Below are 121,896 nucleotides of genomic sequence, written 5' to 3'. Positions count from 1 at the left end.
GTGTGTGTGTGTGTGTGTGTGTGTGTGTGTGTGTGTGTAAGCTTTGTGTTGTAGTTACACTGGATCACCACTATCAGGCAATGTAATACTAGTCTAGCAGTGACAGGGGAGCTTCGACTTTTCGTGACTCACAGGGAGCAAACCTCTCTCTCTCTCTCTCTCTCTCTCTCTCTCTCTCTCTCTCTCTCTCTCTCTCTCTCTCTCTCTCTCTCTCTCTCTCTCTCTCTCTCTCTCTCTCTCTCTCTCTCTCTCTCTCTCTCTCTCTCTCTCTCTCTCTCTCTCTCTCTCCTCTCTCTCTCTCTCTCTCTCTCTTTCCAGAACTTTTTGGTTTCTTCTCTCTGACAATCTGTTGTGCTGACTGACAACATCCACACCGACCCTGTGGAGGAAACTACCCCCTCTCTCTCTTTATTTCTTATCCTTCGCTCTTTTCCGTGCTGATCCGTGACTTCTAAACCTTTTTTTGGGGCAGCGTTGGTGGTTGAGCGTGCATGCTTTTGGGGCTGTGTGTGTTTGTGTGTGCATATATGTGTGTGTTTGTGTACGCGTGAGTCAGTATGCCATGTCGTCCCCTGGCTCGTCGTTTGTGCAGATAAAGCATGAGGACCTGCTCTTCTATGAGAACTGTGGAGGAGGCAGCTTTGGGAGCGTCTACAGAGCCCTCTGGATATCCCAGGACAAGGAAGTAGCTGTGAAGAAACTTCTGAAGATTGACAAAGAGGTAAGGAGGGGAAACACACACACACACACACACAAACACACAAAGCATTCATACACTTCTGCAGCAAAAATACACAAAAATCAGATCCAGAGTATTTAGATGTTATGGTCTCATCTGAAGCACTAGTTTCCACTTATTTCCCACATTCTCTTTGGAGACCAAAACCCCCCTCTTTCCTTCCCTCTCCCTCCTCCCCTTCTGTATGCTGTCGAATGTGTGTTTATCTTAAACATACCTCTCGTCGTCCCCCTCCTCTGCTCACGCTTTATGGATTTTATTTATGCCACCACTCCCCTGTTCCTCCCATTGTATTTTAGGGCGAGGTGTGTGGTCATTGGGGCTTTCATGCACTGCGGTTCAGGCTGGGTGGTTCTCCATGAGTATGACCCTGATGGTAATCCAAACATAATTTCCTTCAATGTTATTAATAGTGAGCTGGTAGAGGCTCATGACCCACTGTCAGGAAAAAGCGAGCGTGACCTGTGGGGGAATCAGGCATGGTGTTATTGTTGTGGCTGCAGCAGATTTAAACCTGCATGCACATATATTAAAGACAAATATAAAAACCTGGAGTACAACAGAGGGAACAGAATTTGACTTGCTGTCTGACTTGTTTCTCTCACTTTCTCACACCCACACATAAACACATGCAGGGTGGGCAGATATGCGTGTGCCTTTGTGCATGCTTGCGTGCGCGTGCGCGTGTGCGTGCGTGTGTGTGTGTACAAACTGATGGATGATGGGAGAACTGAAGCTTAGTGGATCATTTTGCTGCAACACTTCATATGAAATGGAGCTGCTTGTGAACACTAGCATTACATTGATATTTCATGTCATCTTTGCACAAACACTACATGCACACTGTGGTGGAAGAAGTTCTTGAATCATTAACTTCAGTAAAAAAATAGCAAAACCACAGTATAATAATACTGTGTGACAAGTGCATTCAAGTATTTGCAACAAAAATGCACTTTAAGTATAAAAGTACTCATGCAGAATGACCTCTTTAAGTGTTATATTATATTGTTTAACTACAGCTGTCAGATAAAAGTAGTTTATATTAAATACATAACATGGAAAATATCCAAGTAAAGTAAAAAAACCTTAAACGTGTACTCAATGTATGTGAGTAAATGTATATCTGGCATTCACAAAAGTGCAAGTGATGTTTGAACCTCACATTGTGGGAATAAACGCAAGAAGCTAGTTAATTGAGAAAATGTTATAGTGCAGTTTTTTGTGTGACATACCTATTATTGTAACATATTCCACAAATGCAGAGGGTATGACCTGACCTATATGTCAGTTCAGATTAATGGCATGTTTGTCACCGCAGTGTGGAAGGTCTTTGTTTGCAGACTCAACCTGTGGTATGAAAGAGGTTCAGGCCTTAGTTCAGGCATCCTGGTCATAATGTAAAACTCTAACTTTTTAAGGTAGGAGGAAGGAGGATTCTAATGAAGTTCATATTCCTCTGTTTCTAATTTTTCCCTCCCTGTGTCCTCATCCAGGCTGAGATTCTTAGTGTCCTGAGTCATAAGAACATCATTCAGTTTTATGGAGCCGTGCTGGAATCTCCCAACTATGGCATTGTCACAGGTCAGACCCCACACGTTTGTGTGCGCGTGCGTGCGTGTGCGTGTGTGTGTGTGTGTGTATGTGTGTGTTCTTTCAGAACATGCAACATGTGACTGGGAGTATTTTAATCCACATCATTCAGACAAGAGCCATCTCTTGAAAAAGTACTTTTTAAATTTAGATGTGTATTATTATCTTTAGCGTTAAAGCCTAATGGATATAAGTTAGGTTTTAAGATCAGGTCAAGGTTTAAGGGCATGCATGGTGGATAAGGGTCAGGGCAGATTATCCTCTCACAAGTGTGTGAATAGATATGAGTTTTATTAGTGTGTATTTGATCCTCAACGTGCCACTTACGGACATGTTAGCACGGGCTCAGATGGCTATGTTTATGTGCGTATTTTGAAATATCTGTGCATACGTTGCCCTGTTTCCTGGCAGGACATTTGTAACTGAGACCAGCATGTTTGGATGTGGTTGTAATCCTTGATGGGGTCATACGGTTAAGATAAAGCACCGACACACCACTACAGACTTGTCCAGCAACAATTCTCGCTGCAGCTGAGTCTAAAGTATATTGTGTATATATATAAGAGGTGGTTCAGAAGAGTTTAGTGTCAGTAAAATGCAACCATTTAAAAAGACAGACTTGTCTTTGTTCTACTCGTCTGACACCTTTGATTTCATCCTCTGTGTTCTATGTGTCTCTTTTAATTGTCAGACTGAACAGGAAAATTGGAAAATGTTAAAGGTTCAGAGATAATCAGGATTAGACAGTCAGGGTGTGAAGGTTGTCAGCTTTTCCACGGGTCTGAGCGAGCCTCTCTGTGTGTGGGTCTGTGGTTAACTGTGTGTGATGTTTCTCAAACATTATAATACACTGATGTAAACTACAGACATTTTTTGCAGTGCAGTTGTAATTTCGGTCACTTATTCAGTCACTTCTATTAAAACTGCTGTCGGTTAAGTTGCATCATTTTTAAACATGTGGAGAGATATCTGCTGTAAGTGCCTGTTTAAATCTAAAGCCCCACACTTATCCCTTAAACTGTTCTTCTATAATGACAATTGTTTCTGTGTGTGTGTGTATGTTCTTCTATAATGACAATTGTTTCTGTGTGTGTGTGTATGTATGTGTGTGTGTGTGTGTGTGTGTGTGTGTTCTTACAGAATATGCCAGTGCAGGTTCTCTGTATGAGTACCTTTCCAGTGAGCAGAGTGAGGAGATGGACATGGAGCAGGTCATGACATGGGCCATACAAATAGCTAAAGGTACACCTGGAGGAATTATGATAATAGTAATAATAATAATGATACAGTCTCCGTGTCAAGGTTGAATGACTTAGCTTCTGATGACAAGAGATTTTGAAGCCTACACTTTTTAATCTGCAACATATTTATCATTTCCAATTTGCCTACAATGCAAAAACAGTATAGGTAGCTTTATGTTCCTATAATTCTATATATGTGTATATGTATAGAATTATTGTATTAAACTCTTTTTAAACTAGCCTTTTAACTTCTTGTCTTCCACTGTATCATCCTCAAGTTATATTCCTGTGTACATTAAGCAATTCTGATCTGATCTAGTGGATTTCTCGGTTTACAGTTCATTTTACAATGAAACTGCACCCCAAACCTTAAATACTGATCAGAAACCAATCAGAATAAACAACAAAATGTTGTAGTTTTTTTGTTGCCAGTTTTTTAGAAATAGATATAGAGTGAACTTTATTGTCCCTAAGGAGAAATTTGTCTTGGGTAAAGTGCTGCAGTCTGTTCATTTACATAATAAACAACAACATGGAACATATTAAAGAACAAGAGAAATTTGACACTGCCAACACAGTGGTTTAAAAAAAACAAACACAGCTGTGTATTTATTGCACATTGCTCTATTGCAATACGATTGAGCATCATAGTTCAGTAGCTTGATGGAGGCTGGAACAAACAATAGCCTCAAGCGGTTTGATTTGCACCTTGGCACAAAGTCTTCTTCCTGATGGCAGATGTTTGTATTCAGAGGGGACATTGAGAGTCTGCAATGATTTTTCACCTTCTTTTTTTTGCTTGTTTCATGACATCTTGCTCATACAGACTCTGTATGGGCTCTTTCTTCACTAAGAGCTGTTCCCAGAGCTGTTTTGTGCATGCTGGCAAGCCTGCTTTTCATTACACTGTTAGGTTGCCAAACCATGCTGTAATTCTGTATCTAATGATGCTCTCTAGGATTGCTTGGTAGAACATGAGCATGATCTGGCTGCTCACTCCAAACAGCCTCAATCCCCTTAGAAAGTTGAGTCTTTGCTGCAGTCTGTCTTTTTTCAGCAAATAATGTTGTCTTAATGTACATTGCGGTTGTATCAATGCTTGATTTCCTTACAGGGATGCATTACCTCCACTCAGAAGCTCCAGTCAAAGTCATTCACAGAGACCTCAAGTCACGTAACGGTAACACATCAAACATGAGTTCTCTTTGCCGTTTGTCTGTTACAGCAGCTGTAGTATACTTCTATCTTGTGTCACACAGCTTTAACTGGTTTCTCTTTTTTTACAGTGGTGATGACAGCAGACAAAGTGCTGAAGGTGTGTGTCTTGTGATGTACAGACAACCACATATTAGCATTTTTCGTTTCATTCAAGTCAGGCCCTTCTGTGTTTAACTCACTGCTCCTTCTGATTGGATTTCAGATATGTGACTTTGGGGCGTCTAAGTTCCTTTCCCATACCACTCATATGACGGTGGTGGGCACTTTTCCTTGGATGGCTCCTGAAGTCATTCAGAGCCTGCCTGTCTCAGAGACCTGTGACACTTATTCCTATGGTGTGGTGAGTTGGCAAAACTGTACAAATATCATTATCGTAAGCTTTGTGTCAAATAATGATGACAGGGAGTTAATGTTTGCTCAGATTTTCAGACAGATTGTCACAATTTCAATTTTTTTTTTCCAGTTTCAAAGACTTTTATTCAGGCAAGATCGCTTCTTGTATTTAGATGACATTCAACATCTAAAAAGTTTGTGTTAACATTTTGGAAAAAAAACCTTTATATTCCTTAAACTAATCAAGGTACAGGAAAGTACTGTTTGCTATCACTATTAGCGTTTGTATCCGCACTAGTATGAATTCACCGCTCTACTATAAACAGAGCTACTGTCAACACACTGAAGAAATTGTCTGTTTGAATGAACCAACACTGTGTGTTCTGCGGTCAGGTGCTGTGGGAGATGCTGACTCGGGAGGTTCCTTTCAAAGGTTTTGAAGGGCTGCAGGTTGCGTGGCTAGTGGTGGAAAAACAAGAGGTAACCCCTCCAAGCCCCCTCACCCTCCACGCACCCCCCCCCCCCCACACACACACACACACACGCACACACACACACACAGGCATACACACACACACAGACACACACACACACACACACACACACACACACACACACACACACACACACACACACACACACACACACACACACACACACACACACACACACACACACACACACACACACACACACGCACACACGCGCCTTTTTGAACACACTGTCAGCAGTGTAGACCCACCAGAGATTGAGAAGGCCGGAGGAACAATGCGATGCTCTCATGGTTTCCACTGCGAGCTGGTGAGGCTGAAGCTGGGTATTTTTAGGCCTGATGTCAGTTCTCTGCTCTTGTAAGGCCTGGATACACAGCAGTGGAGCTCGGCCAGACTCCCCCCTGGCTAAAGCCTTTACGAGAGAGAGAGCGACAGAGAGAGTGAAAGGGGGGAAGAAAAGAGGAAAGATTGTAGTGATATGAGGTTTGATTCAAGAGGTTTATGGGAGGTGGGGGATGATGGTTATACAGTGTATGTGTTTCAGTTATTGTCTTGCCTCGATCCTCCACAACAGCCCCCCCCCCTACATACACACACACTGGGGGCCAACAAACAACTCAGAGAACATGATTCCTGCATAGCTGGAATTTGGCTAATCTCCAAATAGTCTCCCTAAATAACTCTCTCTCTCTCTCTCTCTCTCTCTCTCTCTCTCTCTCTCTCTCTCTCTCTCTCTCTCTCTCTCTCTCTCTCTCTCTCTCTCTCTCTCTCTCTCTCTCTCTCTCTCTCTCTCTCTCTCTCTCTCTCTCTCTCTCTCTCTCTCTCTCTCTCTCTCTCTCTCTCTCTCTCTCTCTCTCTCTCTCTCTCTCTCTCTCTAGCCCTTTCCCAGTCTCTCTCTGATTTTCCCCTCCATTGCTATACCTCTCTTCCTGACCCTCTTACTTGCCCTCTCTCCACTCAGAGTCGTGTTATTTTAGGATTAATCCCCAGAGAAAACTGTTTCCATTTACTGCACTGTACTATGGAGCTGTCTGGGCTCATTCGGACCTTTGATGCCAGAGGGTCTTTTTATGCAGGGACATTAAGTGGCATGGTGTGGTTTACTGCTTTTACTTCAGTTTACATGTTACAGAAAGATAAACATGGGCCCAGACACTTTCAAATGTACCCATTTTACCTTATAAACAGATGAATGTACGTAAACAAACTATTGGATTCAGCTCAATAGTCTATGCAATACTATTTAAAAAATTTAACTGAATATGTTTAACCGTCTGAATATACCTATATTCGGCGCCTGTCTGACACGCTCTGTTTTAGAGCCTGTCTCTTGAAGCCACCATCCTGAGGTAGTTCTCAAGCCGTGGGTGGAGAGCCTCAGATGGGGGGCGGTTAATTCTAATGAACCTGCATGTGGCATAAGAAGGGAAGCCAAATCTGAATGGATTGTTGAATCCCATGTTTTCTTACCTAAATGCCCCCTTTCATAAATGATACATAGGAAAATTTTAGCTATTAGTGAAATGTTATGGTAATTTTTAGAAGGACTGCTATGAAATCTTGAACAAAAATTGATTTAAAGTTGTTTTTACTGTCCCAACAGATGAATAGTTGCCACATCTAGGATGGATTATGGTTTACTTGTTTGCCGTGGTATATTTTTTTTTATCCAAATCACTTCTAACCTCCATACTTTCAGGCTTAAAACTGTGCAGAACTCATGTTATTAGCGGTTTAATAATTACTTCACTTAGGTTTTGTAGGGCTGCAAACTTATTTTAGGTTTATGACCAAATACTTGCAAAGCTGATAACATTTTACATCAGCCTCAGTTCTACTTTTTCTTCTACTAATTATGAAATGTTAGTCTTATAACATAATAAACTAGGATGGATTCACTGTGAGCATCTTGGCATGCTGACATTAGCATGTACCTCAAAGCTCCACTGGCTGCAGTGGTTGATCGTCATTAATATTTAATGTTAAATACGAGAAATACTTACATTTTCAGGGGCTTTAAATTGTTTTTTTCACTAGATTTAATCATTGTAAAAAACAACCTGGTCTGATAAGACTTTTCTGCCACTTTGTTTGTGTGTCTGGGTATCTAGAGGCTGACCATCCCCACCAGCTGTCCAGCGAGTTTTGCAGAGCTGATGAGGAAATGTTGGCAAGCTGACCCAAAGGTAACTAAACAGACAAGGGATTTAGTGTCTCTTCTTCCTCAAAGTTTTTCAGGACATTAAAAATAGGTGTGTAAGCTGGTTATTTTATCTTGTGTGCATGCATGTGCCTACAGGAGCGTCCACAGTTCAAACAGGTGCTGGTAAACCTGGAGACCATGGCCAACGACAGCAGGTTACCGGAGCAGTGTAACTCCTTCCTGCATAACAAGGACCAGTGGAGGTACACACACACACACACACACACACACACACACACACACACACACACACACACACACACACACACACACACACACACACACACACACACACACACACACACACACACACACAGTCTTTTCAAAAGAAAACACTTGAGTGTCTCTGCACTGCGTCTGAGCGTGAGGCAGGTAATGTTTTAAGTGTATACAGTAAAGTCTGGGCCAGAATGACAAATGCAGTCTGTGATTTACTGTACTCCAAATAAAAGTCAATATGCACGCACACAAATTCAACATAGTCACACACGTGCAAACATACACAACAACTCTGTGAACTCTAAAGCTCAGGGGAGAAGTTGAATGTGTGACCCTGTGCTCTACTTGAGTCTATAATAAGCTCTCTGGAAAGTGTCCATGGAAGAGATTCCTCTACTCCTCCACTCTGCCTCGCTCCACCACAGGGAGAAATACAGAGGAGTGGGGTGGGGAGGTGGGTGGTTTGGGTGGAGGAGAAATCAAGTATGAGGAGAAGTTCACTGAAAAACAGAAATGTATTGGGTGCCTGTGAAATCCAAAAGACTGAACAAGGGAGAAACAGCGAGGGGGCGGTGGGAGAGAGAGAGAGAAAGAGGTAGGGGATGGAGCAGAAGAGAAGAAGGTGCGAGATTCTGTGCATATTTAACATGAGTCCAGCGAGGCAATCAATTCTGAGTGAAGTTTTGGGTACGGGTGGAAAAAAGTCGGACAAGGGAAAGGGGGAGGAAGAGTGAGGGAGGTGAAGGGGCGGGATGAATGAATAGGGAGGTATGGAAGGAACACGGAAGGGGGTATGGATGTGCGTCAGATCTGTCTATATTTAGTCGCTGTGAGAGTTGATTGTGTTTGTGAATGCAGGTTTATGGACAGTCACTCACTAACTCACAGTGACCTCTTGTGGTATCAGAGAGTACTGGAGCTAAATATTTTACTTGACTCTAGTAGTATTGTGGTCTGCTGGAAAAACTAAACATGTCATGTCATGTGGTCTGCTATATGAAACTAAAATATACCAATTTTAAAACGGGTTTACCCTCTAAATGTTGCCAGTGTTACAGAGCTGCAGCTTTGCTATAAGCTAAATAACGGAAAAGTATACAAAATGCATGATTAGAGCGTGCTCTTGATGTACACTATTGTTCGCACAATTAATGCACAATTTAAACAAAAGTATCAATAGGATAATTTACTGTCATTAAATAATTTGATGACGATTAGCACACAGTTTAGAATGCATACTACTTGTATTTGGTACTGTATAGAATAACATTTTACCTGTGTTGCAAATGCAGAACTCTACAGTACACACTCAAGCAAAAGTAAAGGTCATCTTGAGAGCCTTAACTGTTAAAAAAGCAGCGTTACAATATATTTTTCGCATGTGCTCCTGAAGTTTCTTTCTAGCTGCAGTAAATTTGCTGTTTAAGCTTGACCAAATGTGCATGTACAAAGTCACAATAGATGATGTATATTCTGTCTGCGTGTGCCCATGCTACAGGTGTGAAATCGAGTCGACCCTAGAGCGCCTTCGGAAGCTGGAGAGGGAGCTTTACTCCAAAGAGAAGGAGCTGGAGGAGAGAGAGAGGAGGCTCAGGCTGTGGGAGGAGAGGCTGATGGAGAGGTCCAACATGTCTCCCAGTCCGACCTCCCTACTCATGGAACGCTCAAACATCTCACCAGTAAGTGGAAGTAGAGTAAGTGTAAATCTGTTCAGACAGCTGAAAACAAAATTATATAATACCCTCCCTCTCTTCCCCTTCTCTCTGACCTTATCAGTTCTTCACACCAATGTCCATCGGGTCCTCCGGCTCCTTCTTCCGCTCGCACTCTCAGGACTCCAACAGTGCAGGTGTCAGCAGTGCTGGCGTCAGCTGTCTCCTCCGCACTCTCAGCAACGGAGACACGGAGAGGGGGAGCAGTGCGGTGCTGGAGAGGGGCATGGGTTCTCTTGACAGCGGGGGGAGGCTGCATGCAGTGTTTCGAGGGTTGCAGGGGAGGTTCGGAGAGGAGGACGGGGAAGAGGAAGGAACCCTGGAGGAGAAGGGCTGGGGGCAGAGGGAGAAAGATGACAGTGGGGGGAGTATGGAGGGAGGTGGAAGGGTGCAGGTGACACTCAGGAGCTTCCCAGGTGGTGTGGTGGAGAGGGAGGAAAGGACGTGGGAGGAGGGGGACAGGGAGAAAGGAGGGATGCAGAGGAGCAGGGTGACCACCATAGTCCGCGGGTATTCGGGCGGGTTTGGAGAGGCTGAAGGGGAGAGGGAGAAGGAGGGAGGATGGGAGATGGAAAAGTTGGGGGACAGGCTAGATGAGAGAGGGATGGAGGGAGGCATAGAAGGGGGGAGGCTTCCGACCATGTTCAAGGGTCTCCACGGGGGTTTGGGGGACATGCTGTCCTTAGACATGGATGACATGGGGGAAATGGAGGGACTAGGTGACATGGACATGAACATGAACATGGGCGACCTGGGAGTGATGAAGGTCAGGAGTGAGCTGGGGGTCAGGGGTCGCAGAAGGAGTGACATGGGTGTCGTGGTCCAGGGAGTCAGAGGTGACCGCAGCGAGGCCATCAGCCAAAAGATTAGAGGTGAAGTAGGGGTCAGAGGTCACTCGGGGGTGCAGGTGAGCATGCGGGCTTCCTCCAATCAGAACTCTGTGAAGAGCTGTAGCGTGCGACACGGAACCAAGATCAACATGGCTACTGCCGCCATGGACATGATGGAGCTCGACTGGTCTGACAGTGACTAAAAAAACAAGCGGACAAACACAGACACACACAGAAAAAACACACATAGAAATACACACAGAGGCCAAACTAGAAAGATTTTGACTTGTTAGCACATCTAAGCTACAGTATGTGCATTAGAATCTCCAGTTGAAAAAGAGCTGGTTTACACACATTTCTTTTGTTATTTTTTTTTATTGAATGGATGAATACTATACCCATGTGTACTGTGAAGTAGGATGGAGTGTAAAGACAATTAGAGGTTGTCTTATCATGTTGTCAGAATTACTTCACCTGTGTAATTTAATGTGCTAATAAACGGTTGCATAACATACTGTAAGAGGTACAAGTGTTGCAAAATAACACACTTGAACGCCACTCTGAGGCAGCACTGTCTGATTTTGTTTCTCCTGCTTTGTAGAGAATCTTTTAGTTTGTAGATTTGATTTTTGTTCAAAACAAGCTTTGCCTTTATCAGTTCTAACTGTGATCTAGTGTGTGAATTTTTGGCATTTCTTTCTATATATTTTATCATTTTTCAATAAAAAGAAAAAAAATCTCCTGATTGAAAATCCTGTGATTTTGCTTAGCTGGAGTTAGCTGCCACCCTCCAGTATATGAGTATATTGTAGTATCACACATGGTTACACAAGGTACACACCAATCAATAATACAAAATAAAATCCCTCTCAACTTCTGAATCTTGACCCCAGATCTCTAAACTCCATCTCACACACCGAGCAGCAGAGCCACTCCTGCCAGCACCCACTTGGCGGGTCTCTCCCTGGTTTTGAGGCTGAAAGTCCAAACATATGTGGGTCCTCTGATCTTGGTCTTGTAGAGTGGACACTCGTAGATATTCCTGGTCTCCTGGCGGTCGTTGGGCACAGCTCGGACAGAGATGACGGGCATGGCTGGGGTCAGTTCCTTTAGTCGGGCCTCGCTGATTACCCCAGCCTGAGTGTCCCACCTTGCACCTGTTGGAGGACACAGGTGAAGAGGTGAGGAAAAATGGTATTACCATGTTTATAAACTAGGACATTTAAACATTTCAGAAAGGGAATCGTGTTGCTCAAGGATCAGGAACAGAAAAAGGGCCCTTTGTGTTGTCCCACAGTGGAGAAGAAATGAAAGACAGTGTTTGTCTACCTTCCATGTAAAGTCCATATACGTATGCACCCTCCCTGGCAGGTTGATTAAACTCTTCCTTAAACTTCTTGGTCACATCAACTGTCAGGTTCACTTTATCCAGAGGCCACTCATTCTTACGTGCAAGAGACTGCATCACCGCTGGAAAAGCCAGAACAAGATAAAAAAACAAACAACAAAACAAACGAAGGGTTAATGATGAGGTGAGAAAAAGAGAGGGCAGAGTTGTGAACATGTTTTAATAAGCCTTGGCAGTACTCTGATCTGTGTGTTACCAGTGAGGAAAGACTGAGGGTTGAAAAGTCCAGACAGCCAGACAACACTAGGCAGAGACAGGTCCTGAGTCCAGCTGTCCAGCTCTTTACAACGCTGCAACACATCATTATACCTGACACACACACACACACACACACACACACACACACACACACACACACACACACACACACACACACACACACACACACACACACACACACACACACACACACACACACACACACACACACACACACACACACACACACACACATTCGGTCCAAATAAAATTATTTTTATCAGACTTTTATCAGAAATATTTGAGAATTGGATATTGTATTGATGAGTTTCAACACCTGGTGGATTTCTTTTACATTAAAGATTACGACAGAAAAGTGTAAAAATGGCAGAAAGGTAATAATTGCTTTAAATTAATAAAGGAAATTAATTAAAACATTTTTTTAAACGATTCTAAAATGTGAAAAACACTCGCTAACACTCAAACGCACTGACAGAGACACGCACCATATAGCCAGGCTGTAGGTGGAGGGGTAGGCCAGCTTGGTCCAGGTATCGGGCACATTATCAAAGAACAAGGCTGTTTGTAGCTTCTCCATCTCAGAAGAGATGGCCAGTTCACCCTTTGACAGACATATACTATGACTACACACATCGAAAATGCAGCAAATGTAGCAATTTATCATCTGTGAATCATAAACGCATCTAATTTGAGAAACCAGTGCAATTACTTTACTTTTTACACTACAGTATATGACACCTGATCTGATGAAGAAAACCCTCAAACCCAAGAGGGCTGCACTGTACACAAACACAAACACACAGCCTACCTTGAGTCCTAGATCAAGCTCCTTGAGCGAGCGCCGCATCTCAGAGATGAGTGTGTTCATGCGCTCACACTCCTGGAAGCAGACCAGAATGTACGGGGACCGCTCAGCTGTCTTAGAGGTAATGTCGGACATGTTGTACTCCTCTGGTAGCTTCTCCAGCACCTCATCTAAAATTGTTTTCACCTGAGGGAGGGTGGTTACTAGATTTACTGATGTGGTTTCTCTGAGAATTAGAGTGATCTAAAACTGCTACCCTTGTGAGAAATTTAAAAAAATGAATTGTAGAGAAGTTTGCGTCACATAATTTTTTGTGTCAGTATCTTTGTGTGTTTTCAAGGTTTAGGACAGGTTCAGCCAGTTAATGGAAAATGTACCTTCTCCTCCAGGGTCTGTGAGACTCCCTCCCCCATCACAGCATCCGGAGACTGCAGCTCCAGCAGAGTGTGGAAAAGGTTATCTGACGTCACTGTCAAAAACTCAATTTCTGCGTTGGGGTGCAACCCGTAATGCACTGGGCTCTCGTGGGGCAGCATCTCATCTATGAAATCATGGTAACCCTGGAGATTTAGAAACGAGAAACGAGAAACAGTGAATGCGTGTTCTACAGTCCGATATGTAGTGTATGGACTGCCCTTGTGGAAATGTAACTTTTAACCTTTCTTTTTCTGTTATGCCTTACTCTACATCCACAGAAAGACACAACAGTAACACTTCTGTTCTGGAGGGTTGTCAATGAAACTGTTTCAAGGAAATGTTTCGGTATCCTTCTTTAGTTACCTGGTAGTCCAAGTTGGAGGGGACAACAAACCCAGGAGCCAAAGAAAGCTTCCGGTCAAACTGGGAAATAAAACAGATAGAAAATATTCAGCTTCAGATCTCGTACAAAACATTAAATTGTCCTCAGGTAGCCAGTATTTCTTGGTCCAAAAGGGGCCTGAATCTGGCTCGTCTCCTTGCCAGGCACTCTTTAGCTTGCACGTGCAGTTTCTGGCCGAAACCAACCAAATTGCTGCTTAACTGGAGTAGGTTCCCAGTCATAAATGGTCCAAAATTGCATTCCAAAAACACAGTTAGATCTGGCAGTCATTAACCGTCTGTGCCAAGCCAGTTCACATTTGGTCCTCTTGTGCTAGAGGACTGCATGTACCAACACTCAACCCCAATCAACCAGACATCCACTTTCTCTAATGAACAAACATACAAACCTGGTTGGGCTGCATGTATTCTTCCAGGTATGTTCTGCAGAGCCGTCTGTCCCAGTCGTCAGTGATGTGTCCTCCGTACATTATCTCTCCAAACAGATACCTCAGGTCCTCCCATGGCACCTTTGTTATCATAATCATGAAAATCACAGCTTATATCCTCCTCATCATTCACACTCCGGGCACACTCGCACGCACTGACAACACATCCCACCTGTGCATTAGCCTCCAGGTAGTTATAGAGGACGTTAACTGATATTGTCAAGTCTCCGGTGTTGAAAGGATACTTTCTGTTCCAACCCTGGGGTCCAAACTTCCTCCTCTCTGCCACACAGGCGTGGAAGTAACACAGAGAGAAGAGGATAGTTTTAAACTCCTGCTCACGGCTGCACTGGTCCAAGATGTCCTAGAAAGAGACCCATGAATAAATTAATATATACATTACATAACAAGCACTACTAGCACACAGTAGAAAGTAAGACACTCACCTGGTCAAAGTTATCTAGAGCAGCATGCAAATTGGCATGCATGCCTGTAGGAGGTTCATTGGTGATCTTGATAGCATTTTCCAGAATACCCTGAGGAAAACATGAGAATAAAAGATCCATTATTTTATTTAATGCCACTACTTAACTATGTGAAGAACTGAAGCGTACGTCAAATATACCCGGGAGCCTTCATTTAGTCGTTTATATGCTTGATGCATTGAGATGACCTTATTACATGCACATGCATCTCTACCTGTGGGATAATGTGTTCCTGGGGTGTTGGTGCTGGCTCAGCGCTCATAAACACTCTGTAGTCCGGATGACTGCCTTCACAGCAGTGCTCCAGAAGCTTCTCGAGCGAACTCAGCCAGCGAGCAACCAGGTGGATGTTCTACAGGGAGGTGAGTGAAAACACACCATCAACATCTAGTATAATACAGAGTGTGAAAGTGTGCACATTGAGGCATGGCAAATAGAGTATTTAGAGTTTCACTAACTAATTAAAAATAAAATGAACTACATTATCATTAGGTCAAATATGTCTATCCTGAAATGAAACATTAGTTCTATCTATCCACATATTCACAATAAACTCTCTTCCAGTCAGACCTGCAATATAACCCAGTGACCCTCCTTGGCAGCCTTCTCCATGGCAACCTCAGCCACAGCTTCCTGGCCCTGGCCCAGGGACACGTTGTGAAGCTTCCCAAGGTCGATAGTGAAACCCAGCTTCCTTCCTGGGAACACACAAGATTAAATTTGAAGTCTTTCTATGTGCTGATGTAGACTAAAACCCCCTGTGAGAAAAATGTGATCGTACTCCAAAATCTTTCATTTATTTTCTCTGCATTCCTGTGCAGCACGATTGCTATATTGTCACGACGCTATCTGCAATATATATCAAAGGTGCTATTTTCTAAAAGCCCAACAAGAACACTTCTTTAACACAGAAACATCACTTTGCATAAAAAAATAATAATGTCGAAGCAAAAACATTAGGAGTGTTTGAGTATGTATTTGTTTACAGTACCCAGGGATTCCACATCTTTAAGTGGGTCCACTCCAGGGGAGAGAATGAAGAACACAGGGGAGGCTGGACCACTTTCTCTGAAGGACTTTGCAAATTCAGTCTTTCGTCCCTCTGTATACTTCACCCCAAGTTTCTCCTCCACAAAGTTCCTGCAGTGTGCCAATGGGAAGGGCGGAAAAAGTTATAATAGTTTACGAAAGAGATTAGAAAGGTTGATAATCTAAAATAACATGAGAGGGGGAAAAACTCTCCTCACCTGAGAGCATAGGTCATACGATCAGGTCTCAGGGCTCTCATCATGATGAGTTTCTGCAGAGAGCTTTTCCCTTTCCACTCCTGAGGAAACTTCTCTTTCTCTGGACACTCTGAATCCACCATCTTCTTCCAGCGCTTAGGAGAGCCTTCAATGTCCCGATCAAGACCACGGAACTCATCGGTGAAACTCATCACCTGGGCAAAGAAAAGGGACAGAAGATTGTGTTTGACAATATCATTTATGGATGTGGGCCAGCAAAAAAAGAGTCCTGTGTGGATGTGTGTGAGCTTGCACCTTGATGGCGCTCCACGCTGAGTTGGAAAGAAAGTCGAGGGGGCTGACGTAGCTGTGGTCAATGTTAAAACGTAGCAGGAAGTCTAGCTCTCGCACGTCTATCTCCTTACTCATCAGGAGCAACTAAAAGAGGGAGAACACAGTCAGGGGTGAAACAAATTCTCTCTCTAATGCTGACACACCGCGTATGTGCACATGCCCACCTGGAAGGCTAGCTGTGCAGTAAAGGTGAGCTTGTCTCCCTCAAACAGTCCCCTGCTGATGTAGTTAAAGGTGGAGTAGGTTACACAGTCTACAAGCGTGTTTACTCTGCTCTTCACGTCCTCGCAGGCCTCTGCCATCTCCACCGCCTTGTGGAAAACTACGTTAAAGGCCTGAGGACAAGAGGGTGAAAGTTTATGACATAGTTGGTTATGATCATTGCATAAATTCATCAGAGGGTCAAGATAGAGTCAATATGAGTGTCTGCTTCTTTCAAATTCAATTTGTCCTGTACCTTGAGGCTGAACTGGTACATGGGGTTGATCTTGTTGAGATCATTCATGATAAAGTAGAGCAGAGAGGCTCTGACAGCAACGGGACGATAGTGTTCTCTGGCTTCGTTTATCTTCACCTCGTTGACTTTCGCTTCCAGGACCTGAGAATGAGGGACGGAGGGAGAAGACAGAAAAACAGATGGAAAAAATGAATCTGCCATTTGTGGATCAGGCCAGAAATTTTAGTCTAACTGGTAGCCCCTCCGATCTTACTTTGACCGACTAACATTGCTTACCTATGATTAAGTCCCCTTGGATGATTTGTTTTAATGTAATTGGATGCTTTGTATTGACGTATACTATGTACTTATAACAAAAGGGTGTATTGTTCACCAATTGCTAGAATTTATGACATCATATATTTATGTAAATAGAAATGACTTCTAACAGTTGATTTGTCCATTTGCACAATGTGCTTTGTACTTGATGTCCCTTTATTCATTCATTAATGGATGAAGGTTAAATGGGTGGGGGCCGGGGGATATATGGGGGACAATAATTTACGTTTGTGTTGTATTTGTATGTTTCTGTACACATAATGTTCCTTCGAATACAATATATACATTTGGCAGTTTTTTAATTTCATTATACAGGATAGACAGGAAATGGGGTGAGAGAGAGCAGGGGAGACATGCAGCAAAGGGCCGCAGGTTGGAGTCAAGCCCGTGGCTGCTGCCTCGAGGACCTTCAGCCTCTGTACATGGGGCGGCTGCTCTAACCACTCAGCCACCGGCTGCCCCCCAATACAATATTATTGTAGCAATTAAAGGTGGCTCATAGTGAGAAATATGTTGGAGAATGAAAGACACAAAACAAGTTAAGTTATTGTTACATTCAATGCAACAATAATCAGACCCTGCTTTCACACTGTTACCTTCATCTCAATTTCAGCAGCAGTGTGTTTGGTGGTCTCAAGCTTCTCCACCAGCATGTTGTCACCCAGGAAGTTGCTCTCTGCAGCAGAAAGCCTGGTCAGCAGCTCATCCTCCAGGAGCTTCAGCTCAATCTTGAACATGTTCTGCTGTTTGGTCAGTTCACTCTGGCAGGGTGTTCACACAAACAGCTCGGATCATTTTGGGAACTGTACAAAGCAGTATTCCCACTGTCCTGATCTAACTGAGGTTGTAACAGAAGGATATGAAGTGACTCTATCTAATTTCAAGTTACTTTTTGCCAACTCTATTATTATAATACAGTATAGTGTAAGAAAGAAGAAAAAAAACGTGTTAACAATGCTGTTTACATGAGCAAGAGCATCACGCTTTTAAGACAGATGGACCAACAAATATTTCCAATATCATAAAAGGGGAAAAAGGAAGCTACTAACTAACTGACCCACCTTGAGGTGCTCGAGGTCGGGCCTTTCCTGATTCACCACCTGGGCCAGGAGCTGATCCTCTAGACCATCTCTGGTCACAGTAAAATTGATGAGAGTAGTCTGGGCTTGAATCTCTGGCTTGTAGTGAGGATTGGCCAACTTTGTGTGGAGGATCAGCCTGAAGCTTGGGTTGAAGAAACATTCCTTGTCCCCGACCTTTATACAACTGTGAGGGAGCGGCGCAGAGTGAGGAAGTGTAGCATGAGAGGAGAGGGCAGAAAACTGTGAGGAACAAATGCTTGTGTGTGTCCTACCTTCCCTTCTTGATGGTGTGTCGTCCCAGCAGAGGGTCAATAACAGGGTCAATGGTCTCCTCGAGGTTCTCTATGAGGACAGTATGCCCTGACACCACAGCCTGTTCTATCACATCTACATAGCTGGGACAACATGTTACACCAATAAATGAAAAAAGAATATTAACGCAAATACTGTAAATTCTCCCAGAATGAGAAAATAATAGTGCTGCTGAGAGCGAGAGCATCAGATATAAAGCAGCATTTCAGGTCCAATATTTAAAGCCTCTATCTCTCCTTGAGGATGATGAAAGTGGAATTAGAAAACCCTCACCCTCTCTGCCCGAGACTGACAACCTTGAGGCTGCTGCCATGGCGACTCTTGATCCACTTGATGCCTTGCAGCTGAGGGTCAATGAGGAGAGGCCAGCGCTCACCTGAAGCGATATACCCGAGCCACACATGGATATTTGAACATATTAGTGAGCAAACCTAGCACAACACTGTTTGTATTTTCTGTGAGAAAGGCACCAGTCATCACTGTGGCGATATGATATATTATAACAGTGTGTATATTTACTGCCACTGCTCACAGTTTGTGAGGATGGTCGCATTCTCAGTTGACATTTTGTCTCCAGGTAAGCCTTCGTTGTTCCACTGGGCCACCATCGCATCATCAGTCAGCATCAACACTGGATCTAAGCCTTCTGCCATGGGGATGGGCATCTGATGGAGAAATCACAGAAACATAATCTTCTGCTGTAAGGACAGACAGCTGTGGGGATGCTAGAGGGAGGAAGAGGTATGTGGAGAATGAAGGAGTTTCACATCATATATAAAGATTAAGTCTTATAATTCAGGAAGCTATTTTTTCTTTGTTAGGTTTTTGACCTTCTGGCTCCGCAGGAAGGGCATCCAGAGGTTGTCCTGCAGCTCTCTCCTGTACTTCTTGGAGAAGGAGCCAGCATATGAGATGAAGGCTGCAGTTAGGAGCAGGTCTCCGCTAAGAGTTTCCTCCTGTTCATGGTACTGAGCCACTGAGTGGGCCCAGCGCACATTCTCACTCTGAAACATAGTTTACATAGTGAGAAAAAGTTGCAGACTGAAAATAGCAGAAAATACAGCCTGAAATAATTTATGTCCCCCTTTCTACAAACTTCAAACTTCTACATATACTGTATACCAACTTTAATGTTTATGATCGGAAATATCTATAAAATGAAACACTTGGTAGTAGGGCATCATATTTGTGTTTTAGAGAGGGGATACATTTTGTGGCAGAATGGAAATAATAGAAATACAGTCTGAACAAAATCCTCCTATAACTTTGAAAGAAGAAACTTCTTATTATTTGTGAAGTGTGGTGAGTTTTTTAATATAATAAAGGCCCCCAAAAGGCAATTTCTTGGTAAAAGTAAGAAGAAGAAATGGAGCAAATCAAAAGGGCCTTCGTCTGGCTGATGCTGCCAGAGGCGCTCGGGCCCTGATAATAGTGTTATACGGTGTATTGTGTTATAAATTTTGTACAGTGAAAATTTCGCACAGTTGCAACCCTATTTCTAAAATACACAGCGTAGAAATGCATAAAGACAAAATGTCTCACCTCCAGTCCTTTGACAAGCCGATTGGCTAGTTCTATTGTCTTGTTGGTGCGGTTGACCTCTTCCTGAAAGCGCAGTTTCTCTGATGTGGCTTTCTCAAATGCTGTTGTCAGAGTTTCCAGGCTGCTGTCCAGCTCCTGAGGGAGAGAAAATATGATGACTTGTGGCGAGAGACGTTCCTGATCCTTAATCCTCCGAATCTACAATTTAATTACACTTTCAATTTTGAGGTTCCGATTCAATTTGATTTTCGACAGAACTTATTTTTCAGCACTGACTGCTATGCCATTGTTACACTATCAAGTCTTGTTTAATAAAGATCAACAGATTGTTAGTTTTATGTCCCGACAACTTTCATTTACAACTTTTCTTTAAAAAGATGGTATCCTGTGTGTCATGACAATATATTTTTTTGGAACGTACCACACTAAGACCATATGGTCATATTTAAATAATTATTCAAATCACCGATCCCTCTTTTGATTTTAATCATTTCAATTTCGATGCATTTTCAATCTTGAATAAACTATCTTTCGAAATTGATGCTATGCTGTTAAGCTGTAAAGGACCTGACACACAAAAAACACATTATCCTCTGTCTAGAATGTGCTTCTATTACAATAATTGTCCAGGAGCAATCAGAATTAGAGAGCAACTGCTGCAGGAGAAGTGATAGTGTAATGACAGTGGATTATCTAATGACCTGTAAAAGTCACTGCCACCAGTAGTGGAAAAAAGAATCTGCAAACTCAAGTCGGTGTACAAATCTTTCCTTTTTAAGTCAGAGATCTTCTTCAAGGCCAGAACAGGTAGCAGGTGAAAGTAGCAGTGCACAAGGTGAAAAGATAACATACTGCTGCATTCACTTGCTACCTGTTCTTGCATTGAAGAAGGTCACTGACCAAAAACTTGCTGAATTAAATAGATTTGAGCGTGCAGATGCTTTTTTTTCTCGATACATTTTTATAGTCTGTAGCTCCAGCGCCACACTTAAGCCTGACACCTAGGGAGCAATGTTTTCAATTTTGAAACTGCCTCCAGTATTAAAATTATGCAGAGCCAGGAGGACCTATGAAAAAAAACAAAAACTGCAGTTCCTCAGTGACAGTTATCAGTAAAATGTGGGGGGTGGCCATTTTGGCAAGAAAACAAGCAATGAATTTTCTTGTTCAGCAGTAAATATGACAATCTGTATTCTAAATATACAGTATTTACGGAGGCAAAGAAAGACAACGTTTTGAACAGACATACAGCCAGTTTCTTCCTGATGGCCTCGAGTTTCTCAGCAGCTTCAGCCAGATCAGCATTGGCCTGAGACAGACACATCCTCTTCATCTCTACCTCACATAATACCTGTGGACAAAACACACACGCACACGCACATGAACACGCACACGCACACGTACACACACACACGCACACATGCGCACACACACACACACACACACACACACACACACACACACACACACACACACACACACACACACACACACACACACACACACACAATCCACTAAGTTTAGAAGCATATGTATAGTTTAAAATACCATGTAATTCTTTCAGGCATGGAGACAAAACCATTACCTTAAAACCCTTTCATGTATATTATTAAATAAAATATCACAGACACATACACAGACACACACACACGCTGTAAATTTGAAATCATACGATATAAACACAACAAAGTAGCATTGCACTTACAAAAATCTGTCCAGAGCAGCAAGTTTGGGAGACAGAAAATAATCAAAAAACAACAAAAAACACTGAACACACACTGGCTTAGCTCGGCTGACACTAAATATGTATGACAGCTAGTGTACATGTGTGTACCTCATGGAAGCGTATTATGTTGATCACCCAGGCACAGAGCCCCGCGGCAGCCGAGGATTTCTGACGCACAAACTCTGGGTTGAACTCAGGGTCACTGAGGTGGTCGTCTCTCACACATCTTACCGTGGTCTCAGGGATATGCTCTTTGTCAAAGTTCACCAGAGCCTGCAGGAAGTCGTCCACCTGCAGGTGCGTTTGAGTGCAGAGGTGTGTGTCAATTATATAACATGTTATCACATCACAATCGTCATATTTAATACTTTTGCAGGCCTTTTTTGATTGTAAACAAAGAGCAGGAATAGATAAGGAAAATAAAATAAAAAATACACCAAGCTACACACTGTATTGTTTATTGTTTAATGCAACAGCACTTCCTAAAATCTCTTTTTCAGTTTTATATAAAGTGCCCCGCTGACATGAAATATCTATTTTACAAGAGGCCAAGATAGCAGTAGCACACAGGACATAAAAAAAAGAGGTTATAAAACATTCAGTACAACACAGACTTTAAGTAAAATGAAAAAAATATCAGAAGAGTAATCAAGCATCAATAAAACAGTCAATGCACCATTGCAGGAAATATGAAAACAGTTTCACAATAAATTTAAATCATAAATTCTGTTGTAGTGGCAGCTGAAACGGCAATGTGTCATTTTAAAATGTCACGCAACGTTATTTCAGCAGTTTCGGGAATTTTATTTCTAATGGACTTCTTGGCTTTGTGGTAGCCAGCCATTTATCTAAGAAGCACTTTTAAAAATGTCTCTGTAAAATATGACCTTGCTCATGACCATCTTGGAAGCCTTCCAGCTGCGATCTTTGGGGATTCGGCCTTGAGGAGACAGTAGCACCAGAACAGCTGCTGAGACATTGGTGACAATAGCTGGAGGGTTTGGGAACGTCCTCAGCTCTGTCAGGTTCAACTGGATGAGTAGACACACAAAGACACACACTTAAAGTATTCCTGTGGGCGGCAGAGACGCCAACTTTGCAACACAACATGTTTTTTTTTAAAACATGTTTTTATATTTGCACCTCCAACAATAGGTTCATATAAAATTGACTGAATGACATGAAACAAAATAAATCAAACGCAGTGTCAAGATTCAGGGCTGTCTTGATTCGTATGTATGTGATTTACCCTGTTTAGTGTATTGAGGGCGGCATTGGCTGCCTGTAGGGCAGGTTCAGCCTTGGCCAGGTCGTCCTCAGTCTCCTGCTGCTGTTTGGTCACTTTTGCTTGGATTGCTGCCACCTGAAGTAACAAAACAAAAACACAAATATTCCTGAAGTCTACTATGAACTTTGAAGGGATTGTTGCAAGTTTGGCTCATCTATGTCCTTCAGCGTATATGTACTGTAAACTGAAGAAAGTGGCCTTATAATGAAACTCAAAATATGCTGTCAATACTGTACACACACACACACACACACACACACACACACACACACACACACACACACACACACACACACACACACACACACACACACACACACACACACACACACACACACACACACACACACACACACACACACACACACACACACTCTTACCCTATGCTCCTCAGCATCCGCCACAGCTCTTTCTTGGTTGAGTTTGTCTGTCTGTTGTCCTATTTTAGCGATGAGAGCCTCTATGTCTGTGTTCCTCTGCCACAGCTCCACCTCCTGCACTGCTAGCTTGGCTTTCAGATCTTCTACCTGAGCAAGACGGGAAGACACCGGGATATAAAACGATGAAAATTGCAGACAGATTGTGGAAATATGTAGGCCGACAAAGTAAATACATCGTCTGACCTGTGAGGCAGTAGTCTGCAGTTTCTGTAGGCCGTTTTCTAACCGTTCCATCTTCTGGGTCAGCTCTGTACGTTTTTTCCCCAGAAGGTTGCCATACAGTTTCATGAACTCCAGGAAACTCTTTGGGGTGGTGTAGTTGAAGTGTTTCTCATTCTGCTGGTACTTGACACTCACCTGTACGGCGTGGTTAAACAAGAAAACAAGAGTTGATGTCAGAGTCAAGAGTGGTCGGTTGCAAACAAACTCCTGCACACTGTCTACTACACAAAATACATTTATGTGTGACATTGTGGTGCTAGCTTTTGCCATAACTCACTTCATTGACACTGGTGTGGGCATAGGAGATGAACTCACAGATAGATGCCCGCACATTTGGCTGCATACAGGATTAACACACACAGGGATTTAGGGAATTATTATATTGGCAGACATCAGTTAGAGTAACCATTTTTTCTTAACAGACTTAATAACATTGACAAATCTAATATTTATCTTGTGCCGTACAATTATTGCTTAGTCAGTTCATATTTATGGTGATGACTGGAATATAACCTACATTTCCATATTATGCTTCCAACCCCTGAAGAGCAGAGGGAGAAGTTAATGTTTAAAAGACAGTGAATATTAAGTGTAACAGCTGTCACCTCCAGTCCAGGTATCTTCTCTATGAAAGTAGTGCTGACAGACTGCAGGGCGAGCTGAGGCCATGAGTGGAACCAGTCTATGGCTGTACAATTCACCAGAGCTGGAAACTTCCGTGCACGTGTACGCAACGTGAACCCGACTGGGGAGAAACACAAGACGACCTGGAGGACAAAAAGGGAGGCAGCAGATGTAATTTACATCCAATGATTTGAGAAAATAGGTTTAAATAAACAGGTATCATATTACACTTTGATCTCATATCACACATAATGTTTCAGACCTTGAGCTGTCTTCTTATCCTCTCAATAAAGAAGCTCCAGCAGTTGTCTCGACTATCTATGAGTCCTAATCCTCTTAGCTCCATCCGGATCGACGTCACAATCATATCCACCTCTTCGTCACTAAACAGGTCAGGAATATCCCCTAAATAACACAAACAATGCACGCTCAAAATGAGTATTTGTCCTCTCGATCCCTTCAGTGTGAATGTAGAATTCAGCAGTGTTCAGTTGATTTGCTTTGTGCTGATTGACACAATAAATCTGTGCACAAAAAGGTTTTTGTTATTCCCTAGAAGAAAGTATGCTCATTCTATCTGTATACACACTAAAGCAGGAATTATTTGCTTATCCAAACAAATCCTAGGTCAGTGAAGCCAAACCTGAGGCCAGCATATCGTTGATGAGCACCAGGAAGCGTTCATCTGGGATCTGGGCGTCTGTATGAAGAAAAACTGTCCCAATGTTCTTCACGCCCACTTTTATATACAACGCTGCTATATCACTCTGAAGATGAGGGGTTGCAGAAAAAGGGACAATGAATACATATATATATATACACTATGTGTGGCAAGCAATAGGTTAGTCTGGCATTTAAAGTGAAATCAAATACTGGAGTGACCTTTTGTATTTATTGTGCATGCGAGTGCAAGTGCATGTTTACCTTGAGGTCATTGATGCCGTAGCCTTTACGCAGAGTAATCTGGAAAACTTCCAGCAAGCTGAGGAAGGCAGCCAGCCGACACAGACTCTGCTTCCCACTGCCTCCAACCCCCACCAGCAGGGCGTTACCATAGGGGGCCTCCAGGATACGACTGATACGACAACTGAGCACAAACACCAGAATTAATAGTGTGTATGTAATGTGGTTTATGTGCTGATCTGTGTAAATTGTCCCTTGTTAATGTTAGCAGATGGTATGTGTGCGACCGCAATTTGCATAAAAGTGTCTCTGCGTGTGTGTCTTACACATGCTGGATAGCTTCTTCAAACAGTACCAGGTCCATGACAGCATGTAGCTCATTATAATGCTCCAAAGCATCAGCCAGAGTCTTCTGGAGTTTCTCCCAGTCTGAAGCCTGACAAAGATGGGCAAATAAACAAACTCGGCTCTCTTGAGAAAGGGCAGCAGTGTCCAAGTAACTGCGTGGTAATTTCCAGATACGTAATTAAATGAAGTTCTCATCAAGGCGTGATTCGATTGACTTTCTATTCAAAGTCCATTCAGAAAAGAAAGGTAATTAGTTTGCAAATGACAGTGCATTCATCCTCATTTATTTCATGACGGATTAGATGTGACAGCAGAATTTGTGGCATAAGGTTTTTGAATATGGAAGCTACAGATAATCTGCAAACTAAATTGATTAAAGTCAAAAACAATTAAACTCACCTATTTTATTATCACAGTTAATAAAAATAAATAGACACTTGAAAGAGCAACATAGAGTCCAAATGTGAACTAGCGTGTGTGTGTTAATGTGTTGAACCTGGTGATAGCGAGGCTCTCCCACTCCCTGGGCAAAGTGACAGTACACCAAAGGCTGGTGGATAAAGATGGACTCATCTATTCCCTGGAGAAAATTGGCAGTAACAGAGATATGAAAAAGGAAAGTAAATACTGAGCATGACACAGTTTAAACTGCCCTTCAATAGAAAATATATCTAGAAATAGATTATTTTCAGCTTTTCAGTTTAACATACTGCTCTACACACTTTAATCAACTACTGCCTAAAAGATTGTCCATGTTTTTTACATTCAAATTGCCACAAGGGGTTACAGTATTCCTTAGTTTGTGGCCTAATACTATACATTTCTAAATATATTAAAGGCAATTCTGTATGCTCCTTGTTTATTACCTCAAAATATCTCTTGCCAGTGTCCAGCAGAATTTTGATGAAGAGCTCCACATCTTTTTCTTCCATCAGTTTGTCAGAGTAGACCCTGGAGCTCTCATGCAGCCATAGGTGAACCAGGTCCATGGGGTAACGGACACTCTCCGGCAGGGCAAACAGGATACCCTGTACATGTAGCACTATAATGTAATAATCATGCGATTCAGTAACACATATGACACTTTTTTATCTGCATGACTGTGTGTGTGTTACCTGGAAAATGTTAGAGAGATCTCGCAGGTTGAAGATGTAGTGGAAGCGTATCGCTGTGGGGAGGAAGTTCTGGCTGATTTTTTGGTGCAGACAGATAGCTGCCTTGATAAGCAGAACGAAAAGATGGATAGATGTAAAGATGATTAGAAATGTGTTGGAACAGAGAAACAGATGGGCATTATTATGGATAGAGTGGCCGATAAATTGATATTCGGATGGAGTGGAAAAGAGGAATTATGTTTTAATGTAGATAAATGCTGCACTGATACTGTAGGTGTACCTGCATGAGAGTTCCCACTGAGCGGGAGACCCCGTAGCTGAATCCTCCCTGAAGGAAGTGAGCTGACAGGATGATAGAGAAGATGGTGGCTAATGCATCGGCACCAGGGAAATGTACCGCAAACACTGAGAAATGCCTCTGAAAGGAGTTAAGACAGATGAGAAAATGACTTTCCACGAAAGCTAAAACCAAAAGTATCTCTCATACTGCTTTTCAAAATGCAGCTATTAATTAGATCATTTCATGATGTTATTAGGTATTCGATTTCTAGGACATTCTATCTTAAATGTTAAAAATGCTAATTGTATAATATAAATAAATGTACATATGTATATGAATACTGTATATATATGTGTATGTATGATTGTATATACCTGTAGTCTGGGGTTGATAGAGAAGCTTCCAGCTGTTGGGTTCATACAGGTGATATACTGGCAGTTATGTATTTCCTTCAGTACCAGTCGTTGTCTGTCATACCTACAAAGGTTTGTCTGCTTAGTTTAAATTCAGTATAACCTGTATCCACTGCACAGTAAATGTGTTTACATACAGATGTGGGTTTGTAACGTACTGTACATTCATACAAAATGAGCTAATTGTGTCTCCGCCTGACCAGTGGTTGTAGTCCAGGTGCTGGCGTATGAGAGTGTGAGGCTGCACAGTCCCGTAAACGTCCACCTCTGGCATGTTAAGGTCGTCTATGAAGTAGATGAGTCTCTTGGCGGTGGGGGGAGCAAATTTACGACCAGCTTTCTTCTCCAGGGGTTTCTCCAGGACACCTGAGGTCCATATGATGATATAAGACATTCGATGAAAATGACAGAAAAAGCGGTGGGTGGTATTGTTCGCAGCAAATTACTTATGAGTTATGGATTTCAGTCTCCATCAGGAATAGAGAATAAAAAATACAATATTAAAACGATTTCAATGTTCAGCGGGTCAGAAGAAAAGCCTGAACTGTATGAATGCTATGTGATTCGAGCAATATTAAAGGGCAGTGGTGTGTTAGAATGAGATGTCAATACACAGCAATACAAGGTCAGAATCTTTTTCTGTAATTTACACAATGTGTTCAGTAATGTACTAAATATATAAAAGAGATTCTGAATAGAGCAAGGACATCTCAATAAAAAGGGTGAAGTATCCTACTAAAACATGAACACCCTCGTGTCCTTTTTTAGAAATAGCACTGTCAAGAGATAAAGAACATATTCATATATTCTTCTACACGTGACAGTTAACATATCTCCTTGCCAAGCAACATACTTACCAGAAATGAATGGAAGTTCTATAATTGTAAAAATGTTAGATTATCAAAATCCCAAATTAATTGTATTCCATCTATTATGTATGATGTTTGCAGTTTTCCAGGATAACTGTAAAACCCCTACTGTGCAATGAAAATGTGCTTATTTTCAGTTAGCACAAACCCGCCCAAAGTATTTGTTCGTCATTCCTGTGATTCTTACGCTGCAGCATGGCTGATGTAGTGTAGTAGTTGAAGGGGACTTTAGCCACCATGTAGTCTTCCTTCAGCTTGGCAACTTTATCAGACACCAGGATGGTCTTGCCCACTCCGGCGTTGCCCACTAACATGATAGGTTTCCCTCTCTGGAGCAGCAGGTCCATGAAGTAAGTCAGACAAATGGTTTCTGGTGTGTGGACCAACACGGTCTGAAACACGGACACACAACGCATGGCCTGACTGAAAGGCTTGTTAAAACTGTGTTAATGAGTGTAAACATAATGTGCAGTCATTCTGTTCTTATACACCACGTTGCACATCATTACCTGTAATGGTACATCGGGCTCCAGCTCAAATGGCACCATCTTCTCGCTCCAGGGAGTAAACTTTTTAGTCTCAGAGTCAATGAAATAGTCAAAGACTGTGCCCTGGGAAGGAAACTTCACAGCTCTCATCTCTTTAGACCACCAGCGGCTGAATTCGGCACGGTAGTCATTCAGCTGGACCAGGTGTTGTGAAAATACCATATCATAAATATAAAGTAATAAACTGAATTCCCAACAATGTAAAATACTGCAATAAAAATGAGTTAGCTCTTTAAGGAAACATTAAGTCACCACACACATGATCCTGGAAGAGGGCCCCTCCAAAGGCCCAGACACAGGCGAAGACAAAGTAGATCTCGTAAAGTTCTCGGGGAGAGTCAGCAGGAGTGTTGTCCTCTGTCAGCAGACAGTCCAACAAGGAGCACAGTGTCTGATTGGCCAAAACACATACATGTAACATCTGATTGAATGATACAAAGTAGCACATTCTTCTTTTTGACAATGTACAAAAAAAAACAACATGGAAATCCAACATCTGGCTGAATAACAATGGGAAGACAGGATTTAAAGGTGTGACACACTGATTACGACTCTGTAGGTTAGAAACACAATAACCAGGTTGCGCACCTCACCTGCACCATGCTGTTTTCTGGTATAGGAGTGATGGTTTTCAGGTTGCAGCGGACTTGTTCCAGGCAGTACGGCACATACTTATCAAACAGAATGGTGAGGTTGGCTCGCTCTGACTGGGCCAGGCGGGTGTCTATCCAACTTGTCACATACCTGGGAATACAGTGAGTAAAGTACTGCTTACCAAAGTACAACTTCAGAAAAGTAAAACAATAGAAGTTTGTCTTTGCTTCTGTGTGTCTTACGAGCTCCAGCCAAGGTCCTGTGGGTTGACGTAGAGTATTCCTGCCCTGGACACTGTAGCTGGAGTAGCAGCCTTCAGATGAGAGATCTCAAACAGCAGACGCATTGAGGAGGACAAACTGATCCTCTCATTACTGGCAAGAGTCAGAACCTGAACAGAGGAGATTTGTTCAAATATAAACAGCTGCTGCAAAATGCAAAAACCCTCGGATATAGCAGATAAAATCCAGCATTTGAAGAATGGAAACAACATCAGAGAATAAAGATGCACTCTGACCTTATTGTCATCCATAACTGTGTTAAGTGACTCAATCCACATAGGGTCAATATCTCCATCCAGAACAATCCATTTCGGTCCATCATGGCCCACTGAGGTCAGCTCTCTCATGGTAGAGGAGAACAGACCTATAGCAAAGTAAAGAGTAAACCAAACAGATGCATATGAATAGCAGCACTAGAACACCACTGAGGCAAATATGTATCATACTAAACTATGTTGTACTAAAGTAAACTCAAGTCATGGAATTACAGTCAAAATATTCCATATCAAAACTATTCAAATGAGCTAACTGTGAACCAGAAAAAAAGTACTTTAACAAATTCTAATTGATTCTGTGAAGAGGCCTGGGAATAAATCTGATCTTGGCACCAAAACAACTCCTGCTTGACAGCGGACCAAAATCTGAAAACAACACAGGTTCCCTTGATCACAATTTACATCTTATTAAATTCCTTGAAAAAACTTTGAGTTCCCCTCACCATCTTTCCACTCTCTGGTTGCAGGGTGCAGATATCCAAACAGCTCGTCTGTAGTCACAGCTTTAGGGTTGATATCATTCCATACAGGCTTCATCTTCATGTTAGCATAGGTTCTATGGAGAGTCTTTAAGATCTGATGAATACACATTTTAAATATATGACTCACTTTGCAACCTGTCTTTTCACAAAAGCAAACCCCTCATTATAACTCTACTAGATCATCCATGGCTGTAAGAACGGGGAAATTCAACTCTTCCTTGACTTTAGCTGTGGGAGTTTTTGCCTTCTCAACCCGAGGATGTTTTGGGATTTGTTTGGTTCACCTCCCACGCTTTAATATCCCCAAACTCACCAGTATACTTTCAACTTGAAAATGTATGTGTCTGGGTATGAGGACAATGGTTATAAGCCACCTCCTATAAAAAGTGTCTTTTTGGAAATAAATGAGCCAATACTATTTTTGGTTTAATACAGAAGGTAACCTGGCTCTTTCCAGTTCCTGGTCCGCCTACTACAAACACAGAGTGTCTGACAGCCAGCAGCTCCTCCAGCTGCGTCACCTGTAGACACACAAATATTAAATTACACTGGATTTCTGACAAGATTAATACTCGTAATTATAAATTTATTTGCTTTCTCACAAGATACAGACCTAAGCACAGGACTAGTATTTCTTGAAGACATCTAGTATGTTGTAAGAATCATGGAGATCCATGATCAATTAAAAAATCCACCACAAATTACCTACAATATGCATGTTACCATGTGGTAAAACATTTGTCTATCTTTTAGTAAATTCAAGTAAAATACAGACTTTGCTTATCTATGTGAATGCGCCCTAAAACATGTGCATCTGCATCCTCCTGCATCATAATTATACTATAAATATTAATAATGGTTAGAGCAGTTTTGAACTGCGTTTTATTCATCAAAGTTATATATTTGTATAATCACATTGGCCTGAATTCCTAATACAGTTCCTTTTGTTGTTCGACAATGAAAGAAACACCATACTAAAACCCCTTGTTACTGGGAAGAAGAGCACTTATGAGTATGAGCACCTTAAGTATGAAGTTCTCCTCAGGCTGCAAACGCAGTTCACTGACTGACTGGCGAACAGCGTTTTCCAGCTGAGGGTCTCTCTTTCTCGGCACATCCAGCTGAGGAAACAGGTCACTGATGAGCCCGAGGAAAATCGGCACATCACTGGTCACTATCTTTGGCAGGTTGAAGTCCCTCAGTGCCCGCATCAGCACCTAGGCAGGGAATGACAGTTTGGATGACGTGATTCAAATGCACTTTCAAACTCAGATTTGTGGAAACTGCAAGTGACGTGATTACACCCGATTGAATGTTTACCTGTTCCTCAGGTCTGCTCCGGTCCTCTCTCTTCAGAGATCCAGCTACAACCAGGACTGATTTGATGGCCCTCAAACCCCAATCATAATGATCCTAACAGTTAAAGGGAATTAACTAATTAAGCAATGAAAACAAGTATTAAATGTCATTTTTGTTTTTGTTTTTTTTGTTTTTCAACACAGTAGAGAAATAAACCAGCCCAACTGAATTTTAACCAATTATAAAAAATCAGTGCAAAGACAAAACATATTAAGCGCAAAAAGATGAATTTGTAGAGTGCTTTTAGGAGCTCCTGTAATTTTGGTTCATGACATCCCCCTGTGTAAAAGAAAAAGTTGAATAAGAGGGGTGTGGGGATTATTTACTTTTTTTATGGCCAGCATCTATTGAATGAGCAAACCATATTTCAATGTATGAGCCCCTCTTGCTTTATGTCTACAGTGTTTCTCATGCCTATTGGGAAGAGTATTTGTTCTGGTTCTCAGAACTTGCTTTTAATTAATTTAACATTCATATTAGCTTTCTAAATGGTGTTCATCCTAAAAGAGCATGGTCTTATGGTCTTATGTACCTGTTTGGATAGCAACTCCTTACAAAGAGTGTAGAGACTAATGAACTTGCGTGCCAGCAGACGAGCGTCTATGAAGCCTTCTGCCACCAACATGATCTCACAGATCAGCTCAAAGTCTGGGATCACCATGGCACAGGGCCTGAACAGTTAAAAAACCTGCTGTTAATTAGTCATCTTTGACATCTATTAACTAATTTACTAAAAATATAATTTTCTCCGTTTATATCAGACCTGAACAGAGCTTTGAGATTCTCTGGGAGCTCAGCCCTGCCGGCATAACCAGGGTTCAGAGTGATGAAGATCCCCACTGTTGGCTTCAGTTCAATCTCCTCTCCTAGGAAATGAAACCTACATACACATAGTATCAATTACAGATTATGGAATAGGTCTGTAGAGAAATGGATTAGCAGATTAGCAATTTATATACAGTATAAACTGTATATTTATTATACCTTTGCTTCTTGTTGCGTACAGCATCCTGTATCGTCTTGACCTGCACAGCTACCACAGATAACACTTCAACTGAGATCCTGTTGAACTCATCAAAGCATCCCCACACCCCTGTCTGAGCCAGACCCTTATAAATGTTACCTATGGACTGAAGACGTGATGGAGACAGATGGAGTAAGTTGAAGGGTGTAATGAATATAAACATACTGTATATGAATGGAGGAAATAGGACATGAATGGACACTACGGAGAACATCAGTACTGTCCGTGCTACCTTGTAGTCCATCTGTTCAGAGCAATTGAACACATATACCATGATGCCCAGGGAGCGTCCAAGGTCTTTGGTTGTCTCTGTCTTACCGGTGCCAGCTGGGCCTGAGGGGGCACCACTCATAGTCAGATGGAGGGACTGGGTCAGAGTTATGTAACACCTAACAGAGACAGTGAGATATGAAATCATAAAAAACATCAGTAACTAATGTAATAATAACAACTTGGATTAAATGGATTTGTTAAAAATATGGGGTTCGACTTTGACCTGCGGCTCTTTGCTGCAAGTCTCCCCCTCTCTCTCTCACCCCATTTTCTCTGTCCTATATAATAAAGGCTTGAAAAACTGCCAAAACATTATCTAAAAAAAAGCGAGTATAATATACAATGAAGTTGTATGCCGGTGGTGTTTGCCCTTTTTTAATCATATGACACCTTCTTTAGACTCACCTTTCAGCAAGGGAGCTGCCTCCTTTCAACAACTCCACAGCTTGACTGGAGCTTGTTAAGGGCTTATAAAGGAAAGGGAGCGTACTGTTGGGGGGTTCCCTTATTCAAAACGAGGGTTATCAATAGGAAAATGGTCATATACTCCACAGATTGTAAAGCCCCTTGAGGAAAATTTGATATTGGGCTAAATAGAATTGACTTGACTTGACCGAGAGTCCATTACTAATTTTGTTTGTCTCATCCCGTCCAAACTGGGGCCCCACTTTATATAGAAAAAATGTTTAGCCTTTATTTAACCAGGTTAAGTCCCATTGAGATTAAGAATCTCTTTTTTTCAAGGGAGACCAAGCCAAGAAAGGCAGCAACAACAGTTAAAACTTCTAGACAACACAGACAGAAAAAACTAAATGCATTACATTACAGTAATTACAACAAACACAAACAAAAGATGCAGTCCGAATCTCAGAAACAGTGACAAGGGAATGATTCTGATTCCAGATCTTTTAAAATGGATTTAAAATGATTCACAGAAATCAGTTCATGACGTTTTAGGGCATTCTGTAACTGTACTGGAACACCACTTTTCCACTCCCTGTACAAACACTGGGAACAGCACTTCACATATTTAATACTGTGTTCAATTCTTGTACATGTGTATTGGTGTGGCATACAGTACTATATGTGTACCTGTCAGTGAGTGGAGTGATGACCAGTCTGTTAGTGTTCCCCAGGTATTCATAGCTGAACTGGAACTGGGCGTCACAGATGTTGACATAACAGTGTCTGGTTTCATCGTCCCAGCAGTGGCGTAACTGGGACAGCCATGCGAAGGCCTGGCCTGTTGTCACCTAAGAGACACATACAGCATGACCAACAGGAAGGTCTTCCTGCTTGCATGATGCTTGTGATTTACTTGAGCATTACCTTCTGAGTAATAAGACTGGCGACCACGTCTCGAGCATGGACATCAATTGTGCAGACAGTCATAATTTTCTGTCTGTCTCCAGGAGTTAAATCTCCAAGGAGCATGTGGATCAGTGAGTTCAGCTGTGTGATCTAAAAGAAACAAAACAAAAACAGAATTCACTGACCAGTATATTCAGTCGCCATCCAAACAATATCTTACTATGAATTTATAGTACTACCTGTTTCCTGTTGTAGTCTTTGAGAGCCGTCTCAAATCCCTCCTCCACCCTTTCAAAGGCAATGCCCACATCTGTGGCCCACCACACCTGACTACCAGTCAGCCCTACCTGTGAATGGAAAGACAAGACAGATGGCAAACAACAGATAATTTGAAGGGATTATTCTATAGGCTGTCAATGATCAGACCTGTGCAGGGTAGTCAAACAGCCACTGGTCTCGTGGTTTGTCCTCATAGGCAGCTACGGCCTCCTGGATCTCCTTTCGGACCGTGCAGCGCATGGTGCTCTCTAAGGCGCTCAACCAACACTCTGCCTGAGGAAAGGCACACAACGTTAAAGGTCCTATATTGTAACAGGTGAGATTTACGTGTCTTTTCTGATTGTAAAGCAGGCTGAGGTGCTATATATAAATAAAGCGAAAGTATCACAACGCTCAATCCACAGAGGCGTGAACACTTTTCCAGGAGGAGGGCTTAAAGACACATGCGTTAAATGCAGCATTACAGACGGAGGGTGAATACAGGTATATTCACACAGACAGTATGGGAAAAATAATGTGTTTTTTTAACATTAAAGGTTGAATATATAGAATCTTTATTAAAAGCTATATTTTCTAAAAAACAAAACAACCCACAGGGCGTTTTGAGGGCTACAGAATGAAAGTATTGCTTTTCCATAATAATATACATTAAGTCTGAATTAATATTTTACAATTTTTTTTTGATGGGTTTGACAATGATTTTCTGTTTACATTGTACCAGCCAATAGCGGCCGGCATTGCGGGTTGCCAGGTTTGTCTGACAGAAACTAGTAATCATTTTGAGTTGAGAGCTAGCTAGCTAATCGATTACACACCACTCAAAGAAAGACTTCCAGTTGAAGACTGACTAACGTTAAATAATGTTGTAAAATTAACTGATTAGTCAAAATTAGTCGTTACCCTGTACGATTCATCACTTGACTTGGCGCAGGCTGATTGCTTGACACACTCAGCAACGAACCTGGCAACCCGACTGCTGGAATTATTTTCTGTTGTTGAGACTACAATCTTAAAACACTAGATGGCGGTGCTCTGCTCATTCTCCATATTCAACCTTTAAAACATGTAAAGATGTTCTAGTAGAATATACAACTATGGATATTGTTCATATGTCCCCTTTAAAACAGAAATATGAATACAAATAGAATTCCATGCTAAATAATATTTATAAATGTATGAAAATGAATACACATGATAACTGTCCACACACAATTATTCACATATTGTACATATTGTATATTAAACAATACAGAGAAAGTTATTCATTATAGCTAAACCATAGTAATGCGTTTGAACACAGCAATAACTGAGTGTAACTCGACTTGTATTTGCACACACAGAAATCTCGTTTTGTTTTTCAATACCTGTCCTTCACAGAGACATGGCTCAGAAAATTGAACATATTCGCCCTCTCGGCTGTACATCCCCAGAGCAACTGCCTCCCCATCCTCCTCCCCTCCTCCACCTCTGTCTGAGTCCTTGAAGCGAAGATCTGCTATGTTGTCGAACAGCTTCAGCAAGTGTCTGGTCACCTGGAAAAAACACACAGATGCACTTTAATTCCCTTTCTATTTTAAAGGTTATGTTGTTGACAGACCACAATCGTTTGCCTGGAATTCAAGAAAATGAAAAAAAAAGGAAACAGTCTTTCATTCGGATCTTTATCAACATTTTCTGCTCCACAACATTATGATACAGTTTAAAGAATATATTGAACTGATAACTACAATGTGTTGACTATCTCGCTATAAGCTGTTTCTTGGAAAACAATAAAATTGTAATGTCACCTGTTTGGGTTGTGTTCCCTTGGAGACAATCTCCAGCAGGTCTGAGGCAGAGACAAAGTAAAATCTGGGGAATGTGAGTCTCTTGGTCTCCAGGTACTCTGCCAGGGCCTTCTCGCAGACGGACAGCCTCTGCTGCAAGGTCTCCAGGTTTTCCAGGAAGCCAGGCTGGTTGGTCACCTCTACCACATTACTGTTCTGCACCACCTCTGTCATCAAGTTCTGGGCGAGAGAAGGACATTCACCACACTGTATCAACATAATGATACAGTGTGGTGAATGCATGTAGGCTACTGTATGTATATATTATGTGTTACCTGGAAGTCAGTGTGAATTCCCTGGAAGCGCTCTGCATCATTGGCCAGCTGGCAGCGGATGTCGTGGCTGTTGGTAAAGATGCTGTTGAGATGAGCCCAGGTCCTTTGGACAGACATCCAGGAGGAGATGACCAGGTCAGCCACCATCAGCTTCCTCTGCCATCCACTCACCTCTGCCTGGAAATACTCTACGTACTTACTCATCAGGATGTTCTGCAGCTGCACCTGAAGAGAAATAAAAAAGGGGGGCTTTTGTGATGATCTGTAAGAACCCTCTTTAATGCATTTTCAGATAAATTAGGTTACCTCCTTAATATGAGGGAGTCAGACTAGAAACAGAAATCTAAGCCTGATGTTCTATATGGAACAAAGTTCTGCACAGACATCACGCTCACCTGGTTGTCCTCCAGTGTTTCTATCAGATTCTCATCTGCTTTGAGCAGAGGGGTTCCTGTGCTGGTATGAGTCTCATATGACAAAGACATGACACTCCATGTCTGGGTTATCTCTGCCAAAACCTAAGCAAACGAAGGAAAAGTTACCTTGAAAAAATCTGCCATTTGTAGACAACGAAATCTACTGCAGTGCAGTAGGATGAAAATAAAACTTAGATTATTCTGACTAAGTATGTTACGTGTCTTGTGTTTTTTTTGTAATTTAATCTTTCTTGTCCATTGTGAGTCTACGTCATGCTAATCTTCTTTTGAAGAATATGGCAGAAAAAATGTATAGTCGAAGGATTTGAGATAGTATTTGTCTCTCTGTTGAAATGAATTTTTCAAACATGCATCTTTGCCAAATCAGCCCTCTGTACTGTTACATGCAGGTATTGTGATCGACTCAAAAGGGAATTGTCTCAGGGTTATTTTGTCTATACTAAAATAGTTTTGACCATTACTATTACTTCTGCATTCAGAAGAATTACTTTATTGATCCCGCAACGGGGAAATTGAATTTTTTTCACTCTTATTATTAATCATGTTACACACACAGGCACGAAATACACACATGTACAGACAGGACCTATACATGCAATTAAGGAGAGATGTTAGAGCGAGGGGGCTGCCAGTGACCGGCACCCCGAGCAGTTGGGGGTTCGGTGCCTTGCTCAACAGCACCTGCCCAGGAGATGAACTGGCACCTCTCCAGCCACCAGTCCACGCTCCATACATGGTCCACACCGGGACTTGAACCAGTGACCCTACTGTTCCCAGCCAAGTCACCTATGGACAGAGCTACTGCCGCCCTACATATTCATGCAACATTCATATACAGGATAATATTCTACAACAGGTTAGTTTCAATGATACTTACTTTCTCTATGGCCATTTCTTTAACAGCCTTGTCCACTATGTTTTTGACCTCATCCTCAACACGGTGAAGCTGTAATTCCAGAAGGTCCCCCAGGGTGGTGCCTGCCCCCATCACAAACCTAACCTGAGGACCAAAAGGAATACATGGAAACCACGAGTGTGATCAGATTTCAGATGAGGATGATTGGGTTCACTGAACTGTGCTGGTCAGTACGGCCTGGAAGTGAGTTTTCAGGACAGTTAAATGAAGATAGAGAACATGAAGACTAGAACAGAACAGAACTCAAATCAACAAATATCGTATATATGCAGAATGTGATCATCAATGAAACATTATTGAATCAGATGGTATAAGACATTATGTAATGTAATGTAAATGTAAAAGGGGTAGGTATAATAAGCTGTAGCTTCGGCCTAAACCTTTTTAGTCTACACAACATTTTTTGTGGCTAAATTGATTGTTATTACTTTCATTTAAATTGAGGCTTGATATTGTGGACTGAAATAAAAGAATGAAATAAAATGAAATGAAGCAGCAGAAGAGAAAGTCTCACACCCCAGTGGTGTTCATAAGCTGTTGCCAATGTCTTTCTCTGACTGCGGAGTTTTGCAACTCGTTGACGGCTCTAAGAGAGGTCAACAGGTTCTTCACAGTCGACTCCAGACCCATGTAGACGTCCCACACCCGCACCTCCTTATCCAGCATCTTCATCTCCTTTAATGTGCAAGAGAGATAGTCAGAGAGTATGAAATTAAATTACTCTTTTTCTCACCTCAATAATGAAAGATGTTAATGTTTGTCAATGGAAGCTTGCCATACTTTGGCGAATCGCCTGAGCTCCATGTCCATCTGCTCAACATTGATCTCTTTCCAAGGAGTCTTGGTCCAATCTTCTATACTGGTCTGGCACAGAGAGAATAGAAACATTTAATGTGTGATTGTCTAATAAGAAAATCTATAAGTCTTAAAGGTCCTTTAAAAGGTATAGTATAGAATTCATAGGATGTGGGTACATGCAGCATCACTACGCAGGCCCTTCTCCCATGTGTTAATGGCTCATCTATGGAGCTCAAACATGGCTAAGAAAACCTCAATTCCAACATGTTTGTTTTGTGCTGATTTAAATTTACCTTTACAAAGGTGACCATGTCCCAGACTGCTTTAACTAGTATGATGTCAGAGCGACATTGGCGTAGCTGCTTGTAGTCTGGGAAACTGACTTCAAACAGATCAGCTGTGTCCTGCAGCTTCTTCATTTCTGCCTCCATCACTGCTACTGCTCGGTTAGACTGGACAGAGACATTTGAATGTGCTGTGGCTTAAAACTGTATTGTTTGTTAAATTCTATTTAATTATACACTGCAAAAAATACTTTTCAACTATTCTTCTTCTCTTCCCAGTTCTCACCTTATCCATTAGTTTATATTGCTCCTCCACATTGATCTTAAAGATTGGTTCAGTACGAAATTGTTCCCTGAACTCATGCTGCTTTACCTAAAATGTGAAAAGAAACTGCACAATCAGGATTCTTTGTCTCCATCTATCCATTGGTAACTGTGCATACTGGGGGGTGTAGTGCCAGTCATATATAATGCAGGAAAGAAAGTGAGAAGGTGTATATGTCAGATATTGAGCTCTTTGAAAGGGGTTACCACACTGACATCCTACCCTGTGCACACACACAGTCTCACCTCAAACCGGACACATTTCCTGCGTATAACTGAAACTTCATTTGATTGGAGCGGTGCCACTTCATGTTTAACTGTAAACGCAATTTTCCTCAGACTCTTCCACTTCTCTGGCAGCTCCTGTGTTTTGGGGTTATAAAGCGAGGAATGTTATGTGATGATAAATGCATATATCTGCCAGCACTTATGTGTGTATTTGTGCATTGGTACACACTTCAAGCTGTGTGTAGACGCTCTCTGGCAGTTGCTGTCCGTAGGTCTTGAGGAGCTCAGCGGTAGACTTGAGAGGTTTGAAGTGCTGTTCGTTGCTGATCTGTCTGTCTCGTATGGCCATGAGGTGGCCCATGATGTCCACAAGGCCTGTATAGTCACCATCTGACACCTTGTTAGAAAGACCCTGGGCCGTGTCCTGGACAAAAGAGGATAACTCCCTCACGCTGCAGGACAGAGAGGAAGGAGGATGATGATAACGGAGTGTACAGGAAAGACAGAGGAAACCTTTCTTCAGTGATATGAAATAAAAAAAATCTCTAGTACTATCATATCATCACTTTGTCTCCATAGTTGACTGTTAAAACTGGTTGCATTTCACAGTGTTTTTAAGCACACAATAATTTGCTGGTCTGTATTAAACATTTTCAGGCGATTCGTATGTTTTTTTGTAGTTCTTGTCTATTTAGGGTAATAAACATATGAGTGTGTTTGCACTTATGCATGTGTCTAACCTCTGGTTCACGTGGTTGAGCAGGTGCTCCTTGAACATCCAGCTCCATCTCTTGATGACATTCATCAGTGTGTGCTTGAAAGGTCTGATATCGAGCTGTAGCCAGCCACAAAACACCCTGCTGTCCTCCATCTTGCTCACTCGTACATACAGAGACTCAAACAGGTTGATCTGGAATGAAGGATGATACAGTGACTCAGACAATACTGACCACGGAGGAAAATACTAGACTAGGCTTGTAATAAATAGTTCCATAAAAAGCCAGCACACCTGTTCTTTGAAGTTGTCCAGGGTGGGTGGGTTCTTTTTCAGCTCATAGTCAGCATACAGCTCGGCTTCCTCTGTACTTAACACATGGCCATATAGCAGGAACTGCCTCATAAATTCAGACCTGTGAAAGTTGAAGAAAAAAATATTCTTTCCTTCAGCACATACCCTTAATGAGGATATTTATAATTGTTTTAGTGAGGAGAATGAAATAATGTACAAGAACCTGTATTTGTGTATTTCAGAAAAAGGCCTAAAGCAATTTGATAAAAGTAAAAAGATAAATGACATAGAGCCATACACTGCTGACCTGTCATCAGTCCAGAGGTAGCGGTAGCTGGCAAATGATCCCTGATATTCTCTGACCTGCAAAGCAACACAATCTTTAACTTTAACTCTGTAAGCGTCATAAACAAACCTCCATTTGTGAATAGAAAACAAACACTTACCTTAGCGATAGCTGCGCGTGCACGTGAGCGGATAACATGGCACATCTCTGACAAATCTTCCATTTCATTTATATCGCACTGCAAAATGAAGAAACAACATAGCACATGACAAGGGTGTCTGTATATGTGTGTGTGTTTGTGTGTGTGTGTGTGTGTGTGTGTGTGTGAGTGTGTGCAGTTATATTTCTGTGTATGAAACCATAATCTAATCTGTACAGCACCTGATAGTTATCCAGCTGTTTGTGCTTTGCCACTCTGGGAATGAAGGATGCCATGTTGGTGATGTTGGCCACCATTTTATCCACAATATCATAGAAGTTAACACTGTGGCTAAAGTCCAATGAGGGGTCAAAGGTCATCTCATTGCTATTGAGTACCAGTTGGACCTCAAACAGTGGTGTAATGCGCTGGGCTGCATCTGTGTTGTCTATGAAGTACTGCAAGGAGCAGTGTACTGCACTGGAGAAGCCTGCCAGGATCATGCGGTCCACATAGTCTGTGTAGGCCTGCCATTCGCTGCTGTCAAGGTCCGTAACACCTAACAGAGACTGGTTCTCCTGGAGCACAGGGAAAAAGTGGGAGTTAAGAAGGGAAACAACTGATATGATAATCCTGGATATGAATGTGTGTGTGAGACAGATTTCTGTAGGGTACAAGTCCTTCTCCCTAGCATCAGCAGTAAGGTGAGAGAGTATACCTGCAGCAGTTTGTGTATTTCCTCTCCTGTACTGGTGATGAGAGTGTGCTGTTTGGAAACACTCTCTTCAATGTCAGAGAAGATGAGGAGAGTAGAACCACGACTTTTTCTGGTGATGAAGGCACGGTGGCTGAATTTGACCATAAGGGCCTGGACAGCCTCCACATTAGATTTACTCTTCTGGACACGACCTGAAATGCTCTGGCAAAAGAAAAACTATTACAGCCAGTAATTACATTCCCTTTTGGTTGACAGCTGCATGTTGCTTTTTGTTTTAGGACTGTTTGCTATAGTTGAGGAAAGTTGGCTTGGACCTCATAAGGAGAAAGCCAGGATTCATGCTACATTGGCAGGCAACAGTTTCAGAGCAGACTTTGATATTGCTATTGAACAAACTGTAAAATAAACCCTTTTTTTCAGTTTCCAGCACAATATGCAGCTGATAATATAATCTTTTCTGTAAATATAACAGAATACTGTGAATATGCTGCAAAATAATCAACAAAAGTACTAAAAAAAAAACAATCGGCAGCATTAATTTGCACCTTTTTTTTGCAGTCAAAAATGTTCCTGAAAATACACGAAAAATGTTCAGTACCTTGACCAGGTCTTGTGTGCTCTGGATGTAGTCCCATAGGTCGTCCTGAGCCCAGCTCAGCTCCAGGAGGGCCGGCTCCAGCTGTCGTCTCGTCCCATCCATCTCATCTTTCACTAATCCCAGTTCCACAGCCAGGATGGTACTGTGCAGCTGGTTGTACCATTGAGTCACTAAGGTCAGCGTCTGTGTGTACTACAGGATACAATGCAGCATTAACACTTAAACTCTGATCATATTCTACATACTTTACAGATCAAAAAACATTTACAGCCCCATAGGTCATAAATATAGCTGTCGGACACTGACCCAGTGCAACACTAGAAGCATAGTTACCCACCATGTAGAGTTTCTCCCGTTTGGAGTAGAGATGGAGAGCTGCTTTAGGAATGTTTTCATTCTTCAGCATGCCCAGATACTTCACCTCTCTCAGTACTGATGTCAACTAGGGACAGACACGCAGAGAAAGCAGGAGAATTGTAATAGCTAATTTGATTTATCTAAAGTTGCAGTCCATTGTTTTGTTTCCTTTTACTTTGACAGCGAGAATCAGAATAGATACGATCTTAAAGAGGAGATCCCATTAACATTGAAGTGCACTCACGCATACGCAGTGCATTAGAGGAAATGCTCACAGTACATTGGATACATTGTTAATCCCTGGATTATATTTATTCATTGCTGCTGCACCTTTCAATTTACTTTGTTTCTTTGACTTAATGCTGAGTACATTTTGTGATTTTTTTTATCTGTTCACATAATGTGCTCATTGCTACTAATGTAAAAATAGTTCCTCTGTTTATTGTAAACAAATCACTTTTGCTCTGGTTCTTTGAAACCCAACAGCTACTGGTTGCCGAGAAAGGAAAATGTAGCAAATGTAAAAGCTTTCATGAATACAGTACAGGCTAAATAAATATCTGATTAAATTATAAATGATTAAACCGTTCATTTTTAGTCTAACAGCAATCTTTACTTGTTTAATTGTGGATTTGTGGAACAGTCAAATGTCTAACGTTTCCACAATAGTTAATTCTATGTAACATCCTTATTATGTGATGGCAGTTACGGCTTTAGGCACCAATTCCACTTCAGACAAAACCCCTTTGTGCTTACTGCAGGACTAAAGTTGACCTGGAACAGGCCTGTGTCCACATCCATTGTGAGCAGTGGTTCCTTCAGGTGGGTTTGACAGATTTCCTCCAGGCCCTCAGTCCACTCTGAGAACAGCTCCTCATCATGCTGGTCCAGAACCTCCAGGACACGCTCACACTTTTGGAGAACATCGTCCGCTTCAGCACACCCCAGAGGCCTGGAAGGGAGAGAGGGAGGAAGAAGGCCAAAAAATAATGAAAATAAGGAGTTAAGCATACATTTCATCCGTATGCTAGATTTACTGTTTCTATTTCTAAAACCTGATGCCTGCTCTGTGTAAGAGGGAACATGTGAACAAGTTTGAAAATGAAAAAAACAACAACAACTGGGAGTGTGGAGTTAGTTTTATCAATGCATATCAACAACAGATCTGCTGGATGACGGTTCTTGTGTTGTGTCATAAGTATTGTTGGTCCGTACATATGGGCCAGCTGGCAGAGGTTGCTCCTGTTGGTGAGGATGCGATTTCGAAGTTCCTGTGACCATTTGAGGTTGCCAGAGACTGACGGCATATTCTTGCCCAGGACAGTACAGCCTAACCGCATCTAAAACACAAAGGCTGAATTATTTTTAGTCGTATTCATTACTTTAAGTTTATCATTTATCCATAGATAGTGGCAGCATACTTTTAGCTAAGTTTATGAATTATAATACTATAATGTGTCATATTAATTTAAGACATCCCTGTTATGGAATAATTTAACGAGGTAACTGGCTGTAGTCTGATCATGCTGCAGTTTTTATATTTCATAGGAATTTTAATATACAAATTCTAAATCCCTCACAAAACTTATTTCTGTTCAACCTCTCTTACCCCATCCCTGTGTCGATCAAGTATAAACTGACAGTGGTCTACTTCCTGGTTGAACATGTCCAACAACACGTTGTAGTTAGGTGAGAACAGCTGGTGTATTCTGGGTCTCTCAAGCAGTGTGCTGAAAATCTTCAACAACTATATGGATACAAACAAAACACAGTAAGGACAGTGTTTATTTTAGATAAAAATAGTTCAGATTTAATTTGGAGATTCCCTAGGCTTTTAATCAAAGTCACCAACAAGCTGATGTTCACAATAATTAATAAATGTTTCTCAGCTGAAATCAATATGATTATAGCATGCTAACATGCTAAACTTGCTCTTGTTTCACAGATACTGAAAAAGTGCAAATGGCCAACAACTTGTCCTCTAATTACCTAAAAGTATATCACTAAATACAGCGATGGGATTGTTAAAGGGGTCAAGGTGTAACAGGCATACCTTAAAGGCTGACTTCAGGTTTTTGGAGTGTTGGAAGGCCAGATTGAGGACAGTTCCCAGCCTCTGGTCAAAATCTCTGTTCTGCTCCATGAAACGTGTGTGGTGACGCACAAAGTCCTGGACACAAGATGCCATTAGACAGGAAATGGTGCATATTTTCAGTCCCTTTCCTGATTATAAAGCTTTGAGTCCACTCAATATTATTAGGGAATCTTTATTCCATTCCATTTTCAGTGCAGCTCTTCAAGTTGTCCTTAGCTGAGGTGATCGGTATTGGCTGGAATAACACACATTTAAAATGTGAAAATATATTATATCAGATCAATTTTTGATTCAGTTCCAGTTTTGATTGGCTGAGTCACACTGGAAGCTGTGTAACTGTAAAATATCTAGTAAATTAAATAAAATTGATGCACTGACTAATAATGACTGCTGTCACTGATTCTTGTGTGTTGCTAAGCAACTACTTTGCTTTGCTAGTTTTCAATTACTGTGCTGCTGGGCAGAAAAACAACATCTAATTGTTATTTTTTATTATTCGGCTGTGCCTGTCAATGCCACTTATAAATTGCTGTGAATCCCAGCCCTTTGGGGCTTATCAATTACAAAGCCGTGTGATATTAAAAACAACTGTAACAATAACACTAGGCCTCACATCACTCATATAGTCCAGAGGGTCATATTTGCTCTCTCTGAGGCCCCGCCAGCGGTCATGAAACTCCTCGCTCATGCGGAAGACCATCTCACTGAGGACTTTCCCTCTGGATCCACCCAGTTCAACTTTCTCCAGTTTCAGAAAGTCCAGCGCTGTTGCAAAAAGTTCCTACACATGAGAAGGGAAAAGCCACTGATGGGTGAGGCTGATAGGAGGGATTAATAAATTAATATACAGCAGTGTACTTGATGTCTTCTTGAGGCAAACAGTTCTGACATCTTCTTTTTGGAATAACAGCCAGATGTGCACATATCTTATCTTCCTTTAAAACAAACACATAATGGGACTATGCCAGTCAACCAATGCACCTCGATCATAAGCAACCTCTCCATGATGCGGTCTGACCGCTGGAACACAAGCGTAGCTGGAAAGTCCCACAGCTTGATGGTCTGACTGTGTCTGTAATACTTGGGGATCTGCTGGCGGTGAGTGTGAAACAATTGCTTGAAGGTGCGCAGAACTGAGACAGTTATCTGGACTCTTTCCACCCCCTCCTCAAGCTCCATCTTGAACAGCTCTTCCGGGATGAGGTAGGCAAAGGCCTGGATTCAAACACACAATCATATTAAGAAGATCTTAGATAGATATTCTGCCTCCCCCTCTTTCACACATATATGCAGAGATGCGTCACTGGCCTTTTCAATGATCAGGTTGCAGAATTCCTTCAGGAGGACCACCATTCGTTGTGGAGTGCAGTAGTATTCGGAACGGCTCCAAATGAGACAGAGTGTGTGGAAAAGAGGAGGCAGTAGAGCATCTATCTGTGGGAAACTCCTCTCTTCTAAGCTGCTGATCAGTCTCCTCAGAGGGCGTAGATACAGATCTATGTCCTCTGCTTCCAGCACCGCTATGATAATCACATACAGGAGTAATAAGGGATTGGAACCATATAGTTGTGTAATAGTTGTGTTCTATTAGTCTCTATGTGATTACCACGTTGCCCGTCACTGCTAAATGAGCATAATGGCAAACATAAACAACAACGCAAAGCTACATTACAGTATACGTATGTAAGTTATAAGAAAAAACCAGGCTAGTTAAAAATAATGTTTGTTATTTGAGATGGGGAAAATGTAAAAACTGAAGAAAGAATAAGAGTTGTAATCTCAGGAGCAGTATATAATAAGACAATAACTGCTTGAACTAAATGAGAGGTTGGGCCATGAGAGAGTAGATGATAAAATGAGTAAGTTAATTAATTAGCATTGATAAATGATAATGCCAATCTACCCTCATTGACTTTGAGGCAGATGTCCATGAAGGAGGAGTAGTAACTGCTCTTGACTCTTCTCAGGATCTCCATGATGCGCTCCACTTTGGGGCTCTGGATCTAAAGACAAGGAAATTGTAGCAGAATGTATACTCACTGGCTACTTAATCTATTGCAATTTAACACACCACCTCTACCATTAATTCTGCCGTTATGAAGTTTTTAATGTTCAATTTTTAAAAAAAATTCTCCTACATGTGTAGCAAAAGCATTTGGGGTCTGTTGATAATTCTGTCTTTCAAGCTGTGGACTCAAAATCCCATTTTAAGACATACCACGAGTGCCATATGAATCAAACACACCTCTTTACTGGTACTTTGAGAATTATATTTTCAGTTTACAATTTGAATTGACTGCACCCTGCCCACATCCACACAACCAGGGTAATACTTGTGATTGGATGCCCAGCAGGTTTTCCCTCTGAGTGGTCCAAAACTGGAGCTCCACATTAGGGCCTGGGTGGTCTCCCCGGAGCAGCACCATCCCAGAGTCTTTCTTCAGGACGTTCCATATCTGTCCAGACCACTGGACTATCAGAGTTTCTATAGAGTATAACAAGCCACGGTCCAGTGGCCAACCAGTAGGGCTGAGGGAGACAGAGAGTAGGGCGATTGGTGTCGGAAAAAAAAAAGTCCATATGGGCTTTGGATGATGAAAGTAAAGTTACAGTAGATAACCTACAAATCAGACTAAAGTATTATTCCAGTATTGCAGGTGTCACATTCAGCTTAAATTGCGTTGTTTGACACAGCAACTTTCACTGTGAAAAGACATTGCTGCCCCGTTGTTGACACCACCATCTCGTGTCTCAAGATCGTAGTCCTGCTGATAGTCCCTGCTGTTTGCTGGTACAATGTAAACAGAGCATGACAAGTCATTGTCAAACCCCTCAAAAAAATCCCTAAATATTAATTCAGACTAAATATGTTTTTATGGAAAAGCAATACTTTCATTCTGTACCCCTCAAAACGTAAGCAAAACGATGAATTTATGCAAATCTGAATTAAAAAATAGGTAAATCCCATTGACTGTAGGTACATCCTTGTGTATGTTCATGGTTGTGTTGTGTTTTGTGTTATTGTACCATAGACTGTGTATGTACTGTACTGATGTCCTGTATTTTGTTTGTGAATCCTGTTGTTTCTTGTATTTTGACAGTTTTTAATGTACTTGTAGTGTAAATGGACAAATGAATTGTACATTTGAAAAACCATGAATAAAAAAAGAAAAAAGCACGTCACTTCCGGAACTTTTTAAAAATTTTTTTTACATATAACGATACCGCTCCTTGACAGAAATTAATGCACATTAGCGCCAAGAAATATGAAATGGAAAATACATTTAGCGAGGCTATTAACCGCGCATGCGTACTGACCTGAGAACAACGTCCCGAGGCCGTGCCCTCTCCACGCACAGCGGCAGCGGCAGCAGCGTCCGTCCCTCGGCGCGGCCTCTCAGAGTCACCACCCTGCTCCGTAGCTTCTCCAGGTGCCTGTGGATGTCATCAGACACCACCCGCGGCCAGTCCTCGTGGTTCAGACCGTTGGACAGCACACACACTAGCACCTGTGCAGTACACACAAACTGTTTTAAGTGGATGCAAGTGTATGAGTTTGGTCACTTTACAGTGAGACACTTTAGCCTACCTCAGAGATGACAACAGGTAGGTGCTCCATGGGGTATCCGGGAACTTCCCCCAGCCGCAGTTGTTGCCTGAATCCGTGGCGAGCGATTCTCTTTACGCCTTTCTTCAGCACACACAGTAGCTTGGTCTTCCATGGTGGGGACGTCTTAACAGATGCAAAAACAGTAGGAATGCTTTCATCGGCATTGAAAGCACTAGAAATAAGTAGTGACTTATTTCAAAAAAATGTGTACGTTAGATTGGGATGTAGTGTAGCCCAGGAGATGTTGTTAAATACCTGCATGTCAGCTTATTATTATTGTATTGCGTAAGAGCTGATGCACTTTTCCGTTGTTTACTGACAGTCTATGGTTGTTTATATTAAAATTCTCAGGGCGTGAGCAGTTTTGCTGTTATCTTATTTTCTCTTTTTAATGAATTGTGTCTTCATGCCACCCAGGCAAACAGACAGTGAAGCGTCCCTCACGATCAGCCACTCTGCATGTATGCCCAATATACAGTATATTCATAGCACACATATATATATATATATATATAGCACACATAATTTCTAACAAACAGTGCATACAGAAAACAATAGATAACTGCACCATTCAATATTTACTCAAGGCAATAACCACTATGGGATTTGCCTACATTAGATTGACTTTAGCCAAGGTGGGGGAATAAAAAAGAAAAATGCACTTTAATGAAAGCAGGGTTTTTTTTTTTAATTTAATGTATTTTTTATAAATTGTTTTTATTATCCTTTGGCCTGTGTGTATTTCTCACCTGAGCATCCCCTGCATGTAATGTCCCCCCAGGTCCAGTGAAGAGCAGCAGTCTGTTGGTCCAGATGTGGTCCAGGTAATCCAGTATAATCTTCTGGTTCTCCTCTGTTCCGATGAAACGGTTCCATTTATCCGTCTTCACTCTCAGCACGCAGAAGGCCTGCTCCCGAAGGAAGTCCACTCTTTCATCTGACAGCACCACCCCGGCTTTGAGAGAAGGCTCCTGTGGGACGCGCACTCCTCCAGCCCCTCCACTGCCCAAAGCTCCACTTGCGCCTGTGGCCTCAGCCATGAAGACTCAGCTGGTGGGGAAAAAGAAACAAGACTAGGGCTTCTACCTCTTGAAAGAGAATCACATGATAGATTAAAGGTACAAACTCACATTAAGCCTTGTAAGTAGACGGTTCCCCCTATCTTAAGTTGATGATAATTATGCACCCTTTTCTACTCTACTTGTTAACTTTATGTTTCTTCTCTCTTCTCCAGCTCTAAGGGCTATCTGCTCGAAAAGTGATACACACCTTGATGGATAGGGAACCTTGTCACTGTGACAACGCAGTACGGGCTGGCTTCATTATCCTGTGCGGTGGAGGCTGTTTGCAACTCTATCCTGTAACCTGAGCCTTCAGAGGGGACCCAACTATGGGGCACTTTCAGGACAGGTACTGATATTACAGTTATGATGCACTCAAAGTTTTCAGTGATTTGACAGTATATACAGTACCTATATTTCATTGTAACAAATAATACATACTATATTTTGTGAAATTACTCATAGTTGTGTATCAGAGGGACAACAGTTGCATTCATAATTTTTGCATTGTTTGAGGTTTCTTATTTTAATATGTGGAAGAAAATGTGCTGCTGAATATAGAAAAAAGGTATAGTGGTCAAATTCATCCAAACGCCATAGAGGACGTCTCTACTACTAACCTGTGCAATGTGTAGCAACACCACAGGGGGGCAGTGTGGTACAATGTTTTTTACAGCATCCTTTTAACTGTAATCCAAAGTGACCCCAGCCATGACATCCTATTACACATGTTATGCCATTTATATAAAATCATGGGACATTTCTCTAACTGTGTTACTTAAAATACCGCAGCAATGATTACCCCTTTAAAGATCCTTCACTTTCCGAATTTAACCTTAATACATGAATGTAATCATATGTCCAATTTAAAAGGGGCTGCTGTCAGAGGCAGAGCTTTTCTGGGATGTCTGACATTTCAGTGTTTTGCTAACCATATGGTCATGCATTTCATCCACATATAAGGTTATGCAATATAAGGCTTGTCAAAAACTAAGGATTTAACAGCTGTAAAATGTCCTCATCTCTAGTATTCATACAAAGTGTTTAATCCACCATACCATGTCCTTGTTTACACATTCACTTCATTTCTATAATCACTTCCTTTTCGCCTAATGTCCGCTTTAAACATTAAATGCAATTCAAAGAGGCATTTTTTTTCAGTACACATGACGTATATATGCTTAATGGGTCTATATAACCTATGGACGTTTATTTCAGTGGGTAGGTTAAGTGTTCAGCATTTGTCATCATTCATTTTTTCTATTGTTCACAACACAGAACATACCAGCCAGTAATCCATGGCAGTTCTCCAAGGGAATTTGTCCTTTCTGAAATCTGTAATTCCATGCCTCATGCTGTCTGCATAAGTAAATGCATTTGTGCGTTTGTGAACGCTTTTTGTTAATACTCTTTACATACTTCATTTTGTGTGTGCGTGTCATGCAGCTCAAATGACGATCCTCTATATAGCATGTAAGGGTCAGTTTTTGTATGGTATAGATTTTTGTACGGTATGTGTGTTTTAGCTTTATACTTTACGTATAGATATAGTGTGTGTGTGTGTGTGTGTGTGTGTGTGTGTGTGTGTGTGTGTGTGTGTGTGTGTGTGTGTGTGTGTGTGTGTGTGTGTGTGTGTGTGTGTGTGTGTGTGTGTGTGTGTGTGTGTGTGTGTGTGTGTGTGTGTGTGTGTGTGTGTGTGTGTGTGTGTGTGTGTGTGTGTGTGTGTGTGTGTGTGTGTGTGCCCCGCGCCCAAGGCTAGTGACGGTGTCCCTGGGGGTCTCCACACATACTGTATCTAAGCCTATTTGAGCCTTCTGACAGCAGGAGCATGACTGCCCATCTCTCTGACCTCATGCCCAATGTCAGCGCTTCTCTGTAGGGATGGAAGGATGGAGGCCAGAAAACGAGATCTCAGGACAATAGGGAGGGGAGGCAAGAGGAGCAGGAGAGGGAGCCAATGGAGAGAGAAAGGAGAAAAAAAGAGGGTGTATGCTGGGTTGGAGAATGAGGAGGGGCAGTAAGCTTACAGAATACAAATTAGACAGAGAATAGAGTGATGAAGGAGCAGAAGAGTAACAGCAGAATAGAGATATGTACTTGGCTGGCTATTGGTGATAAATATTCAAGAATAGTTGTGAACAGAGTCACTGCTGAGTAATGTAAACAGGAGGAGTAAGAGGGCAAATGGAAAAACGTATCCTAAGGCGATATTTAAACTCCCAGCTCTTGACTGAAATATCACCTGTAAGTGAATATAATATTCTGCTCCAATGTAGCATAGCAATCACCAGCTAAACTCCTTTTTAAAAAAATCTTTCAGCAATGTAGTTTTGACCTGAAGCGTCTCCTTTATTTCTTTTCTCCTCCTCTTGTTCCTCCATCTCTTCTACTCGCTCTCTCCATTTTGCCGTTGCCATGGCTACATGTTGCTTGACGATCAGGCTGCCGCTCTTGAGTCCAGAGCTTCAGCCTGGCTCATTCTGTCTCTCGCCTCAACCACTCCTCTACTCCACTCCTCATCACCCTTTCCCTGTCCTCAGTCAGGGGAGAAAATTACATGTAGATGAGCTTGAGGTCTCTGTACATTTCGACCACACACGCACGCACGCACGCACGCACGCACGCACGCACGCACGCACGCACGCACGCACGCACGCACGCACGCACGCACGCACGCACGCACGCACACACACACACACACACACACACACACACACACACACACACACACACACACACACACACACACACACACACACACACACACACACACACACACACACACACACACACACACACACACACACACAACTATAGTTTCCTCAGGCGATGGGAGTCTTGAACATGTCCGTACTTTAGTACCCGCCACGGCCTTTTTCATTTTGTCTTGGAGTCTCAGGGGAACAAGACAGAGCCATGTATTACTGTAGCAGCTAGACTCATGGGAAACAGAGAAATGGAGGAAAAAGAAGGATGTGGACAAGGGGAGAAAAATGTCACTGGAAAGAGAGAAATTGAGATGGTGACAAAGATGACAAATGCATGCACACTATCTCATACATGCAGTAATGATCATTTCAAAGCTTGCCTCCTGTTGCTGGCTGACTACCCATGAAGCCTTATCATGGCTGGCGATTGCCATGTATGTGCTTGTGTGCCTGTGTCCAGATGGTGCTGACCAGCCGTTCCTCCCAGCGTAGATGAAGTAAATTGAGCGATTACAGTAATGACCGACACACACATCTGTCCCAAACCTCTGCAGACCTCAGCTGATAGTGCTCATGCAGAAGCACTGAGCTGAGGTCCATGGAGTTGGTTTAACCCAATTATAATGTGCGTTTTATCTGCTAATGTATTTAACAAGTTTGCAGTCGTCATTTTATTGTGTGTGGAGTAACTGCGAAAATGCAAGCTGCTAGTTGACACATCAGGTACCTTACAAAGAGAGTACATTTGGATGAAATGTGACCCCTCTTGTCAAGGTGACTGCCTAATCCTCCCGCCCCCCACTCCACAACTCTCCTCCCTTACTTACCCTTAGGACTCCAATCTGACCAACTAAAATTGCCCCTTTGCCTGTTCATCCATTTTATTTCTTTTTCGACATCTTTGGTGTTTTTTCTCTAACCAGAAAAGTGTCGAGAGAGGGGGACAATTTGGATGAGCCGCACAGGGCAGGCAGTCTCTTTGTAGTTAGGAGGAAAGCCAGAGTGTCACCAGCAAGCTCTTCCTTATCCAACCTCTCCTTTGTTCTGCAAAGGTCTGTTCCCTCTGTCTGGACTCAGTGATATTTGAGAGGAAGGTCCGTGTACACAGGAAGGGGTTAGAGAGCATGGCCAAGCTCCCAGGATGTGTTGTGTTTGTGAATTTAAGTCCTGAGTTTGCTCTCCGGTGAGTATATCGAGTGTGTGTGCATGTTTGTGCTTTCTAGTTGAGGGGACCCCAGCAACTTGTGTTCAGAAACGCTGAGTCCATGCTGACCACTTCCTGGATATTGTTCACTTAGTCAACACTCTGTGTAAGAGAACACTCTTATTTCACTGGCAAAGTACTGCAGCATCTTCTCCAAAACCTGCAGACACAGTATTTTCTGTTTTGTTCTGTGCTGTAGTAGACACAGGTTGTTTCCTTTTACAGCAAGTTCACCTGGGTGTGGTCTCTGGAGGCTCATTAAGCTTTGCAGAGGTAAAAAGAGATGCACTGGAATTTCAAGTTGGGTACAAACCTCCTCTGTACGAAGGTGGCGGTTTTGTGTAGGTTTCCAGTCACACTTACAGTAAATCCTGTAGATGGGGCTGTTTTTCTATCAGGCTCTAGAGAATGTCCCCTAAATCAAAATTTCTCCCATGCCTCATCCTCTTGTTACTTTTGAATGCACATGTGAGCTCTGGGGAGACATGCATTATGTGTGCTCCTTGTCGATAGCTGAATTGGATTTGGCATAACTCCACTGTGGGCATATAGTAAGTATATTGCTGTGCTAGGTATTCACACAGATACCAGAACACACAAACTAGCAGAAGCGTGATTGTACATGCTAGAATCAGAATGTTCCCTTTGGCTTTAACACAGAGGGAAAGTAAGAAAGTATTGTTTCTATTGATTTAACATCATCTGCTCACCTCAGAGATATTAAGACCATAAAACAATAAAGGAGGATTGAAATATGCCTGGGTAACCTCTCAACGAATACAAGTCATATATTGTGGCTGTCCCCGGTGGAGGAAAACCTTTTAAGAGCATTGGAATCTGGATTAGAAGTTATGGAAAAAATTAAATTAACACATTTCACTTTGTTTTGTGTTTTTACTTTTTCAGAGAAGTGAGATAAGTAAAGCTCATGACCAGAGCTGTCTCACCTCAAAGACATTTACCTCCCCCCATGATGTGATCAGATAAAGAGTAATAGCATATTGTTCCCTATATACTTTTCACACTCAGTGATTTAGCCAAATGAGGTGAAAGGAACTGTACGTTTCCATTGTTCCATTAAAATATGACCGAGAACAAAGCGGGGAATTAGACACACTGACACACTAACTGTACCCCCACCCTCCTTTTCAAATGACTACTTTGTTTGATTGGCTGCCACAGTACTTGGCCATTACATGCGAAGATGTGCTAATGAAGGTAGACAGTGGGGAAATGATAGACTTAGGTTTTCACTCTGGTGAATAAGATTGTAGGACACAGTCTGATTGTCTGTCATTTTGGTGCCATTCATTTGCAATTACTGCAGTGGCCAGCAATTAGTTTAATGTTGCATATAGGTTAACTGCGGTGCTGTCTAATGTCCTAACTAGTAAAAAGACACTTGTTCTTCAATTGTTATCTTATGGAAAGTGGACAGCTTTGCACTGAAAATTCTTTGGGACACTCACTCTCACAGTAATTGTTAGTTGAGTGCAGAGTTTAGGCCACAAGCAGGGTTGGCTGCTCAGGACAACAAGGCTTCAAGGCTTCCCAACACACAGTTATTGATTTTTTTTTTTTTTTTTTTGTGATGCTTGACTAGCAAAGAGGAAATTTATCAGCCACGGAGCAACATATTTGGTAAGAATTCAATGTCTTGCTCAAAGATGCTTTAGCAGAATAGATGCTTGTTGTAGCAAAGGCTTGAATCCCTCTGGGTGAAGGACGCTCTCCCTGCCTACTGCACCAACCTGCAAATGACACTTTTTTTTGTTGTTGCCATGTTGGATGGATTGCCATGACATTTTGTAAAGACATTTCTGGTGTCTAGATGATGTCTCCTACTGACTTTAGTGATTCCGTGACTTTCCCCTAGCGCCACGATGAGGTTGACATTAGGCTTGGGCGATTTCTATTTTTTTAATCTTTATACCATCCTGGCATTTCACTAAGGTATATGATATTTTAAAAAAATAAAAACTTGGGCGAAAAGCTAAGCTTTTGGTTATAGAGATCAGTGTAGCATGTTTAACATTGTCTACTTACAATGATGTGTGTTAATATTCAATTATCCTTACTCTGCACACTACAGTAGGCTACATCACCTTAATGACACATTTCCATACCAGTTTAATAGAACCAAGAGCGCTGTATTTTAGACGATAATAAAATCATTCCGTCTTGATTTCTGGGATAAGTTTTACCTTGATACCGCCTGCTGTAGATGACATTATTGTTTTTAAGAGAAATGGTAAATAGAATTGTACTTATATAGCACCTTTCTAGTCTTCTCAATACTCAAGGCGCTTTCACACTACTTGTCACATTCACACTGACATTCACGCAGATGGCGGTGGTCATCCACATACCATCAAATCTCACACCCATGCGCAGCGCGGGGAGCAATTTGGGGTTCAGTGGACCGGGGGAGCTGGGGATCCTGCCACTGAGCCACAGCCGCCCCATGAAATGAAATGTCTCCTGAACTTTTCATCTACGATCATCAGGTCAAAAATGATAATCAAAATGATAATTTTTGTTCAAAGTCCAAGTGACTTTTTTTGTGTAGTGCCAGTTGGCAAATGTTAGCATCCCGACCTGCTAAATTAGGATTGCATTGAATGTCAACATTGTCATATATCAGCTGATTTCAGCATTTGGCTGTGCAGCATTAGTACAGCATAAAACACACAGACACACACACACAGACACACACACACACAGACACACACACACACACACACACACACATACACACACGTGCACACAGATTAGTCATTGATCAGGGTTAAGCTTTGATCTCTGTGTGAGAGCATGCCGTGGCCGATCAATAACTTTAATTCGGCTTCAAGTGTGTGTTTGCACGGTTCTGTCTCTGACATCTTTCACTCCGCTATACTTTTCAACCTTACGCGCAGCCCAACACACGGTCATATTCTCCCTTTTCTCAAACCCACACAGACAGAATTAAACACACACACATACAGCAACCTGATTAGGTGAGCCACAGGGGTTAGGCCTAATGACAAACAAAGTCAGTGTGTGCACAAACACCTCAGCTTGACAGATGAAATATAGATTTTCCTCTGTCCCAAAAGCTGATGGGTATTAGGTGAAGGCATGTGTGTGTACACGAGTGACTGTTTGCATGTATGCTTTGTGTGTGTAATCTTGTTCTCCAGATTGTTTTTATGGAAAGAGGAGGCACATGGGAAAATCATGTGAGACTGGATGCTGCTTTGTTACTGTTAAATACCCTCTCTCCAGGGAAATAGTGGGTTAAATAACTGTGTTTTCTATTTGTGTGTGTGTGTATTAGTGTGTGTGCGTGCGTGCGTGCGTGTGTGTGTGTGTGAGATAGATTAATAGGAATGCTGTCCTATCCCAGGGGAAAGCATTGGTATTGTTTGTACTGGTGGCAGGTCCTTCAAGATTACTCAAAATGTGCCTAATGAGTGAGTTAGTGTTTGTGTGGGTTGGTGTACTTCTACCTCACACTCTGTTAATGAATAAATTAAAACCTTTATTGTTCCCAGGAGAATTTGCTTTGCACAGTGGGCCTCTAGAAAACCTGTAAAACAGATACCAGACATATTGTAAACTGACATATTTCTTACATTGAAAAATGTTGGTTACACATCAAATTAATTGCACCTTGTAAAAGAAATACACAATTTAATGCCATGAGAAGTTTTAATGCTGATTGTTTTCATTGTCGATTATCTTCTTCATCAATCGGCTAGTTGTTTGGTCTAAAAAATGTCAGAAAATAGTGAAAAAAATACTGATTGCTGTTTCCTGAAGCCTGTGATGACTTCATCAGATGTCTTGTTTTGGATCAGTGTTGATCAGAACGTTGCAGTTTCTTTCAGCTCACTGTTTTGTTGCCAGCTGTGTCAGCAGTGGCATTGGGATTCCGTGTGTGTGTGCGTGCGTGCGTGTGTGTGTGCGTGCGTGTGTGTGTGTGTGTGTGTGTGTGTGTGTGTGTGTGTGTGTGTGTGTGTGTGTGTGTGTGTGTGTGTGTGTGTGTGTGTGTGTGTGTGTGTGTGTGTGTGTGTGTGTGTGTGTGTGTGTATCATCATGGCAAAATGTGGTCATGGGGACACTTGCCACCGACCTCAGAGGCAGTTTTGAGTATTGTGCAAGGCTGAAGTCGTAATAAGACATGAGCTCCCCTGGAAACATGATTTGTGACATTTTGGGGGGTCTTGAAAATATTGACAAGATGATATTTTTGCCATGCTGCATCATCATGGATCAAATGAGGCTATTATTGATGTATGAGACATGCGTGTGGGTGATTTATCACTAATTCACTCTAGAATGCATGCTATTCTTGCCATCACCTTTGAAGTATGGCGGGGCAGTATCAAAAACTTAACTCACGTTAAAAAAAAGGAAAAAAACTTTCTTACCACCCACACTAGTCAGCATACAGATATTTAAAAAAAGTTGACATAGCTTACTCTAACTTTGGATTTACCAAAAAATCAAAGCCAATAGATTCTGAAGAACTATTGGTTTCTTATTTGTGCCATTAAACTGTAGAATATTACCACAGCCCTCTATTGTATTGTATCATACTGTGCATTAACTGATTATTATATTTCAGATGTGTTGATATAAAGCAGGGCCTAGAAGCCTAGGCCTAGATGTTGGAAGCTGTGAATGTTTCTTCGCAATAAGAGCCGCAGCAGTTCTCTCTTTGAGGCAAGTGCACATCTTTTCCCATGTAATTCACAAACTATATTGCTATGAGTATGTACAAAATGACTTCCTTCTTATCAATGACTTAATGTTATTAATGCTATTTCATCCCATCCTCCTCATCTAAAAGTCACCAGTTAACTTTTCAACCACTCAAATGATTGTATCATCAAAAGCCTGAATATTTTGCAAGCAAAGGGATTTAGAAGACTCATTACTTTAATTATAATCCATAACTGGCTCTAATTTCATACCAGCATTTTATAAGAGCCAATGTCAGTTCAACCTATAATGGTGGGGTTCTTATTTTGGAATTAAACTTTCCAATCTGTTCCAAACCCTTTGACACTGTGTTGTGAGGTGTGTAATTCGTTGCGACCACGTGTGTAACTGCATGCTTGTGTTTGAATGTGCTGAGCTCACTGTAGGTTAAGCTAAGTGGCTGTCTGGCACAGACATCTTTGATTATCTTTATTTATCCCTCCCACTCACTGTTTCTCAGCTCACACACACACATACATACACACACCCATCCTGCTAAAAAGCTAATCTTTTTGTGCTAATGAAAGGTATTGGGTTTCCTAACAGGCTTTTAAAGGAAGGTGATGGATTGAGGGATAGATGGATGGTGGGAGGGGAGAAGGGACACAGTCAGGGGAAGAAGTGAGAGGGAGGTGAGGTGTCAATAAGCACATCAACCTGATCCCTTTCAGACTGCGAGGTGTACATATGCTGCTAATGTATTCATTCATGCACGCGCATACATGCACGCCTTTAGTCGCTCATAAATCTGTGGGCAAAACATAAAAGCAAGTCTTTTGGTGCCAATAAGCTGAGAGATGGATTGCCAGAGATGTCTCCACCTTGACCAGTGCCGTGATAAATGCCTATGGGTGTGTATGCATGCACTCCAATGTATTACATCAGTTGGGAGCTGTAGGTCTGAGCAGATTGGTGCAGAACTACTCTTATTAAATCCATTTTGTGTTGCAGAGAGGAATTAATTATGTGATACTTGCCATTTTCAGCACATTTGCTTTAAGACGTATCTTTCTTTTGAAGAACCCCAAACTGAATACAATACAGTTAAATGTGCCAGTTAGTAATGAGCTGTGTACTATAATTGATGAGATATTATGTTTTATGTCCTGAGTTATGTGTGAGAATAATTTAAATAATGCTATGAATGAATATGAGAATTTATGAAAATGAATAATAATAGTTTTAAGACCGTGGATGGTGTCCAAAGTCTTGAAATGATCTTCTCTCTCTCTCTCTCTCTCTCTCTCTCTCTCTCTCTCTCTCTCTCTCTCTCTCTCTCTCTCTCTCCATGCATGTATTCCTGCTTTTATCTCAATTTTCTGTCTTCCACCTCGTTCATTTCTCCAGGTGAATCTATCAGGGAGTGTCTTGAGGATCATGAGCCCCTTTTCTCTCCCGGTCTTTTCCCCTTTCTAATAAAGATCATAATAATTTGTTTCCCACTCACATTAGCATGCCAGTAATGAGAGGGGTAAGTCAACCATTAGAATATGATCCATAATTCATTGTTTACTCCCGTTCATTACCCCAAACCTTCTCCGATGAATGTTTAATAAGTGTGCGTGTGTGTGCATGCGTGTGACTTTGCATTTCTGTTTATCATCTGGGGTACTGAGCAGTGTCAGGCCACGATGGATTGTTTGTGCTGACCGAAATTTACATGATGGACTCTGTAATATACCTTTTTTCCATATGCATTACGTAACTTATGAATGACGCAAGCAACAACTTTAATTAGAAATAAATGCAAGGGTGCATTACTGTGCATCTGCTTTGGTGTGTGCGTGTGTCTCCGTCTCTCTTACTGTCTGTCTCTCTCATGAGTGAAGCAGACAGCTGTTATCAGTCCCTGACAGAATCCTCCCATCAACCCCCTCCTTCTTCTGTCAATCACAGCACATTGTCACCAAGTCACCATTTAAATAGCCATTTTTTTCTTTATTTACTCAAGAAATATGTGCGGCCATCAGTGAATAATTGTTTGCGCCTCTCCTCTCCAGAAAAAGCCAAACACTGCAAGTTGGTTAATATTTAAGAATTCCCAAAACACCTTCATCAGGTTCCCTACCCTGCAAAATTACTCCCTCAATAAATAAATAGTTGTTAAAACCAGCTGGAACATCATTAATGTTCGGCTCTGGGCCAGTGGAAAGTTGCCTCAAGTTGTGTATGTGTGTGTGTGTTTGTGTGTGTATGTGAATGTTTGTATGCGTGTCTTTTGGCAACCTCCTAATGAGATGCCTGTGTTTCCCTCCATTAGTAGTTTATTAGATATCATGGGTCGCTGAGGTTTGTAAAATACAGTAAGCTTAATTTAGCACATTTGGCACTACAGGGGCATGGGGGACTTAAGGGAGTATCGAGGGCATGGACAACTGGCGTAGCTTTGGATGTAAATTAGTGTTGCCAGCAATAATACTGTAGGTGAGCTGCTCAGCACAGCCATCATGCCCTCCAACAAAGCATTTACTTATTAAACTGCCTTAGAGGTGCTGATTACTGCCGTTGAATATAATCATGGGTTTTCAACCACCCGACAAATGCTACTGAATTTTATGCTGCTGTTTAAAGGTACTATGTTTAAAAAATGTTTTAATTCTTGGCTGTGGTCATTGTGGTGTCTCTCTTCAATGATATAAAACAGAGTCACCAACACAGATGTATCCTCCTTTTGTCTAGGTGGTCTTACTTTTTTATTCTTAACTATCCACTGGTGATGTTGTTGCAAATGTGAAGAATTATTCACTTTCTTGGAGCCAGAGTTTTGCTCCCAAGGAAAGACCTACCTGACTCTGGATGTTCAAAACAGCAAATGCAACAATGGGTTTGATGAATTGGGTGAAGGTTTTACAACTGTTGGGTTGTATTGTAAAGAGAAACACAATAGCAAAGTGGATATTTGGATGAAAGAAAAAATAACATCAAGTCCATTTTTATTTATGTAGTCACAAATCACAAAAGGAGGAATCACATGACTCTTTTCATGTAGGGTGTAGAGTTCTACTTTTCATTGTTTGACAACACACACACACACACACACACACACACACACACACACACACACACACACACACACACACACACACACACACACACACACACACACACACACACACACACACACACACACACCACCTACCATCATTTATAGCTAGCTAGTAAGTGACAGATGGACCCATTTTCTCCACTGTTCATGTAACCTTTACTGTCTGGGGCTATCAAAGGTTACGCCGTCAGACCAGATTTACTTTAGACGCATGGTTCTCTCTCTCTCTCTCTCTCTCTGTCTCTGTCTCTCTCTTTCTCCTCCCTACACTTTACAGTAGCCTGTTTCTATCTTAGAGGGGAACTATGCCCATTTTTAAAATACATACATACATACTATGGTTTAAAATCTGACTAAACATGAACAAATCTCAGAGTATAAAGTGTAGAAATGCTCCATAGACAATGAATTGAGAAAGATGTTATAGATGACCCCTTGAGAGCACTGCATGTTCTCAGTATATGGGGACTTTTTTTGTTTCAGGACTGACACTGTTATAAAATAAAAGCTCATTTGGGTATAAAAAAGAAAATTAACAATATTAGTCTCTTATTTCATCGTCTCTGGAGCAGCTCCATACGTTATACTTCAGACATCACACGTTTGAGATTTACTTCTCTGGTTTCTGGCTTTGAGAGAGAGTAGCTCATATTCCAAAATATTAATTGAACTTTTCTAGTCAATGGAAATAACATATTGCTTCCTTTCAAGCTTCTTGCACTGTAGGTAATTCATAAATTCTCTGTCAATTTAATATGCTGGTGTCAACTGTAAAAAAGGACTTTGAGACATTTTTTTGTAAATGACACTCTGAACATCAGCACCTACTTGGGACCTGGTAACATTTCTCGAACATTTTGAGTGTGTTCCAAACCATCGGTGCATAACAGCAGGAAGCTGCTCCAGGTCTCATGGCAGTAGAAAGGAAATTTGGTACAAACATTAATTTCCACCTCAGGAATTAAATTGTCATAAGTTTGTCAATCCCCTAAGTTTTCACCTAGCACAATAATTTCAAAAAGAATACAAATCCTTCCCATCGGCCTAAGCTGTACTTTGTGATAACGCTATTTAGCAAATGTTAGCAGGTAAACCAAGATGGTGACCGTGGTAAACTTTATACCTGCTTGACTTAAATATGTTAGCATTGTCATTTTAAATATGATAGCATACCGACGTTAGCATTTAGGAAACGCTCACCCTATTATCCATTCCTTTTCCCATCCTCATTCTTTTTCTCTCACTTTTTTCTTGATATTGTTATTCTGTTATTTCATTCTTTTCACACAGCATCTATTGCAATTCTGTCCATCCAAGGAGAAGGATACCTCCTCAGTTCTTCTTCCTGAGCTTTCTTCCTTTTTTTTCCTCCCAGTTGAAAGCCTTTTTGGGGGACATTTTTCCTAAACCGAACCATCGTCAAAGGACAGGTTGTATGCTGTCTAGATTGAAAAAGCCTCTTGGGACAGAATTTGTGATTTGTGGTCTATATAAATAAAACTGACTTGAAATGTAGATCTGGGTTTTGGAAGGAGACAAGGAAAGTGTATTATTATTTTTTTTATTCGACAGGAACAAAAATGGGAATGGTGCTGCTGCACACTATAAAGAGCAGAGGAGAAACACCCAAGGCAGAAAGAGGCAGGATTTAAAACCAAGGCCTTTTTTATCACTGTAATAGTTGAGTTTGAAGTGTGAGCTATTTGACGAATGAAAAAACCCAATTGTGTTGTTGAGTATGACACCCCCCCCCCCCCCCCCCCCCAAAAAGAAAGACCTGGACAAATGAGAGTATTCACAGGAGTATAACACTTCTCAACGTATTGCTTACAAAGAGGCTGTTGTATTGTATCTATCATCCAACATCTGGTTTGGATCTTTCTCGGTTAGATTGAAAATTAAGCTTTCATATCAGTGCCAGTGAGCCCAGAGCTGAACAAAGACAGCCACTCTGGTATTATGAAACTGAGAAAATGAGAGTGACCCTATAAAACAACTAGTAAATATGAATCAAGCTGTGGTTTTGTCTGAACTAAATACTGTGTGCTGTTGACAAAGCTATAACCATATATTTGTTGTATAAGTGACACAGGAAAATGCAAAAATCCCATCTCAAGTAGATAGAGAGCTGTATGCACTCCAGGAGAATGGAGAGAAGTTAGATGGAGTAGATGGACAGGAATAAATTAAGCATTACTCATCCTTTGATGCTGTCGTCTTTCCATCTCGGTTGCATTGCCTTCTCTGATGTCATGCCTCTTTGCATCTCATCTGCATCCATTCATGTTCCATTTGTCTCTTTTGACTCCTCTCTCAGGTTCGCAGGCATCTTGCGTCCTTGGATTTTTCTTCTTTATTACCTCATTTCATCGTATTTTCTCCCTCGCTCGTGCTCCCTCTTCTTCATTTTATTTATTTATTTAGTAAGGACAGTGTGCAGTGGCATTAATTATTAAAAGAAAATAAAAAGACGACTGCACCAGAGCCGCTAATTTTCATTAGTAGTCCTCGGTACAATAAAACGAGGTAACATCTGTACAATAAAATACGAGGACTGTGACAACATGGCAATTAAAAACAAACAACATGTTAATTACAAAGCCTACTTAAGGTGCGCTGAGATGTTCTGAGTAGTAAAAATGACTGTTTAAGTACATAGGACACTTATATAGGACACATATAAGTGCAGAGTGAACAAGTATAATGCCTATCTTAAGTGTGCATGTTCTGGATATTTCAAACAAAACAGATACATTCAAGTATGTAGGATTTCACATAAAGTATAGTTAAGTGCAATTAGTATTTAAGAGGGGAGAAAGGGCCTAAGTCGAGTTCCACAGGGATGAAGCCACCCACGAGGGTAGCCCTCTGGAGGTACCCACCACCCGGTAGCTACCTACTGGTATCCTATGTACAGGGGTCCCTGACTCAGTGCTGGCACGAATGCTGACTCAGAATCCAGTTTCTGACATTACAAGTGAAACATAGGTAGTCAACAGTGGTGTTTTTGAGGTGCTCTGGAAGTCTATTCCACTCTCTAATGGTTTTGCAAGAGAATGCTGAATGGGAGAAGGCAGTTTTTTGTTTTGGAACGCTGCAGTCTCCTTGTGTTACCGATCTTAGGGTTCTGTTGAGAGCTTCAGGGTGAGGCTGCACAAAGTTCTTCAGAGTGGAGATGCTGCGTTGTGGATGATTTTATGCATTAGGCGGATGTTTAAAAACATGATTAAGTTGTCAAAGGTCAACATTTTGTATTTGTTAAGTATATTAGACTGATAGTGCTTTCTAGGGTTTCTTGTCAAGTATTTTCAGAGACTGATTGTAAAGTGATCTTACTGGATTCACAGCTGTCATTCTGGCCTGGGACCAGGATGATGTACATTACAATATAGTGCGTGTGACAGAATCATGGCGTTCAGATAGGATTTGGCAGCGTCAAGTGACAGTGAAAATTTTCAATATTGTATTTTAGCGCGTGGCACATTTTTTAAATGTGTTTTTTGAAATATGCGTATGCGTTTCCTCCCCTTTGGGATATTGGTAAAGCAGATCTGTCAGTATTCGCAACGTCCAAGGCCTTGAGAGCTTTAATCTCTCTAATAAATTCAGTGCTTCGTTCTCTTCCGTAATGTTTGTGAGAGGCACATATTGTTTTCTTTTTTGAGGATTTTGGATATGCGTCAGCCGTGTCACATTAAAACACTCTCTCAGGTTTTATTTTGGAAGCCACTGTTCATTCAGTGTATTGATTCATTAGTTGGATTTTTACACACCAAGTCTGCTGCTTTCCACTTTCCTTTGTATCTGTGTCGAGCACAGCTGCTATGTGTGTGGGGGCGTGCATGCTGTAGTGTGACTGGGTGCATAACTGTCAGGAGCTAAGTGCTCTGAAGTTCATCATGCTGTGTGGCGTTTGGAGGGAACAATAAGAGAGTATTAGACTCTCTTGTTAAGGCTTCCTGGGAACAAACAAAAGCAACAATAGAGCTCTTGGTGCTTTTCTTCCCGCAAAGCTCCAACACAGAGTTACATAAAATTACACACTGCTCTTTTCTTTTTCTGCACATTTCCTCTATTGTGCAATCTGTAGTTCTGCTCCAAGTTTCGAGCAGGATATTGATAGACCGTGGCTGTGTATGGTGACAGAGTTTCTGTGTGAACATGTTTGTTTTACTACTGTTCATGTGACATTTATAAAGAGTTCAACGACTTGACAAGCTGATAAACCAAGGGCCCTATTTAGACTACTTGCCCCATGTACTCTAAAGTGCATGGCGCAAGTGCGTTTAGGGTGCATTGCTTGTTAAACCGGGGGGGTCAGGAAATTGGAGAAGCAGGCAGTTTTCTGCTGAGGAAACTTATCTGCTTGTGTGCCAAACTGCGGCTCCTCCATCTCACAGTCTTCTGTCCCATTGTTATGTCCAAGACCTGTTGTGCCATGTTTTACAGTGTACCTGGAGTTTTCACCTCTCCTCCTCCTTCCCTCGTTACTTGGCACCTGCTGCTTGACTTAAAAGCCCCGTGTGGCTCAAACCATAGTCTCCTACTGCAGCCAGGACCAGCAGTATTGTCTCCAGACACCATTTTTCTTTTCCCTTTATTACAATAAACTTTGTTTGAGTAATAACTGTTGCTTCCCTCGAGCCGGGTCGTAACACCATCAACAACTCTATTTGACTGCATATGAGCGCAATGCACCTATTTAACTGAGAAGGGGGAGGAGGAGAAAAAGGACTGTGTGTGACATGCGGAGCGGCTCTAATGTTGTCCGTGTCCACTTATACGTTAAATCATCCACCCGCCACCCATGACTGAAGGATTTTCACTCCCCCTGTAGGCTGTTGCTTTTTAAATTATTATATTGATTTATGGGTATTTTCTTTAGTGATTTTCTTTAATGATCAGAGGATGCTTTCAGTAATTGTAAACGTTTCCATGCGCACAGTAATGTCTCTGGAGTAAATATCGTGGGACATTTAAGCAGCAAAACCAAAACCTGTTGTTTTAAACTTGACAGAGGAAACGGAGAAAAACTATCAGCTTCTGAAATAATCACTGAATTTAATGTTCTTCATGTGTAAATACACACAGTGTAGCAGCAGTGGTCAGCAGCTCTGTTCTGCTCTCTAAACTATGTCCCACTTCAGATAATTGAATTAATATTTTCCTCATTAATGTACTGTACATTCACAATTAATCACAGAAAAAACTGTGCCTTTTAGTCAAGACCAGGTTTTTGTTGGTCACCGACAATTCTTTCAGCTGCTTCAAGAAAGCAATACGCCAACAATGTGCCTGACCACATGTTATTTTAAGACCAAAACACCCATGGGTGCACAGACGGGCGCCAGTACATTTGCTACTTGCACTGGGTTTGAAACTAGCAATGACGCCTGGTGCAAGATAGAGCCCCATGACACACACACACTCTCTCTCTCTCTGCCTTTCTCTGCCCCCCCGCCCCACCCCCCATATGAATTATTATCCCTTATGGGTTGAAGCAAGTCTGTGAAAAAGCAATAGTGCAGAAACGCTATATTACACCATTTAGACTGGATACATTTACGCCTAATCTATGAGACTGTTTAATGTGAGACCTGTCTCATAAATAACTATCAATACTTCCGTTCATTGTAATTATTATTACACAGAGTGTTTCTTTTCAGCAGGCTACCTTTGCCAAAGCAATCCATGAGGCAGAAAAGGACAGACAATCCGTCACTCTACTTTACAACCAGCTCTCCTGAGATTTTGTGAAACGAGCACAATGTCCTAATATGCAAATATGTACTTTATGCCCAAAAAGAGTGAGAAATACATTCTGGCTTTCTTGAAAGTATTACATGAAGGGGACATATCTATAATAAACAGAGTTTGAATTTGACATTCAAACAACGCTGGGTCAAGTTCAGGTTGCGTTTTTGAAATGGTGGACGGTCACAAAATTTGCCCTTAACTCTTGGCAACCTGAGGCTTTTTTTAAGCTCAAGCCAAGACGTTTTCCTACTTTGGGTAAAGTTGGGTTATTTTTATTAAACTTCTGTGTAAATCCTACACAAAAACCTTGGCCTTTTAGAGACTGTGCTGAACTGTTAGAGCAACAGTAAGTACTGACAGCATCTGACATCAGCTTCCCTTGACACCTTTTCGATGGTGGAATAATATCATATATATATATATATACAGTGCCTTGCGAAAGTATTCGGCCCCCTTGAACCTTTCAACATTTCGCCACATTTCAGGCTTCAAACATAAAGATATAAAAGTGTAATTTTTTGTCAAGAATCAACAACAAGTAGGACACAATCGTGAAGTGGAACGAAATTTATTGGATACTTTAAACTTTTTTAACAAATAAAAAACTGAAAAGTGGGGCGTGCAATATTATTCGGCCCCCTTGCGCTAATACTTTGTAGCGCCACCTTTTGCTGCAATTACAGCTGCAAGTCGCTTGGGGTATGTCTCTATCAGTTTTGCACATCGAGAGACTGGAATTCTTGCCCATTCTTCCTTGCAAAACAGCTCGAGCTCAGTGAAGTTGGATGGAGAGCGTTTGTGAACAGCAGTCTTCAGCTCTTTCCACAGATTCTCAATTGGATTCAGGTCTGGACTTTGACTTGGCCATTCTAACACCTGGATATGTCTATTTGTGAACCATTCCATTGTAGATTTGGCTTTATGTTTTGGATCATTGTCCTGTTGGAAGATAAATCTCCGTCCCAGTCTCAGGTCTTTTGCAGACTCCAACAGGTTTTCTTCCAGAATGGTCCTGTATTTGGCTCCATCCATCTTCCCATCAATTGTAGCCATCTTCCCTGTCTGTGCTGAAGAAAAGTAGGCCCAAACCATGATGCTGCCACCACCATGTTTGACAGTGGGGATGGTGTGTTCAGGGTGATGAGCTGTGTTGCTTTTACGCCAAACATATCGTTTTGCATTATGGCCAAAAAGTTCGACTTTTGTTTCATCTGACCAGAGCACCTTCTTCCACATGTTTGGTGTGTCTCCCAGGTGGCTTGTGGCAAACTTTAAACGAGACTTTTTATGGATATCTTTGAGAAATGGCTTTCTTCTTGCCACTCTTCCATAAAGGCCAGATTTGTGCAGTGCACGACTGATTGTTGTCCTATGGACAGACTCTCCCACCTCAGCTGTAGTTATCTGCAGTTCTTCCAGAGTGATCATGGGCCTATTGGCTGCATCTCTAATCAGTCTTCTCCTTGTTTGAGATGAAAGTTTGGAGGGACGGCCGGGTCTTGGTAGATTTGCAGTGGTCTGATACTCCTTCCATTTCAGTATAATTGCTTGCACAGTGCTCCTAGAGATGTTTAAAGCTTGGGAAATCTTTTTGTATCCAAATCCAGCTTTAAACTTCTCCACAACAGTATCTCGGACCTGCCTGGTGTGTTCCTTTGTCTTCATGGTTCTCTCTGCGCTTTAAACAGAACCCTGAGACTATCAAAGAGCAGGTGCATTTATACGGAGACTTGATTACACACAGGTGCATTCTATTTATCATCATCAGTCATTTAGGACAACATTGGATCATTCAAAGATCCTCACTGAACTTCTGGAGTGAGTTTGCTGCACTGAAAGTAAAGGGGCCGAATAATATTGCACGCCCCACTTTTCAGTTTTTTATTTGTTAAAAAAGTTTAAAGTATCCAATAAATTTTGTTCCACTTCACGATTGTGTCCTACTTGTTGTTGATTCTTGACAAAAAATTTAACTTTTATATCTTTATGTTTGAAGCCTGAAATGTGGTGAAATGTTGAAAGGTTCAAGGGGGCCGAATACTTTCGCAAGGCACTGTATATATATATATGATATAAGTTGTGTCATTCTGATAAGTGATGAAATATGCATCCAATGCTTGCCAACTTGTCCTGCTCCTCTCACTGCTGTTTTAATCCCAACCATATTTACCCCCCTCATGATAAGAAATAAGATAGCATCACTGCTGTTTGTGATGTTCTTTTATTCAAATCATGTACTTATTCAACATATTTGCGTCGTATCTAAACAGAGAGCGACGGAGACGAGCAGGCAGACAAGCGCACACTCATACGCCCACATACACACAGACAGCTAATGATTAGCTTTCTCTCAGGCGCTTTCTCTCTTCTCCCTTTATCTCTGTTATATATGATTAAAAATTAGCAGAGAGGCAGAATATCTTCTAAGCTCATTCGCATCTAAACCCTTTTTTCATTCTTCATAAAACTACTTCTGCCACTTTCAGTTTGTGTATCCGATCCAACACTATGAAATTCTTTGGGTAGAGACTGTCCGAAAGAGTGTGTCCCTGTTTACAAATTTATATGATTTATCATGTTGAGGCTACAAAGGCACACAAATGATGATGCGTTGTATGACTGAAAAAATGTTTTTGCATTTAGGTGAAAGGGTTGATAGAATTGTCAGTGACACCTCTATTGGGTATGCCTCCGGAAATAAAAATAAAAATGTTATGTCATAAGGCAACAACTCTATCATTGAGCATTCAAACAGGTTAGCTGTGTGATCTAGATTCATTATTATTCGCAAGTGTATACGACCAATCAGTTACTTGGAAGCAGGAGGACAGGCCGAGACTCACTGCTACTGTAGTCTACGAAATTTGTATTTTTGGATCAAAATTTGTATTTTTGGATCAAAAGGATTTAAACTGATTCTATACAGCTGGGCAGCATGAAAGAATGGAGACTTTTTCTTCTGCATGTCTAACGTAGAGATGATGTAAATTATATAAAGGTCTTCAGGGGAGTCTTTGTCTTGCCTTAAGGCTTCATGTTGAAGGAGTTATGAGCTATCCATTATTTCCAACTGTCTCTTTTATTCTGTTTATTGTTCTCAAAGGGGGTTATCTGCAGAGGTACCTGTGAATTGTTTTTTTAATTTCTCTGTCAGTCCACTTATTTTATGTTTCTTTATGGAATGCATTTATGAGTTTAAACATGTTAAGGGCTCTCTGACATATGTCATTGTCACAGCATCTATTGTAGTTCAAAGTACACATAATTTTGGCCCTGAGAGTGGTCTAACTTCAGTATAGATGAATTATCTTCTAGGCTGGAGATTAAATATTGTCCCAGTGTCTGAGGAGGAGATACAGAGATTTGTCCCGCAAAGCCTGAGGTGACTTCACCCTCTCCATCACACATTTACACTATCGCTTCAAGGTTAATCTTTATGTCAAGTCCTCTCTGTTGGTCTCTGCCTTTCTATTTTTCTCACAGGCGCTTTCTCTCTTCTCCCTTTCTCTCCAATTTTACCTCAGATCAATGAGCTGGATGACTAGAGTGAATCTTAATGGTCAGGGTGTGTGTGACAAAGTTTAGGTGTGCGTGTGCGTGTGTGTGTGTGTGTGTGTGTGTGTGTGTGTGTGTGTGTTAGAAATTGATTGTGGCTGGACAGGAGGCAGGCAGGCAGGCGTGTGGTGGTGCCCAAGGGGCAGGACAGTGCTGAGTGAGCAATACTTCACCTGCACTAGAGACACACAAGCACACACGCACGCACTCGCAAGACTACGGTATGTCTGCACACACACTCAGATGTGTATAGATACAACTAAACAGATGGATAGTTGTTTTACAGAAATCTATAGTTTTAGAAAAAGCATATACAGAAGACATTTAATCAAACCATTTTAATGTCTATAAGCTATAAAATCAGTGCAACAACAAGCTGTCAAAAAAATACTTTTATTACCTGAGGTTTACATTATTGGAATTATTTCCATCTAATGGAAAATTGTTACTTAATAGCTGCTTTTCAAATGAATTACCACCGAGTATGAATTTCACACATTTAATCCTTGCGTCAGTTTCATAAAAGTTAAAATTTGATAAATGATTTAGTCAAGGCTAACCTTCTTTTAAATCAGAACTGCTTTATAAGATGTTTTGAGAGAAACAGGTTATTTAATTGCAACCTTAATAACCTTTTATATTTATAAAGGCCCAATCAATACAGTACATATTTTACCCCAGTGTTTGTGGACAAGCTGACGTTAACAAACCTTTGTCAGCTAGTTTGCAATTCGTCCACATTAGAAAGCAAGCCAACGCAACGCCACGCCACGCCACACCACGCCACGCAACACGTGTGTGCCAAACCAAAGGGGACTGGGCCTTTGCTGTCCAAGCCCCAAAATTGTGGAATTCTCTTCTCATTGAGATCAGATTCCATCTTTTAAATCCCTTCTTAAAACTTTCTTTTATAGCAAAGTGTTTATGAATGTTTAATTTGATGCTAGGTCTTATCATATCTCCTTGGTCTTTTTAATATATTTATTTTTTTCCTATTTATTTTATCCTCCAGTGTTTGTTTGATGCTTTCATGATCCTACTCTCTTTATTGTTGTTATCTGTTGTTTTCGGGTTTGGTTTTATGTTCTGTTGTTTTGAAAAGCACTTTGTAACTTTGTTAAGAAAAGTGCTATAGTAATAAAGTTTATCATTATTACATACACTGCAGCAGCCAGCAGCCCGCAGAGGCAAGTGACAGCCGCCAACCAGGTCAATCTCAGGTCCCGCTGCAAAATGTATAGTGGAATTACAGCATATGTGGACTTACTGTTGTAGAGGAGGTCCTGATTCAACCCGTGCGAAAATTGGCAATAAAGGCTTTTAATACGCGGATAAAAAGGTACACACACAACCTTTAAGATCCAGCATACATAAATAAGTAATACAGTTAACTTTTGATTTTAGTGTTCCTTCATGTGCGTGTGTGCAGAGAGGCAGCTGCAGCATCTCTGATTTTATGATTACCATATTTCATGTTTCCTGCCTGTAATTGTAGACTAAAGTCTTTGCATACCTACATTGGTCTGTGAGTGTGCTCAGCATGGGTCCTCGCTCCACACTTTTATTTGTCAGTTATTTCAGTTTCAGATATATCTTCATCCCATCGAAGTGAAAAAGATCTTGATGAACTGTAAATCTGCCTCATCCTCAGGAAAAGGGAAATGGAGAGGCAGAGACCCCACTGTGCTTAGATGGCATGGGCCAGGTGGTGCGAGTGAGGCAAAGTGAGATGAGTTGAGAGGATGTGTGCGTGCATGAGGTGGGGAGAGGGGGGGGGGGTAGTCAGCATGTACCAGGTGCTGATAGGCTGTCATTGAAATGCTGCAATCCAATTCAGATTCAGCCTCCTCTTGCTGCTTTGAAGAGCCTTATCTTTCCTCTCCTCTCCTCTCCTCTCCTCTCTCCTCTCCTTTCCTCTCCTTTCCATTCCTTTCCTCTCCTCTCCTCTCCATGGGGGTCCCATCATTACCTGCTGATTACAGCGCTTTCATCCCTTGCATCTGACAAGCTTGCTGATTGACATGAGTACGGGTGAGTGTGTGCTCATGCCTGCTGTCTTGAGTCTAATGCATGTGTGTTTACCCATCTGGGTGGACACCTGTGTATGTGTGCACCTATCTCTTACTCTGATTATGATTGCAGCTCGAGTGCGTGCTGGTGCTCTGCTAGAGGATGCGACAGAAGAGCGAAGTGAGGCTTTTGTTCTAAGGACAGCAACCTTTGAGAGTAGCAGTGCGACTGAACACTTGCACTTTGATGTCTGCCTTTTCTGTTTAAGTCAGTATCACATCATGAATTATAGATGGACTGTAATTATTTTACATGTGTTCAAGCAGCCTGTAGCATGCTGATTCTGACAGATTACCAGCGACTAATTGTCGTAATTGTTTCATTTAACACTGAGGCAGAAATGCATTCCGACATACAGTACACATAAGGAAATTATCTTCTTCTACTTATAGGGAAACTACTGTATCTGTTTAGATTGGGCTGGGCGATAATTCAATATGATCATTTGTCATCTTTCAATGGAATTTTCCATCCATCCATCCATCCTAACTGGGTCGCAGGGAGCCGATCCCAGCTGACATTGGGCGTGAGGGGGGGTACACCCTAGACAGGACGACAGTCTATCGCAGGGAACATACAGCAGTGACAAAAAGAGACAGACAATTATTCACACTCACATTCATACCTACAGACAATTTAGAGTCATCAATTAACCCAACACGTGCATGTCTTTGGATTAGGGCTGCCCCCGACCAAGGATGTTCTTGGAGCGAGAAGTCGATTAGTCGACTAATTGACACATACTACCCCCCCCCCCCCCCCCCCCCCCAAAAAAAAAAGTATAGCCTCAGTGACTCATCTCATCTCATCTTCAACCGCTTATCCGGGGTCGGGTCACGTGGGCAGCAGCTTTAGCAGGGGACCCCAAACTTCCCTTTCCTTAATAACATAATTAATAAACATTATTTTACAAGTGCACACAGCTGCACGCTATAAGTCTTCCACCTGTTAATGACACCGTCAAATTATTTCAGACAATAATAAAATGGATTTATCTCTTTCAAACTTCCAGCCGCCATGGGCAGGTAGCTAGGCTAACGTTATTTACATGTATAAGGTGGTGGGTCATGTTCGTCGTGGATGAGTTATTTGGGCCATTCTTGTTCTTTGTATAATGATGAAATTGAGATATCGTGATACACTATTATGTAATTTAAATTGGCAATAACAAGCACAAACTAACTCAAATTTCTCAAAGAAAATCTATTTTGAGTTTATATATTGCACCAAAGTTCTTAATAAAATGAAAAAATAAAAACTAACTTTCATTTGTTATATGTTAAATTCACACTTATACAAATTAACGTATACAAACATAGGCTTTACCATGTGGTTATTTAATATAGAGTATTTATTGAGGTACCGGAGAAAGTGCTATATCATGATATATCATTATCAAGTTATGTAATGACCTATATTGGGATCGAAGATTTTGGCCATGTCGTCTAGCCAATCCATATGACTTATAAGTAAAGAAATGGAAACCAAGAAATGTACAGGGTGTACAGCAAATTGAAGTACAAAGGTTGGATGTAAATGCAGCATTAAGTATCTCTCTCAGGGATTCCACGGATACCCAGGTTTAATGTGTGCCATAGCAAGGTCATTAAAAGTGCCAGTGAAGGGAAGTGGCCTGATTGGCTGTTTGACCTTTAAAGGTTAATTGTCACTTTAAAAAAACTAATAAAGACTCTCAGACTGAAAGGAAGCCAAACCCATTTTACTGGAAACAATGACCCCTAACAATAGAGGGATGTTTCTCCATAAAAAAAACATGGAGCAAGTTATTGGGAAATGCCTCTTTAAAGGAATCCAAGTTTTTATTATATGTCTCCATATTCCCTTACCTTTTAGCTTTTATATTTCAATCATATTACAACAACCCCCTGGATGTTGTAATTTGAACTTTTGTCATTAATAGCAGAGGTGGATGCATTTAGTAAAACTTAACCCTTGTGATGCCTTCCATAGTGCTAAGAAGACTTCACTCTCAAAGCCTTTTTCTGTCTGCTAAAAAGGTTCTGGATGATTCAAGTAGAAAACTTTACGACAGTTTTACTGGAGTAAAAATATGCCCTCTATTCAGCCAGCATGAAAGTCCGACTTTGAACAGCAGCATTTTAGAATATAGATTGCTTTCAGCACCCGGACCCTTGTCGCTTCAAAGAGTTTCTCTTTGGCTCTCCAGCTTTAGAAATGGTTTCTCGTAAAAGAGGAATAAAAATGGAATGATATGCGTCTGGAACCAGGGACGATGATGGCCTGAAACCCGAAGACGAGGAGAAAGATAAGAGTATAGACACATAAATTAATGATTTATGTCTGAGGGCTTGAGGGGCACCTGAACACCTCAGTCTTAGAAGAAATAGACCAAACAGAGAGAGGACAACCTGAAAGCATAAAAAGCTAAGAAGGTTGAGACAGGGGAGAAAAGGAGCAGATAAGCTAATAGTGAACTTGTTTAGCTTCAGTGAGATAGGACAGACAAGGATAAAAGAAAGACAAGAGGGTTAAAGGCTCGGATCAAAACATCTACAGCTGAAAAAACACCTACACCTTCTAAAACTAGACCGCTGAATCTGAGAGACGAGAGATAGTGTTTACACTGCTGGGCGACAGCTCGGTCTCCTTGGCTGCTGTAAAACCCCTCAATGGTGTCGCTGCGCCAGTGCAATAATTACTATCTAAGTGTTTCTCCTTAAATGTGCCCATGACAAACATCATCACCAGAATGACTTGCCGGCACCCTGTGGTGGTGATTCAACATCATTAGTGAACATGACTGGCTATGGGCATTAGAGACGCAACATTACACCACACCATGCCGGGTGCTAATGTTCTGGAAAACTAGATACCATCTCTTGTCATCCTTCACCCACTGAATCCTATGGGGGGGGGAGTAGAGACCTGGCAGGAGAAGAGAAGACAGAAGTGAGAGGTGTTTTCCTTTCCTACAGGTGTGTAGGTGTGTATGTGTGTGTGTGTGTGTGTGTGTGTGTGTGTGTGTGTGTGTGTGTGTGTGTGTGTGTGTGTGTGTGTGTGTGTGTGTGTGTGTGTGTGTGTGTGTGTGTGTGTGTGTGTGTGTGTGTGTGTGTGTGTGTGTGTGTGTGTGTGTGTGTGTGTGTGTGTGTGTGTGTGTGTGTGTGTGTGTGTGTGTGTGTGTGTGTGTGAGTGTGAGAAAGCCAACACATGGTTTGGTTCTAAAATAATCTATAGATGCATTCAGTGTTTTCCATCTCACCCTATGTTTGTTCTCAGTACATATTTCACTTTCTTATCTTATTACCAAAGAATCTTCTAGAAGGTGCTGTTCTTTCCATTTTCTCTCTTGGGCATCCTGTTGGACACTGTGCAGGCATTAGGCGGCGAGCTGGGCATCCACTGTGCCCTTGTTGGTTTCCATCCAGAGATCCCGCTGTTGGGTCCTTTCACCGAAACATGGCTGCATCCTGGAGTCCCGGACGGCGCCATTCAACCGGAGACTCCTTCTCCGTGTGCCAATATGGTGGCCACATTCTGCTTTATGATGAACTATGCACAAGTTGAAGGCGCTGATGGGATTACGTTTCACTAGAATTGCGCTTTGTACGATTTTGTGTGACAAATAAAATTGATTGATTGATTGATCCTCCTCATTCACATTACATCACACACAGTTAGCCTCCCATAGAAGCTTTGTGAGCTCATAGCAGTGGAAAGAGTTAGCCTGATATCTGCTAGATCTGTCTTTAATGCTGCTCCTCCCTGCCACTTCTGTAGACGCAACATCTGTGAAATAGGAAAAATGGTAGAAAATCTAATTTTCAAAGACATCACAGCAAGGGCTCACTTATCTGTGAGGACTGATACAGCAAAGGCATTTGTGTGTGTTGTGTTCATGTGCTTGTGTGAGTGCGCCTGGGTGAGTTTGTGAGGATTTTGTAATATTCAACCCAACCTGTCCAGTTTTGCACGTGCGCATGCATGTGTGCACAGTAGCATGCCTTAGCAGACCCTCAGTAAGCACTCTCATGTCAAGGCTATCATCATTTCACCCGCTGCTATTATCACCACTTCTGACAGCCCACTCCCAGCTAAATTAATTTCCCCCTCATTCCAAGTCCCCCACCAAATCTATCCCTCCTGCCAACACCGCCCTGACCAACGCATTTATCTAGTATTTGTACTTTTTTTGTTCCTCCTTTTCCGCAATTCAAAGTAAAGCCACTTTCCCCACTCCATTTTTGAGGTTGCTATGCTTTACTGAGATGCGTCTCTATCCAGAGTCTTAGATCAGCTGCTGGACATGCTGCTCCACAGAGATGAACAGAGTAAAAAAAAAAAAAATTACAAATGAAGAGAGGGATTGGAAGGGTAGACAGTGATTGTTTGGGAAGCATTTGGTAGTATTGGCTTTGCAGAAACCCATTTGCACATAATTTCCATTAAAAAGCAGTAGACATGGACGGTGACTACACAGTGGCTCAGCTTCTATAAATTACATGTTTTCAGGGTCTCTTTGGAATAGCTTTTTACTTCTTTAACATGCCTGTTTTCCTGGAAAACCCACTTGTATGACTGTTGTATGTGGGATTCTTAAATAAAATTAAGTCAGACGGTTGGAAAAATGGGATTCAGCGCAGACAATCAGATGCACCATCTGCCTCGTCTTCCGCCGGTCCCCTATGTGGTAGGTTTAAATACCAGCCAAGTTAGTTTAGTAAATGCCACAGACCCACTGGTTCGTGCTCGGAAAGATTGCCTGAATATTATTATGGGTATATCTAGTAGTACATTTGTGTGAAGTAAGACTCCATTTGGTAACTTTTAACAAGAAGGGCTAACTTTAAATGTATACAATTATTTGATTCTGATTTAATTTCTTCTGTAGGTGGGCTGTGCACCACCTATACAATGTAAAAAATCGCATCCTATGTGCCCCCTTCTTTGTGCTCTTGGATATACTTTGTACCGTGTGTCTTGATTTATGAAAATAAGGCACTATGTCTCCCACGTGTCTCATCTCATACTGTCCTATTGATTCCTCAGCTCCTTTATCTCCTTACCTTTTAACATTTTGTTTCTTCTTCCCACCTTGTGTATTGCTGTACCTCATCCTTCTGGCACTTCCTGGCATATTATCCTCTTTTCTCTGGCTCCCCTCATCTCTCTCTCACCTCCCTCTCTACTTTCCTCCACCTAAGCATACTGAACTGGCATGAACGGACCTTTCTGAGGAATAATGCCATTACAAGCATGAATGCATCCCACTATGCATGTGTGTGTTCATGTGTGTGTGGGCACACGGTTGCGCAGACTCTTCCTAGGGGAAAACACGGATGCAGCCTTTTGTTTCTGCTCTTGTTTCAGATTACAGTTTGTTTTATTAATGCTATGGTAATCAGGTTTTCCCTCCTTCTTTGGTCCCCTTGCCTCATGAAATGCAGGAAAGCTCAAAGGACACCCATTGATCTAAGCGGCTCCAGAGACCCTGTGCCACTCATCTAGCTTCTACCATGTCAATCTTTCATGAATGCTGGAAGGAAAGTGGCCGTTGGGGAACTGCAACAGACAATTTGTTCAAAACAAAGGCCTAGAAACATAGTGGAGCCACCGGTGAAATGGCCAGGCCCTTGTGTGGCTGCATGGCCGACTTGTTTTTCATTAAAGGCTTATTTACACTGCTGCTTTTCACTTTTGGAACACATTGGCGGCTTAACATGTTGCACAAAAACAAGCCATTTTAGGATGAAACACCAGTTTAACTTGCAGATATTCTGATACTAACACATACCTATGCATGAACACATGCCAAATGCATGCAGTACGTCTGCACGTACAAATTTCAACACATCCTCATACCTAAACGACAGATTAAGGGCGATTGCCAATGACTCCCAAAACTACTTATATGGCCATTCTATTTAATATTGCGACATGGTCATTTTAAATAAATCAGTAACGTTGTGAAGTGGAACTTAGTTTGGGAAAACAAAAAACCACACATCACAGACATAAGTTGGTCCAACAAATGTAAATATGGATCGTTATAAGCTGCCTGCACTATCGACCTACAGTGGGGATCCAAATTAGAGAACAGTGTATTAATACTTGATTTATTCTGAAATGTTATTTTTTATTGTTCAGAATGTGATAGAATATCCGCTGTGGCTGTGAGCTGTACTACCATGTTTTTTTATATAACCAAGGCACTTCAACAAAAACCTGTATTTTGTGAAAAAAGCGGTAAGCAAAATTAGAGAACAGTAACCATTGTGTCAGAAGAGAAGATTTAAAGAAGTTATGTTTTAGGACTTGATACGACTAGATAGGATTAAAAAATGAACAGGAAGTGTAGAAGACCTTGCTTTGAATGACTTCAGCACATCTGCGCCCACAGGACATCACTAGTTTCTCACACTGCTCTGGTTTGGTCTTGGTCCATTCCTCTTGCAGTCTCTTCCACAATTCAGTAACTGTAGTGGGTTTCTTAGCCATTACTTTGTCGCTAAGGATTTTCCAGAGATTCTCTTTGGGGTTTAGATCTGGAATCTGGGCTGGACTTTTTCATGTGTCATTTTCAGCAATTCCAGCTGCAGTCTTGAACCAATTCCCCACTGAGTCTTCACATAATCTTGTCCTCTCGTACACTTGTTTTACGTGGACGACCATCCTTTTTTGGGGATTTAAATTAATCTGTGTCCTTGTAAAGTTTCAATATTCTTGAAATCACAGACTTGGCAAACGCCCAACTTCTCTTGCAGTGACTGAGAGGGTCATCCCTTTGGCCTTCCTCTGGACAACCTTCTGTCTCAGGGTTTAACTCACCTTAGAGCAGCTCGCCACCTTGCAAAGTAGGTAGTGTCCATCAATTAAGTAAAATGTCACCAAATGCCAGATTAACGCCAATAACTGGGAGGTGTCTGAAAGTGATCTCTAATTTTGCTCACTGTTTTTTTCACAATTTTTTTTGTTGAAGTGCCTTGGTTATTTAAAAAAAAACATGCTAGTACAGCAGTGGTATAGCCACAGCTGATATTCAATCAAATCCTGAACAATTGAAGTTACCAAATTTCAGAATAAGTCTGGCATTAATAACTTGTTCTCTAATTTTGTAAAAAAAAAAAAAAACTTGTTTTTTTGTTTCTCTTTCTTCAGCCCTTTCTTTACCTCTATTCATCTTTCCATATTTCCTTCATCTCCCTTCACCTGCAGGAGCCTATGAAATATTAATTATGATGCACTATCAAGACTATGTGCTTAGCCTACTGAGAAGCCCTGTGTGTTTGTGTGTGTGTGTGCGCATATGTGTGTTTCTTGGGGCCTGTGTTCTGCCTGCTAATGACCACTGTTTTTGAGACCTCTTGCCCTCTTTCTCTCTACTCATGTCAGTCTCTCCCTTTTCAGGCCCTTTCACCTCTAATCTTGTGTTTCAGCCTCCTGTTTCTCCCTCCAATCCCTTTCGCTCCTCCTCTGCCTCCCAACCCCAGGTTTAAACAACCAGCCTTGAGCTCCATGGACACCTCGTCAATGCAAATTGAATCCCCCCTAACTCTGTCTCTCTCATTTTTTAGCTGTCTTTCTCTTTTTACCTCCTTTCAGAGATTATGTGGTAATGAGGGTGTCTTGCTTGTACAGCAAGACCATTCTAACCTTGCTTTCTTTTATTCTCACATTTTCTTTCTCTCTGTCCTGCACTCTAATGTTGTCACTCTCTTGTGCTGTGCCCTCCTTATTTTTACCCCTTGTAACATTAATTAGGAGTGTATGTGGCTGTGTGTGGCCCAGAGGTGACCTGTGTGTTAATTTGAACAGAGGAAAGAAAAGAGATTTGCAAACCTAATAGCTCCTGTTAGAGCTGTAGGCTCAAAATGTTGATATGGGAATCATTTGTTCTTTTCTAAGTTTCTTTCTTAAAGTGAACTGGGACCACAAGACTGGTCGCTGAACTGACTCGTCATGTGTCTTTGCAAGCCATTTTGGGCTTTTACTCGGTTCAATGTCTGGGGAAAAGCATGAAAATGGACAAAATCTGAAAACACACACAGACTGTTATGACTGACAGCAAATTTTAGCTGCAATTGAGTAAGCAAATTTATATCGAATAGATAGGCAGAGAGAAAACTTTGTAGCATAAACTGGGGAAAGACAATTATTCGGTCATAATAAAAACATGCAATACATTTGCATATTCAGATTTTATTTGGTTCTGTGTGCTAATAGTAATGGCACTCATACTTGAAGCTGCCAATTTGCTGTATTTGATGTAAAAACATACGGCAGGGTGAAGTGCTTGCCTTTCCAAAGAGGAAGTGAATTTGTTAAAACCACTTTTTTAAACAATACTACCTCTGTTGATTTTACACTTGATAATATTGAACATACCGAAAGCTTTATAAAAAATAGATCTAGTTTTTCAATCACCTCTTTGGTGTGCCTTTTTTTTTCTTTTGCCATGGTATCGAAAGGTATTGAACATCTTGTATAAAACATCATTGCATCATATCCTGCCTTCAATAACCCCCATTTTTCATACAAAAATGCATGGAACTTCCAAGGTATTGCAAAGAGATCCACATGTAATGTGTTTTTGAGTGCACTGCACACAAGAGTAAATGGTCTTTTTCAGTTACACTCTATTGTCATGCATTTGAATCCTTGACAGGAGGCTGGCTCAGCGTTGTAGAAAATGTCACCTGTCACTTTTGATGATAATTGTAGCAGAATGAAGGCAGTGGCTCCCGACATAGAAAATGAAACTAGAGTTTATGGTAAATGGATAGTATTTATATAGCTCTGTGCCTTACCAGTAAAAGTGCTTAACAATTTGCTTGGTGGCACAGACCTGCCTATCCATAGCAACTGTTCAGTGTCTTGCCCAAGGACACTTTGACATGTGGAGCCATGGTATGACCTGCCAACCTTGTGTAGGAAAAGCCACTTTACCTCCTGAGCCACAGCTTCCCAAACTGTATGTGTGAAAGAGAGGGTGTAGAATGATAGCAATGCTTAGTTTAGTTTGTGTTTGTGATTTGCTCTGCGTTTAACAGACAAATCCACGTTGCCCTTTCACTGTGGAGCCAAGGATTCTCATGGCGCTAAGGGTCAACTCTCGGTCACTGACTTCCGGTGATTGATGACTGTCACGTGTGTGTTTGTGCGTGCAGGTGGGTGTAAATGTTCAGTTAATTCAGGTCATAACCATCTACAGAGGAGCTGCCACTACATAAATCGTAGATTGAAAAATGACTCCTCACATGTGTATGCATGTCTGTGTGTGAATATACTGTATGTCCTCTCTCTCAGACCTTCCTGCTCTTATCTTTAAATACACCATAATAATTCAACACATAAATATTGCAAATGGGGAAAGTTTAAATCAGAGGTGCAAATCAAGAATCCTGTCTAACTGTGCTTGCTGCAATAATTTATTTATTTATGCATGGCTGGTTTCAGCTAAATCAAGAAAGAAAAAAGAAAGAAAGAATGCATTCCTTTTTTTAATCCTGCAAGGGGAAATTATAGGTTTTCACTCTGTTATCATGGGGCACACACACACAGGCCTGAAATACACAAATGCATGTATAATACCTCTACACACTAAAGTATGTACATTAAATGGAGAGTTGTCCATGATCAACAAGCTAACCCCTGGCTGATTGCCTCTGGGTTTGTGTGTGTGCAAATCAACTAGGTGCAGGGTTGCATGTCTGTGAGAGATGTAAAGTATGGGTGTGTATAACGTTATGCATGTCCATATATCCACACGCATATTCATTGCGTGCATTAACCAACCCAGCAGCGTCTCTAGGTGCTTAGATCGACAGGGCAAGCTGGTGTCATTATTACAACACTCACCTTGTTGTTGTCGAGCTCCTTCAGGGAGAGGGTACGGGAAAACGTTTAGAGGTTATAGTAGGTGCTTATGATTCATGATGCTTTACATCATGAATGAATGATATGATTCATGATGCTTTACATCATGAATCAACGTGTACTGTATATCTGTGGTGTTGTTGGCTTGACCATACTGTCAAGTGTCTCTATTTTGTCCATCTCATTCATAGCATCAAACAGTATAACGTTCATGAAGGTCGGATGTATTGCAGTACTGTTGTTTTGGGCTGCATTTAGTTTTTAGGTGTACCTAATAAACTGTCAACTAAGTGTATTATACTGTTAATTTTCCTTTTTTCCTCTGCCAGATTGTCAGTGCTTTGCTGCTATAGTGTTTTAGTCAAACCTTCCCGAATCTTTTAACCTCTACCCTGTGTTGTGTTAGTTATGTTATGACCTACTGCTTGTTGGTGATCTGTATTCCTGCCTCTGCCCTATTGGACTTATTTGTCTGCGATGTCTGTCCACATGTTGCCGAACTACAAGCCTGATTATTGACCCTGTCTTGGTTAAATATTTTCACTTGTTCTTGCTCTGCCTGAGTCGGTCTGCATGTGGGTTCTCTGGGGCCTATACCCGAACTGCAGCAGTCAACTAGCTCCACGACAGTCGCCGTTTTGAACATGGCAAACGTGTTAATGTTAATTCAAAGAAAATTATGTGGCTAGGTTTAGGCAACAAAACCACTTGGTTAAGGTTAGCAAAGGATAGTTTGTAATGTAACTGCCATGACACACGGGACAAAAACTGTGGTTTCCTGTTGAACATCAATATGGATGGGTTTGCAGTTGAAGGCCTGTTGCGTTTGGCAATGATGCAGAAGAGTTCCTTGAATGTCAGTGCCAAACTCAGAAGGCTGTAACAAAATGGCATTTGATGCCTTGTGTTTCTCTCTTTTGGACTCCGGTACTGCAGGAAGGCTAAACTTCAGACTCTGATGCGGTCAGGGGAGGAAGACTGACATAAACCGTGTTGAGCTTTTTTCCAACTACTGTTAACATTCAGGGCTTTGGTAAAAACATCCGGGGCTTGAGCCCAAGTAGCCATGCCCTAACCCCGCCCCTGGCTGTGATCTAAGTTCAGAGGATCAATCGGAGTCGGTCCAGATCTTACTGCTAAATGCTGCTATGCGAAGTCGATGTTTAATAGACATAAACATGCTTGCAGTAGTCGTAGTCGTAGTAGTAGAGTTTAAAATAACATACCTCGACAGCCTACATGATCTGATGATTGTGTTTACAGACCCTGTCCCAACAAGCAGCCCAGCCCACCAGGAATCTTCGTGTTTCTCTCGATTAACCGCTCCCTCCCTGACACCCACACAGTTTCCTGTTGTGTTTTTAAAAGCAGTGCTATTTCGGTCGGACACAGCAGGGGCCCTTTTGGACTGGTGCAGAGTCGACCCATTGATTGCTAGCCCTGGAGCATTTCCCCACAATTACCACTATACTTACTGAGATGGAAAGCATTACAGAGATGGTTGTTAGGAAGGTTCTTGTAAACTAAACATGCAGGCAGGTGTGTGTTTGTTGTTTCTTTGTTTACACTTGGTTTCAACAATTGAGAAAAGGGAAGTCTACTTCTTTTGACCCAGTAAGAAATAGACAGAGGGAGAGAGATCTCTTCAGCGGTACACTGTTTGTTGTAATGGTTTTAGCATGATTCCTTTCTCAGCTCGAAACAGACTCACACACATAAATGTGTATGCACACTAAAATGCCTACACACTTATTACACTCTTACGTCATGTTTAAGACATGAGGCTCCGCTGCTCTTTTGCCAACTCAATAAACAAACAGCTGCCAAACCCACTTCAAACCCCCCCCCCCCCTCTCCCACCCTCCACCACAACCCACTACACTACATCTAAAAATGTTTCTCGTTATTTTTTTTGGAGTGGACACAAGCCACAAACTCCACAAGTTTAGCGTTTCTGTGTTTTGTGTTTGCAATGTATGTGAATAAATAGGGGCTCTCAGATAACATCAATATGCTGGGTGCATACACAAGTCTGCTGCCTTTTTCTGTTCCTGCTCAAAGTTTACCCACTGCTATTGAAGACCCGCATTTCCCAAAAGCCTTGTGAGCATTGCCTGGCTCCAGGGCAATATAAAATACAGCTCAGTATAAAATTGGCTTTTTAAAGATTACGCCGAGCACAACTGTGTTTGACCCAGGTATACTTGTAGGCATCTTGCTAAGTACATATGCATATTGATCACGCATACATATCGAGAATTTATGAAGCCTTACCTGCAGAGGTAAGAGTGAGAATTCTGTTTTCAATGGGGCCGTTTGTGATGTCGTATCATCTTGACGACCAGAACAAAAAAACAAAAACTAAGAGCTTCAGAAAGAATAAAGGGGGTTGTAGGACAAGATGTGTACAATACTACCTTTTAATTATAGTATATTTAAAGTTAAAATATTTCAGTCCTGGTTGCATTTTTGATGAACAGTTGCTGTCAGTGCTAATTCTGTGACAAATCCTGTACATTTCCTGTGGGCGCCTCATTAAAACTAAACCTTGTTTCACAGATTGAATGCCTTTAATGTGGTATAGCTGTCAAAAATGTTTGGTTTCTGTTAGCAGTAACTTAATACAGCTCTGATACAGCTGTAGGAGAGTAAACAGTGAAGTGAGTTTGGGCAATATTGAAATTCCCTTACTAACAATATTGCTTTAAGAAAAACTGTAATCTGCGATATCATTCTCCCTAAATAAAGACTGAGAGAGATCTATGGACTTGAGACGCATATGTTGCAATACCCATAGGTGGCCACAAATATAGGCAGTTAGCACTATTTTAGAGGAGGACAGGCTCACTTCAACTGTCTGAGCCGGCAAGGGATATCCAGATATTAGCTGTTGTTTTTTACAGAATATTGGAGCTCAAAAAATAATGTCCGCATCACCGATCTGTTTTAACAGAATAATCTCTGGTCTAACTCACCAAAAAACACAATTGCACTGAATTGTTAGCATGCCATTCACTACCAAGCCAGTTTGGAACTAGGCTACTGACTATATCTTCACTTCACCTGTTCAACTGACTTTTATATTTAGATACCAGACACTTTGCTGCGCTGTTCACCTGAACACAGTGCCCATGTTAACACGACACCGACTGGGATTAAAATGGGTAATATCTGTTTAAGTGAGGAATAGAAAAAAACAAACATGTTAAATATCTTCTTATTGTTATGACCTTTTGCCTCACCATGGAAACAGATTAATCATGCAAATAGGCCCAAAGCTCAGGGGAACTAACACACACACACACACAAACACACACACACACACACACACACACACACACACACACACACACACACACACACACACACACACACACACACACACACACACACACACACACACACACACACACACACACACACACATATACAATACACTTTGTAGCTGAGTTTATGGAGAGCTAGATAAGCACAAACAATGTCGGCCTATTATTCTTGCTGCTCTAAGTGATTAGCTGCGCATCTGCGTACTCTTTGCGGTTGTTTATACTGTGTGCTTCTCAGATAGCTTTATGCTAAACTGTTTCTGCATAAAGTGACCATCAGTGTTCCGCCTGCTCCACTGGGACTTGATGAAAGAGCCTTGGCGTGTTTTTCTGCCTCCTTGATTAAGTCTCCATGGTTGTGGTGTTAGTGCCTATACTGTAAGCTGACAAGCAATCAGAGTAATGAGTCTTCTGATGTGGACGTATCACGGCTAAACGCTTACGCTGTGTTAGAGGAGCTACTTTAATGTGATCAACACCTTGTGAAAAATGTGTTTGTCATTTTGATTTTTCAAGGGCAAGTATCTGTTGAACCTCGTGCTGTACTCCCCTATTTGAGCAGAAGTTCAAGAACATCGAAGGACTCCCGACAAAGCTAGAGTACCCAGGTGTAATGGGAGTTCAACAGCGCGCAGTGTTTGGAAGAATGAGTTAAAGTCTTTTAATGCTGAGGGGTGTTTAAAAGTGTATGTGTTTGACAGGAAATGTGTCCAAGTAGCAAGAATTATTATTTTGCAGCTGTTCATAGTGAGAGAGGGAGAAAGAAGAAAGAGAATAGATGACCAATGAATCAGGGTCATCCCTCTTTTGCTCCCTTTGCTCAGGGTGATTCATGAGTGGAACACCTCAGACCCGGACTCCATGTTTGATCCCCTTGAACACCTTCCTTCGCTCCCACATTAGCTCACATCTAATCCCTCTGATGTGCAGTGAGTAACCGCTTTGACGGCTAGTTCAGGTACAATACAGTGTGGGAGGCGGAGACCAAGACGCCAGGGCATGATGCAGGTATGAGGAAGACTCTTGAATAATGAATGGAACAGAAGGTCTGTTTTAGACTTGAATATGAATGGCCTCCCCTGCAGTCACCTGACCTGATCGGGTCTCATACTTACATCTCAGAGATGTGCTCTGAATGTTAACAACCTCTTTCTAGTTGGAGGCTATTAAACTCTGACTTTGATAACTTACTGTACTGTATTATTCTGTAGGTCACTCAGTGAGGATGGCAGCTGCTAGTTTCTGCAGAAATGTGCTCCTGTGACTGATATTTTATAATGTAAGACATTTTTAGATTGTTTATACTGATGTATCAATGCATAGCAGCATTTTATTTTTGTAGCTTACCTAGGTGGCACTACTTTGCACTTTTTTATTATACAGGTAGTTTAATCCAGTGGTTTCCAACCTATGAGTCGGGCCCCATTCTAAGGGTCACAAAAGACTATTGAGAAATGAATAATGGAGTAGTAATAGTTCTGCTACAAAAATATGTAAACAGTTGTCTCTAATTTTACCTTTTATTGATAAATCATTGGGGGGCATAATTTTGCGTCTTTGAAAGTTGTAATCCAGAAAATTTGATTTAATATAATAATAATAATAATAATAATGAATAATTTATTATTTAATAATAAATAATAAGTTATTCCATATATCTTGAGCAGCTATTTTTTTGTTAGACATACAATGGAAGATCAACTTGTGTGTCTGCACTGCAGCCAAACACACTCACCTTGTAGGTATGCATAGGGAGGCTATTTGAATCCAGGGCAACATGATGGACTCAGCCTCTAACACTGTAGTAAAACTACTAAATATAAAGCTACATATGAATAAATTGAATGGCTATTGCAGAAAAATGTGGACTATTCCTAGTATCAAAAATAGTCTTTCTCTTCTTTTTTATTTCAGTTTTCTTATTTTTTTTTTTCAAATAAAATATCCCCTAAGCCTGCCTGCGTGGCACTAATGTTATTATAATGCTGTGCTTTTTCCGTTGCTTCCTCTCTGTTATGACTCCCTCTTGTTGCAAGTTTCCAGTGTTTGACGTCATTGTTTTGCAATGAGCAAATGTCAGCAATATACAGCAGCATCCATAAAGGAATTGATAAGCTTGGAGGCATACAATTCCAATTTCCAATTTCTGATTTCAATTTGTTACCGGTTCTCAACTGGAACTGCTTCTCGATTCCTGTCCTCTTTGTTAAGCCTGGCACACTTTTAAATATCTGCTTATTAGTTAGTTAAATTGATGTGAGTCACTTTATAAAAGAACATGCAGACAGGTTTGAAAGCTTCAGTCACTACGGAACTTTGAAAGGGATGTAATTGTTGGTGGTAAATGTGAAGATGACAGTGTCCTCCACCTTGACATTTCTATACACAATTCAGTGCTTAAAATAAAGAATATCTGATAATAGAAAAAATCCACTTGATATATACCCCGTTGGTAAAATCATCTTGTTAGAGCACAACAGAGGTCAGAGCAGAGGCTTAGAAAACTCTATTAATGCTGAAACATTATGCAAAATGCACTTTGGCACGGCCTTTCAACATATACTGTATGTGTCCCCCCGGTGCGTCGAGTGACCCCCAATGTACCATCCACTCTTTTTCTCCTGCTCCATCTGTCAAAAAATGTGAGTAACAACAAGCTAGTCAGGCTGCTGGATAACACCTCCTGCGGGCTTCACGTGCCACAGAACCACCTCCTGCTTGGAATTCTGAGTAAATCTACCTCGCCGTCCACCATTGTGATTGTAAAATGGGAAAACATGCTGCTTTTCTGTTGTTAGCTGCAAGATCCAACAGAAGATTAAACATATCTGAGGGGGAAGCTTGTGTTGAAAGTGGAGGTGAAACGAGTGGGCACTTATCTGTTCTCAAACTATTTTGAGAATCAGCAAATCAGTTTCAGTCACTTTTTAATCCAGGCTCTCAAATGGGTGGATTTGTATCCTTTATATAATTGTTGAATATCATTGGGTTTTGAACTGTTCATTGGACAAAACAAGGTATATGAAGACGCCATTGTGGGTTCTGGAAATTTTTTTCCAGGTGTTTTTTCTGACATTTCATAGACTTAAAAAAGGAACAAATAAATCAGCAGAGTTATCCATCATGAAGGTACTCAAGTTCAAATAATGGACCCTAAATATACTACCCTAAATATGTTATAATATGATGATCAAATTTTGTAAACATCTTTGTGTATGACAAAGAACAGCAGCTAGCACCAGTGAATGTTTGGCATATTTGTTTTAAAAACAATAAACCAATTATCACAAAAAGTTGCTGATTAATTTTCTGTCATCAACTAACCAACCAACCAACTGATTAACTGACCAATCATTTCAGCTTCACTGAGATGACTCAGCTATTGAAACTTTTCCTATACTCTCCGTTTGATGATACTGCTGCTTCTACTTTTTGTTAATGAACTAGTTCTGTTTTGCAAAATAATACTCGGCCATATTGCATAAAGACATGCAGCGGCTCACTGATCTACCCCCCCCCCCCCCCCCCCCCCTGCCCCTTTCCCAGTAGGTGCACATACAACTACACACAAACAGACATCCACACAGACCCAAGGATTAGGTTTTCGGTCAGAAGCCACTGATTACAATATGTTTATTACTCTGCAGGCAAACTGCAGCGCTCTTATCAAACGCGCACACACACGCACACAGTTGTTGCGCTGCTTGTGAACTGCAGAGATTTTATTAAAAATTGATCTGCAAGCTGTTGTGTGTCGCCGCTTTGCTGAGGAATTCATTATCTCTCTGCCGTGCGCTGCTGTGACTCGCATGCATGCACACATGCGTACACACAATTTACGCACTCAGCGTGCCCATAAGCAATCCCAACCTGTCGAATAAAACCACACCCTTTCGTTTAGAATATTTCAGATGCAAACAAACATGCTCCAAAGGGAGAGACAGAAAGAAACCAAAAAAACAAACAAGCGTCAAGATGGTGTGATGGTGATGATGAGGAGGATAAGAGAGAAGGAGTGAAGAGCAGGAAAGAGTAGAGAGCGTCCCTCTGTATCAAATTATTGTTTGATGGTAGTCATTTTATCGGCAAGGGTGGCCAGTGTGTGATGGTACACAGCTTTCTCTGCGTTTGCAGCCCCCTCCTGATTCTTTCCTGGCTCCCCCTCTTTACTCTTCTTCTCCTACCACTCTTTCATCTTCTCAAACACAGCGCTTCGACAAATCATTACTCTATCTTCTGACACCATTTTCTTCTCTCTGTCTCACTCCCCCTGTCTTTGTACATTCCTGGTCTATGTCATGACGACCTTCATTCTCTTCTCTCTCTCTCTCTTCTCTCTCTCTCTCTCTCTCTCTCTCTCTACCTGCTTATTTGTTTAACTCTAGCTTTATTTATTTAGCTTCAAAGCTGTGATCATGTACAAACAAGGCACAAATCCTGAATGATTTACTTCATCTTTACCTTCACTTGTGTATTAACTAAGACGGTGCCAATTGAAATTCAGCCCCATTCCTTGCAACCTGACAAGTGTCCCTGAAAACCTCGTTCAGAGTGGAGTGCAGATGAAGACACAAAAAGAGAGAGATAAGGGAAACAGAAAATGAGAAGAGAGCCCAGCTGGTTTGTCTGTTCTTCTCTATCTGTCTGTCTCCCTTTTGCTGTAATGACCTCTCCACATGATCAATGCACCTCAGAGAATAGCCGTTCACCTTCTCCTGTCATTTTCTCTCTGTCTGCCACTTCCAAGTCACTCCCTTTTTTCTTTGACCATTCCATCTCTCTCCCTTTCTGCTTCTCTTTTATCATTTTCTTTCCTGTCCTTCAGCGAGCCCCTTGCCCCTCTATTACTCTGTAGGCCACATTACGTCTCAGAATCTGTAATTTTCCATCCTTGGCTGTTTCTTTAATTACGGCTGACGGTCTGCCTCACATCTCTGTCAATTTACACTCTGCCATCTTGTAAAAATGGACTGGAAAGTGTTTCTCAAAAAGTTTACTTTTAAGAGATAGTTTGACATTTTGGGAAACAATGCTTTGCTTTGTTTCCAAGAGGATGGATACCTCTCTCATATCTGTCTGTTAAAAGGGAAGTTTAAAAAACGATCTAAAACCTGTCATTTTCTCTCTGTCTGCCACTTCCAAGTCACTCCCTTTTTTCTTTGACCATTCCATCTCTCTCCCTTTCTGCTTCTCTTTTATCATTTTCTTTCCTGTCCTTCAGCGAGCCCCTTGCCCCTCTATTACTCTGTAGGCCACATTACGTCTCAGAATCTGTAATTTTCCATCCTTGGCTGTTTCTTTAATTACGGCTGACGGTCTGCCTCACATCTCTGTCAATTTACACTCTGCCATCTTGTAAAAATGGACTGGAAAGTGTTTCTCAAAAAGTTTACTTTTAAGAGATAGTTTGACATTTTGGGAAACAATGCTTTGCTTTGTTTCCAAGAGGATGGATACCTCTCTCATATCTGTCTGTTAAAAGGGAAGTTTAAAAAACGATCTAAAACCCAAAAAGAGTTTGGACGTAAAATGTAAATAGATTGAAATGATTTAACCCTGGTACAAATATCAATGTATACTATTTGTAGCCGGATGTCTGTAGCCAACAATGCTATTTTCACCCATTTTTTGCCTAACCCCAACCAAGTAGTTTTGTTGCCTAAATCAAACTACGAAAAAAACTAGTCAACCACATTTTAAGTTATGTCGCAGGCCTGTCCAATGCTTAACCCACTCACCTACAGTTTATCAGAATACCACACTCTGTCGCTATTTGACGCAATCGATGACGGGTCGGGTGTAAATTGCCAGCTCGCACACAAAAGGCTATTTTCACCCTGGTGTAAACAGTTGAAACAGTTATGCAACGTTCAGATTGGGTGCGACGGATGTGATGAAATCACAAGACAAGCATGTAACACGCTGCTTGATCATATTTGGATCATATTTTGACCATTGCGCCAAACGCACCAAATGCCCCCCAAATGCTTCTGTTGCTTCCGGTTTGAACTTGGCATTAGGATAGGATCAAGGTATAATAACTGTGTGACAGTGGGTGCACATACAATAGAGCTTGTGACAAGTGGCCACTGCTTTTCTTGTACCACAGCACGCTCAGCTAGATACATAATAGCATTGTGTTGATTCAGGCTCATTAATAATCATTCTGGGACAAAGCAACACTGTGCAACAAGTGTTCAGCCAGGAACCAACTGCTCAGCCCCCATTGTTTAAACTATTACAGTTCTTGAGCGTGTAACTGTGACTGAAATCTCCTTTTGCAATAAAACAGCTTTGTAAATTTATTTTCTACAAGATAAGCAAAATAATCTCAATCACAAGCATATTCCATACTCCTGCTAGATTTTCACAGCATGCTTTTGATTTTGAGCTGATTAGCAGATTATGAAATGGATGTTGAAGCTCTTTGGTATGTATTATTGTTACACATTGATCTGTGGTGCTGGCTGCATGCTGCATTAGAGCCGCTGCTTATCTACAAAGCCAAGGGCATGGGAAAATCTGCTAAGTCAACCCCCAGCTGACTTAGAGTTGGAATGGAGAGGTCTCACAGTACCAGAGTCGCTCAGATTGGTTCACAGTTCAGTAATCTCTTAACATTGTGTAACCTTAATTAAAGTGTACTGACATGAATTCCAGAGTTTCTTCTTGCAACATCTTCATCTGTAGTGTATTATTCATATGAACAGCGCACACACAAATAAAAACACAAGCAGCTGCTAAGCCTGTGAAGGTTCTCATTTGCCCAGGTCATCATTATCCCCAAAGAAATTTAAGTCAAAAGCAACTGGACTTGGTTGTAGAAAAACTGCTAACGTTACTAATTTATTAATCAGCTGACTTATTATTCTTGTATAATTTGTGTCCTTTCCTTGGTGCCAGGAGTCTTGCTTAGCAAGGAAAATGGCAATGAACACACTCAAATTTTGAAGCAGTCGGCTCATAAATATTCCACACTGTCATTGATTTTAATTTCACAGTGCGAAGTGCCATTTAGTGTTTTTGAACACAGATGAGGGAGCACACTTTCTAATGTTTTGGAGACTTGCTTTCTCCAGTGAACAAAGCATTTCCAAGTCGTTTTCTATCTCTTAAAGTGAGATGGAAATCATCCACAGGATAGGCCCTGGCATGAGAAGATAATAGGATCTCTGTGTGTTTGTCTCTGTGCTGGTCTTTGGTCTTCACAAGAGCCAAACCTGCCGCACTAAACACTTCTGCCTTCTCCCCTCATGAAATATGGATTTGTGTACAGGCAGGCACAAATGCTAATCGTGTGTGTGTGTGTGTGTGTGTGTGTGTGTGTGTGTGTGTGTGTGTGTGTGTGCGTGTGTGTGTGTGTGTGTGTGTGTGTGTGTGTGTGTGTGTGTGTGTGTGTGTGTGTGTGTGTGTGTGTGTGTGTGTGTGTGTGTGTGTGTGTGTGTGTGTGTGTGTGTGTGCATGTGTGTGTGTGTGTGTATGTGTGTGAAAATTCTTGTGACTTTGTGTTAAGTATGTGTATGCGTACGGGTATGCATGTGTATGTGTGTATTTCACTGGGCCGAATTAGATTTGGGTTTCGAGGCGAGAAAGGAAAAGAGACGCATGGAGGAATTTAGCTATGAGGCTCATAAATAGTTTAGTCACCCAGAGCAGATTCATCAAGTAGCGTGAGGGATAAATCATACCCCGCCCCCCCTCACCTCTCCCCCCCACCCCTCTCTTCTCTCTCACCCTGAAGAGAAGGATGGAATAGAAAATATGTTGCGTGGTAATCCTGAGACTTTAGGCAACCTAATACCTACTGACTCCTGTGCTCTTCCGATCTAAGATATTTCTAATTGCATACTCCGACATGCTCATACACACGAAGTATACAACACGCAGAAAGCTACACATATTGTGCACACATCAGTGCACCTTCTGGCCTTGAATATCTGTGTCGGGGAATGGGAGCAGACAATATTGGCAGTAATGAAAAAGAAACACCAGTAGCACGTAGGTTCAGTTTCTCCTCTCGCACACACATTTGAGCTGACATACCGACTTCACATAGCAACACCTTTCTATGAGCAGTGTCACGTAAAAGCCCAAACAGACTAATCGATAGTGATCTGTTGCTCTGCATCGTCCAGTGGCATGACGAATATCCTCACAGGCTGCTGCGAGCAACAATTTCCCCCAAATTGAAAGGCCCTGAGGCCCTTTAGGCACTGCTGTTATTTGGCTCATGTTTTCCCCTCATGGCCATCCATAAAGGATGAACCTCTCTATAAATCATCTCTGTCTCTTCAGATAGAGCCCAACCTCCATCACCATAGCAATGGGTGTTTAGCCTACACCCCAAGAGACATAGTCATTCCACCGATTGCCTGAAAGAAGAAGGTTGTGTGTGTGGCAGCAGATTTTGAGGCTTTGAACGTGTGTGTATATGTAGACGTGACCCTTCTGGTGCATAACAGACAGTTCAGATGACCACACGTCTTTTGCTTCCAAAAAAGACGTTACTTTCCTGTGACTCTTCGGGTACCCTGCCCTCCTGCTTCACCCTAAATGTGTAACGCATACAAATATCTTTACATCCATCGTGGCTCCTGTCTTTCCACTATCTTCTTCTTGCCCCTACCCTATCTCTTGTTTCCCCTCTTTTTTTTGCTCCCCTTTTCTCTCTCCGTCCCCCCCAGAGACGCCCCTTTCCCCAAAGCGCGAGCCTCTGAGCCGTTTGCTCATTCATTACTTCATTACTTCACTCTCTCGTTCCTCTCCCTCGCTCTGTCTCTCCGAGGAGGACTGCAGTGGGTTTTCATTACTCAACAAGTCAATCTTCATCACAGCGTCCTCTGTGTGCTCTCATTGACTCAAACACGTATAGTCACACATCCACGCACACAGGTGTTTGCCCCCTGCATCCTTTTTATACTTATATAGCATTCACAGAAAGTATGTTTACGCTGTATGTTAATGACATTATTAGGTGCAGCAAAAACGGCAAATTGGTGAGAAAAAGACAGGTATGTCATGGGAAAAAAGGCACCAACAGTGTGGTTTGTACAGGCGTCACACTGGATTTTATGACAGATAGTATGCTAATGTGGAGCTTGTTTTCTTTTCCCTGAAATTGATAGGTTGTAGTTGCAGGTTCACTTATCTGCATTCATCTTTATTGTAGCTGTGGACCTGTGGGAAGGTAAAGCTGCCACACAGAATATCAAGTAAGGATGCATGTATACACTCCATCCCTTTTCTCTGCTTGAACACACGCATCAGGCTTATTGTTGAATAAAGGAGCTGATTTCAAAGGCTATATTATGGTGCACATATCGCTTTGCGGTTGAGATACCTGCAGAAAAAGTGTCTTTTTATATGTGTGTTTTGCAGTGTGTTTTTGTGGGTCCTTTATGTGTATGTTTTAATACCAGCCTTATTTTTCTCTTCTCTACCTAGCAATTACTGATGGAGAAAGAAAATATAATTTTGAGTAAGTGTCTCAGAATCTTCTCAGTGTGACAGAAAGCCTGGGGTCTTGAAAATGCGAGCAGACTGAACACACGCACACACACACACACACACACACACACACACACACACACACACACACACACACACACACACACACACACACACACACACACACACACACACACACACACACACACACACACACACACACACACACACACACACACACACACACACACACACACATCAATTTTATGTCCCCTTGTTGAGTGCCTCTAGAGAAGAGACAGTCTGCAGCCAGCCAGTAGTTTACTCCTGAGACAGATTCTTGTTTAGCATTTAGATTGGCTTGATCAACCACCACTTAGCCCGTTTGTGTGTGTGTGTGTGTGTGTGTGTGTGTGTGTGTGTGTGTGTGTGTGTGTGTGTGTGTGTGTGTGTGTGTGTGTGTGTGTGTGTGTGTGTGTGTGTGTGTGTGTGTGTGTGTGTGTGTGTGTGTGTGTGTGTGTGTGTGTGTGTGTGTGTGTGTGTGTATAGGCATCTATGAATGTGCACATATGAAGTGTATAGGCTCTCCCCTGTTGTATGTGTGCTTTAGTATGTGCACCTTTTTGTGCGTCCATTTATGCTTCTGTGTGCACATGTGTGATGAGCCATGGCTAACAGCTCTTGGTGAACACTCCAAGGCTTGGGTCGCCAATAAGACTGAGAGAAGCAGTGAGCCAGGGTCACACAAAGTTACACATTAATCTTTTAGAGGGGACCCCACCATCATCGCACTGTACCACAATTTTCCCACACAACGGTTACTCGAAATGTCAGATTTTCCCCAAAATCACATCTACAAATGTGTCTTCTTTTTTTTTTTGCTGTTAAATTTGTTGGTCATGTGGATCGTATGTATATGAAAAACAAGCAGGGATGCCTTGTTCGGTTAAATAATTCATAGAGGATTTCAGAAACACTCAATCAGTCAAACTGTATTTAAAGGGGGCAGCTCTGAAAAGGTTAATGGGATTCTGACTGAGCACTGAAGTCACGTGTGTGTGTGTGTGTGTGTGTTAGCGCACAAAATACACACCCACACACAACTACATGTGTGTATTTTGGGGCTCACTGGATGTATGTATAGATCAAGATCAAATCAAACAATATGTGCATGTAGTTTCCAAACACACTACGTATATACCTTTGTAGTTTGTCTCACTGTAGTTATTGTAAGATAATTTGGTGTGTCTGTGTGTGTCCACCCGTGCATGCGAGTGGCACTGCCTCTCACCTCTATTTTACCCTGAGTTCAACTAGAGTTCACAGTCTCCCCTACACCACTTACTGTACGTGTGTTGAGAAAAAGAGAGAGAGAGAGAGAGAAATAAGCTCTACGCCTGGAGTCTCCCCCAACAGCCACTTATGTGCTCACAAAGTTATGACTGTGTGGAGAGAGGGACAATTAGTGTGTGTATGTGTGTTCATGTGTATTTATGTCTTGTCCGAGTGTGTAAATTTGTGACAGATGTTCAGCCTGTGATGACTTGGGGGTTCTGTGATATTGGTGCCCCCGAGCGTATGCTTTCTAGCCTGCCACGACATTATGGTTCCAGCTCTATTTCTCGCTATTACACAGGTGAAGGATGTGTGGTGTTGGACAAACTACATTACCTTCTATCTCTACTACTACAACAGCATTCAACCTGCTAACTACATAGAAATCACCCACCTTTTCTCCCACTGTTCTTGTAATGTTTTGCCACTGGGTAGATGTGAGAGAGGGCTGAAGGTGATAGCAGTTTCCGGCAGAGGACATAGAAAAGGTGAGGGTAATGCATTTACTCTGTGTGTACATGCAGGTAGGTGTATTGGGTGTAAATTATTCAGCCTAGAGGTGTTGTGCCGGTAATGGTGCCTCAAAAGTGAACAGCCTTTACCTTTCTTTCAGAAAAAAACACATGCAGTCACACAGGCGCTCACCTGTTGTGGTCTGTTGGGAGGCAGACAGTGTGTGTTGGTGTGTGTGTGTGTGTGTGTGTGTGTGATGGCAGCAGTGCGTAGACAGGACAGAGAGCTAAAGCAGATTTGACAGGCTGTCCCAGGCACTAACACTACAAATGGCTGCCTGGATGGAAATATCTTCATCATCCCAAACAAATAGGCTGTCACTCAGCCCTCCAAAGCCTCTGTTGACTGAGTGTCATTTCTCCTCTCCCTCTGTCTGCATCTGTTATGCACAGACACTTTTTCTGTTGATGTCATCACTTTTTTGTTTTCATTCTCCTTTTCTCTCCTCCGGAGTGAGAGCAAGCCATTTTCAGTTTCTGAGTTTCTCTATATGTGTGTGTAGTGTGTGAGGGATATCATAAATGAGGCTGATGCTTGGCCTTTGTTTGAAATATGAAACCGCTCTCAGCTGTATAATATTACAGCAATAGAACAGCAATCAGACGTTAATTGAATCTGGGTTATGACTTTTTCGATGTTCTCGCTCAGCTGAGTGTCTTTCCCGTTTCCACCTCCCCCCCACTTCTCTCTGCGACTCATTTTCTTATTCTTCTGTATCCCTAACTAACCCACTTTATTCTCCCTTATTGCTGTCTGTTCTTCTTTTTTCCCATGCATATAATATTTCTTGTAGCATGTCTCCCCACATGCAGCTTGCCAGCCCCTCCCTGCCATTTCCTTTGTTGTTAACTGATGCCACAGCATGCAGCAGGATCCCCCTCTCTGCTTCAGTTACACCATTCACGTCTCATTAAAAAGCCCTCTGGTGAAATGTCACCATTTTAACTACTCTTCGACATAGGTCACTGGCTTTTAAATGTAGCATTGTGATGTGCGTCTTTGTGCATGTAAGTGCACGTGAGTGCCCTCATGTGTGTCTGTCAGTGAATCTACACTGCTACAATGTGTGTTGCTGTGTGTTCTTCAATTCTTCCAGTTTTATGAGGACTAAGCTAAAAAGTAAATATAAATAAGAGAAAATATCCAAAGCAAGGACATTTGCTGGTCATTACTTCTTCTTTCACGGTTAGGATTTGGGTTCGGGAATTAAGTCAAAATCAGGGGTAGTGTTAAGGTTAAACGTGAAGCAGAGGCTGTTAAAGTCAAATTTAGTTGCAGAGGAATTCACTACATTCACTGAGTGTCCTCACGAGCATTGTAATACTACTAGGTGTGTGTGTGTGTGTGTGTGTGTGTGTGTGTGTGTGTGTGTGTGTGTGTGTGTGTGTGTGTGTGTGTGTGTGTGTGTGTGTGTGTGTGTGTTTGTGTGTGTGCGTGTGCGTGCTTCCCGTCCTTTATGAAATTGGAGACTATCTATCCAGCTTGACCTTTTCCTTAATTGCTTGGTTTGGGCTCTGTTGCTGCTCATTTCAGGAACAGCGGTCTCCCTAAAATGACTGCTGACTCCCAATTGTCTCTGGCAAAAACTTCCCTTTACCTGCCGCAACTGACAGCCCACCGACACACATTTGAAATGCGCACATTTAATCAGAGGTTTGCAAAGACACACACACACACACACACACACACACACACACACACACACACACACACACGCATCAACTCACGAAAGTCAGATTGATTTCTTTTTTTTTCAGGCACAGCAAGGTTGGTGTGGAGTGTTGCAAGTCCACATTTGGCAGCAGTGTTTTTGGCCTAAATGGAGCCAGATGGACAATTGAGTGCTATTCAACTCTTCTTTATTTGGAAGGGGAGAAGGAGTCACTGGGTTACATGGTTAGGTCAAGCAAACATGACTTTCACCGAGGAGACTGGTGTTTGTGTGAAAACTTTGTGAGACACACCTGGCTGAGATCTGCACTCTACTGAGTGCATTTTTCTAGTTGTACATCCATACAAAAAACAGGGTACAATGAATGGGCAATGTGGACTAAACAGAGTTTATCTGGAGGTGATTAACAGTGTACAGCTTTTCCATTATTCATTATCTTGAAATATTTGGGTTGGCGCTTTGCTGAATCCTCCCTTTTGTTGAAGGGAATTAGGGGAAACATTTTCCAAATATTGCTCAGAGGAGGAAGTTCTAATCTCCCTCTCAGCTGTTCTGATGCTGTTAGACAGAATGTGTGTACTGTACTAAAATAAATTAGCAGGCTAGTGGAAGACATCATCATGAGGTACTGAGATTTTGTGATGACAAGAGCAGAGAGCAAGAAATGCTTTCACTTCAATTAGTTGTAAAAAGAAAAAAAAAGATTACTTAATACTAAATTATTTCTTCTCTGCTCCTCCATTCATTATTCCATGCCTTTTGGCTCCTATCCGTTCATATCTCTTCTCGCTTCTTTCTATTATCCTACGGGTTTCAAATTCAAGAGGCAAATGCTCTCTTGTTCCTATCATCTAATAAAGTGAGCCTGAAACTACCACTCCTCTCTCTTAGCCCACACGGGAGCCAGCCGCTAATCAGCTCACTCTTTATTAACCCTATTAGCGGCACCTGTAGCATGCTGCCTCTGGCATTTGGTACTGCTGCCAACATCCAAGCAGTAGCAGTAGTGTAATGTTTCCGACTGATTATGAGGTTCATTTGAGATTATAGCCATTAATCACAGATGGAGTCTTTGCCAGAAAATGGAATCTAGTTTCGATTAACAATGATTTATTAGCATAAACGACTCCTCATGAAATAAACGCATTTAATGTTATTCTTGATACACTGTGGTCTGTTGTCAGTTTTTGATGTTTGACTGAAAATCTGAATATTGAAATACGACCTTGAATGAAAGTCTTCTGGTAGTCTGAGGAGAATGTGCTCTTAAAGGACTACAATGCACTGACTTGGGCATATTGTCTGGACTTTGGTTCACTGCCCTAAAAGAGCATTTCAGCACTTCCAACTTACCTGGGTTGTGTTCACTATCTCATCTCTCTCTCTTTCTCTGTCTGGCTGACAGTCTAATTGTCATGTGGGCAGCCTCTGCCGCATGGATTTAGTGTCGCGCTTGCCTTAATTTAATTGAAAAGCTGCAGAAAGGAAGGAGGAGGTAAAGGAGGGAAGGGGTAAAAAAACAGATAAATAAAAAGTGGAACCAATCTTTGCTGGGTGCGTTGGGCGGTAAAATAGCTGTGTGCGGTGAATAATGCATGGGGGAGATGGATAGGTCTGCGTGGTTAGAGTCCAGGACTGCTGGTGCTTCATTACAGAGGTGTTTGTATGCTGATGCTGTGATGCTGGCTCCCGTGCTCTGTGAGATAGAAGTGGATGCAGGGGTGGCACATCCCTAAGCCATCTCATATTTTGTCATTTTCTCTATAAAGCTCTTTCTCCCTCTCTCCTTTGTACATTTTTACACTTCAACCCTCAACACAATCTTTCCTCTTATCCATTTATCTGTGTGTGTGTGTGTGTGTGTGTGTGTGTGTGTGTGTGTGTGTGTCATCTCTCCTATGTTAAGATAGCAAAGCACAAAGGCAGATGGTATTTTAGCTTTCCTCTTCTTGTGAGCAACACACACACTCTTACAGCCTGGCTCAGATTGTCCTGCACATTGACTATGATTTTTTATGCCTTTATTAAGGTTGTGTAAAGTTAGTAACTGAGGAATGTAACTGGTTACTTCACGTTGTTAATTGCCCTAAATTGTGAAAGTTCTCTACCAAATTCGTTTTATCTAAAATGATACATTTATTGAATTGCCCTGATACACTGACAGCTTTTACAATTTCAGCTAATAACAGATATGCTGGTTTATTTTGTAAGGCGTATTTGTAGAAATGTAAATCTAGAACCCAACACATAGTTTGTCTACCAGAATGCACTGACAACTTTCCCAGCTCACTTAATGTAATTTTCAAAGAGATAGGGCATTAGAAGTAGGGAAGTAGGATTTGGCGTTGCTCCTGGTGTGATTCCATCACAACAGCCTCAAGAATCTTGTTTCAGTCAGGCTGTACTTTATAGTAAACTATTAAGACTGCAGAGGTAGTGGGGATCCGTGTGTTTTATTTCTTTTTCCATTAATATGACTGCTAAATCTCAGCGGGAGTTGCTGTGTGTTCATCAAACAACAAAGTAAACGAAGCACCCACTCTGGAGATTTAAAAATACAAGAGTTGAGCAAGGTTTTGTCATTGATATTGTTGTTTGAAGGATCTCCCACCTTACTTGCTTTGCTTTCATGAAAGGAAACGCCAAGGAGCTAAATGCAAATTTAAGGGGAGAATGTCACTATGCCTGTAACTCAGATCACAAGATATGTTGCTTTTAATTATCTTGGGTGCTGAATCGGTTTATGTAGCTGTCAATAGCAGAAACAAAGAAAAGTTTATTTTTTCCCCAGCAGTTACTTCTGGGGAGCAGAACAAGAGTGCAATATAAGTATCCCTAGTGCAAACAAGATCAAGACAACATCATGGACTCGTGTGAGCTGGTCACTTTGGCCTGAAAGAGACAATTGTAATGGCTGCAAAAAACTTGGTGTGTTTATGTCGGAGCAGTATGTCTCAGGAAGGCCTGGCCTATGGCACACCGGCTTCCTGTAATGTATTCCATTTCATTATATTCAACCTCCCAGCCTGCTCTCATCGGTGGATCAGGAGTGTGCCGTCTCGCAGGCACACTGAGATATAATTACTTTCTAACACACGAAGAGCGGAGAGAAAGCGGCAAAGAGACGGAGAGAGGATGAAGGAATGAACAATGAAGTTTAATTATGCTTTATGGCAACAATTATAGAATGAAAAGAGAATGTCAATAGGCAGAAACATTGTCTGATTTTCTCTGTTGAGGTGGACTGGGTTTTACACAGGGCCCGAGGCAAACCAAAATAAGAAACAGTCAAGAGGAAACAAAGGAAAGAGGGAGAATATGCCTGATCATATTTATATATTTATTCATGTTTGTGACCTATGCAAGTAATTAGGAGACTGTAATGGCTCCCACTTGTACTCTCTCCACCTTGATAATTGTAGATGTGTGGTTCTGCCCCCTCTGTGTTTGTAGGTCAACGACGAGGAGACGATAGAATTCAAGGAGCTCCATGCGCGGCGTAAAACTCTGCTTGAAATTTTGTTTTCTAACACTGACTATCAGAGCTTTTATCATCAGCTGGATTAGCAGCCTGATTATCATGCCTCATTGGCAGCAATGTGCACACACACACACACACACATAAGCCACCATGCGCTCACACACTGACAAGCACGCTCAATCAAGAACAGATTAATTATAGGGAACAATCTAATTAGTGTCATTAAGGAAGGCATTTTAGAAAGGCTTGTACATAGGGACAAGCACTGAGGCAAGCAGTCAATGAGTTTTCACACACAGACACACACACACACAGACACACACGCACACGCAGACACACTTGCTTACAGTCAACCCTCAAGACCTGGAACAAACGTTGGTCATCACTGTCCATAAGACCATTTCTGAAGTTTTAATAGTTTGGAATCAATATGTAACTGTTAAACACATGGAACACAATACGCCTCTTCTTCACTCATTGCGTGTGATTGTCTTTTCAAGTTAGAAAGGAGCAGACAAAAGTGGACACAGCTGAGTTGCCGTGAGCAGCAAGTAACCGGAGTTACTCAACTGCTAAAAAATGCCTTGGGTGGACTGTTGAACACAGAAGCCAAGAAACCAATCAGTGAGTGGTTTCAAACACACACAAAAACATGCAGTCATGATTGCATGAAAAATAAATGAACGCACACACATAGGCCGAGGTTACAAGAGCCAAAGGTATAAGAAAGCAGATTCTGTGGTGCCCTGTGGCAAAAAACCTAAAAAACTCTGAAACCCGCACACACACCTGATTTTATGCTAGAGGCTGCATAAATATGAATCAGGGGTGACAATGTCTCACAGAGTGGAGCCCTGTGCATCCTATTTTCATCATTTACCTTAGGCTAAATGGATTTGGAACACTGTTGGATGGCCCACCTCTCACTGATTTGCCTACTTAACTGTGAAAAATGGTACATTTCCAAACTCAACCTCATGTTCTTTCCTTTTTTCCCCCCTCTGACTCCTCTCCGCTCAAGGGCTCCCTACTAGTGACTCAAGGACTGTAAAAAGTGGACCAGAGGTATTATCACTACAGTCATTTCACACTGATGGAGGTGGGTGGTGTGCACCTATGAACAGTAATTGTGCATAGAATGGCAGCAAAATGAACTGCTGCTACAGAGTTTCAGGACAAATTTTTTCCAAAACAACAACCTGGGCTGCGTTTGCTTTAGGTAAAGGTGAGACATGAAATAATGATCCAGGAAGTCAAGTTTAAGACGGATAAACAGATACATGAGTTGAGGTCTTATAAGATGATGTTAATACTATGAGACAGGTCGTTAGAGAGCTCTCACAACAGCATTTATTTCATCTTTCATTGGTGAACTGACTCAATATGCATCTCCAGACTCAACTTTCTCTCCCCTTCTTCCACCAGCTCCTCATGTCCTTTGTCCTCACAATTTACCCTTTCTCCCATGTCTTAACTCTCCCGATCTCTGTTTCCACATCTCCCTTCCCTTCAGTCCCTACTGATGGCAACATGTTTATCCATTATTGATATTCTGACTGGGCTTACTTTTCCGCCCTCCTGTCGCCCCACTTTCCTCCAGCCTGCCCTACTTCAACAGAGCCCTCACGGGACACATTCACACACATAGTTGCACAAGATTGTGTGTATGAGACAAAAGTTGTGAAAACCCTGAGTGTTTATTGAGATGTGTGTGTAAGTTAGTGAGACAGAAAGAGAGAGGCTAAGTGAGAGTCCACACACAGCTTGGAAGAGAGTTTCTATATTAAGATCCATATAAGAAACTGTTCCCTGCATCCAACTGTATGCTAAAGATGTAAGGCTCAGCAATACTTTACAGTCTCTGTGCAGCTCTGTGGCACTGTGTACATACATGCACCTCCCACATCTACTGAACAACAGTCACATTTTAACAAGCCTTTGCTGTGTTTTAATTTCCACATTCCATTGATCTCCTCGGCTTCTTTTATTGTTAATGAAATCTCTGTTAAGTGTGGTTAACAAAATGTCCTTGGGTTGACTTTGTGGGTTGGTGAAACATTTCTTTTGTAAAGCTGTTGGAACATCAAGTGTTTCTACTTTGCTAGTTTGCTGTGTCGCAGCTAATTAGCATGTGCAGCGTTCATTTTCTATTAGTTGATTCCCCTCGCGCCTCATATTCAAAAATGTGCGTGTGTACGTGGTGCTCGGGGCAAAACACGCATATAAATACATATGCATATGCCGAACATGCAAGCACACACTCCACAGATACTGACTCGTGCATGCAACACAATTTGAGAGCTTTTATAAGGCACACTGGAGTGTATTAGTGTGTTATCCTTTGAAGAGAAAACATGAAAACGTTTGTTGTGCTTAGAGCAAAGGTTTGTTTTGTGCTGCCGCTTGAATTGGCTCCATGGGGCCTTGGCAGGCAGGGGTAGGCTGTTTTGAAGAAGTTATCAAATATGATTTCTCATCTGCTAGTTTCCTTTAGCACCAGATTGGCGTTAAGCCTTGTTGAATCCTCTTCCGTTTCTTTTGTGGTCGCATGTGTTCTTTTGTCTCTTCTCCTTGAATGTCACCCTGCAAGTGCATGTGAGCGTTTGCAGAATATGTTCATTTGTCTAATCAAAACGTCTGTGCACTCACGTTCATGTCTGTTCCTTCGGTATTTCAGGTGTATGTGTCCGTGAACATGCAAATGTGTATCCATGTGAGTGTGTGTAGAGTTTTCCCGCATGTTGACTTTTAATTGTTCTGTGCTTCTGAGAGTGTGTGTTCAGTTTAGTCCACAGCAATTGATCTGGAGAATAATGGTTGGTGGAGAGTCCCAGGTCTCCAGAACCACTGTCTGAAACCTCTTGTAATTACCTCTGGGACCACTGCAATGATGAAGGGAGAGAGAAAGAGATTTGATCTCCTCCTCCTTTATTTTAACTGGTATCATACGTAAATACTTAATTCCATTAAAAAAAACACATCAGTAAGTTAATACTGGGTAGTAGTTATTACTTTACTTCTTAATAATTTTCAATACAGTATTTTAAGAAAAAACATAATTTATCATCCATTACTGAGTGGATTATTTTATCACAATACCACATTCTCGCAAAATCATTTAGACTATACATGGACGTGCCCATACGCTAGACATAACAATAATTTGTGAGCGAACCATAGACTGTATAAAAATGGACGTAGCATACCCGCCGGGGTCCCTTCTCTCAGCTTGATCGTACTCGCCTATGGGAGACGCCATGTTATCAGACTTTTACTCCTCCTCATTTTGTCTTATCGAAAAATGGCATGGATGTGACGTTGGGGGGGAGGGAAATACGTCCATATGGCTGACATAACTCCGAGTTGAAGTGAGGGCCAGCGGCTAGCTTTCACTCAAGAGGCCGCGCCCCTAATTATTCATAAACTTTAAACTCCAATAAAATAAAAACTAGAATGGTACTAAAAATTCAACCGCCTCAGAGTTGACATGAAGATATGACGTAAACATACAGAATATAATGTTTATTTGCACCAGGCCTTAAATAGGTTAAAATTTGATGTGAAAATGACCTCTTTAACATTGGAGTCAATGAGAAACTGCTCTGTTATGCAAACTACCCTAGTGGACACTCGGAGAACTGCCTTGTTTGGCACTTCCGTATTGGATCAACCAGGAAGTTGCTGTGGTGGGGGCTTGGAGCGAACCCAAGTATGCATGTAAGGTTCATTGCTTGGCACAGAGAAATATACAGATTTTAAAAACAGCGATGGGTTTAAACAAAGTTGAATATTCGACTATTAAGATATTCATTTGTTGACTAGATATACGTTTTATTAATTTGGGAATTTGGATATTCAATTTCAATTATTTTATTTTGCTGTCATGTTGTTAAGAGAAATTTCCCTTAATTTATTGGTTCCACTGAAACACTGCAGCGCTGTGCCGTCCATCTCAGCCGGGAGGAGACATGTCAGAGACACGTAGACAGACCGAGCCGTCTGATGTGCGTAGAGATTTGTGTGCCTTTACTGTAGCAGACTGTTGTTGTTTTCCGGCTGTTTAATAACGATAAACAACAATTACAGCAATATCCAAATATTCACTGTTAACTGTGCAGAATATCTGAAGGTCAAGAAATGGTTTTCGAGACAGCCCTACTACTAAACCTATTTTTCCCCCTGATTTTATAAGATTGTATTTATTTTTGTTCACAATTAACAAGGTCCTTGTTTGGCAAGAAAGACTAAAAAAAATAGTTTCTGGTATTAAAGATGAACAATGGAATGCTGAGAAAAACAGCCACTTTTAATTATGCGCTGGTTGCACTGCAAAAGATTTCAAAAGGGACTTTTAGAAATCTGTTTTTCATTTGTTTTTTAATTTCAATTTCCTATTGGAACTATAGTCATTATTCACAAAATCCAAATTGATATTCTTTTACACAGAAAATTAAAATAATGACTGTCTGTTATACAGGGCCATATGTTGCAGAGGCAGCCTATCATTCCTAGAAGTCAGCATGAGTCAATTTAAACATCTGCAGTCAAGTTGTTAGGCTATAACTGTAGAAGCCCATGCAGGGTGTCTGTGTGTGTGTGTGTGTGTGTGTGTGTGTGTGTGTGTGTGTGTGTGTGTGTGTGTGTGTGTGTGTGTGTGTGTGTGTGTGTGTGTGTGTGTGTGTGTGTGTGTGTGTGTGTGTGTGTGTGTGTGTGTGTGTGTGTGTGTGTGTGTGTGTGTGTGTGTGTGTGTGTGTGTGTGTGTGTGGTGTGGTGTGGTGTGTGTGTGTCTGTGAGAGAGATCCAATCCACAGGAGACATGCTCGTGGACAGCAGAGGGCCGACAGAAACACACATGCTTCTAAATTATCAGTGCTAACAAGTACAAAGCTGCAGTGAGCTCCCAGCAGAGCTTCAAAGCTGAACATCGCTTATGGCCACTTTTACTTCTTTGTCTGCCTGAACGTGTCCTTCTCATCCTGCAGCACAACACAAATGAGCTGCTGAGCTGATTCCAAAGTAATAGACAAAGGAGATGTATTCGGTGTTTCATGCATAGGGAGGATGTTCATTCCAGACATACATATGGAGATGCAAACCTGCAAACATTGGGGGATGAACTTCATCAGTAGCTCCAGCAGGACAGCAAATAGCTTTGTGTTGTTTTTAAGGTATCATAATTTCTCTTTCCCTCTCGTTCCATATCCACAAAAAGATTACATCAGAAAAAAAGAGTGTGCAGATGAAACCGGGGAGCATGGGAGCAGAGGAATAGGGGATGGAGGAAGCGACGGCACCGAAATGAAAACAGGAGATTACTGATCAACGGGTAACACAGGATGAATATTTGATTCAGCCTTTTGTGTTGTTTTCTTATCTGAAAACACATTATGCTGTTATATATGTGCGTTCAGAACGTGCAGAGCTAGGGCTCAACACAGGCGCAAAGGATTATTGTTATACGCAACATACAAGCGGGCAATTCTAAGTGTTACTGTGCCAAGGGAGAGGCCCTATTGGTGGTATCATGGTGAAATTGCATTTCATCCAACATAGATATCGGTTAGCGCTTCTCTTCCCTTTTGAATGAAAGAAAGCCTTTTGGGCACTTGAGTCACTTAATGCTGGATCGCCTAAACTACCTAAATTGTTGCTGGAGCTTCAAATCACTTCTGTTAATGTGAGAAATACTCAGAAAATCACAAAATAAACTAACAAATGGCACCCACTATACGGTTTTATTATGAATGTGTGTGTGTGTGTATGTGTGTGTGTGTGTGTGTTAAAGTGTTTACATTGCATTGGCTGGATAAGGATTATGTCCTTGTACAGCAGATCATCAGTAAGCAGCGGTGCATGTCCGGAGGCTGATAGCGTTTTAAACATTGATGCGACTTTGAAAATAAAGCATTAGGAGTTTATTGGCTTTGAGAGGCAAATGCTGGCAGGTGTGTGTAAGTGCATACTTTCTCTCTCTCACACACACACACACACACACACACACACACACACACACACACACACACACACACACACACACACACACACACACACACACACACACACACACACACACACACACACACACACACACACACACACACACACACACAAACACACACACTAGACATCCCTGTCCTTGTAATTGCTCCTCTCATTGCCCCGAGGCAGCGTGAGCTGGCATATAAGCTATATAATAAAGCATATTATCCTGGCTGGTAATGCATTTCTGCCTCCTCCAGCCTGATGACAGCTGGAATTGAGCTCTGCCTGTTGCAGAAGGTGATCCATACTAAATTCCTTCAGGCAGCTGGGAGCTCTGTGTCATAGTGCTGACCTTCTCCTGACAACTAGTATAATGAGTTTTACAATAGCAATGTCTTCCATGAATGACCAAGGTTGCTGTTTAGGTTTTACTTTGAAGTCCATACAGTACATCCAAGGATGGGCTTTTTACCAGTACTAGGAAATATAAAAAAATATAAAATCTCTGTGGCCCTCCGATGGTCTGAGCTTTGTGCACTGTGGCCACAGAGGAAAAGCAAACACTGTTCTGTACACACTGCCATGACAAAAAGCTAGATTTAAATCAGCAAAATATCTCTTTAAGAGAGATTGGACTCTTTTTTGCACAGTGGATCATTATTTGTCCCCTCACTGTTTACTGCTGATGACACATAAACAAAGGCTGCAGCAGCCAGATGAACAAAGTAATGTGTCCCACTTTCCTCTGATCTCTTTACTGTATCGGCCCCAATCCACCTGTCAAGCTGTAAAGGGAGCAGTAAATAAAGTTTTTCTGCCACTCACTCTAAAATCACCTGCACTCCCAAGAAACAGCTGTGTTTTGACACAATGCAATAGTTTTCCAGTGAAGAAAAATGCCTGTAGATCGGTACCTCTTTGATCTGAGCGAAGCAAGCTGTCAGCTGTGCCAGGCTGAGGTGTTTGGTAGTGTGAGACAATGCCACAAATAAAGTAATAGTAGCTCCCCTACATCTTGTGTAAAAATAGGAAAAAAATGGGAATTTGTGTTGTTTTTTTTTTTACTTTGGAGCCTCTGGTGGAAGTATAAAAAAATACACTGACTATGGTAACTTTTTTGGTTAGTGGTGTTGTATTAAATTGCATCAGTGTGTACAGGGGTACCTAATAAATTGGTGCAAATGGTGTCATGACGTAGTTCTTTATCTAAATTGCAGTTGACTGAGTATTCCTATAATATGTGAGTGATGATTGCTAACCATTTGTAGTAGATGGATAGTTTAGCAATCTAAGTGAATGCTGTATCTCAAATAGAAGAAGAATGTTATTAGTCATTATTAGCCATGAGAAGTATTTTTCAACCTGGACCCATTTTTCCACATGTAATTCTGTGTAAGTGACTAATTGCAAAACATTTTTTTTTAAATTGGTCCAGTATTGAGCGCGAGCGCTTCAGCCTGGCAACTGTGAACCAGGCTGCAATGTAATGGAACAGGGCACCTGTGCACCGACAATATATGTCGACTAAAAGTATTTTTTTTTCCACTGACAGGCTCAGATTGTTATTACAAGTCTAAAAAAAAAAACGAAATTGCCCTTTAATACACAAGGTAGGGGAGATTGTGGAAAGAAAATCAGTTTGTAAAAAAAAAGTGTGGCATTCTGACTGATACCAAGGCCTTTGAATCTTTCGGGAGGTGTAAAGATGTCTGCATGGGCTAAAGTTTGTTTGAGCAAACTGATACTTGTGCTTGAGTTGGTGGCATATTTTCAGTGTGTACACTAGAAAAGTGTCGGGGGTGTGCAAAGAGAGATGGAAGCGTGAGAGAGGAATATGTGAGGGAGAGCGAGAACAGTGGTTATTTAATGATCAGAGCAGTGTAATTACCTCCCAGCGAGGTTCAGCCTTTTAGACGGATGATTATTCAAGGAAGAAATCTCATTTGCATCTTGTACAGTAATATGTAAAAGTGTTCACTCTACACTAAAATAAATTGCCACATTGATTTTTTTCTCTCCTCACTTAAAGTTTGCTTCTGTCCTTTTTCAGCAGAATTGTGGTTTTACGCATAGATTAATTTATCTGTGAGTAAAAGAGAAGATGGTCTCTCTATGTCCTGCAGTTCTTGTATGCAGTCATGTCTCCGGGGTTTAGCCTACAAATCATTAACGAGGTGTAAGACATTATACTGCACTGTATAATAAGGGGCTGTGAAAAGAGAGGCTATGCAGAGAACGTGTGTCACGGTTAAATTACCCAAACATTTGCAGCACTTAAATCTGCATACTCGCTTCTACTACTCTCTTTCCTCGTCTCTTTTTCTGTAATGCAAAATTATACAGCTTCCGCACTACCCACACACACCTACACACACCTACACACCTTCTCTTGGCAAGCACACCCCTTGCTATACGTCTCTTTTAAAGTATGAAATCAAGGGCGCTGTTTTTATTCACAGCACCTCCAATTACATCGGGAGAGAAATAGCGCGAGTGTAATGGCAGCAATCTAAGATGTGTTGGGGAGAGCAGAACACCTGACTGAGCTCATGTCACATTTGCTGCTGTACAACCTGAGGACAAATGGAGAGAGGGAGAAAACCAAGGGAGAAAATGAAAGATTCAGAAGTAAAAACAAATACAAGAAATATTACAGTATGTCTGATTGTTAGGATAAAATACGTAAAAGTGAATGCAAGTGGAGAACAGAGGGAGGCAAAGTGAGATTTAAAAAAGAAAGACTATGATTGACAGAGAGCCATCTGTTGATCTTAATGCTTATTTGTGTCGCTTTGAGCCTTCACCCCTCCCAAGTCCCTCTCGCGGCTGACTGGGGGTCAGCTGTGACTGATAGTCTGTACTCCTGTTTTCGTCTGACAGATGGGCGCAGGGACCGACTCTGGTGCAGCCTGAGAACGGATTCTCCATGCCTCTGTGTGCTGCCACAGCCATTTTACTCAGCTGTCAGTCACAGACAGCATGGTTGACGTTATCAGTTGTACTCCGCTTAACGGTGGAGGTCTGCTCAGAACTGCTGCTGGGTAGGAGCCAGATGGGGGAAGGGAGGGGACAAACACGAAGGCAAAGAGTAAATTGATAGTAGAAAATAAAAAGGTAAAATGAAATATGCGAAAGACAGGCATGAAGTAGAAAGAAAATGAAGGACAGATACGATGTGCTAGATATGAGTGCAGATTAATTAAAATGACATCAGATGGAGGCTTTGCCAACATCCTCCACTCCTGTATTTGTGCACATAATGAAGAGGGTGTACAAGGCCTTTGGCGCCACACCAAGAGCAGAGAGGCTAAAGATGAAGTCCAACAGGAGAATCAATTCCCTCTTCCACTCAGGGACAGATTTACAGGCCAAGTTATGACAGCACACAATAACGAGGGCCGTATTTTACTCCTGCAGTCTGACGACAGCATCCACAACCAATCAAATCTACCACAGAACAAAGTTGTTATCTCTTCTGTGTGTGTGTTGGGATGTTGAAAACCGCTTTTCATCGCTAAATGTAATTGTGCTACACTCAGTTGATTCGCCCGATTTATTGGTGTCAGCGATGAGGGATTCTGAGGATAGAGGAATAGACTTTTATGGGAAACGCATTAGAAAAATAAACACCCATAAAAGAAACCCGTTTCAATCACTGAGGGATAAATTGCGCTGAAATATGATCAGGAAATACCATGTGCTCTTAAAAGTTCATGTTAGTCCTAAATGGGGGGCCAAGGGAGATGGAGAATGAAAGAAATACGACTGAGAGAAAGAAAATAAGGGATACTTTAAGCCTGGACAGCCACAACAGAATGATGAGAAAATAAAGAATGAGAAGAGGAGATGCAGAAAAAAGAAAGCAGGCAACCAGAGAGTTACTTGAAGCTGGATAAAAGTGTGCATGGATCGATAGTTATGGATGTGAACAGGGAGACTTTTAAATAAGGATCTCACTCGTGTCCTCATATTCTGTTTCACAAAGAAACTCAAACTCCACAGATCAATACACAGCTCGTCTCTCTGGCCTGTGTCCTGGTCAGCCTGTAGACAGTGGCTCCTCTTGTGTTGGACTGTCTGTGTGTATGTTTGTCTCTGTTAACAGCACTTGAAACCCCTCAAACAGTCTGTTATTCCCCGCAGCCTCCGGCTCTGTCAACATCTACGCCACCTTTGCTCGATAACTGCTTGTTTATCCATTTCCCCAATGAAGTAACCAGAAACAATCTGCTGTATTTTTCCATTGAAGTAAATGGCAGTTCTGCTTCTCTCTATTTACAATTTGATACAGGTAGGGATACAGCCTGTATACATATACTGCACATTTGCATTTTGAACATCTGGTACTAGGATGGACTTTTCCTGGAAGAATTCTCTTTACATTTCTGGCAGCAGTAACACTGAACTAAAACTGAAGAAAATACCAGTTAACTCAAGGAACTTTTGAATGACTAGCGTAACATTTTGAGAAATATGCTTTTACAATTTCTTACCTAGCAGACCATCCTCACAAAAATAGTGTCAGTAAAGGTCAATGGTGAAAGCAGCTTAGTTCGACCGCTGTAGAAATTATTGCTGGAGCAAAGGAGAATGACGTAGTATAAAAGCCTTTTCACACCCGGGGTGTGACAAATAGACAACGCGAAAATGCTATATGCTCTTCTGCAAACATTCTTACCGATGTCGTGCTCGGCCTGGCAGATCGACTCAACAGTTAGGCAGTTCAGGGCTTTTATTGTGAAAGGTAAGAACAGAAGGAGTGGATTTGGTATGTGCCGCCTTTGTTTTGATTTAGACCATAGCTTTCATGTTGTTTTATAATTGTCATGCTTTTATTTGCAGTGCCAAAACTCAGAAAAAATTGACCTTGTATAATAATAATTATTTACTTTATTGCCACGTAATATTTGTGAAAAATGAAAAAAAAAAGTCTGGGTAGGTTGGTAGATCGAGACTTTCACCCAGGAGGCGAGTGTTCGTGTCAAGTATAAAACTCGATGTTGACTTTTTAAGTTAATCAACTCACTTACGGACCTAAACCTGTGATAATTCAGTCAACAATATGATGCAGAAGAGATACATTTATTGAGTAATACTTGTGTACACTCCCACTAATGCAGTTAAGAATGGACCCACACAAAAAATGTTCATTCAGCTTCACTGCACCACAGCAACCTCTGAACAAATATGTGTAAATATGTAGTAAATGCTTCATTAGCGCTTTGTTTTTTGCCAGAGGGCTTTTGAATTTAGTCTGGTGTATTTTTGTGTGCATTCACATGAACACAGGTGCTTGTGACTATAATATATATTTTTTTTGTGATGAAGTTTTTTTGAAATTTTCTTTATGAGGGGGATTAACAAAATTACAATTATAGTGGTTATAAAAAAAACACCTAAACACCTCTTACGCCCACTCGCCCCACCCAACCATATCCCTCCCGTCGTTAGAAAAGTGAAAGAAAGAAAAGCAATATGGGACAAAAAAAAGGTGGATAAGTATGTAATAATAAAAATATAAATATATATATGCATACACACACACACACACACACACACACACACATATATATATATATATATATATATACATGCCTATATATACATACACATACATATATGTACATACACATACATTAATACCTACATTTACACATATATACACTTACAGTACACACATATACATACACCCAAATATACATATAAATAAAAGCATATACTTAAAAGTAATACTTAGTATATTGTTGTTATACTGCCATTCCACCCTTGGAATTCATTTCGGCCTATTTGGTTCATTTTTTATCTATTATTATTTAATCTGGGTCAAATATGTGAAATGACTTTAATATCCTAATACTCTATTTAGGAAACAATAAATTGATGATCTTAACCAGACAAAGAAGAGTGTATTTGTTCATGTATCACTGACTGTGAGCATGTGGATGTCAAGCTATCTCTCTGCTCACATCCTCCTCCTTATTTTTCTCATTAGTGAAAGCGGACCTTGTTCATCATTATGCTGGGATGGTCGGTTCCTACTGTGCAAATGTCACCAGAGTCCTTTCCCTGTGTCACCTTTGTCTGCTCCCTGCTGTCCCTTCTGACACCTCTGGGACCCTCCCCGCCCCTTCTCTGACAAGGAACCCTGGTGATTACACTCACACACAAGGAGACAAGAACACTGGATAGCACATGTGCACGCAGACACGCACAAACAGCCGGGAGTCACTGACAAAACATACACACGAATAGACACTTTATCGTAATAGATGTCTATACATATATATATATATACAGTGTTTATATATGTATATATACTTATTCACACACTGTGTGTGTATGTGTATATACATATATATATAGTTACAGTATGTACTGAATATACGTCTGGTTATACACTACAAATACAAGCACATGATTCAGTATGAAACACTGCTGCCATCCATACACATTGCTCTCTAGCCTTATGGATGCATCACCATAGGAGGAACATTAGCTCCATTGGTTACATTGTATATTGTAATATACTGTATGTGATTTAGACATGTACTGTTGTGCAAAAGCAGTTGCCAAATTTGCAATAATGTTCATACTAGTAGCTTGTTTGGACATGAGAAAAAGAAAAAATGCATGGTTAAAATGTTGCATCTAGATAATAAATGAAAAAAATCAGCTTAAAGATGTAAATAATTACACACAGAAGAATGACAGGAAAGAAATCAAAGAAGACAGAATAATAAGGAGCACCAAAACTGAAACATCATTTAACTGTTCTGTTAGTAAACAACCCTGAAGGGCTTCTTACTGTCTTACTGTAGAGATAGTAGAATGCATGTTGTATTTTTGAAAAATAATTCCTCACTATACTGTGCCTTCTTTGAATGACACGTTTATTTGGGTAGCCCTTTACTACTCTTACAGGCTCCAAGAGCTTCTTAAAAACGCCCACACTCTGATAACGGAAAATGAAAAATGGCACTACTGATGTTAGACTGGCAATGACGAGGAAATAACTCCCACGACAACCTCAGAAGAAAACACATTGTGCTCTCTGATCTTCACATGGGGGAGGGAGGTAGAAGAGAGAACTCTTCTGTTTGTGGGGCTGAGGTTTGGCATTCATATTGACACAGGAGGAATGTGTGAAGAAAGTGGTGACTATACAATAAAAGGTTTGTTTATGTAGCAAGTAGTTAAATCAATAACTCAACATCTTAAAAAGTAATTTCACGCATCCATAACCATTGCAGGACATGTTTTTTCTAATTAGATTTGATAGTAGAATTAGATAAACAAGATTTAATTTTATAATTTTATCATATTATTTTCCTTCTGGCATATAGCAGCAGTCTTTTGCTGCTGAGAGTAAGCGGAGAGAAGGAGGAGATACACCTGGGTCGACCCCCACTGGTTCCTAAAGGGAGTTAAGTGTGTTTGACTCAGAGTGGCGATCAAAGCCTGGCTTCTGGGCAGCATGCCCTTGCAGTAGTCGTGTTCTTACCTTGCATCTTGTTCATCTCGGTAGCGAAGCAGCTGCTCAGAGCAGAGTACAGAATACAAGAAAGCTGTGGGGTGAATCATGGCAGAGAGTGCTAGGAGCCCCAGCATAGCATAGCTCAGCTGTAGTGAAGATTTAGATATCAACCACTGAAGAGTTAATTGAGATAAGGAAATCATCATTATTTTCTGTGTAGTTCTTAGGGCTGGGGAACTTGATTGAAACTTTACCTACTCAAGTCTGTCAACAGCACAGTAACAGATAAAGAGCCAGATATGTTTCTCAGGAGACCCAAACAGAGTTAAAAAGAAAGTAAATATTGGACTTAAGGTGACTAGAAACATGACCACAAATGAATGAGAAACCCGCTCTGTGTCTGTGGGATGTGTAAAAAGGCACCTGTTACATGACATATTTACACCTTTATAGGGTGATGATAGGTCAGTGATGTGTTTAAAGCTTGTTGTGCTGTCACTACTGTAAGAGGTAAAAGAAAAAAATACAAATAAAGCTTAGGTAAAAATTATTGATTTGTGTCCCTATTGCTGCCAGCATGCACCCATCTTTATTAAGTCCTACCTACACAATGTAACTGCCACCACCACTTCCTTGTCGACAAACACAAAATCTATTTTTACAAAACTATATAATAAACCTCGACTGATCTGCTTCATAGAGACATCTCCCACCAGGGGCCTGTTTCACAAAGCAGGTTCAAAAAACTCTGAGTCTAACCCGGAACTCTGAGTTGATCTACTCTGAGATAGGAAACTCTGAGTTTTCGGTTCCAGAACAGCAGATTTGCGTTAGGTTGATCAACTCAGAGTAGTTTGACCTGGAGTTAAGCGCGTGCACCACAAGTAAAAAAAGACAGCATCAATGGAGCCCTGATTCGACGAGTCACCATGGCAACGGGGAAGCGAAGGGCTACGCTACAACTGGAAATGGAAATATTAATGCGCTCATACGGAGAGTTTGAGCAGGTTTACACCGCTGCTGCAGCAAAAGAGAGGGAGACGGTGCTGGAGGACATTGCGGCTCGGGTCAGTGCATAAGTTTAAATGTAGTCCAGTTGCAATCACAGTAATATCACAGGGGGAACTGCATGAGTGGGAGCCTATTCATTTATTTCATTTAAGTGCAACCCCGCGGGGGAGAAGCGCAGCTTAAGATGAAACATAAAAACATTTTTCAAACAGGTAAAACCTCAGCACAGTCTCATGGTGACGCTTCATTTTGAGCATTATTTACATCGTAAAGTAAATATTACCGTAAGTGGCTGTTTTTTATACAACATTTCAATGTTGTATAAAAAACTCCCATTTGCAAAAAAAACGCAGCGCAACACACAATATCTGCTGTGATATGAAAGCATTACTGGTTGTTAATGTTGGAAATGTAAGGAGGGATGAGATGGACTGTGACATGAAACGGTGTTGTGCCGTATTCAGCCCCCTCGCATTATAGGTGATATTCTGGATCAGAAGGCTATATAGGAGTAGTTAATATACCGGTAACCTGACTAAAAGCACACACTTTTGAACCTATGAATTGCAAGAAAAGCTGGAATTATATTTAGAAACGCTGAGTCAAATACATTCAACTTGCTCAAAAGATCCATTTCATTCATTTTGTAATTATGGCTGCAGCATATTAAGGACGTCTATGCGCGGTCTGATAATCATCTCCCGACGAATATTTAATTCTCTGTGCGAAATGCGTCACCTTCATTCACGGGATCGTTATCAAAATGACACGCCATGGTAGTGTAAATATTCACCACCTAATATAACTTCTAATGTAGGCCTACTGAATGACTTTTATACGTTGTATACAAAAACTCCCGTTTGCAAAAAAACGCAGCGCAACACAGAATATCTGCTCCGATATGAAACGGTACCGCTCAAACAGAGAATTGCCTGGAAATGCAAGAACATCTATAATCAATAGTCTGATAATCATCTCCCGACGAATATATAATTATCTGCGCAGTAATGCTGCAGCTTCATCCACGGGATTGTTATCAGAAGGACACGCCATGGTAGTGAAATAGTCGCCACCTAATATAACTTCTAATGACTGATGTTTGCAGTGATTTTCTGAAAAAACAGACGGAACTCTAGCAGAACTATACTTCGCCAAAACTCGCCCGCTGACTGAATGAATGAGGAAATGAAACACCGTGTGTGGCTGAAAGAGGGCGGAGACAGAGAGAAACTCAAGGTTTTCTGAGAAAAACCTGGTCCCGACCAGGTTAGTTTCAGAGAGCATGTTACCATGGTAACTGACCGAGAGTTTAAGTTACCTCCCTTTGTGAAACAGGCTAGAGTTACCCCTCTGTCTCTGGTTTGAGTTACCTCCAGTGGCGGGGCAAGGGTCCTTTGGGGCTCCAAGCAAGAAATTTGTGGGGGCCCCACCCCATCCCTCCACAGTGAAAAAAATTGTTTTTTGCACACAATTTCTGGGACATTTGATATGTATACTGAAAATAATACTTTAGAAGAGATTAGGGGTTCTCAAAGTGAATTTCAGGGAGGAACAGAAATTCTTAAAACCCTACGCCTATCAATAATTGTTGTAAATTAACTGACACCAACACAATATAAAATATGAACTTTTTTTATTACAAAAAATAGAAATCTGAATGTTGTTAACAATAAAATAAATACAAAAATAAAATTGACTGTTCACATTTGGGTCTTGATGGAGCTGATGACAAAAAAGAAAAAAAACAACAACAACAGGGTATATTTGTTATAAATAATCTTTAATAGCATGGGCTAATTACAGCAATTCTTGTTGCAGTTATTATTATTGTCATTGTTATATGTTCTCTATGGAAGTAAAAAAAAAATTATTTAACTCACAGTCATCTGTGTCAGCAGTTGGACTTGATCTCTGATCATCGGTTGGATGTTCCTGCGCAGGAGGTTGGGAAACCACTGTGCTGCTGGAGGTGGATGTTGATGGAACTAAACTCAAAAAACAACAACAGGGCATATGAGAATCTCTAAGGGCAGGCATATGATTATGTATGTGCACAGCATTTTCTACTACTACAGCTTAATACTACTGCCATGAAGAATATTAAGGCATAACATTATCAATTGTGGAATAATGAACTTACAGTTGTCATCAGGGATGGGAGGGGGAACATCATCCTTCCCTGGATGTGTTGGTTTAAAAAAGACAGTAATGATCCTGAGGAGAGATGAGAGGGAAACATATTGTTAAGTTCAACATGTATTATGCACTTGATGTACTCTTGTGGTGGGTGCACATATCATATGTACTGCCAAACACATATTTCTCCCTTTCTGGCACTATTAGTTCATCTCATCATTATGCAAAGCTTATCATAGAAGGTGTACTTTAGTATTACATACTACAGTGGAAACCGCTTATAGTGATCACGTTGGTCCAGAGCCAATTTGATCACTATAAGCGGTTGGTCGCTATAACCGAATTCTTATTACAGTATTTCACATTTTTTATGCAGAATATTATCTAAACGCCATTTGTATCGTTTTTCAATGATAACAATTGCACGAAACGAACCGTTTCAGCATTTACTGAATTTTATTATGGTTTCAAACACATTCGTTTCAAATGCTCCTTTTGAGAGGAACCATGCAAGTTATATTACTGCGCAGTGCGCAGACATAACTCAAATACATAAATACAAATACAGTAACTTCTTCTGTGCGTCGGCTCTGCCGTGAAGCCGGTGCATTTTTTTTAAACAAGTCTTAAAATAAACTTTGAAACACTGTTTCATAGAACAACAACATAGAAGATAACAACGGCATCAAGAAGAGTTAAGCTACGTCTGTTTTGTGTTGCGGCTCCGCTGCGCCGCGTTAAGAAGTCACTTCACATGTTTCCATGGATCAGTGTTGTCTAACACCAAGTTCACTGGTTTTTCAAAACGATAAAAAAAAATCTGTCATAAGCCTTGAGGAGACGTTTCTCATCAGGTGGCAATGACTTCCCTTTTCCAGCCATGATTCGCGCGCTTGCTGCCGGTGTCAACTCCTTACATTAACTAGCTGTTAGCTCACTCGTTAGCTAGCTGTTAGCTCACTCGTTAGCTAGCTGTTAGCTCACTCGGCAGAAGCAGACGTCCAGCACGTTTTCATTCATAAAATGAGAAAAAAAATGAACACTATAAGCGGATTTCTCGATCACTATAAACGAATTATTTAAACAGCATTTGTATAGAAATGATTCTGTCCCAAGCCTTTTGATCCATATAAGCGGTTGATCACTATATCCGTGATCACTATAAGCGGTTTCCACTGTATTAGGCTGTTGTTGTTGTTGTTGCTGTTGTTGTTGTTGTTGTTGTTGTTGTTAGACTGTCTGCCTCACTAAACTTTCTGTTGTTTTCTGCTGGTTGAGACTGGAGAGTGGTGCACATCTCCTCCTGCTAGCTAGCTTCATGTAGCTGTGTCATGTTACGCATTCGTCATAGCTTAGTTTTTAGCTTATTAGCCGCTATGGAGTCCGTGACAACACAACACAGTCAGTCAGAAAAACATAACAATGCACTTACCACTGTCTTACTTTCGTTTTTCCTCCCTTTCCTTCCTCTGTTTTTTCTTTTCTGCCCCGCTGGGATAACTCCTCTTCATCTTTTCGCAAGCGCGGAGCTCGGTGCTAAACAAACAATCAAACCTGCGGTTCGCGCTGATTGACACAGACAGCGCCGACGGCAGAAGTGACGTGGGGGCCCCCAAGGGGGGTTGCTACGGCGCTTTTTCATAGTAAATGCCCGTTGTTGTCGTTGCTGTGCCGTACATTAGCACTTGGGGCACCGGTCACTGGGGAGGATGCCCAAGTGGGGGCCCCCTGGAAGCCGGGGCCCCAGGCAATTGCCTGGTTTGCCTGTTGGCAAGCCCCGCCCCTGGTTACCTCCCTTTGTGAAACGGAAAACTCAGAGTTTCCCTCATTTCAGGGTTAACATACTCAGAGTTTTCACTAAACCTGCTTTGTGAAACAGGCCCCTGAACCACGATGGGACATGTCTAAAGTGGGCATAGACAAAAACACTAAGGAAGTTATTGATTCCATTCATAAGGACACATTGAAGAGCTTACAAAAACAAATCAATAGTGATTCTTTCTATAGTCTTTCTTACATGTCGTTCGTCCAGATAGTCAGTACTCTGTATTATATGTGATAGCATCCACACTGATGTCATCACTCTGCTAGAGCCTTTTCAAGTTATAATAAAGGGAGAGAAGAAAGAATGCAATAATTGCAGGTGGTGTGTTCAGAGTCAATTATCCCTTTAACAGTGAACATAAAGAAAGAACAACAAAAGAGTGTGCCCTGGGTGTGTTTAATGGTGCATTACGATTTTGTATAAGTCGTTTAACCTTTCACCTCTAGGCAATTATATATTTCCCTGCCATATTTAATCAATGCTATCGATCGCTGTCATTAGGTCTGTATTAATTGGACTTGTCAAAAGGCATAATCCTGGTCAACCGTGTGTCTGCGTCTGCAGGTTATCATCAGGGATCAGAGCTTAATGGTAATGAGGGTGTGTGGGCACAAGAGATAATACCAGAAGGTTGTGTGTGTTTGTGTGTGTGTGTATGTGTGTTGGAGAGGGACTGTTGTTTTGTCTGTGTGTGTGTGTGCGGAGTCTGGTACATTGGGGTTAGGTTAGTCTGTGTGCGTCTGGAATTCTAATGATGTCACCACCTACTGCAGAGTACACTATTGTTCACAGACACAATATTTTCTTCTTTCCTGTGTGTGTGTGTGTGTGTGTGTGTGTGTGTGTGTGTGTGTGTGTGTGTGTGTGTGTGTGTGTGTGTGTGTGTGTGTGTGTGTGTGTGTGTGTGTGTGTGTGTGTGTGTGTGTGTGTGTGTGTGTGTGTGTGTGTGTGTGTGTGGTATGCATGATTTATGGTAAACATCTGGTATTTAGTTTAAACTGCAATAATCAATAGTCATATATTGAAGAGGACATATGAAAAACTCACATTCAGTGCTTGCACATACATTTGCGTTCTCAAAATGTGAAATATGACGAGCTT

General features: G+C 41.4%; 2 protein-coding genes and 1 long non-coding RNA gene across 3 annotated transcripts; 1 reads left to right on the top strand and 2 right to left on the bottom strand.

The window, feature by feature from the left end:
• Positions 1 to 341: 341 nt before the first annotated feature.
• On the top strand, positions 342 to 10,782 carry LOC310957898 (uncharacterized protein; the record flags this gene model as incomplete). Its single annotated transcript, XM_083928638.1, has 11 exons — positions 342 to 721; positions 2,233 to 2,320; positions 3,470 to 3,571; positions 4,685 to 4,750; positions 4,857 to 4,885; positions 4,991 to 5,128; positions 5,515 to 5,601; positions 7,727 to 7,801; positions 7,915 to 8,021; positions 9,536 to 9,716; positions 9,814 to 10,782. The coding sequence occupies exons 1-11, from the start codon at positions 563 to 565 to the stop codon at positions 10,780 to 10,782; spliced, it is 2,001 nt and encodes a 666-aa protein (XP_083784764.1). The 5' UTR covers positions 342 to 562.
• A 706-nt stretch (positions 10,783 to 11,488) lies between these two features.
• LOC310957696 (dynein axonemal heavy chain 11-like) lies at positions 11,489 to 48,597 on the bottom strand (the record flags this gene model as incomplete). Its single annotated transcript, XM_083928385.1, is given in 91 exon segments — positions 11,489 to 11,736; positions 11,909 to 12,049; positions 12,184 to 12,296; positions 12,692 to 12,807; positions 13,015 to 13,197; positions 13,389 to 13,571; positions 13,792 to 13,851; positions 14,220 to 14,339; positions 14,431 to 14,622; positions 14,705 to 14,794; positions 14,958 to 15,095; positions 15,314 to 15,441; positions 15,735 to 15,883; positions 15,991 to 16,184; positions 16,285 to 16,407; positions 16,488 to 16,658; positions 16,781 to 16,921; positions 17,695 to 17,859; positions 18,160 to 18,364; positions 18,453 to 18,575; positions 18,766 to 18,868; positions 19,025 to 19,157; positions 19,323 to 19,496; positions 20,035 to 20,169; positions 21,284 to 21,385; positions 21,869 to 22,051; positions 22,648 to 22,791; positions 23,010 to 23,123; positions 23,429 to 23,575; positions 23,672 to 23,845; positions 23,988 to 24,047; positions 24,316 to 24,477; positions 24,597 to 24,739; positions 24,978 to 25,101; positions 25,259 to 25,421; positions 25,564 to 25,673; positions 26,082 to 26,165; positions 26,452 to 26,613; positions 26,701 to 26,802; positions 26,981 to 27,118; positions 27,355 to 27,457; positions 27,594 to 27,759; positions 28,450 to 28,654; positions 28,772 to 28,945; positions 29,070 to 29,201; positions 29,404 to 29,554; positions 29,647 to 29,795; positions 29,922 to 30,049; positions 30,404 to 30,536; positions 30,886 to 30,963; positions 31,465 to 31,659; positions 31,763 to 31,855; positions 32,334 to 32,472; positions 32,565 to 32,701; positions 32,704 to 32,721; positions 32,761 to 32,931; positions 33,058 to 33,214; positions 34,191 to 34,351; positions 34,428 to 34,559; positions 34,649 to 34,756; positions 34,836 to 34,961; positions 36,053 to 36,220; positions 36,476 to 36,694; positions 36,790 to 37,014; positions 37,185 to 37,307; positions 38,104 to 38,226; positions 38,659 to 38,817; positions 38,923 to 39,006; positions 39,234 to 39,392; positions 39,511 to 39,597; positions 39,795 to 39,911; positions 40,006 to 40,228; positions 40,517 to 40,686; positions 40,786 to 40,906; positions 41,093 to 41,148; positions 41,232 to 41,309; positions 41,453 to 41,788; positions 41,929 to 42,129; positions 42,527 to 42,718; positions 42,864 to 42,968; positions 43,640 to 43,835; positions 44,099 to 44,223; positions 44,493 to 44,630; positions 44,937 to 45,053; positions 45,592 to 45,759; positions 45,960 to 46,193; positions 46,287 to 46,498; positions 46,882 to 46,981; positions 47,312 to 47,507; positions 48,297 to 48,487; positions 48,568 to 48,597. Coding segments are annotated over 91 exon segments (13,149 nt in total).
• Positions 48,598 to 118,450: 69,853 nt separating this feature from the next.
• LOC310957664 lies at positions 118,451 to 120,479 on the bottom strand. Its single transcript, XR_014593515.1, has 4 exons — positions 120,403 to 120,479; positions 118,975 to 119,048; positions 118,715 to 118,819; positions 118,451 to 118,556 (listed from the first exon to the last, which is right to left on the bottom strand). It is a non-coding gene; the product is annotated as an uncharacterized lncRNA (long non-coding RNA).
• Between the last annotated feature and the right edge of the window lie 1,417 nt (positions 120,480 to 121,896).

The sequence above is a fragment of the Echiichthys vipera genome (assembly GCF_963691815.1).
Source record: "Echiichthys vipera genome assembly, chromosome: 15".
NCBI lineage: Eukaryota > Metazoa > Chordata > Actinopteri > Perciformes > Trachinidae > Echiichthys > Echiichthys vipera.
The sequence above is the reverse complement of the archived record's forward strand: the minus strand, read 5'-3'. Positions and strand labels throughout refer to the sequence as shown.